Source organism: Gopherus evgoodei, chromosome 5, assembly GCF_007399415.2.
Source record: "Gopherus evgoodei ecotype Sinaloan lineage chromosome 5, rGopEvg1_v1.p, whole genome shotgun sequence".
NCBI lineage: Eukaryota > Metazoa > Chordata > Testudines > Testudinidae > Gopherus > Gopherus evgoodei.
This window is the reverse complement of record NC_044326.1, coordinates 45,071,729-45,215,907: the sequence shown is the minus strand read 5'-3', so window position 1 is coordinate 45,215,907 and position 144,179 is coordinate 45,071,729. Positions and strand designations below refer to the sequence as shown.

General features: G+C 43.4%; 2 protein-coding genes and 3 long non-coding RNA genes across 6 annotated transcripts in view; 3 read left to right on the top strand and 2 right to left on the bottom strand.

The window, feature by feature from the left end:
- Positions 1-46,348, bottom strand: part of UBE2K (ubiquitin conjugating enzyme E2 K) — an 88,760-nt gene extending 42,412 nt beyond the window's left edge. The window contains exon 1 of one of the 2 annotated variants that reach the window (XM_030563929.1): positions 46,187-46,348. In XM_030563929.1, coding sequence (XP_030419789.1) covers positions 46,187-46,249 — 63 coding nt within the window. In that variant the 5' untranslated portion in view covers positions 46,250-46,348. The remainder of the gene's footprint in view (positions 1-46,186) is intronic. The other variant, XM_030563931.1, reaches the window with a different exon arrangement.
- On the bottom strand, positions 14,968-18,396 carry LOC115652197. The gene is made up of 3 exons (XR_004000580.1): positions 18,386-18,396; positions 18,298-18,302; positions 14,968-15,068 (listed from the first exon to the last, which is right to left on the bottom strand). It is a non-coding gene; the product is annotated as an uncharacterized LOC115652197 (long non-coding RNA).
- LOC115652198 lies at positions 18,566-33,100 on the top strand. Its single transcript, XR_004000581.1, has 3 exons — positions 18,566-18,657; positions 19,656-19,660; positions 33,089-33,100. It is a non-coding gene; the product is annotated as an uncharacterized LOC115652198 (long non-coding RNA).
- Positions 46,349-46,417: 69 nt separating the features above from the next.
- On the top strand, positions 46,418-47,775 carry LOC115652231. Its single transcript, XR_004000583.1, has 2 exons — positions 46,418-46,513; positions 47,274-47,775. It is a non-coding gene; the product is annotated as an uncharacterized LOC115652231 (long non-coding RNA).
- An 18,295-nt stretch (positions 47,776-66,070) lies between these two features.
- SMIM14 (small integral membrane protein 14) lies at positions 66,071-134,335 on the top strand. The gene is made up of 5 exons (XM_030565168.1): positions 66,071-66,259; positions 84,129-84,239; positions 105,651-105,699; positions 130,311-130,459; positions 133,168-134,335. The coding sequence occupies exons 2-5, from the start codon at positions 84,165-84,167 to the stop codon at positions 133,198-133,200; spliced, it is 306 nt and encodes a 101-aa protein (XP_030421028.1). The 5' UTR covers positions 66,071-66,259; positions 84,129-84,164; the 3' UTR covers positions 133,201-134,335.
- The last annotated feature ends 9,844 nt before the right edge of the window (positions 134,336-144,179 follow it).

Genomic DNA, 144,179 nt, shown 5'->3' with positions numbered 1-144,179 from the left:
ACCCTTGACCCCCAGTGCCTCCCTACCCGCCTCCCCATCCAAGGCTTAATTTGTCCCCCGGCTTGCCAGGGCTGAGTAAGTCTGCTGTGAAAAGGGATATTTGTATGTTTGTTAATACCACTTTTTACTGCCTCCCAGCTAGCTAACAAGTCTGCTGCTGGGAAAATGATATTAACATACATATATCACTTTTCACAGATGCAGACTTACTAACTAGCAATTCTATTAAAAAACAAACAGAAACCAAAAAAGCAAAAATGAACAACAAAAAGACAAGAATACGAAAAACATCTTCTTAGTGTGTAAAGAATAGAGACAACTGTACATACATTGTTATTGTTACTGAGTCTGCAAAAAATCTCTACATAAATAAATTACAATGATTTGGACAAGTATATGTGCATATTTATTTGTTTTTTCTAAAGCAAGATAAAGTTTTTTGGAAAAACTGTCATATCAACCACCAGCAAGAGTTGGTGGCCGTACTTTGAGGCCACCAAAAACATTGTTGCAGGAACCCCTGCTGTTAGACAACATTTAGGTGCAGGAGCTACTGGCTATTTGTCACCTCCTTCCCGACTTCATACTTCCCAAGACAAATTTTCTTGGAGCTCGGTAGGTTAATTTCAAATTTTTCATAACGGCATACTAAGATACTGAACAATGTATGTTTCACAGAATCATTTATTAAAAGAGTTTAACCAAAATTACACATTTCATTCAAATTTGTCTTTCATCCCAGAAAAGAGAAGGAATAAAATGTATACTTGCGTTCCAAAAAAAAATTATTATTTTTTTTTAAAACAAAACTACCACCTATGGAAAGATATACACCAACATTATTTACAGGTGAAATACTACAGAGTCTCACACTTTGTTGTTTCTATCGGCTGAGCTCTCTGCATCCCTCCATTTCCCCCCATAAACTGTCTCTGTGTCACTCCCCCATTCCTGTCTATTTCAGAGACTCCTGCAAACCTCCATCCCTCTCTTTTCCCCATTTCAGGATCTCTGAACACCATTTCCTTTTACTATTCTTATTTCTTCTTTTTGTCTGGAAGACAAGTCATTCAAGATGTTAACATTTTAAATTATATTGGGAGGATGGGCAAAGTTATGCTGTAAAGCATTAATAGCTACCGGTTCTTTGATCTACAGATAATTACAAAGCTGGTGGAAGCTGCTGGGTCTGCTAACCAGATGCAAGGGACTCCATGTGACCATTTCCCCCTTCCAATTTTCCAAATCTCATCAAAATTAACACTATTCTGCCCTCTGATGTCTAGAACATTTCCTTATTTTTGGAGTTGGTCAGATGCAGAATTCAAAAGTTATCACAATAGACAAACATTAGGATATTTTATATTAAGATATAAATTTTGAGCCAACATGCAGTTTCCAAACTAAGAAATGCAACAGATTTTATGCCTCTCTTCTATTTACAAATATTCCTATTTAGAATTTAAAACAGGTATGATGGTGACACCAGCTGCAGCGCCATAGCACAGGCTGAGTTTTCACTTCAAAAGAAGGAATTCAATGACTTCTGTATGGAAGAATACAATACATCTTACAATAACTACTCTGTGTATTTAAGTATTTAATGAATTTTAAGACTTTACAAGTAAATCTGTTAATTGTTTATAAATTACAATTAATTTTAAACATGCTATAAAAATTTAGCACTCTGTGTCAGATCTTTTATCATCCAAAATCATCTCAAATCAGGAATTATTTACACAGAAATGGCAATGAGGTAACTGTTTAACAGATCTGATAAATTCCTAACACTTTCTTTTAATAAACAAAGGATAATACTTTCCATTAATCTTCATAAATGAAAGTTTCTCCTTCAGCAGAGATTGAATAGTGGTTTCCTTCAGAGAAACTTGAATCTCCCTCTTAAAACTGCTGTCACCTCCTATGATTCTGAAAAGATTTGACTCAGGCTGCCCTTAGTAAAGTTGGCCTTCTCAAAATACCTGCCAACTCTCATTTGTTCTCAATGACGACACAGATTGCCCTTAGTAAGGATGACTACTGCCTTCATTTACCTGCTTCTCTGTTTCTTGAAAGCCTACAGGGCCACCATCTTCCTAAGGATTGTTATATCCAGATAAAAACTGCTTAGTTCTAAATTAATATTCATCTGTTTCTTTGGCTGACAATTTGTATTTAATATTTTCCAGTTCATTTATCTTTGACAGAGACAATTTGTATAATCACATTGAACACTATGGTTAAGACTGTGAAACAAAAGGAAATGAACTGTTTCAGAATGCACTATTTTAAATGTCCACATTTTGAAGCTCAGAGACCATTTGATGACTTTCTATGCCCCAATTACCACTAAAATCTTTGGCAGGAAATCCTGGGATTCTAATTAGATAGTTGAAAAGAGCCATCCTTAATCAATCAGTGTGTTATGACCACTGTAATGATGTTTTTGTGCTCCAACTGCTAGTTTACCACCCACATTTAACCAATACAATGGAATTCTGAAGACCACTTCCACATACAACCATTCTAAACAAGCACTTTGAGACTTTCCATAGGGATCCTTTAAACAAATTTAATTCTTCTATTTGTTAGAGACCATCTTCACACAATTTTTTCAGGGCCCTTGCGCAGTTAATTAATTACCGCAGATTTCATCCCACAGCTGTGCTCACATTAATCTCTGATGCTGCTACACAAACATGTTTTGCAAAAAACTCTTCACATTAGCACACTAGGTTCAGCTCTAATCAAAATAGGAAGTCTCAATCCTTCTCAAATGGGAACAGACAAAATGCTATGGAAGAATATTTTCTTTTCTAACTTCCAAAGTAACACTATATTCAATGGAAAGTAAAAATAGTCCACACTAAAAATTAGTAACCTCTTAAAAAAAGTGATGCTGAATATCCCACATTTACATAAGAATCAGATCCAGGCTGTGTTAACTGATCAGAATTCATTAATAGGATCCAGACATGATCTGAATTGCCTACAGGCACAGCAAGATCTTGTACCATCCCTGCTTTACAACCATAATTTGTTAGCAAGGTGTGAACCTAACATATGTAATTTTACAAAATGTAAAGACACATTTGTGTTTTGACATACAATAAATTATGGATACATCTTGATTAGAAGGACATGTATAATTATATCAATCTATATTTGAGAAACTCAGAATACAGTACACTTTTTCCAGACTTAAATTCTTGATCTGCTGTAGTATTGAGAAAACTCTTAAGAGTTCAGCATAAGTACTGTAACAATTCTTACAATACTTGTGTCCCTACAATACTGTAATTCCCTAAAACTACTTCTGCAGCTATTCTATGGCACTAATCTGAAGTAAACAAAACCTAAACTTAACACAATTTAAACAATCAGTCCTTGTTGCAGCTAGAGCTGATCAAAAATAAACAACCAACCAAACAACAACAAAACATTTTGGGTCAACTCCAAAGCAGAAATGAAGTCAGTGTCTTTAAAAAGATGCATTAATCTTATGCCAAATTACTGACAGAAGATGAAAGGGGAAAAAGCCACGAAATGCAAGTTCTGCAACACTACTCTCCCCAAGAGGCAGTACTATATCAACAAGAGAAGCCCTCACATCGACACAGCACTGTGTACACCAGGGGTTAGGTCAGTTTACATCGTTCAGATTTGTGGAAAATCCACACACCTGAGTGATGTAGTTGTACGAACATACAGTTGTAGTGTAGACCAGGGCTGAGACACAATGGGACCAAGTTCTGTGAAAACCTAAGTTCCCTGTAAGCTGCATGGCCGTGCAGCAGCCTATTTAACGCCATGCAGGCGCTCAGGGAACTGCCTGGCCAGGACCTGCCATGGCTCGAGGAGAGGCACCCCTCCCCGGCCCCAACTTGGCCCCAGACCTGGCAAGGCCAGGAGAGGGGCAGCCCGAACCCAGCCCCAGCTCATACCTGCCACTGCCAGGGAAGGAGTGGCCCAAACCCAGCCCCAGCCCAGATCTGCCATGGCACCCCTCCCCATCATCCCCAGCCCCACCCCAAAGCCCACATCCCCAGCTGGAGGCCTCACACCCCTGCACTCTAACTTTCTGGCCCAGCACTGAGCCCTCTCCCACACACCACACTCGTCGGCCCCACCACACAAATTTTGTTATGTATACCAATATGAAGGTGATGTGTCACACAACACTTCCACATTGGTTCAAATAACAAAATTCATTCCACATGTGTGGGAAAAGTTAGAGGGAACACTGGCTGACAACTTGTAAATTCTCAGCTCTGGTCTGTGCTACAGAGTTAGGTCAACACAAGGCAACTTACATCAACCTAACTCTCTAAGCATCTACACTAAAATGTCACTCCTGCCAATGTAACTCGCCCGCCACACCAACTTAACTTCACCTCCACGAGAAACGTAGCACATTTAGGTCAACATAGTTAGGTCAATGCAGTTTCAGTGCAGATACTGCATTACTTACATTAACTTCAGTGGCCTCCAGGTGGTATCCCACAATGCCCCACCTTGATTGTGCTGGTACCCATCTTGAACTCTGCTGCCCAGCAGCCAGGTACACATCCCTCCCAGTTAAAACACCACCAAATGTTCAAATTGCATTTCCTGTTTGCTTGGCTTGGAGAGCACACCTAGCAACTGCCCAGCTGACCACACTACAGACACACTCTTACTGGAGTACGCAAGAGGTGCTGGATCTCCTGGGTTTGTGGAGAGAAGATACTGTATAGGCACAGCTCTGATTCAGCCACAGAAACCTCAATATCTATGAGCACTATGCTTGGGGCATGGAGGAGAAGGGCTACAAGAGGGACCTGCAGCAGTGCCTCGTGAAAGCCAAGGAGCTGCAGCAGACATACCAGAAGACAAGGGAGGCTAAGTCGATCTGGTGCAGAGCACAGACATGTCACTTTTACAAAAAACTGCATGCTATCCTCAGCGGAGACTCCACCACCATTGCCAAGAGACTGCGGATACTTAGGGGGAGCAGGAGTCACAGGCCCCCCGCTGCGAACAGTAAAGAGGAGGATGGGGAAAAGGCCACTAGGGGATCCAGTAGCGCAGCAAGCCATGATCTGTTTTTATCTCCTGGATAGTCCAGTATGAAAAAGCCAGATGCAGGGGAAGGAACCGCTGGTAAGTATGCAGTTGTTTTTGAAATTGCAGGGGCACATCTGTTGATTTACTCTTTTTTAACTTATGCTAGAAGAGGTAGTGAAAAAACCAATAGAGCTACAGTTGCTATCTGCTTCTCATCCTCCCTGTACAGTTAGGAAGAAGGGGCCATGCAGAACAGTTTGTTTATGTGAACCGGGATGTCCCGTGAATCTTCCATAGAGATCTTGAGGAAATTTTCCTGGAGGTAGTCTGCCATCATCTGCCGAAGGTTTCTGGGGAGGGCTGCCTTATTTCTTCCACCACAGTATGACACGTTCCCATCATCTCGGGCATTGGCACTCTCACTGAAGGACTGTCTGGATATATGGACTCTCTACCCAGACCCTATGCCACCAGCACTCCCAGCTATCTCCGTGACACCACTGATTTCCTGAGGAAACTACAATGCATTGGTGACCTCCCAGAAAACACCATCCTAGCCACCATGGATGTGGAGGCTCTCTACACAAACATCCCACACACAGACGGAATACAAGCTGTCAGGAACACTATCCCTGATGATGCCACAGCACAACTGGCTGCTGAGCTCTGTGCCTTTATACTTACACACAACTATTTCAAATTTGATGACAATATATATCTCCAAATCAGTGGCACTGCTATGGGCACCCGCATGGCCCCACAATATGCCAATATCTTCATGGCCGACTTGGAACAACGCTTCCTCAGCTCTCGTCCACTCACACCTCTTCTCTACCTACGCTACATTGATGACATCTTTATCATCTGGACCCATGGGAAGGAGACTCTGGAAAAATTCCACCATGATTTCAACAGCTTCCACCCCACCATCAACCTCAGCCTGGACCAATCTACACGGGAGGTCCACTTTCTTGACACCACGGTGCAAATAAGTGATGGTCACATTAACACCACCCTATATCGAAAACCCACCGACCGCTATGCCTACCTTCATGCCTCCAGCTTCCATCCCGGGCACATCACACGATCCATTGTCTACAGCCAAGCACTGAGGTACAACCGCATCTGCTCTGACCCCTCAGACAGAGACCAACACCTACAAAATCTCCACCAAGCATTCTCAAAACTACAATACCCACACAAGGAAATAAGGAAACAGATCAACAGAGCCAGACGTGTACCCAGAAGCCTCCTACTGCAAGACAAACCCAAGAGAGAAACCAACAGGACTCCACTGGCCATCACATACAGCCCCCAGCTAAAACCCCTCCAACGCATCATCAAGGATCTACAACCCATCCTGGACAATGATCCCACACTTTCACAGGCCTTGGGTGGCAGGCCAATCCTTGCCCACAGACAACCTGCCAACCTGAAACATATTCTCACCAGTAACTGCACACCACACCATAATAACTCTAGCTCAGGAACCAATCCATGCAACAAACCTCGATGCCAACTCTGCCCACATATCTACACCAGCGACACCATCACAGGACCTAACCAGATCAGCCACACCATCACTGGTTCATTCACCTGCACATCCACCAATGTAATATACGCCATCATATGCCAGCAATGCCCCTCTGCTATGTACATCGGCCAAACTGGACAGTCTCTACGGAAAAGGATAAATGGACACAAATCAGACATTAGGAATGGCAATATACAAAAACCTGTAGGAGAGCACTTCAACCTCCCTGGCCACACTATAGCAGACTTTAAGGTGGCCATCCTGCAGCAAAAAAACTTCAGGACCAGACATCAAAGAGAAACTGCTGAGCTTCAGTTCATCTGCAAATTTGACACCATCAGCTCAGGATTGAACAAAGACTGTGAATGGCTTGCCAATTACAGAACCAGTTTCTCCTCTCTTGGTTTTCACACCTCAACTGCTAGAACAGGGCCTCATCCCCCCTGATTGAACTGACCTCATTATCTCTAGCTTGCTTGCTAGCACACATATATATACCTGCCCCTGGATATTTCCATTACATGCATCGGAGGAAGTGGGTATTCACCCACGAAAGCTCATGCTCCAAAACGTCTGTTAGTCTATAAGGTGCCACAGGATTCTTTGCTGCTTTTACGTTCCCATAGCACTCAATTACTTCAGCAGGCACCACTACAGCACATAAACTGGCAGCATATGGCCCTGTCCTGCAGGACCTGTTCTCTTTCAGCCTTGGTTACCAACTAAAATCACTACTGCCTGTGGAAAACAGTGCCAGTATTCAATTCAATTGCCCTATACCAGTGGTTGTCAACCTATTTACCATTGTGAGCCACATATGCAGCTCTCTCTGTGTTACGTGGGCCGCATCCACACAATATACATACTACCTGTATGCCCCCGAGGTCACATGGGCCGTAGCTATGTGCTGATTGGGTCACAAGCAGCCCATGGGCCACAGGTTGAGAACCACTGTGCTATATACATGTATTCATATCTGTGAGCTAGTTCCCCCACCTTATGATCCCAATTCACCTCTTCCCTCCAGGCTATACTCACCATTGCTGGGACTACTGCCGTGCTCTATGAATCCCACAGAGAAGTGAGAACATACTGCTTGCAAGTTGTGTAGGTCAAGGGGAGTGAGTTCAGTATATCAAGTTTCCATTTATCTTGTGAATACACTCACGATAGTACCTCTGTGCATTTTATCTTTTGCAGCTGGAAATGTGGTGTTGTGGGTCTCTCCATCCACACCAACGAAGCAGCTCAGCCAGATAAGAAGAACGAAGAGGACATGTTCCAAGAGATCCTGCAAGCCTCTGCTGCTTTGGATATCGAGCACAGGGCTTGGAGAATTACCCCTACAGACAGCATGGACAGGGACAGAACGGAGAGGAAAAAAGCCCAGGCGAAGGACAGAGATGTGCAGCAGGAGATGCTAGCACTTCTCAGGCGGCAGAAAAGCATGCTGGAGACTCTTACTTGACATCAGGTTCAACAGTCCCATGCACGCCCCCCTCTGCACCCTAGAGAGAATTGGATTCCAGGATCTCCCTGCAACCCCGCACATTCCACATGGCATCCAGGGCTACTGCACTATCCCTACCTCTTGCCCAGAGGGACAGTACAGGCAATCACAGCTGCACATACACTAACCATGTCTCTTGCACATCAGTGTGTGTGTTTGTGAAGTAAAAATGATTGTTCTTTCCCCTTCAAACGTTCTTTTCCCTGTATTTATAAAGTTTCATTCAGTTATAAATGCGTCTGTTTGCATGGGTTTGTAATAAAAGTCTATTTATGGAAACTTAATTGATCTTTCTTAGTTCACAACTTATGCTGGCTGGGGCTGACATCATTCACAGATAATAGTAATAGATGTATTTACAATGTTATATTACTACACTCAGCATTCATCTCAAGGTTCATACAGGGGGTGCAAAAAACTAATGCCAGGCCGAGCACACTACAGCAGCACACATTACCGTGGCTCACAATTAAAATGGTCTTTCAAAGCCTCCCAGAGCCAAACAGCTCTATGTTGAGCTCTTCCTTTAGCCCTGGTATCCGGCTACTCAAAATCTGCAGACAGCCATTCCACCTCCACCCTGGCAGAAACTCTTCCCCCTTTGCTTTACAGATATTATGCAGGACACAGCATATTTTTCACTGAGGTCCAATCTCATAAGTAGATAGTGCCAGTGACCTTTCAAATGGCCAAAGGCACATTCAACTGTCATTCTGCATATGCTGAGCCTGCACTTGAAGTGCTCCTTGGTGCTGTCAAGGTGGCCAGTCTACAGCTTCATGAGCCACTGAAGTAAGGGGCAGTCTGGGTCTCCCAGGATCACTACTGGCATTTCAACATCCCCAGTGGTAAACTTGTGCTTTGTGAAGAAAGCCCCTGCCTGCATCTTTCTGAACAGGTCTGTCTTCTTAAAGATGCTTGCATCATGCACCTTCCCTGACCAGTCCTCGTTGATGTCAGTAAAACATCCCCAGTGATCCACCAGCACTTGCAGTACCATAGAAAAGTAGCTCATTCTGTTGATGTACTCTGTGGCAAGGTGGTCTGGTGCCAAAATAGGGATTGCATGCCATCTATTGCCCCAGGGCACTTTGGGACTCCACTGCTCCAAACCATCCACTATGTCCTGAATATTGCCCAGAGGCACAGTCCTGCACAGCAAGAGGCGAGTAATGACCCTACACTCTTGCATCACAGCAACCCGTGGTGGATTTCCCCAACACCAAATTGATTCTCGGCTGACCAGTAGCAATTGGCAGTTGCAAGCCTCCACAAAGAAATCACCACTTGCTTCTCCATTGCTTCTCATTTTAGTGTCACTGCGCTCAACCTGGGGTGAGCTCCGCACACAGATCCAGGACTGTGGCCTTGCTTGTCCAAAAGTTCTACAGCCACAGCTCACCATCCCAAACCTACATAATGATGCAATCCCACCAGTAAGTGCTTGTTTCTCAGGCTGAGAATCGGCACTCCACTATCTGCAGCTGTTCTGTGAATGCCAACAACTTTGAACTGTTTCTTTCTATGTCCCACAGCAATCTGGCCTCCAAGGAATTGTCATGTTCCCTGTGGCTCCACAAATACTGAAGGATCAGACATCTCATGCTCACAGCGCTCTTCACAATAGTGCAGACCTGTGCAGGGTCCATGTTTCTCATTAAAATGGCAGATGCGCAGGTATGACCAAGGTCCTAGTGGGGAGTCAGCTGTGGTCACTCAACTAGGGTGAACTGCAAAGAATGGGGCAGACAATCCCCATAAAGCTGGTGGATATTCCAATACTTAGATTTACCAAGCCAGCATAAAACAGCTTCTTTGGCCTGGTCTACACTAGGAGTTTAAACCGATTTTAGCAGCGTTAAACTGATTTAACATGGCACCTCTCCACACTACGAGTCCCTTTATATCAATAAAAAAGGGCTCTTTAAACCGGTTTCTGCACTCCTCCCCGACAAGAGGAGTAGTGCTAAAATCGATATTACCATATCAGATTAGGGTTAGTGTGGCCGCAAATTGACGGTATTGGCCTCTGGGCGGTATCCCACAGTGCACCACTGTGACCGCTCTGGACAGCAGTCTGAACTCGGATGCATTGGCCAGGTATACAGGAAAAGCCCTGCAAACTTTTGAAAATCATTTCCTGTTCGGTCAGCGTGGAGCTGTGATCAGTACAGGTGACCACACAGAGCTCATCAGCACAGGTAGCAATGCAGTCTCCTGAGAATCGAAAAAGAGCTCCAGCATGGACCGCACGGGAGGTGCTGGATCTGATTGCTATATGGGGGAGGATTCAGTGCTAACAGAACTCCGTTCCAAAAGAAGAAATGAAAAAATATTTGAAAAAATTTCCAAGGCTATGATGGGCTATGATGGGCCACACCAAGGACTCAGTGCAGTGTAGAGTGAAAGTTAAGGAGCTCAGACAAGCCTACCAGAAAACCAAAGCAGCAAACGGAAGGTCCGAGTCAGGGCCCAAAACATGCCGCCTCTACACTGAGCTGCATGCAATTTTAGGGGGCTGCGCCACCACTATCCCACCCCTGTCCGTGGATTCCAAGGCGGGGTTGTAATCTCAACCATGGCTGAGGATTCTGCGGAGGGGGAAGATGAAGAGGAGGAGGAGGAAGAGGAGGACGACCTTGCAGTGAGCACATACCACTCCATTAGGCCCAACAGCCAGGAGCTTTTTGTGACTCAGACAGAATTACCCTCCCAGCCCTCCCAAGCCACTAGCCCAGACAGTGCAGCCATGGAAGCGACCTCTGGTGAGTGTACCTTTGTAAATATAAAACATGGTTTAAAAGCAAGTGTTTTTTAATGATTGATTTGCCATGAAGGCTTGGGATGCATTTGCGGCCAGTAAAGTTACAGGAAAAGTTTGTTAACATGTCTGGGGATGGAGCGGAAATCGTCCAGGGACATCTCCATGAAGCGCTCCTGGAGGTACTCCAAAAGCCTTTGCAGAAGGTTTCTGGGCAAGGCAGCCTTGTTCCGTCCACCATGGTAGGACACTTTACCACGCCATGCATGTAGCAAGTAATCGGGTATCACTGCATGACAAAGCATAGCTGCGTATGGTCCCAGTGATTGCTGGCATTCAAGAAACATCCGTTCTTTATCTCGCTGTGTTATCCTCAGCAGAGTGATATCGTTCATGGCAACCTGGTTGAAATTCAGGAATTTAATTAACGAGACAGAGATGGCCATTTTCCTATTGGGCTGTTGCTTAAAAGAAATCCTTCCTTGCACGTAGCCAAGCGGGGGGGGGAGGGGAGGAAGGATAGCGCTAAGCTTTTTTGCGTTTGACTAGCAGCAATCGTCCCAGCTACCAGCCACGCGGTGGGGGGCGGAAAGGGGGGTGATTAGCAGTGATCTTCCATGATACCAGCCATGTGGTGGGGGGAGGGGTAAAGCAATCATCCTAGAGAATTGGATGGGGGGGTTGGCTTCTGCTGCTGCATGTTAACAGGAAAGAAGCATCAGAGGGCACTATGTATATGAAGGCTGGAGAAGCCGAAAGACAATAGCTTACTATGGCCGCATGCAAGCTGAATTCTGATGCCTGGACCTGTGTTTGTGAGATCTCTAACACCAGAGCCACAGGCACTCAACATTAAGATGCAAAATGCGACCTTGTAGTGAAATCACATGTGCTATGTAAGGTGAACAGTGTTGTTCACTGTGAAAGAGTTTAACCATTGTTCTGTAAAATGTATCTTTTTAAATACTTCTCTCCCTTTTTTCCCTCCCTCATGCAGCTGCACATTTTTCAAGCCTCCCTACTCCATCCCAAAGGCTCTCTCAGATAAGGCAGAGGAAAAAGAAGATGCGAGACAAAATGTTCTCGGAAATCATGGAAGTAACCCGCAATGAAAGAGCTCATCTGAATGACTGGAAGGACGTGGTAGCAAAGTACAGGAAAGATGCCAGTGAACGTGAGGACAGGAGGGACCAACGTGAGGATAGGAGAGACGCTTGAGATGAGAGGTGGCGGCAGGAAGATCAGAGGTGTAGGCAGGAAGATATGCGGTGGCGGGAAGAAACGCTGGAGCTGCTGCGTGATCAAACTGATATCCTCCGACGTCTGGTGGATCTTCAAAAGAGCAGCGGGGTCACAGAGTGCCGCTGCAGCCCCTGTGTAACCACCCTCACCACTCACCATGTTCCATATCTTCCTCACCCTTAGACCAGACGTGTAAGAACGCGTGGGGGAAGGCTTCGTGCACCCGCCCACTCAACCCCAGTGGACAGTCCAACCAAAACGCTGTCAATACACTGAAATGTATTTAATGGCCTTTTCCTTCCCTCCTATGCTCCTCCCAAACCACACCGGGATACCTTGTCAGTTCTCTGCCTCTTTTTATAATTACTTTTTAATAATGAATACATGATTTTTAAACGATAGTGACTTTATTTCCTTAATCGAAGGGGGAGGGTGGGTTGCTTACAGGGAAGAAGTCAATAAAGGGGGGAAGTTCATGAAGGAGAAAAACACAGCAGTCACACCGTACCCTGGCCCGTGATGAAACTCATTTTCAAAGCTTCTCTGATGTGTGCTCCTGGTGCTTCTCCTGGTGTGCTCTTCAAATTGCCCTTGTGTCTGGCTGCATGTCATCAGCGGCCAGGTGATTTGCCTCAGCCTCCCACCCCGCCATAATGGTCTCCCCCTTACTCTCACAGAGATTATGGGGCACATCGCAAGCAGCAATAACAAAGGGGACATTGGTTTGGCTGAGGTCTGAGCGAGTCAGTAATGTGCGCCAGCGCGCCTTTAAACGGCCAAATGCACATTCTACTACCATCCTGCACTTGCTCAGTCTGTAGTTGAACAGCTCCTGACCACTGTCCAGGCTACCTGTGTATGGCTTCATGAGCCATGGCATCAAGGGGTAGGTTGGGTCCCCCAGGATAACTTCACGCATTTCAACATCCAACTGTTATTTTCTGGTCTGGGAAGTAATTCCCTTGCTGCAGTAGTTTAAACAGAGCAGTGCTTCTGAAGAAGCGAGTATCATGAACCCTTTCTGGCCATCCCACGTGGATGTTGGTGAAACGTCCCTTGTGATCCACCAGTGCTTGCAGCACCATTGAAAAGTACCCCTTACAGTTTATGTACTGGGTGCCCTGGTGCTCCGGAGTGCCAAGATAGGGATATGGGTTCCATCTATCGTCCCCCACAGTTAGGGAATCCCATTGCAGCAAAGCCACCCACTATGACCTGCACATTTCGCAGAGAGTCACGACCTTTTGTAGCAGCAGCTTAATGATTGCTTCGGCTATTTGCATTACAGCAGCCCCCACAGTAGATTTTCCCACTCCAAATTGATTCCCGACTGACCGGTAGCTGTCTGGCATTGCAAGCTTCCAGAGGGCTATTGCCACTCGCTTCTCCACTGTGAGGGCTGCTCTCATCTTGGTATTATGGCATTTCAGGGCAGGGGTAAGCAAGTCACAAAGTTCCATGAAAGTGCCCTTATGCATGCGAAAGTTTCGCAGCCACTGCAAATCGTCCCACACCTGCAAAACTATGCGGTCCCACCAGTCTGTGCTTGTTTCCCGGGCCCAAAATCAGCGTTCAATGGCTAGAACCTGACCAATTACCAGCAGGATCTCCAAAGTGCAGGGGCCCATGGTTTGAGAGAATTCTGTGTCCATGTCCTCATCACTCTCGTCACCAGGCTGCCATAGCTGCCGCCTCCTCCTCGCCTGGCTTTGCAGGTCCCGGTTCAGCATACACTGCACGAGAATGCGCGAGGTGTTTACAACGTCCACTATTGCAGTATTGATCTGAGCAGGGTCCATGCTTGCTGTGCTATGGCGTTTGCACAGTTCACTCAGGAAAAAAGGAGCAAAATGGTTGTCTGCTGCTTTCACAAAGGGAGGGGTGAGGCTGTACCCAGAACCACCCGCAACAATGATTTTTGCCCCATCAGGCACTGGGCTCTCAACCCAGAATTCCAAGGGGTGGGGGAGACTGCGGGAACTATGGGATAGCTACGGGACAGCTACCCACAGTGCAACGCTCCAGAAATCGATGCTAGCCTCAGACCATGGACGCACACAGTCAAATTAATGTGCTTAGTGTGGCCGCTTGCACTTGACTTTACACAATCTGTTTTATAAAACCGGTTTATGTAAAATCGGAATAATCCCATAGTGTAGACGTACCCTTTATTATCTCACTGGTTACTCAGAAGTCCAAACACCACATTGCCCTTAAAGTGATCCATCCAGGTACCAATGTCAAATATGATAAAAATTGCTGTAAATTTCATTTCATCATATAAAAGAAAGGTTCTACCAATCCCAAAAGATCAGACACATTACCTCCCAAGTTAATGAATGTTTCAGATCTTACCCCAAAACATGCTACAGCCAATTATTAACTTATTAATTAAACTAAAATATTAAAAAACAAGAGAGAGAGAGTATGGTTAAAAGATCAATATATATACACAGATATGAGTTCAAGTCACTGAGGTTCAGATTCACAGCAGAGATGGTAAGCTTTGTAGTTGCAAAGAGTTCCTTTAGAATTCAGTTCATAGGTCACAGTCCAATACTCAAAACTCATATTCAGGGCATACTAGCATAACTGGGACCTCAGTTTTGCGACTCAAACTTCCTTTGACGAAGGCTAAGCATATCTGAGATGACAAAATCAGGACCCAAGGATCTTTTAAACAATTTCATGTCTTTTGACAAGTTAGAATTCCTCAGGGAACAAAAGGTAATTAGGATGACTTTGAAGGAGGTCCATTACCAGTACTTACCAATACGAATTAATGTAAGGCCATTTGCTTATTCCTCCACCATTCACAGTACATTTCAAAGAGAGATGAATACTGAGATACCCCATGTTTACAATTCATTTACATGATAGAATGTTCTTTTGACCTCTGAACTATCAGAATACGGCATAGACAGGGACTGTTGATTACACTGTCCACCCTACTCATACATAGGTAAATCATAACCCTTTCTAACCACGCGTCACAGCGGGTTTGCAGGGATTTTGAAAAGAGGCACAAAACATTACAAGATGCGAATGAAATTATGGGATGGAGAACAATGGATTATGGAATGTTGAAATCATGTTCCCAGTCATCCCTGAGTGACTCAGTTGCTCCCACGAGACATTGCAAAACCTTCCCAAAACACCCTGTGCTAGTTGGTGGCAAGTTGCATTGTGGGATAGTGCACCCTGGGTGCACTGCTCTCTGCATCAAGGCAAGCGCTGCTAGTGAGGACGCAACTGCCAACACAAGAAGTGTAATATCATCATGCAAAAGCAATTTAATCACTGTGGTGGTTGTATATAGACATAATTTAGGTCAACAAATTTGTAATGTAGACATGTTCCCAGTTTCTTCTGCTGCCATTAAAATAACCTTCATTCTCAACCTCCTGACCACTTTCTCCCAACCACATGGCTCAAAGCTGAAAACACTCATTGACTTAAAACTTGTCAATGATTACGTAAGGATTTTTTTTTCCATTATATTATCCAGACAGTCTGGGTCCCTTCCCCTGGCTTCAGCTCTCATGACATTGTCCAGGCAGCCCAGCTAAGAACCATTTTCACCTCATGTATGTGTCAGGTAAGGAACGAGTTTGCAGCAGTTTCCCTCAGCTGTTGTGTTCTCCAAGTAGCCCAGCTCACCAAACTACCCTTTTGGCTCCCCTAGCCTCCTTGCATGCAAGATGAGACTCTAGTTTCTTATCTCCCTTCCACTTGGCTCAATGGAACACAGCAGGAAGAATGCACTATTATCCAGTTAATGCCCTCTGTTACAAAAAGTAAGAGAGCAAGAGACCTGCAGGCAGGTCCCAGCAGGGCCAGGAAGTAAAAGAAAATGTCAGGTGCCTGGCTGCAGCAAAATACAAATTCCACAGCAGCAAAATCTGGGGACTTGTTTGAGAAGGATGGGACACCTTAACAGTCACTGTTTCAAACTCACATTTGATTCATACTTTCAAGTTGGTCTCTGCAGCCATAAAGACAGAACTTTTTTTTTTTAAATTGAGATTTTGGAACACAATTCTGTGGTAATTTCTATGAGCACTGAATTGCGATGCATGGTTTATGCATTACATTGACAGTTGAGGGACACTTGCTCAGAGGCCCTAGATTTGCACTCTCGGACACAAGATGAGTTCTTGACTGTTTCTCTTTGTCAGTCCATTGAAGTCAGAGTTTGCTGATCTTCAAGACAGTGCAAGGCTCATCTTTCAACTCAATCATAGGCTTTGGAGAGGAAAGAAGTTGTATTTCCAAGGTTGGGGTAGTATTTCAAGTATTATTTTGCATTGTAGCACTATTGCTGTAAAATATCAGTGTTTGGAATGGGACACTTCATTGTTTTAATTGATATTGTCCTGTGGCTTTATTTTATGTAAATGCACTCAGACGCTAGAATGGTAGGTACATGTTTAACAAATAAAGGTGACCAGTGAAGGTTTTACTAAAATATTTTCCTCCAGAAGAGGGGGAATATATACTGCTAATCTCCTTAGAAAACCAAGTATAAGATAGTTAACTCTCTAAGAACCTGAAAACAAATGTAGACTTCCTGGTTTCCTCTATGAAAGGTCCTGTCTCAACTGGCATTTAAAGTGGGCTGCTATCACATGTCAGTGTCTCAATGAGTGGATGAGATGATGGTGGAGGCAGGGGTAGGAGGGGTTTAGATTTATTAAGAACTGGGGAAAATTTTGGGAAAGGGGGCACCTATATAAGAAGGATTGGCTTCATCTAAACCAAAATGGAACCAGATTACTGGCATTTAAAATTAAAAAGGTCATAGAGCAGTTTTTAAACTAAGGGCTAGGGGAAAGCTTACCTGTGCAGAGGAGTACATGGTTCAGACAGTGACATCCCTTAGACTATGTCTACACTACAGGATTATTCCGATTTTACATAAACCAGTTTTTGGAAACAGATTGTATACAGTCAAGTGCACGCGGCCACACTAAGCACATTAATTTGGCAGCGTGCATCCATGTACAGAGGTTAGCGTCGACTTCTGAAGCGTTGCACTGTGGGTAGCTATTCCATAGCTCCCGCAGTCTCCCAGCCCATTGGAATTCTGGGTTGAGATCCCAATGCCTGATGGGGCCAAAAATTTGTCACGGTGGTTATGAGTAAATGGCGTCAGTCAACCATCCCTCCGTGAAAGCAACAGTAGACAGTCATTTCGCATCCTTTTCCCTCGATTGCCTGGGCAGATGCCATAGCATGGCAACCATGGAGCCCGTTCAGCCTTTTTTCACTGTCACCGTATGTCTACTGGATGCTGCTGACAGACACAGTACTGCAGCACTACACTGCAGCATCCCCTTGCCTTGACAAGTTAGCAAAGACGGTTACCAGCCCTACTGTACCGTCTGTTGATTTGCAAGTTGACAAAGACGGTTACCAGTCATACTGTACCATTTGCTGCTGTCATGGGTGCTCCTGGTCAGCCTCGGTGAGGTCGGCCGGGGGCACATGGTCAAAACTAGGAATGACTCCCCAGGTCATTCTCCTCTTTAAGTTTTGTCTAATGGAGAGTCAGTCCTGCCTAAAATATCAGGCAAGCCTACTAAAGAACCAGAGAGACAAACGGCCGCTCCGGGCTAGAGCCCCAGATATCCCGCAGAAATGATGAGCTGCATGCCATTCTAGAGGGTGCCCGTACAATAACCCCATCCATTGCTTCCCTCCTCCCACACCCCTCTTGGGCTACCGTGGCAGTTATCCCCCCATTTGTGTGATGAAGTAATAAAGAATATATAAATATGAAACAACACTGACGTTATTGCCTCTGCAAGCAGAGATCAAAGGGAGGAGGGGAGGGTGGTTGGCTTACAGTAAAGTAGAGTGAACCATCATTCTGCACTTACTCAGCCTATAGCTGAAAATGGCAATCTGTGACAAGCACTAGGATAGACGCACAGGCAGGACTGAATCTCCATTTGTGTGTAGGCCTTTGGTTGACACTGGTAAAATACAAAATGTCCCAGGATATATATGCTGGGGGACAGTTCTAAATGGCAGCTTAATTTTTTTATTTGCAGCAAAATGTAAAGGTCTAAATATCTGATTGTGAGCCCCGGTAGCAAGGGGTAGGAGCAACCACATGGTGGCGCTGACTGGGGAAAGCAGCCTGAGACAGAAGCCTCCAGCTGCCATGATATTCCAGGCAGGAATGAATCTCCATTAGACAAAAACTTCAAGAAGAAAATGACCTGGAGTCATTCCCATTTTTGCCCAGGCGCCCCCAGCCAACCTCACCGAGGCCAGCCAGAAGCACCCATGGGATGACGATGACAGATACCAGTCATACTGTACTGTCTGCCATCCGCAAGGCAAGGGAAGAGGATGCTGCTGTGTAGCGCTGCAGCACCGAGTCTGCCAGCAGCATCCAGTAGAAACGCAGTGACACTGAAAAAATGCAAGAAATGATTTTTTTCCCTTTGCTTTCACAGAGCGAGGGAGGAGGGGGTTGAGGACATATACCCTGAACCACCCGCCACAATGTTTTTGATCCTTCAAGCTTTGAGAGCTCAGACAAGAATTCAAATGGTACACGTCACCTCATGATGGGATGCAGAGATAAAGTTTCTTGACACCTTAAATGACTGCTTTTTGGAGCAACTAGCCGTGGAACCCACAAAAGGAGAGGCAATTCTTAATTTAGTCATAAGTGGAGCACAGGATCTGGTCCAGGAGGTGAATATAGCTGGATCGCTTGGTAAGAGTGACTGTAATATAATTAAATTTAACATACCTATGGCAGGGAAATCACCACAGCAGCTCAACACTGTAGCATATAATTTCAGAATGGGGGACTACACAAAAATGAGGAAGTTAGTTAAACAGAAATTAAAAGGCACAGTGCCAAAAGTGAAATTCCTGCAAGTTGCATAGGAACTTTTTAAAGACACCATAATAAAGGCTCAACTTAAATGTATACCCCAGATTATAAAAAACAGTAAGAGAACCAAAAAAGTGCCAGCATGGCTAAACAACAAAGTAAAAGGAGCAGTGAGAGGCAAAAAATCATCCTTTCAAAAGTGGGAGTTAAATTCTAGTGAGGGAAATAGAAAGGAGCATAAACTCTGGCAAATGAAACGTAAAAATATAGTTAGGAAGGCCAAAAAAGAATCTGAAGAACGCCTAGCCATGGCTGAGGATGTAAGGGAGATTCCCAAAATCTGAGACATTCTTTTCAGGTGACACATCTGAGGAACTGTCCCAGATTGAGGTGTCATTAAAGGAGGTTTTGGAATAAATTGATAAACTAAACAGTAATAAGTCACCAGATGGTATTCACCCAAGAGTTCTGAAGGAACTCAAATGTGAAACTGCAGAACTACTAACTGTGGTTTGTGGTTTAAATCCACTTCCATACCAAATGATAGGAAAATAGCTAATGTGATGCCAATTTTTAAAAAGGACTCCAGAGGTGATCCCAGCAATTACAGGCCAGTAAGCCTGATGTCAGTATTGGGCAAACTGGTTGAAACTACAGTAAACAACAACATAGATGAATATAATTTGTTGGGGAAGGGTCAACATAGGTTTTGTAAAGAGAAATCATGCATCACCAATCTATTACAAATCTGAGTGGGTCAATAAGCATGTGGACAAGGGGGTTCCACTGGATACAGATTTTCAGAAAGCCTTTGACAAGGTCCCTCACCAAAGGCTTTTATAGCAAAGTAAGCTGTCATGGGATAAGAGGAAAGGTCCTCTAATGGATTGGTAACTGATTAAAGGATAGGAAACAGGATAGGAGTAAATGGTCAATTTTCAGAATCAAGAGAGGCAAATAGTGGTGTCCCCCAGGGGTCTGTATTGGGACAAGTCCTATTCAATATATTCATAAATGAGCTGGAAAAATGGGTAAAGAGTGAGCTGGCAAAATTTGCAGATGATACAAAATTGCTCAACATAATTAAATCCATAGCAGATAGAAAAGAGATACAAAGGGATCTCTCAAAACCAGGTGACTGGGAAACAAAATGGCAGATGAAATTCAGTGTTGATAAATGCAAAGTAATGCACATTGGAAAGCATAATTCCAACTATACATATAATATATGGGGTCTAAACCTGTTCTGTTCATTCCCTCTGGGGCACCTGGCATTGGCCACTGTCGGAAGACAGGATACTGGGCTAGATGGACCTTTGGTCTGACCCAGTATGGCCATTTTTATGTTATGTTAATTAACACATGCCAATTAACAAACACGTGTTGAACTGATAAGTTAAAGCATAGGGTGAACCTAAGCCTTACCTTTACCAGTTAACTCATTTCAAACTATAACAATTTATTGACACTAAGTTTTTAATGTGTGTTAATTAACATATCTGCTAAACATACTCCTTGTCTTCCTAGTGAAGAAAGGACACCACTGCTATAAAACAGATTAAAGAGTTTTTTCAATCTAATCACTATTTTTCTTTCTTATGGTTTTCTCAATTTTCACATAATTAATCTCAGCCCAAAGGAGAATTTTTATTGGAAGCTTCAAAAAGTCAGATTAAAATTTTACAGTTATGAAAGCATAGAAGAGTACATGCCTTTCTTGGAAAAAATAAGTGAGATTCTTTTCTCACACTTTAACAACTAAAAACAGCTCAGTCAGTAAATAGAATGTCATTTTTACTAATATATATGATACTAACAAAATATTTGAATGCACAGAATTAAGATGCAAACAAGAGTGCTCAAAAACATTAACAAAAATCGAGTACTTGCATGGCCAGACCATTATTTTAAAATTCTTATAATTTTAATTATGAACTAAAGTTCTACTTATTTTCTAGGCAAGTGTCCTTATAGAAAACTCAGTGCAGAGCAACTTTAATTTTAATAACCAATGCACTTTCAGATATCTGGAACAAAAACCACCTTAATTTTTGTTTAAACAAGATTATCCCCACCCCCACCATCACCCCCACCCCCACAAACAGAATTTAAAAAGCTCAATCAAATTTAAATTTCATTCCATATAAAAAAAATCCATATTAAAAAAAGTTAGATTTGGGCTAATAAAGAGAGGTTTTAGTTCAAAGGGAAGTTGTTGAAACCATTATGAAGAAGTAAAAATAGGTGTTTAGAAAAGGATGGCCTCAATGTGTTGAGATATTACTATTACAAAATTTGTTACTCAAAGAGCTAATTAGTTTAATGAAATTTGAGAAAAGAGAGCTAAGAAGCACATACTTCTTCCTACCTTGGAATCTTATGCCTGCTCTATGCTGAAAAGATTTACTGGTATAATTATTTTGGCTAAGGGTCTGCCTTTTTGACCAAAATAATTACAAGTAAAAGCATTTATATCAGTATAGTTATTTCCCTTCCAGGACAGGAACAGCTGTACAGGTATAAAGCACCTTTATAGCAACATAATTATGTCCACATTGCATTGGAGGGGGAGGGGGAGGGAAGGAAGCTTAATATTGCTTTAACTATACCGTCATAGTTAAACTGTTACAACTTCCTAGCACAGATAAACCCTTGCAAACATGTTTTGGTAGGCATCACTAAACATTGAGAACTGAACACCATTTGAGTGACAAAAGCATGCTAAATACTCTACAGGACACAGTGCAAAGGATTCTCTGCGCTGAGGAGTCTACAACATAAATCATACAAAAAACAGTAGACACACAAAGCCCAGATGAAAGAGCAACTGCACAGTGCCTTAAGATTGTATTTTTGTTTTGTTTTTATACACACTTTTCTCTGTGATGCTATAAAACTGAAAAGCTTCACAGACAAACTGTGTTTTAATGAGAAATGTTAATTAACCATTATATGTGAAAATACACAAGATCATTGGTTACTTCAGACCTGATCCAGCAGTCAATTCCACAAGTCAATTCCCACTTTTGGTCACTAGCAGTTCTACATGTGAAGAGACTGCAGGATTACCCCTGTTTCAAAAGATTATACTCCTTCCTTCTCGCCCACACAGTCCAAGACAAGACATCTTTAACTTCACTTTTAAACAAAAAGAAAATTAACTGAAAACTTCTAACATGGAAAGATCTATACTATCTGCTTAAGTAAAATAAAGGAATTGTTGATTTGGGATATTTTTAAACAATTATAAATGCTATTTTACAATTTGGCCAAACACGATTTTGATTTTTTTAATTTTTTTTTTAGTATGTAGATTCACTTATCAATCATATTAACTATATTTTACTCCATAAAATAGATTTTACTTCCCAAACTAAAAATATTCCTAAACTAGAGACTACAGAATAAATTTAGTCAGTCAGTTACAAGTGCAAATAATAGATTGGGAACCCGGAGAGCACTGTACAATATCAAAATTAATGAACTTTATTAGATAACCTTGAGCAAAATTGTTTACTTCTCTCCATAAAAAAGAGTGAAGTTTTGTTCAGAACTCTGTCAAAAAGTAAAGACCCTCAGAACATTAACTATGAAATATAATTAAATGCATTTTCAAGTATACTCATATTTTCTTAGGCTACTATTATTGGTGACTATTGTTCTAAAAAAATTAAAAAGTTACATGGACAGTGTAACAAGTCCTTAAAGATTATGAAAACAGGCTGGAAACTGGTTAACTCTTGACTATAGCACTTGAATTAGTATTACTCTACTATGTAATTTTTAACAATCAGAAGGCAAAGTAATTTAAAAACTTGTTAGCACACTTTGACATTAGGGTCCCATATGACATCACTTTATTTGGTTTTTTTTTTTTTTTTAAAGCAAAATTCCCATCAGCAGCAGTAACAGAAATGCTAACTGTAATATATCTATTTTCAAATACATTTCAGTTCAATGTAATGAAAAGTGTTACTCTTTTGGAAATTTCAAAAGTTATTACATACATACAGGCAGAAATGCCACCAAGTTGAGTGGCGGACCTCACTTCATTCGTCCTATTATCCCGATTCCTTGGTCAACTCACAGGTCTAGTCAAATGGTCATGCACATGTATCTAAAAGGGTGTCATAAGGAGGAGGGAGTAAACTTGTTCACCTTAGCCTCTAAGGATAGAACAAGAAGCAATGGGCTTAAACTGCAGCAAGGGAGGTTTAGGTTGGACATTAAGAAAAAGTTCCTAACTGTCAGGGTGGTTAAACACTGGAATAAATTGCCTGGCGAGGTTGTAAAATCTCCATCTCTGGAGATATTTAAGAGTAGGTTAGATAAATGTCTATCCGGGATGGTCTAGACAGTATTTGGTCCTGCCATGAGGGCAGGGGACTGGACTCGATGATCTATCAAGGTTCCTTCCAGTCCTAGAATCTATGAATCTATGTTTAATGATATGTTACATAGAAGTGTTTTGAACACTTACAGGTCATAATGAAATACTAATTAGTGTAAATACTATTAATAGGAACATTAACACACTATCCAGTTATTCTATTAGTATTTGCATGAGAAAAATATTGATTTTAATAGTGAATACAGAACACTTGATTCAAAGGTCTTGAGGAGCAGCCATAAAATTCAGATGAACATGTTTAGGATGAAAATGTGAGTTAACCAGCAGGTTTTTGAAAGAGTACTTTCAGTTCTGGAGCACAATATTCTGAAACCCTGCTAGTAAGTTCCTCTGCTTTAAGAACGCTATTGAACACCAGCTAACTGTAGTGCAGTCCCTTTAAAAGCCAGCTGATATGCAAAATCATCTTACAGTCTCATCCAGTACCACCTGCGGGATATACACCCTTGGCTTCCTGAATTCCATTTAACTCATGTTTGGGTACTGTACACTGTTAACATGCTATTAACTTTGTTTATGACAAATTGTTTTTTTACATAATCAACATGGGCAGAGCTTGAAAAATCTACTTATGATTAAAGAGTAGAAAATTCCCTTCAGATGTGGGGGGTGAGGCAAAGAAGCACTCTAACCAGTAATTTCTGTAAAATTTAAAGATTGTCTTTACTATGACAAGTGACAGTCAAGGATAGACATTGTAGCATTCAGTATCTACTCTCACTCCATGATTCTAGTCCAAAAGACAGCTCAAAATAAAAGCAAAGACATGTTCTTCCAACTGCTAACGATAAGAATTCAACCTGGGATTTGAAAATTAAGCATGGTTCCTTCTGGCTCATAGCAATGGAAAATTCTGAAATCAGAGCACAGATCCTAATCCAGCAAACTAATAAAGTCTGTCTACATGAGAAAGCTTTATCAGTTATACTAACACAGTTATACCAATCAAGTGAGGACACTTGTTCTGGAACGTGTGGGTTTTTTGGTTAGCATACACCCTTTCTCAAAAGCAAGATCAACCATCAAAAGGCCCTCCCACACTGGAATAAGAGCATCTACTTTATATCAGGGCTTTATAACAGTATCAGGCTATGTCTACACTACGGGATTATTCTGATTTTACATAAACCGGTTTTGTAAAACAGATTATATAAAGTCGAGTGCGCGGTGCAGGGTCAAAATAAAAGAGCTGAGGAGTGCTTACTGCAAAGCCCGTGAGGGAAATCGCCGCTCAGGAGCTGCCCCCACAACCTGCCGTTTTTACAAGGAGCTGGATGCCATACTTGGATGTGACCCCACTGCCAATCCGAGGACCACGATGGAGAGTTCAGAGCAGGGAGAAGTGGGAGAGGGTGTAGAGGAAGCCGACAGTGAGGCTACTGGCGTGGAGGGAGACACTCCGGAGTCCCAGGAGGCATGCAGCCAGGAGCTCTTCTCAAGCCAGGAGGAGGCTAGCCAGTCGCAGCAGCTGGAAGTTGCTGGTGAGGAAGAAGCTGCGGAGTGTGCTCGGGGTAAGCAGATTTTTATGTTTTGGGAGAGGAGGGTTTGGGTTATGGCTGCCTGCATGCATGCCTAAACGTGGACTAGCCCATTGATTTGCTCTATCACGTCTCTGTAATCTGCCTCGGTAATCTCTTGAAAAGTTGCAGCCAGAGTGTGCGCAATTTGCTTTCTCAAGTTTATCGGGAGAGCCACCGTGGTCCTTGTCCCGGTCAGGCTAACTCGTCCGATCCACTGTGCAGCGAGGGGTGGGGGGACCATGGCTGCACACAGGCAAGCTGCATAGGGGCCAGGGCGGAATCCACATTGCTGTAGAAGACCCTCCCTCTCTTCCCAGGTAACACGCAGCAGTGATATACCTGGCAGCAGGAAACCCTGTTGAGAATTTAGGGATACTTGAGTGCAGGGCGTCAGGTTCGCGGTCCCCCCCCAGCCCCGCAGTGCGTTCCGGTCTCCCCACCCTCTTCCAGCACGTAGCCAGCCCCGCGGTGCGCTCCGGTCCCCCCGCCCCTTCCCAGCAGGCAGGCAGCCCCGCGGTGCGCTCCGGTCTTCCCCTCCCCAGCACGTAGCCAGCCCCGCGGTGCCCTCCGGTTTCCCCCCCCCTTCCCAGCAGGCAGCCAGCCCCGCAGTGCGCTCCGGTCTCTTCCCCCCCCCCCCCCTTCCCAGCACGTAGCCAGCCCCGTGGTGCCCTCCAGTCTCCCCCCTCCCCCTTCCCAGCAGGCAGTCAGCCCCGCGGTGTGCTCCGGTCTTCCAGCAGCTCGCCACTTTCCTGTTCACTACTGTCCCCTGTGCAGGACACCAGCTACCTCCTGTACCCAATGCAGATAAACCCCAGTGACCCATCGGTCAATTCCCCCTCCAAGATGCAGTTGGGGCAGAAACACTCACCCCATTGCTCGCCATGCCTTCGCTTCCCTGGCCTGTCTGTGTTATGTTAGGTATGTGGGAAGGATGCTACAAAAAGTCTAAAAACTCCTTCACTGTGTGATAATAAACGATGTAGCCTCTGTGTATTACATGTTTCTATCTATGTTTTTTTTAAGTGACCTTGACTAATGCAGCCGGATCACCGGCCTCACGTCGCTTGCAGAACTTGAGAAAAAATCCGAGAAAATCAAAAGAAGAACTGATCAAAGCAGTTATGATTCACTACAACAGAGAAAGTAGGAAGACGGAGGAATGGACAGAGAAAATGTATGAGTGGAGGCAAACAGAAAGCAGGAGAAAGGAATTGGCTACCAAAAAAACCTCAAAGCAGATGATAAGCCTCCTGGCTCGCCAAACTCAGTCTTTCGAGTCTCTTGTAGCCATGCAGGCAGATCTGTACCGTGGTAACCCACACCCCTCCCAAAGCTCTCTTTCTTGTTCCCCAGTATTTGCACAAAACACCTTTCTCCAGCAGCCAGTTTCTTATTACCCCCAGCTGCCCCCAACACCTGTACGATCACCTACCAGCCCTGATAACTACAATTCTTACCCTGTGCACTCCACCCCCATTACCCTGCAGCATAGCAATCCTGAAGTGCAGCAGACATTGAACAGTAATCCAAACAGGACATATTCAAACCTCTGAATGTACAGTCCACCACCCTAACCCCCCTGGCCTTTTATGTACTGTACTTTGAATAAAGGATTTTATGGCTTTTACAATACGTTTTATTATTGCAGGAAGTGGTAAATATTGTACCCCAAGGTAGAAAGGAGCACAGCAAAGGCACCAAACATTACTGTTGGCTCTCAGCATCAAATTGCTCCCTTAAGGCATCCCTAATCCTTGAAGCCCTTTCCTGGGCCTCTCTAGTAGCCCTGCTCTCTGGCTGTGCAAATTCATCCTCTAGGCGTCGAACTTCGGAGGTTCATTCCTCACTGAATCTTTCACCCTTCCCTTCACAAATATTATGGAGGGTACAGCACGCGGATATAATAGCGGAGATGCTGCTTTCCCCCAAATCTAGCTTCCCATAAAGACACCTCCAGCGGGCTTTCAAACGGCCAAAAGCACACTCCACAGTCATTCTGCACCGGCTCAGCCTGTAGTTGAACCGGTCCTTGCTCCTGTCAAGCTTCCCTGTATACGGTTTCATAAGCCATGGCATTAAGGGGTAAGCGGGCTCTCCAAGGATCACAGTGGGCATTTCGACGTCCCCTACTGTGATCTTGCGGTCTGGGAAAAAAGTCCCGGCCCTCAGCCTCCTGAACAGGGCACTGTTCCGAAAGATGCGTGCATCATGCACCTTTCCAGGCCATCCTGAGTAAACGTCAGTGAAACGCCCACGGTGATCCACAAGCGCTTGCAGAACCATGGAGAAATACCCCTTGCGATTAATGTACTCTGATGCCAGGTGGGGTGGTGACAGAATAGGAATATGTGTCCCATCTATTGCCCCTCCACAGTTAGGGAAACCCATTTCTGCAAAGCCATCCACAATGTCCTGCACGTTCCCCAGAGTCACAGTTCTTCTTAGCAGGGTGCGATTAATGGCTGTGCAAACTTGCATCAGCACCATTCCAATGGTGGACTTTCCCACTCCAAACTGGTTCGCCACCGATCGGTAGCTGTCTGGAGTTGCCAGCTTCCAGATTGCAATAGCCACCCGCTTCTCCACTGGCAGGGCAGCTCTCAATCTCGTGTCCCTGCGCCGCAGGGTAGGGGCGAGCTCAGCACACAGTCCCATGAAAGTGGCTTTTCTCATCCGAAAGTTCTGCAGCCACTGCTCGTCATCCCAGGCTTGCAGGATGATGTGATCCCACCACTCAGTGCTGGTTTCCCGAGCCCAAAGGCGCCGTTCCATGGTGCTGAGCACGTCTGTTACTGCCACAAGCAATTGAGTGTCTTGAGCGTCAGGCGTTTCAATATCATTGTCTGACTCCTCACTGTCACTTTGCAGCTGAAGGAATAGCTCCACTGCCATGCGTGATGTGCTGGCAACATTCATCAGCAAGGTCCTCAGCAGCTCAGGCTCCATTTGTAACAGAAATCTCAGAAATCGCGCTGCAGACTCACAATGCCGCCAAAATGCTCGGAATGTGTAGCAAAGCACCACGGGGCGTTGGAACAGGAAGCGGAAAGACCTGCACACTTCCTTCTCCTTCCCACAAGCCACAGCGCCAAAATGGGACGAGGTGCTCTGTGGGATAGCTGCCCACTATGCACCACTCCCAACAGCGCTGCAAGTGCTGCAAATGTGGTCACACTGCAGCGCTGGTAGCTGTCAGTGTGGCCACACTGCAGCGCTGCTCCTACACAGCTGTACGAACACAGCTGTAACTACCTGCGCTGCAAAACTGTAAGTGTAGCCATGGCCTCAGATTCTGCTTCCTTTGTTACCTTGTTAAGTGCTCGCCCTTTTATCTGTATAAATAAGATAGCTTGTGTCTTGCATGGTGCTCACATTATCTGGGTGTTATTGGCGGAGCGCTGCGCTAATAAAACAGAGTGGTCTGACAAATTGTGAGTCCTGATTCTAACTTTGACAATTTGGAGGTTCCACCGAGATGGCAACCGTCTTCACTGGGGCTGTGTGATTCCTGACCATTTTTGTAGGATGACCGTGGCAGCCGGCACCTGGGCATTTGGCCCGAGCGGTCCTCCACTAGGGCGGAAAGGCGCACAACCACAGTGAAGTCTACGCCATCGAACCTGTTGGTTCCCACTCTGTTCTGGTAGGGATCCCGGGATCTGACATCAGGAATCTGGTCAGGTAATTATTTCTGTGTTTTGTCCAGACTGAGGACTGTCCTGTCTCTGTGTCTATCTGTCCTCTTGTGGAGTGTTTGAGTCTGGGTGCCGGTCTCTGTCTGGGGATCGGCCGACCAAGGGGTTCCTGTCCCCGTGGTCTGAGTGAGTGGAATCTGCACAATTGCAGCCGCACCGCACTTTGGGTAAAACCCCTGGTGTGAAAGCAAGGGCAATTGAGGCAGTAGCCTGTGGGTTCCTTTTGTGTGTTGCAGCAGGCATCGCTCTGACGAACTTGAATTTCCTTCTTGTGTGATTGGAGTGTGAAAGTCCTCCTGTACTGGTAACCAGACATCTAAGTTGGACCATTCCTTAAATGAACGCCGGCTCATTTTATGTATTTAGGATGGGTCCGGACTCCTGTAAAAAGGGTCCAGACTCCGGTAAATTTCTGGAAAAATGGTCTAGGCTAACTCAGGGGGATCCCAAAACTCTGTGGCCACTGTTAAAATCTTGGAACAAAGACTGAGTGGACGTCTTAAAGGACAAACTCGGCCAACCTAAAACTAAATTGGCTAAAGGAGAGGTTAATTGTTTCATGCAGTGGTGGCAAGAGGAAAATCATAGGTGGACAAAATCAAAACTGGCCTCTCTCAATTATTCGAATAATAAGTTAAAAGCTTTATTAAAAGCCTCCTCTCCCACCACCAGACCGAGCGCTCCCCTTTACCCCGTTCTCCAAACCCCGGATCGATCCAACCCCCTTCATACTCCCATCTCATTGTAAAAACGACCAAAAAGCCCCTTGTTCTGTTCCCCTTTGTCGTCTGCCTCAAAAACTGATTCTTTAGTGTTCCACTACCAATTCAGCAAGGAGGGTGGGCTCCTCAACTAGCCCCCACCCTTCCTGGTCCCTTTCCTTGAACATTTCTTTCAAAATTGTGAAATGACCATAATATCACTCACAAACGGTTCATTGGAAAAAGCAGGATTGGGCCCAGACAAGCAGGCAAGCAACAGATAAAGAAACAGGTTGAAAGCCCTAAGGGAATAGTGTCAGGAGTAAGAAAAGCAGTAAGTGCAGGCATGAACCCCTGGAACAATACTTAAAATGGTGAAATCTGAGGTGATAAAGATGTCATTTTGGGACATAAACAAGTGATTTAGGGGAAGAGTGTGAAAAGTTAACTCTACAGAGGCTGGAGAGAATTAAGCAGTTAAACTTTGTGGAAAAAGTTAAAAAGGACCATGTTAAAGAGAGAATTCTTGGTTTCTTTGCAGACATTCTGAAGAGAAAATGGGCCCTTTTCCAGAAGAATGCCTGTAAATCATCCAAATATATATACAGCTATGTAAAAACAAAGCAGTGTAAAGGAATGTTAAGGAAAAGAAAGTGTATGTATATATTTGTCTGTGAAAATATGTAAAGTTCTAAGAATCTAAACCAGCATATCTGGTTTGTAAAACTCCTGTTTTGTAGGGGTAAGATAAATTGATTTTGTTTTTGTTTTTAATGCCACTACAAATTCATTTGACTCTTTAATTCAAAGTTGCAAAACTGACAGACCTTTTTGCAAGACACAGGTAATTAGTGTTGTTTGGCTTTGGGATTTAGCATTTAACCCTTAAGGGGTAACTTGATTCTTTATTTAAAAACATTTTAATTTTTGTAAAGACCAAGTCATGGCTGCAACAGGGCAGTCAAAATCAGGGGAATAGGGAGAGATTCTGAAGTCTTTTTGTTTGTTTTTTTTGTAACAATAGCAGATAAGAGCTGTAATGAAAAAATAAGAAATTAACAGTGATCCTCTGAAGCAACAGCAGAGGTGAGGTGCACAAAACAAAAAGAAGCAATGTTAAAAACACTGAGCCTTAAAATGGCTCTGTGTAATCAGACTGTCACTTTGATAAGGACACATGAAAACTCTAAGAACAAAAGAAACAGTTACACCTTATGTAAAAATTGATATGGCTAATGTTTTTTAAAAGTTATAGTATAGAAGGAATGTGCATTTTCCCCCGGACATGTGCCTATATTGTAGAAAAGGGTAAAAAAAAATGCAAATGAAACGTGCTGCTGAATTAAAATCCTATTAGGGCTCCAAAAAGAGCCACAATAGGCTGTGTTTTCTTTTTCAGATCCCTGTGTGTTAAGACAGAGAGTCTCTGAGCTCTGCTGATGGCTTTGAATCCAAAAGTCAAGCCTGTGTTGATGCAAATTACCTAACTGAAAAGAAAGGTGAGAACTGCCAGCACAAAAGAAGCTGCAAATAAAGAACATACCTGGTCAGCAAACAAACAAATTGCCTACATAAAAGGCATGGTATAACAAGATACCTTTAATAGATTTGATGCTAATGTTCCTGTTAATATTAAACATTAAAATAACTTTAATGTTAGTAAGTACCCCTGTAACAACTTGTAGTGTGTATGATTTTTGGAAAAATCCTTTAAAGTAATATGGTAATGATGCTTCTCAGCTATTACCTGTGAATAAACTTAAAGTTTAACACAGCAGGAAAAACATTACAAACTTGGTCTGCTATATAAGAGGAAAAACTTGAGGTACACCACCTCATGAATTTAATAACTAAACAGTGGAATAATTTCCGCATAACCCTTAAAAAGTAGAAGCCATTAAAACCTGGCCTGCCTATAGAACAAAAAAACACAAGAAAATATGGGGGTAATTCCTCTGTTTTGCCTGCAATCAGCAAGGGTATTTGTAAAAGAAAGCAATCTTTTAAGTAATAATCAATGCCACCCCAAAAGGGGTAGAAAAATGTTATTTTTGTCTTTCAGATAATCCAAAGTACTGTATAATGGGCTATGTGTATGTGTTAATTCTTGGGGAAAAGTGTTTAAAAAGTGTTAGCAACCCACCAGAAGAAAAATGTAAATATAATATAAGTTCTGTGTTTTCCAATACTCACATTTACTATTTGCCACAACAACAACAACAACAAAAGAAAGTCTCAGCTTACTGTAAGCACTGATTTAGCTGAGTTCTCTATCAAGCTTGGCATTGAATGGCAAACAGTTACCAATCATCTGTTAAAAGGTAAAAAGGTAACATAGTTCCAAAAAAAAAAAAAAAAAAAAAGATGTGGAAAACTGGACCATTCATATTATACACACAAATGGGGACATATTAAGAATTGCCACTACAGAAAAACATAACAGTTTACCATTGGTATAACATCTTTTCTGGATGGTCTCCCACAACTACTGGCATACTAATGTTAGTACCCCTAATTGTGTTTTTGGCTTTAAATTGTATGTGTGTAACTGAAATGTTTAAAATGTGTTGGTGGATAAAACAAATGTGTGCAAAGATAAAGCCACAGGCCCAAATCACCTCCCAGTATTTTCTATTACATGGACTAAATAAGAAGTGACACTGGCGATTAATAATCTTAGTGTCAAAAGGGGGATATGTAGGAGCAGGATTTTATAATGTCCCATAAGAATTAAAGTATAATTTGATTTCATCCTGCTAGCCACTTTTTTTAAATAGCAGAAAGAAATGACCCCCTGGGACTATAAGATTCTGTTTTCCCATATGCATTACAAATTGGGCCCCCTCTAACTCTCTGTTTTAAGATTTAGGTATTAAGAGACAGGATTCTCTATTGTGTCTATGTTAAGTAAATTAGAGAAACATTGAAGGCCTGGGTCTCAATGTAAATTGTCTTAGTTATCAATTGTAAAACTTAGCAAGGTTTAATTTGCAATGCTTTTTTGTTCGATATAAAATACTACTGTTTGTATTCTCAATCTATTTGTGTGAATGAGGAATGTATGCATCAGGAAAAGATAAGGTGTGAAGGCCATTGTGATAGCCAGAGTCAAGGGACGGCTGTTAAACTGTCTGGCAACTCAGGCCACGTCCACACTACGGGGGGGAAATCGATCTTAGATACGCAACTTCAGCTACGTGAATAACGTAGCTGAAGTCGAATATCTAAGATCGGATTACTCACCCGTCCACACCGCACAGGATCGATTTTCGCGGCTCTCCCTGTCGATTCTGGAACTCCGTTGGGGTTGATGGAGTTCCGGAATCGATATAAGCTCACTCAGGGATCGATATATCGCGTCTAGATTAGACGCGATATCTCGATCCCCGAGCAATCGATTTTAACCCGCCGATACGGCGGGGAGTCTGGACGTGGCCTCAGAGTGGATACATGCTTCGCAGTGTAAGAATGCACCACCCCCAGTGAACCAACCACCACCTCAGGACCACGCAGAGTCAATTTTTTTGACTCCAGAAGAAGATGTAGAGGAACAGCCTGCAATACCTTACAATCTACGCTCTCGTAAGGGTTGCCAGAAGCAGATGACTACATAAAGCAAGGCCCAAGAAGAAGCAGTAGTGAGCCTAGCGCCTGCTGCCTGGTGGACATAAAACTGTGACTGCAGTTCCCTCAGTTGAGGTTGTCAGAACCAGAAGGGCCCTGCCTCCAACATGCGCCTCTGGTGGTGCCTGTTTTTCGGCTGCTGGTGTCTTAAGGTCTGGGGAGTCCACAATGACAATTCTTTTATCCAGCAGCAAGTGTGGATAGCTCAGACCCTTATTATTTCTAAATGCTGGGTCTGCAGCCACATCCCAGCCCACTCTCAAACTGGTGTTCCTGTCCTGGCTATCCCACTCAATTCCCCAGACCTCACTGGAGGACCTTGTCCGTTTAACACAATATGGAACAGTAATGACACCTGGGAAGAGGCTATTGGCAGTTCCTTTATCCCACTTGAGGGAGCAATACACCAGGCAAAAAGGCTCCTAAGGTTACAATCAGTAGTTAAAATAATGGTAAATAAAACCAGAGAAAGTTTAAGAGCCCTGGCCAAAGAAACAGGGGTGATCGGACAGGTGGCCCTCCAGAAACGTCAGGCATTGGACATAGTGCTGGCGGCCAAAGGAGGGACCTGTGCTCTCACTGGAAAACAATGTTGTGTGTTTATACAATATCAATGAGGTAACAGATCGCTATAGCCACTTAGAACAAATCGCATATCTTCCCCATGAAGAGTCGAGTTCTTTAGGGAAGTGGCTAAGTAACCTGTTCAATTTCTCTGGCATAGGAAACTAGTTGTTTCAGGGAGCCCTAACTATCCTGTTTGGAATCTTAGTGATTTTTGTATGCTTTCAGTTAATCTCCTGTTGCATCCAAAATGGTGTAAGACATGCCACACAGATAGCTGCCTCAAACCAGAGTGCTAATATGATGATTTTAAATATCACTGATGAAGAAATAAAGAACGATTGATTTGTGGAACCAGTAAAATTTTGGTCATGGCATGAGCTTGACCAAAAGGAGGGATTGTGAAAATAGAATGAATTAAATTGTAAAAATAAGAATGGATTAAAGAAATGTTGTATGTACCTTTAAGCAGAAATAAGAAATGTTGAAATACAGGTGCCAGGAAAAGAAACATTAGGCATAAACAAGGGTGCTAATGGCGAAACATTAACAGAGGATCGGAAATAGTTAGTAAGGAAATAAGATATGCATGCCTAGCCCAGGTAAACTTACCAGATTCTGCTTCCTTTGTTATCTTGTTAAGTGCTCGCCCTTTTATCTGTATAAATAAGATAGTTTGTGTCTTGCATGGTGCTCACATTATCTAGGTGTTATTGGCGCAGCGCTGCACTAATAAAACAGAGTAGTCTGACAAATTGTGAGTCCTGATTCTAACTTTGACATTACCATTCCTACTGCACCGTCTGCCATTGTAAATTGGCGATGAGATGATGGTTATTAGTTGTTTTGTACCGTCTGCTGCTGTCATGGGTGCTCCTGGCTGGCCTCGCTGAGGTCGGCTGGGAGCGCATGGCCAAAAATGGGAATGACTCCCTGGGTCATTCCCTTCTTTATGTTTTGTCTAAAAATAGAGTCAGTCCTGCCTAGAATATGGGGCAAGTGTACTAGAGAACCAGAGAACACAGCCGCTCCGTGTCAGAGCCCCAGAGATCCCGCAGAAATGATGAGCTGCATGCCATTCTAGTGAGTGTCCCTGCAACAATCCCACCTGTTGCTTCCCTCCTCCCCCAACACGCCTGGGCTACTGTGGCAGTGTCCCCTCATTTGTGTGATGACGTAATAAAGAATGCAAGAAGAAGAAACACTGACTTTTTAGTGAGATAAAATGAGGGAGAGGAAGCCTCCAGCTGCTACAATAGTCCAGGCAGGACATTAAAGGGAAGGGGGAGAGGAGCGCAGCCTCCTGCTGCTATGATAGTCCAGGTAGTATAGAATCTTTTCTTTAGACATGAAAGGGAGGGGTTGATAGAGCTCAGCCTCCAGTTGCTATGATGAGGACGGTTACCAGCCATTCTGTACCATCTGCCAGGAATGACCAGGAGTCATTCCCATTTTTACCCAGGCGCCGCCAGCCGACCTCACCGAGGCCAGCCAGGAGCACTCATGGGCTAATGATGACGATGGATATCAGTCATATTGTACCATCTGCTACCGGGAAGGGGATGCTGGTGTTCAGCACTGCAGCACCCCGTCTACCAGCAGCATTCAGTAGACATGGGGTGACACTGAAAAAAGGCAATAAATGTTTTTCCCTTTTCTTTCAGGGGGAAGGGTGTAAATTGACGACATATACCCTGAAACACCCGGGGAAAATGTTTTTGACCCTTCAGGCATTGGGAGCTCAGCCAAGAATGCAAATGCTTTTCGGAGACTGCGGGATAGCTGGAGTCCTCAGTACCCGCTCCCTCCCTCCATGAGCGTCCATTTGATTCTTTGGCTTTCCGTTACGCTTGTCACACAGCACTGTGCTGTGGACTCTGTATCATAGCTTGGAGATTTTTTCAAATGCTTTGGCATTTCGTCTTCTGTAAGGGAGCTCTGATAGAACAGATTTGTCTCCCCATACAGCGATCAGATCCTGTATCTCCTGTACGGTCCATGCTGGAGCTCTTTTTGGATTTGGGACTGCATCGCCACCCATGCTGATCAGAGCTCCATGCTGGGCAAACAGGAAATGAAATTTGAAAGTTCACGAGGCTTTTCCTGTCTACCTGGCCAGTGCATCCGAGTTCAGATAGCTTTCCAGAGCAGTCACAATGGTGCACTGTGGGATACCGCCCGGAGGCCAATACTGTCGATTTGCAGCCACACTAACCCTAATCCGACATGGCAATACCAATTTCAGCACTACTCCCCTCGGCGGGCAGGAGTGCAGAAACTGGTTTAAAGAGCCCTTTATATCGACATAAAGGGCTTCGTTGTGCGGACGAGTGCAGGGTTAAATCGGTTTTAACGCTGCTAAATTTGGTTTAAATGCGTAGTGTAGACCAGGCCTCAGTTTAAAATTCACACCTCAGGTTATAGCCAAAAAATGTTAACATATAGACATAGCCTAATTTTATTCATGCAAGTAGTTTCCTTGTGCTCAACAACTGCATACTGATTTCAATAGGACTACTCATATGAATCAAATTAAGTGCATGTGTTGGCAGGAACATTATTGGTTCTGTTCATTAACAATTCTGTTGCTGATGCACAAGTCACTGTAGAAGCTACCTCACTCTTTCATAGCTATATCGGTCCGGCAGTGCTAACTGGAGCAAAAAACAGCAATGTGCTATTTTTAATCACTTTTCCAGAGTGGAACTGAATTTTAAGCTTCTATCTGCCAACCTGACAGGATGTCCCAGGATGTCCTGCTCATCCACCTGGGCACTAATGATATTGTCAGGTAGGCCCCTGCACAGTGACTGCATGGCTCTGGGAGCAAGGGTGATGTTCTTGTTCATCCTTCCTGTTCTGAGTTAGGCCCCAGGCAGGGACACCAACTCACCAATTTAGCAAGGAGGGCTTTAAATCAGATTCAAAGGGGTCAGGTGATAAAAGCCCATAGGCAGGTATAAAAATGGTGATCTTAACAGAAGGGTCACAGGACCAACAAAAGGGAAACCTGTTCAACATCTTGAATGTCTATATAGAAATGCAAGGAGTAAGGGAAACAAACAGGAAGAACTGGAAGTATTAGTACATAAGCCACATTATGACTTAACTTGCATCATAAAGACTGGCTAGGATAAATCTCATGACTAGAATATTGGTAGAGAGCAGGGATGGTCAACCTGTAGCTCCAGAGCAACAAGCGGCTCTTCAGAAGTTAGTATGCAGCTTCTTGCATAGGCACCTACTCTGGGGCTGGAGCTACCGGCACCAACTTTTTCCAATGTGCCAGGGGGTGCTCGCAGCTCAACCCCTGGCTCTGCCATAGGCCCTGCCCACACTCCACTCCTTCCCACCCCCTCCCCTCAGCCTGCTGTACCCTCACTCCTCCCCCCTAGAACCTCCTGCATGCCACAAAACAGCTGATTGGGAGGTGCTGAACAGCGGGGCTGCGAGTGGGTGGGAGGCACTGGGAGCAGGGTGGGGGGAGAGCTGATGGCAGGCTGCTGACATATTACTGTGGCTCTTAACACAGTACATTGGTAAATTCTGGCTCCTTCTCAGGCTCAGGTTGGCCACCTCTGGCATAGGGAATTATTCTGTCTTCAGAAAGACTAGGCAGGGGGGAAAAGGAGGTGGTGTTGCGTTATACACCAAGAATATAGACATTTGTTGTGAGATCCAGAAAACGGTAAGAGGCAGACCAGCTGACAGTCTCTTGGTGAAGAGGCAATGTCCTGGTAGGGGTCTACTGCAGACCAACAGATCAGGTGGAAGAAGTGGATGAGGCATTTCTAGAACAAACAACAGAAATGTACAAAACACAAGTCATAGTAGTAATGGGGAACTTTACCCAGACATCTGTTGGAAAAGTAACATGGTAAAACACAAGATGTCCAATAAGACATAGGAATATACTGGGGAAAACTTCTTGTTTCAGAAGTAACAGGGGGCGGGGGGGGGGGAAGGCAGTTTAGACTTGATTCTGACTAACAAGGAAGAACTGGTTACAAATATGAAGGCTGAAGGTAATTTGGGTTAAAGTGATCATGAAACAATAAATTTCACAATTCTAAGGGCAGGTCCACATTACCGCTTAAGTAGATATAAAAAGTCAGCCCCCGAGTAATGCAAATTACAGCAACCTAAGCACTGTCCATACTGGCGCTATGTTGGCAGGAGAGCGTCTCCCATTGACATTTCCTCATCTCTGTGAGAGGCGAAAGCTATTATGCCAATAAGAGAGAGCTCTCCTGTTGGCACAGAGCATCTTCACCAGGCATGCTACAGCAGCGCAGCTGTGCCAATGTAGCACTTCTAGTATAGATTAGCCGTAAGAATAAACAATGAGTGAGAGCAGCAGAGTAAGGATAATGGACTTCAAAAAAGCAGACTATTCCAAACTCAGGGAACTGGTAGTAAGTCCCACGGGAAGAAAATCTAAGGGAAAAAGTTCAAGAGAGCTGACAGCTCCTGAAAGTGAGAATATTAAAAGGTGCAACAGCAAACTATCCTGATGCAAAGGGAAGATAGGAAAAATAGTAAGAGACGTGAATATAGTTGCAACAGGATCTGAAAATCAAAAAGGAATCCTTCAAAAAGAATAAACAGACAAATTATTACAGCTGAATATAAAAGAATATCACAAGCATGTAGGGACAAAAACAAAACGAGTTACAACTGCCCAGAGACATAAAAGGCAATAAGAAGAGCTTCTGTAAATACATTAAGAGCAAGGGAAAAACTAAGTAAAGTGTAGGCCCTCTATTTTGCAGAAAGAGGAGCTAACAACAGACAGCAAGAAGGATGAGGGTATATGATGCCTATTTGGCTTTGGTCTTCACTAAAAAGGTTAATGGTGACTAGATACTCAACACAATTAGTATTAACAACAAAATGGAAAGAATTCAAGCCAAAATATGGAAAGAACATGTTAAAGAATATTTAGCTTAGTTAGATGTACTTAAGTAGGCAGGACCAGATGAAATTAATCCTAGGGTGCTTAAGGAAGGAGATGAAACAATCTCTGAACTGTTAGCAATTATCTTTGTTAATTCAGGGAGGACGGAGTGAGGTCCCAGAGGACTAGATAAGGGCAAGTCTACTACCTATCTTTAAAGAGGGGAACAAAGAGGACCAGGGGAATTACAGACCAGTCAGCCTAACTTGAATACCTGGAAAGATACTGAACGAATTATTAAACATTCAATTTGGAAACACCTAAAGGATAACAGGGTAATAAGCAATAGCCAACATGAATTTGTCAAGAAGAAATCATGCAAAACCAACCTAATTTCCTTACTAACCAGGATTGCTGGCCTAGCAGATAAGGGGAAGCAGTAGATGAGATATATCTTGATTTCAGTAAGACTTTTGACAGTCTCCATGATGTTCTCTTAAGCCAACTAGGGGAAGTGTGGTCTAGATGAAAATAATATATGGAGGGTAAACAACTAGTTGAAAGACCATACTTAAAGGGTCATTGTCAACAGTATGTTCTCAAATTGGGGTCTGAAATTAACAAGATGAAATTCAATAAAGACAACTGAAAAGAACCACAAGAACTGGGAAGAAAAAATTAAATGCAAAACTGCAAAACTGAGAATAATTGGCTAGGAAGTAGGACTACTGAAAAGGATAGGAGGGTTACAGTAGATCACAAATTAAATATGAGCCAACAATGTGATACAGTTGCAAAAAAGTAATATTCTGGGTTGTATTAACAGGGGTGTCATTTGCAAGACACAGGAGATAATTGTCTGACTCTACTCAGTGCTGGTGAGGCCTCAGCTGGAGTACTGTGTCCACTTCTGGGCATGACACTTTAAGAAAGATGTGGCCACACTGGAGTCCAGAGAAGAGCAATTAATATAATAAAAGTTTAGAAAACATGGCCCATGAGAAACTGTTAAAAAACTGAGCAAATTTAGTTTTCAGAAAAGATGACTGGGGGGCACCTGATAACAGTCTTCAAATGCGTTAAAGGCTGTTATAAAGAGAACAGTGACCAAAATTGTTCTCTATGTTCACTGAAGGTAGGACAAGAAGTAATGGGCTTAATCAGCGGCAAGGAAGTTTTAGGTTAGATATTAGGAAAAACTTTGTAACTATAAGGATAGTTAAGTACTGGGATAGGCTTCCAAGGGATGTTTTAGAATCCCCATCATGGGAGGTTTTAAAGAACAGGTTAGATAAACACTTGTCAGGAGTGGTCTAGGTAACCCAGTCTTGCATCAGCCCAGAGGGCTGGATTAGATTACCTCTCTAAGTCCTTCCGACCTTATATTTCAATATAACATTTCTATCAATTATGATTGAAAATGTTATGGTAGTCCAAATATGAACAAATATATAAGTAATGCAGTGCTGTCTTTCTGAGCCTGAAGACAATTTGTGTCAGTGCTTTGGCAGCTGCTCATAGCTTCCCCAGTTAACTCCGGTCAGTTTCACAACTGCTATTTAGAAACTGGTGGGCTGGAGTGACACTGGCACGATTCACCAGGACACTATGAGCAGAGGAAAACACTGAAGCTGTTCACTGGGCAACAGAACAGTAAAAGCATAAGGGAGGAATGAAGTACTAGAGGCCTCACATTCCTTACAGCAGTTACTTTCTCCTTTTCTCTATATTCCCCCACCAAAAAAACCCAGAAGACTCCAAGAAGGAGCAGGACAAAAAAAGCTCTCTACCTTTCAGCAACTAGAGTGAGGAAGGGGATGTTTCAAGTTCATTACCTGTGGATTGTCTACACTTGAAAGATATTGCAGATTAAGGTAGATTGTGAATTTAAAGCACAATAGCTTTTCTGAAACAGCTACGCATGTGAACATTTATTCCAGAATAACTAGGGAGCTATTCCAGTTAGTTTCCTGGTGCAGCCAAACCCCTACTAGCTAGAGGCTGACACGAAACACTGGAACCAGGTAGAAAACCCAGCAACTTCCCAGTTGCTAGGCGGGAGCTGAGCTTCTCACCAGCTCCTGAACCTTACTGGAAGTCCCATCACACCTTTTCTGTCAGCCTGACTTATAGGTAACTAGTAAATGGTTAAAATTAGATAAAGAAACTATATTACCATTGTGCGTTTTCATATAATCATGAAAAGCCTAAACTGGATTTGCTAGAGGCAGCACTTCTTGTCTATGGTAGACAAGAAATACTGTTTATTTTTTAGATATATAAGGAATAGACTTGAAAAACTAAGTGAAGTAGTCTCTGTGGCTGATGTGAGAGAGGGGAGATACGGGCACAGAGACTGCTTGAAAAAAAATCAAGACTGTGTTTAGTGCAGACATATTAAAGCTAGTCCTTCTTTTCAAGATCTAGAGACATCTTTCATCACTGTACTACCACTACTGGCACTAGGAGATCCTAGCTTATTCCTCATCAAAAGTACTCTTCCTTTACTGGCCTCTCGGCCAGCCTCCATCACCTGCCCAGAGAAAAAGAACCAAGAACAAAAGTAAATCTTGTCATTAAAACAATATGGTAGCTCTTGATAGTGCTAGTAGTTTCTGCACTGAGTAAAGGTGTTGTTTCTCTAGAACAGTCTGTAGTTTTTCACCCTCCTTTCCATTTTCATTAGTTCTCATTTCCTGTGTTTGTCTAATTTAGATTGCAAACTCCTCAATGCTGGGACTGTGTCTTATTTCTGTAAAGCACATACGTCTATAACACTACATAAATATATTAGATCAGTGATGGGCAATCTGCGGCCCAACAGGGTAATCCGCTGGCGGGCCGTGAGACAGTTTGTTTACATTTACCGTCCACAGGCACAGCAGTCCGCAGCTTCCAGCAGTTGCGGTTCCCTGAAAATTGGACCAGTGGGAAGCAGCAGAGAGTTCGTGCCACTTCTCGCAATTCCCATTGTCCGGGAACCGCAAACCGCGGCCACTGGAAGCTGCGGACGACTGTGCCTGTGGACAGTCAATGTAAACTGGCCCACCAGAGGATTACCCTGACAGGCCGCAGGTTGCTCACCACTGTATTAGATCATAAGAGATTCAATGTGCCTGTTGAACTAACCCTGGTCCTCAAGGTGTCTCTTCAAGTGACCACCTTATTTTTCAACACATACTCCCCACTGAGATTCTTCCTCCTCTACAAGCTAAATCCTTAGAGATGGACAGGAGGGAAGGAGTGATTCAATTACCCGTTGCACTGCTCCAGCAAGGCTACACTGGAAATATGTAAGGGCTTGTCTACATCAGAAAGTTGCAGCGCTGGTGAGGGAGTTACAGCGCTGCAACTTAGGAGGTGTACACATCTGCAGGGCACCACCAGCGCTGCAACTCCCTGTTTGCAGCGCTGGCCGTACTCCCGTTTTGTCTCGGGTGTAGAGGATCCAGCGCTGGTGATCCAGCACTGGTAATCAAGTATAGACACTTACCAGCGCTTTTCTTGACCTCCGTGGAATAAGCAGGTATCCCAGCATACCTGAGGAAGCGTCTGGTAATCAAACTGGTCTCCTTCCCCAGCTTGCTCTCGCGTTCCCCGAACCCCGAGCAAGCAGGTCTCCTTCCCTGAGGTTTGCTGGGTGGTTCCGGGAACGCGAGAGCAAACCGCGGCGAAGCTGGTCTCCTTCCCCGGTTTGCTCTTGCGTTCCCCGAACAAGCAGGTCTCCTTCCCTACGGTTTGCAGGGTGGTTCGGGGAACGCGAGAGCAAACCGCGGCGAAGCTGGACTCCTTTCCCGGTTTGCTCTCTCGTTCCCCGAACCCCCGAGCAAGCAGGTCTCCTTCCCTGCGGTTTGCAGGGTGGTTCGGGGAACGCGAGAGCAAACCGGGAAAGGAGACCAGGTTCGCCGTGGTTTGCTCTCGCGTTCCCCGAACAAGCAGGTCTCCTTCCCTGCGGTTTGCAGGGTGGTTCGGGGAACGCGAGAGCAAACCGCGGCGAAGCTGGTCTCCTTTCCCGGTTTGCTCTCTCGTTCCCCGAACCCCCGAGCAAGCAGGTCTCCTTCCCTGCGGTTTGCAGGGTGGTTCGGGGAACGCAAGAGCAAACCGCGGCGAAGCTGGTCTCCTTTCCCGGTTTGCTCTCGCGTTCCCCGAACCCCCCTTGAAGCCGCCCAACAGCGCTGCAGTGTGGCCACATCTAACACCACTTGCAGCGCTGGTTGCTGTAAGTGTGGCCACTCTGCAGCGCTGGCCCTATACAGCTGTACTAATACAGCTGTTAACAACCAGCGCTGCAAAATTTTAGATGTAGACATGGCCTAAGATGCCTATTCTACTCTGCTTCCCATCAAAGCTACCCATCATATATGTCAAGTGGAAGAAACCTGGGCTTGTACCCTTATTTGCTTCTTCATGATGTTTAAAGTCAACCTGAAACTTTTTTGTGCAAAATATATTTTTGTGATATTAGAAATTCTGAAAGTCTACCCTGTAAAACTAATGTGAGGTAGAAGTAGTGAAATAACATCACAAGAGAATAGACTGAAAGCTGAGCAACTGAGGCCTTTTCTAGACTAAGATTTAAAGTGTGATGTTAGTTAACATGCACTAACACGTTATAAAGTTATAGCACAGACAAACTATATTGCCTTTAATAACTATTAAACTCTTCAAGTTAAAAGCTGTGAAAGCAGGCGCAATGAAGTTTTAACTTGACCGGTTTAATACATGTTAAACACAGCTCCTGCCTTGTCTATACTAGAATTTTTAATCACATTTGTTAGCACATCAGCCAACCTGCTAACATAATACTCTAAATCCTAGTCTAATTAAGGCAGAGAGAAGACAAGCCTTTCACTGTTTAAAACTCATTTTTGGTCATATCTGTTTAATTCAAATACACTAGGTTAAAAGGATGTCTGCTAAAAATTCAACATCCCACTCCTTTAGTTCAGGTGTGAGAACTCAAAATAAACTAACAGGCAAGAACAAAACATTTTTTTAAAAAGCATCTCAGGTCCTCACACAAAATAAGCAAAAGAGAGCACAAAATCAATTAAAAAATCCTTGGCCCATCAACTTTAAGCCAGGAAGAGAAAGCAGGTTGGGGGGTCGGGGGGATTATCTTAGCATTTCTAGATAAAGAAACAGGCCATTAGATAGGAAAAGTACGTCTAGGAAATATACATTTTATAAATTTTTCATTCACCTAAGATAGAAAATTGGCCTCTATCTTATTGTAAAGGTCTCTGAATTGCAGAAGAAATTGAGTATTTGCCCTATCCTCTTCTAAAACTGCCTTTGGCTGACTCCCACTTAACTAGGCCCAGAATGCACCCTGGGAACAACACAGACGGAAAACTCTGCATTTTGGAGAGAGAACATACAATATGGGAGCAAATGTCATTTGGTGGCATTTATAGGGAAACAGATTGAGTGTCAGTTTTCATGTTCAGCTAAAGCTCGGCACACCACTCTAAGAATGCTTAAGTGCAGATAAGATTGGCAACTTCTCAAGACAATTTTATTTTAAAAGTAACACATTTTAGCTATATGATTTGTGACAACCAATTTTTTTTTGAAGTCTAAGATTCAGATTGTCAATGCACAACTCACTTAAAAAAAAAAAAAAAAGTTACCTAGCCTCAGCAGTTTCCTCCCTGGACCAGTAAAATCTAGTCATCCCTCCATTCTCCTCCTCATATTGAATGTTTTCACACTATAGCTGAAAAAAAAAGTTTACTCAGACTTTGAAAAATCAAGCCAAGGTATTCCCAATAAAAGTATCCAGAATCAGTTTGCCATTATATTAAACATCCTCGATTACATAAATGAACTACGTATTCAGAATACCAGCAGAAAGTGTGTAATGTAAACAGTGATTATATATGTATTGATAGTTTAATAGTTGAATACTGGAAAAAAGGTAATGCTCTTTTACATGTATCAGACGGGTAGCCGTGTTAGTCTGGATCTGTAAAAGCAGCAAAGAGTCCTGTGGCACCTTATAGACTAACAGATGTATTGGAGCATGAGCTTTCTTGGGCGAATACCCACTTCGTCGGATGCATGTAGTTCATGCATCCAATGAAGTGGGTATTCACCCACAAAAGCTCATGTTTCAATACGTCTGTTAGCCTATAAGGTGCCACAGGACTCTTTGCTGCTCTCTTACATGTTTAATTTAAAAGACGAAGGAATCCTGCAAAAGTAATGGTTGTATCAAAATTCAGTCAACTTATGGAGTATATATTGTAATTTATTTTTTTTTATTTTCCATGCACTAAATATCTCCAGCACACATATTAATTAACCAGCAATTGAAAATAAAATTGCTCATGTTCCCAAGCTTTTTTATAAGAATGGTCAAAGATCTGACTATGTTTATATCACTGTTGCATACATTAAGGTTTCTCTTTTCTAAATAATGCAAGCACAAAATCTGGAGTGTTCAGTAAGTGCTTTCTAATACAAAGGCATATGCAATCAACTTTAAGCTGTATTGATCAGAGAAAGTAAACACTATGGGCTATTCTAATTTCAGCATACGAATACATAGCTGACCACGCAGGATAACTTCTAATTTAGTATTTGGGTTCTGTAATCATTGTGCACTAGAACTCACATTGAAATCAATTTGAGTATCACATTGCACAAGAGCTCTAGAAATTAGGCTTTAAGATTTTCAAGAGAATAGTTTATTTTGATCTGCATACTAACAACATTGTTAGCACAGCACATCAACTACAGCAATACTAAACATGTCTTCTGTAAGGAACACAAATCCTCAGGAAGTTACTAGCATCTTCGTTTCCCAACTACGAATTATCCTGATCTGTACGGAGTCTTAAACCGTCAGTTTTCAGAGTCAAACTGCACATTAATATTTCACAGACATACAACATGCCTCATCATCCTTTGAGTATGATAGTGATGACACGGGCATCAAAACCTATCTGGCTGACAGTCACAAACACAAATCTACAGACACAGTGAAAACAGCTCTGATACAATCACTATCAATGCTATTACACAGTCCCAGGAAATAAACTGAAAGTTTTTTATCACTTCCCTAAAAGAAGTCAGCTTCTTTTCCCAATTACAGTACATCCCTGTTTCAGGGACGACTACATCTGATAAACAGGGCATCAGATAACTGGAATATCGGGGGATGGGAAAGCTAAAGCCCTGCACACCCGGGTGACACAACCTGGAATAAAAGGAAGCCCCTGGATTAAGGAAATCTAGGAAAATACGTTTTTAATTACATTCATTAAAAAAAAAAAGAAGCAGCATCACTCGCTGCAATATCAGTCACACGCCGACCAGGGAGCTGGATGAAATGCACCCCTCATTACTCGCCCCTTCTGTCTGTGCCCCACCGCCTTTCAGATCCCACGGGAAAGCCTCTTCCCAGTGCCCCTGCCGCGAAATACAAGGATCACCAGCTGTGTCAGTGGGGAGTCGCCGCCCCACCCGCGCGCGGCCCGCCTGGGTATTAGGATCCCGAGCCTCCCTTTTGAGCCAGAACAACCCCAGGCGGGTGGGGGAGGGGCGCTTTCCCCGGGGGTTTCCCGGCCTTGCCCAGGCAGCTCGCTCGCTACCCAGCCACACTTCCTACCCCTTCCAGACCGGGCCTCTGGGTCCTTCCCCCCGGCCTCCCGCTGCCCGCGGCGGGGAAAGACTCCCCGTCTCCCCGCGCTGTTGAGTCCCTCATCCCCGGGAGTCGCCGTTCCCCTCCCCCTCTGCCGAGAGGCCGGGACAGACCCTCCCCCAGCCGCGGGAGGAGGAGAGGCGGTGGGCACACCGCCGGGAAAGGGGGAGCTCTGACCTCCTCGCTCTTCAACACCTCCTTGAACTCCCGCTTGATCCTCTGCACCGCGATGTTGGCCATCTCCGCAGCCGGCCCCCGCTCGCCGCTGCCTCCGAGCCGGGCCCAGCGAGCTCCGCCGCTCCCGCTGGATAATTCCCGGCCCCACCAAAATGGCGCCCGCGCCGAGCATGCGCGCTGCGGCGCCCGGCGCCGTAGCTCAGGCGGGGCCACAGCAGCGTGTGCGGCGGAGATGCCGGGAGCAGAGCGGCCTCAGAGCGAGTTAGCGGGCTTGGGCGCGCTGGTGGGGGGAAGGGATTGCGAGAGGCTGCCCCCCGGGGCCCCGAGGTAAGGTTAGGTAAGGTACCCTCCCCCGCCGGTCCTGAGGAGACACCAGTCTTCCCGCTCCCTCTGCCGCCTGGTCCCCGCCCTATCACACGAGGAGCCGCTTTCTGTGCAGAGCTCGGGACTCAGCTAAAGCGCGACGTCCCTTCCGTGACACCCCCTCACAGTCCACGAGTGGGTCAGAGTTAGGGTCGCTGTGTTGTGATGAAGCAGCTGTGTCAGCCCCACTTAGGTGTTGTGCAAACACCCCTTAGCCGCTTCGGGGCCTTTAGAGCTCGCCTGGGAAAGGGCTGGGCTAACATGCTTCTAGCTTCCCCTCAGCCTGCCGTGGACGGGGCGAGGTAGACGCGGGGCTGAGCGGGCTCTGGGCTCGCCGCCCCTCGTTGCTGGAGAGCTGGGGAAGGAGTGGAGAGGCTACAGCGAGGAATGCTGGGGAAGGGCCGCTTAGCGCCCTGCCCTCCGAACAGAGATTGTGACCCCCAGAGGGCCGGCTGTTCCTGGGCGCCTTCCAGCGCGAGCTCAGGGGAGATGCCTGTCCTGTGGTGGAGGCTCTCTGGAAGAAGTAGGAATGGTTTATGGGCCTTTCCAGGGAGGGGGAGGCCAATAGGTCCCTCTACAAAAATAACCATGCCCTGAAAACCTGCCTGGCTTGCCTAAAGAACCCTATGAAAGGGGCTTTGGGGACTCAGTCTGTGATTTTGAGCAGAGCTGGTAACCCCCGAGAAACCTGTATTTTGTTTCCTTCTGTTGTTTTTGCTACAAGACTCCAGGAAAACAGAGTAAGGGATGAACATGCCAGTCCAGTCTGGTGGACATAATACCTCAGAAGGGGTGGACTGTGTTTTCACCAGAGGACTAAATTAATATGCTGGCAAAGGGGATGGAGCAGGAGCTGACGCAGTGGCTACACCTGATGATAGAAAGGTAGGCCACCATTATAACAACAAAATATGGGTAGGTCTGGAGAACAGCCCACCTAAGATGTGATCTCACTCTTAGGAGTGTTGTTCACATGGGTAATGAAGTCTTCCAAAGAAATAAACAAGTTTCACAGAATAAGTTGAACAGCAACTCTTTTAGTAGTATAGGAAGCCAAGGACAGATATGTCACTTCCTGGATGATGCACAATGTGAATGTTGTACCCTGACAATTAGAGAATGATTCTCTAGTCTCAGTGATGCTACAAGGAATGGTTTCTTTAGAACTGACTCCAGACTCACTCATAAAAGCACACACAGATGACAGCCATGTTATTTTTTTGTTTCCAGCAGCACACACAATGTGTTCAGTACTGTACAAAAACTAAAGAAGGCACAGTCCGTGTTGATGAAAGTGGGCAGCAAAATACTTGTTAAATATGGTTTCTTTTTGTGTGCCCTCTTCCTCTGTGATGTGCGTGACTGATGCATAGCGTAATGGTCTGTTTTCTTCGAGCCGTATTGCACCAAGTGCATTCTTTGATGCATCTGTTTGTAGAGTCAGCTCTTTCTTACCTTGCTTTTGACACAATAGGTGAATGGTATTCTACAAAACAAGCTTTTAGTTTTTATTTTGCAGGAGGATGATCTTGCAGTTAAGAACACTGGCCTGATAGGAAATCTGGCTTGATTCCTTTCTGTCTCTGACTTCTTGTGTGACCTTGGGCAACTATCTTCATGACTCAGTTCCCCATCTATAAAATGAGGATAATAATGCTTCTCTACCTCACTAGTGTCTTGTGAAGATAAATTAATGAATGTTTTTGAAGTGCTAGGGTACAACCTAGATGAGTGCAATAGAAAAGCCTATAAATAAATTAAATTAGCATCCTGGTTTTAAATGCATCTGCCTTTTCCCACCAATCCACAGTAGTAAGAAGCTGCATTTTTAATTTTCAGACTTTGCTCTATAGGGAGCAGAGAAAACATTAACTCCACAAGTTGTCTGAAGTTGTTTCTCCCTATTCTCTCTCCTCAAAGATTAGGATTATGTTTTCTTTTGCTTATCTCCAATTCTTTCATGGTACTGTTGGGTCTAAACTTTTGGTGAACTTTGGGGAGCCAAAACACACCCAGACTGGCCGTCTCTGCATAATCCTTTCTGAACCCTTTATCGAACAAAGCACTGACCTGCAAACTACTCATGACACCCCCTTTCTCAAGTAGCCATTAGCCTTTATCTCTATGCATTTACTTGTTAAACTTGCTTTTCCTGTAAAATCTTGATTGATTATGCATGACCATTATCTTTTGTTAATCACTTTGTTTACTTCTGTGTATAAGTATTGATGCTCACCCCTAATAAAGGGGCCACACTTAATCTAAAGCTTTGAGAGCTAAGGATAGTGTGAGCCCGTTGATCAACGCATTGGTGTCTGGTCTCTGACAGAATTGTGTGCCCATACCAACTCCGCACGAACTCGGGTGCTGGAGAGGTGAGTGAGGACTTGCTTTATTACCTAACAGTACCTCCTCTCTCTTCAAGTAACTTTTAAAAACTTGTTATTAGATTAGTAATCTCCTCTGATGCCTCTTTTAGGATCCTGAGATTAGGACAATAACCTATGCAACAATGCTATAAGAAAAGATATTTAAGCGGGGATATATTAGAAGTCTTCAGGATGTACAAGGGATACCATGAGAATATGTGGATAAGATATTTGAACTGAATCAGTGATAAACCAAAGGACTCGGGAAGAAAACGGTCAGAGACATGGGTTAAAAATAAGTAAACTATATTTGAAAAGAGCTTTGTTTTGTTTGAAATAGACAGTTTTAATGCAGAGGGGTTGTAAATTTTACCTTCAAAGGTCAGAGAAGTTGAAACAACTCATTGTCTAGTTCCTCTTTCAACACTAATACTTGAAAGAAAATATCTGGAGCCATCTGGCCTGACCCTATCACACTTTCTTTATGCTGAAAGAGTTTCTTCTGTATCTAATAATAGGTTCATTTTAACATTTTTGTACTTGCTGTTGTGAAAGTAGAATTAATTATATTGTGAAAATAGAAAGGATTAAAGAAATGCTGTCTGTACCTTTAAGCAAAATTGTTGGAATGCTGCAATCCAGGTGTCAGGAATACAGACATTAACATAGAACAGTTGCACCGTTTAAGGGCAATTGGTGAAGTATTAGCCTTAGATGGATAAGAGTTAGTAAGGAAGTAGAATATGCATGCTGTGCCCCAGGTGAATTTTACAGTTTTGCTTTCTTTGTCCCTTTGTCTAATTCCCGCTCTTTTATCTGTATAAATTAGACTGTTTGGGTCTTGCATGGCCACTCACATTATCTGGGTGCTATTGGCGGAGCGCTGCGCTAATAAAACAGAGTGGTCTGACAAACTGTGTGTCCTGAGTCTAATTTGACACTGTGTAAGGCTTATTTGGCATAACTCCCACTTTGTATAAGATGTTCTGCTTTCTTACTCACCAGGACAGTTCCTGTTTTTCAGCTTGCAAAAGGATTTCTGGATTGTATGTTTTTTGTGTTATTTGATTCTTAGCTATAGAACTCAATTCCACTAAAATTCAGGCTCTGAAGCGTGAATTCTGACTGCAGATACAAAGTAACAGTTGTTTTAAGTTGCCCCAGTGCCAAGCACCATTCAAAATTTTTAAACAAAATACACAGCAACATATCAGTATTTCTTCTGTAAAGCCATTTACTGTGTTTGCATCCACAAGTAGCAGCCACTAGAACAAGAGTGGGCAAACTATGGCATGCAGGCTGGATCCACCCCCTCAGGGCTTTGGATCTGTCCCATGGGATTGCCACTCCTATACCACCCCACGCCCTACACTGCTCCCAGTGGCCCCTGGGGGAGGGGAAGCAGAGGGTTCCGCACGCTGCCCTTGCCTGTGGGTACCTCTCCCAAAGCTCCCATTGGCCGCACGCTGCCCTCTTTCCTCCAGAAGCCTCATTTGCCATCTGCTTCCTGGAGTGGCGCAGCGCTGGGGCTGGGGCAGACAGATAGGCAAGGAGCCTGCCCTGGTTCCGATGCATGCCACTGTCACACTGTAGCCGCTCCAGGTAAGCAGTGCCGGGCTGGAGCCTGCATCCTAAACTCCTGCACTCCGCATCCCAACTCCCTGCCCTGAGCTCCCTGTCTGCACTCCAATCCCATGCTTCACTGTGCACTCCTCCTACACCCCAGCCCTAAGCCTCCTCCTGCACTCCACACCCCTCACTGCCCTGAGCCCTGTCCCGCATTGTGTACCCCCTCCTGCACCCCAATCCCGTTCCCTGAACCCCCTCATATACTCCGCACCCCTCCTCTGCCCCAACCCCTTACCCTGAGCCCCCTCCTGCACACCGCACCCCTTCCCACACCCCCTCCTTCCCATAGCCCAATCGCCTGCCCCAGCCCTGCATGCAATTTCCTCACCCAGATGTGGCCCACAGGCCAAAAAGTTTGCCCACCCCTGCACTAGAAGATGTATGTGACAGAGACATATGCACACAGTTCTAAATGTATTCTTAATATAGTGTTAGAACAAAACCCAGAACAAAAAACAATAACCCTGTAGTCAAATTCTGAATTCTTGGGTCAGTTTTTAGTTTGTTTTGAGACAAAACTCCCATTAATTTCAATAAGAGTTTTGCCTGAGAGAGAATTCATGATTTGGCCCTATATTACTATTCAGTTTTAGCCAACATAATAAGATCAATGGAGAGTTTTCATACAGGACTGTCCCATTTTCCAAACTACAGATGTTCTAGGGTACTGTTAACATACAAAAATATAATCAATGTTCCCAACAACTTTTTTTAGATTCCTCCATGTCACTTTCAGGATGAGCCAATCTTAATGCAAGCAACAAGATTAAAGACTTTGTATTTTTTTTTTTTTTATAAATTAGTACTTTTCCATGTTTTTGTAAATTTACATTGCAGATCTAAAAGAGTTACTTGATCTTACAAAAGATTTACACCAGATGAAGATTGATTCCTACCATCACAGATTATATTGCCTTTTTAGCAAAATGGCTGCCACTAGAAACAGGCTCAGAAATGCCAGCTGTAATTTAAAATTAAATTAGAGTGGGAAGTGCTTCTGAAATTTAAAACAGATTAAAAGATTAGGAGACTGAACAAAATGATTTTTTAAAGTATTTTTTAAGGAAAATTCTAAGTTAGGACTGTGGCAAAATCTTTAATTCAGATCTTTGTGCATTACAGGATATAGAATCCCATAGAGTGTTCCACAACACTAGATGATGTTCAGTCCCCTGTAATATACCGGCTTGTCTTTCAATTCACTTGAGAATCCCACATATTTTGTGAAGTCTATCTGCACAATCACATCCATATACCATGTTGTTCATTACTAATTGTACTTATTTATGCCTTTAAATTATAAACTTTGCTAGAGGAAGTTCTTTGCTGCTGCATACACAGTGTCTTACATCTGTTAATATATACCTATGGCTCTCTTTTAAGTTTAAGGAATAGAAATCTGTTTTAGCTGCTGATGGACCAGGGATCTAGTTCCAGTGTTGTATGAATGTGACTATGTTGTGATTGCATTTATTGTCTGAAAGCAGATTCTTTTCTCTGGATTCTCAGGCAGATCTACCAATTCTCTTCAATTCTGAACTACAGCGTCATTTGCTATTCCAATTCCACGTCCACACTCTTACTCTCAGCACTCTGTAATGCACCCTAACTTCAACCCCAACCAGTTCATCCAAAATACTGCTGCCAAACCATCTGTCTTTTCCACTGTGTCACTCTTCTCAGTGAGAGACATCACGGGCTACTCACTACACTACCTTTATCATTTGTGGGTCCTTTGCACATCACTCTCACACTAATTTCTCTTACAAAGGTCCTTGTGTCTTCTTTCAGGCTGTCCCTTATGCCCAAATACTGTCCTCCAAACCTGTTGGCTAAGTCACCTCCCTCTAGGGTGACCAGATAGCAAGTGTGAAAAATCAGGGTAGGGGGCAACTGGTGACTATATAAGAAAGTCCCAAATATCAGGACTGTCCCTATAAAATTGGGACATCTGATCACCCTACCTCCTTCATTTCATTTCAATCCCTCCTAAAAAATCACTTCTGCCATTTTGCCTATGATGGATGAGGGGCAGGAAAGGTAAACAAAAACCAACAACAGAACCATTAAGATGTGTATTTGCCTGATTTCTTCTTTTTAGCGGATGTGCAACATGCCTCAGGTGGCATGTGACTAGGATTCATCACTGAATCTGGTCCACTATTTGGATCATTAGCATCCCCAGCTTGGGCCAGGTACTGATGGGGAGTGCGATGTGAACACTGATCCATGACCCCTCTGCCTGACTGAATAGCCATATCATCTTATAATTCTCATCCTTGTCCTTCCCTCCCCTCCTCTCTTATTACCCTAACTGTGTCCTGCTGACCAGAGACCATGTCTTTACTTGCTTTGTAAGGCAGACAGCACACTTCAGGACACTTGGAAAATACAAAAAGTTATTTTTAAACAGATAAGTAAGGTGATGTAATGGAACAATCATAAAGCAAAGAGCCAGATATTCCTAATTTCTAAGCCTGGCTCTGCTGCTGACTTTTAGTGTGTGACATTTGGCAAATCACTTAAGGCCTAATCGTGTGAGGTATTGAGCATCTTCAGTTCCATGCCTTGCAAAACTAGGCTCTTAACTTCTCTCAGCTAGCTTTTCTGGTGTGCAGAAGCAGTCCAGCAGGGGAAGAGGACATATGCAACGTCATTAACAACAGGGCAAGACGGCAAAACAGAGCACCCCTAGGAGCTTATTGTGAGAGGAAGGGATGGCTCAAGAGACATATTTTGTGCCTTCCCATGCTTTAGTAGAAGGAGCAAGGATTCTCAGAGTACAGTGCTTTCAAGTCACACCCCCAGTGCATCCTACTGGTCTCTACTAAAGGATGCTAGGAGAGGATAAAATGAGAACCACCTATGTATCTCATAGGGAGACTGTAACATTAATTTATTAAACATCACACGGCGCTGAAAATGTAACACTGTATAGGTTTAAAAAACTATTAGATGGTAATACTAGCAATGCAGAAAATACTTATACCAGTACAAATACTTGTCCACAGTGGTGAATAATGTTTCCAAATGGTATGTAACACAGCACCAATGGATTATAGTGAATTTATGTTTTGTGATAATGGCCAAATCCTCACTTTTCTCCCATCATTACTTCAATATCTATACAACTTTTAGTTCTTTCAGGTCCTGAAATGTATCATTAATATTTTAAGTTTGCTTTGACTTCTTAAAGGATCCCTAAGAAGGCAAGTGTCTTTTTTTGGTTGTATTGTTGGTAGAAAGAAGTCCATATCCGTAATTTCTGTACAATGGTAGGAGTCACTTTCGAATGGCAAGAAAATAAACCTTTAAGAAAACAATAATGCTGCTTGATATTGTTGGTTTTCATGTGTGACAGATTGATTTAGAAGCTGAAGTCAAGGAGGTAGCCAAATGATGAAAGATCTAGATGAGAGTTGCATTTTCTAATAAAAACTTGCAGTTAAGCTCAAAATGTAAATAGTAGCAGTGTGCTACTATTATTCATGCTAGTAAATGAGTTATAAATAATCCTTATGCAAAGAATTTTACTATAATTTGCTGTTTAAATTGCAGGGTGTTGTTTGGTGTAAACTCAGTGGCTAAATTAATCTCTTGTGTAACTAGACTCAGTCAGTTGAGTTCACCAGGTGAATTTGGCTCATCAAATCAATTATACACTAACGATATTTGTATGAATATATAATCAAGCTAGTAAGGACAGGAAATAGATACTAATTAGAATAAGTGTACTGTATGGTACACCTCCATATGGTGAAAATCAAATTATCCTTTTTCTTTTGATTTTTCTCTGGCTGCAAAACTCCTGTAGTTCTCCCTGAATTATCTCACAAGACAGACTGGATGGCTTAGTAGTAGCAGTGATACTTTAGCTCAGTCAATAGAAGGATCTGTTTTACATAAGCAGGCACATCTGACATATTCCATCCAGTAGAGGGCAGTGTTACAATTGTACACAAACCAGGACATTGCAGCCTATAGGGGGAACAACAGGAAAGTTCGGGTAGACTTGTAGAACCAGTTATTTCTGTGATAAAGCTAATACTCCATTGACTCTAGATCTTTGAATCACTTGAGTCACAAAGTTGCCAGCCTGATTAAGATTTATCTGAAACAGAAGCTGCCATAGGAAGAACTCTATTTGATAGATTTGACTACATGGTTATTGTAAATTACTATTTTTATGGTACCCAAAATGTGCTAGATGTTTTACACACAAATAAGGAGGTAGCCTCTGCCCTGAAGAGCTTAATATATATAAAAAAGAGAAGATGAGGAATAAGGATTATCAAGAAGAGCTTGAGGATTCTGCACCCATCTTGGATTTTGTATTTTATCATGTGTTTTTAATAAAGATTTGAAATAACTTTTGATATAAAATGAACATACCATGCTGTATAAAAGCCCTACTGTGGCCAGTAATACTATTTCATTTCTGGATGGTTCATGAGGGACTAACAATACAAAAATCAAAGCCATGGCTAGGTCTGCATTCAGAGTGCCTGATACGTACATCGACAATGCACTTAGTGTACTGCCAAGCTGTGCTTTTGCCAGTATAGTTTATTTCAGCTTCCCCCACAAGTGAAATAAGCTGTACTGTCAAAAACACAGTTTTACAGGCATAACTGTTTACATTGCTAGCATAGCCATGTCAGGCACAAGTCACATCTCATTACACCCCTGAACAACATAGCTATGCTGGCAAAAATCTGTAGGCTAAACCTGTTCTATGTCTTCCTTACAGAGTCAATACTTCTTCCTTCTACTAAAGTGCGTGAAGTCCCAGTATGCATCTCCTGAGGCATCCCTCCCTCTTACAAGAAGTCTGCCAGCAAAACCAGGGAAGATTGGATTTGACATTCCTGATATTTACAAGCTAAAAAGCAAGAGGGAGGGGTAAATGTCAGGCCTCATTATATATCATAAAGCAGCAAAAGAGGGCAAACAGAATTTTTAAAATAAATCCTTTGAAGGTTGCCTTTATTTATTTCTTAATCCCCAAAGTGTCGGAAGGAAGAGAAGAAATTTTAAGCTGTTTTCAACAACTTTATATTAGTGAGACTAGAAAAGTGGAAATAACATTTTAAGAAATACACATAGATGGCCCTTAAACGTACTGACTTGAGTGGACATCAATGCAGACTCTACTGGAAAACTGAGTCCTTAATAACCCAATTCTGCAAACATTTATTCATGTGTTTAACTTTTATTTCCAATGAGACTACTCATGTATTTGAAATTAAGCATGTGCACAAGCATTTGTAGGATCAGGGCCTAAAGTTACATACTGGAAAGTTTTAATAAAAATGCATTTTTTCATGTTCTGAACCCAAGGAACAATTTGAATAATTCTAAATTAACCCCAAGAAGTCTTGGTAGCAAAATTCCCATTAATCTGACTAGAATAAAATGGGAAAATTGAGGGACAAGGCATTAAAAACAGGTAGTCAGAAAAGCCATAATTTAATCCTACAAATTCCCCTCTTGCAATAACCTTAGCACAACCAAACCTTCAGAATGCCACTAAATTCAGCATCTTTATTCTTTCCTGTTTCCCTTTTAGGAGAACTGAGAGAGGGAACAGGAAAAGCATATGGTGAGTCTGGAGTAGAGATGAGAAGGAGAATGAGTAAAGGATGCGGGGAAGATGAGGACAATAGGGATAAGGAGTGCAGCAAATTAAATGGAGGGTGTTATAAAAAGGTGCTACAGTAATCTGAATTAATTTGATCAGTTTATTTACACTATGGGAATTGTACATGATCAGATGGAAATGAGAATTCCATACACAAAACAGACAAAATCCACTGCCATTTACATTATTATGGATATTACTGGATTTCCAGTGCCCAGAAAGTACTAGCAATCTCATGGCAAAAACAGAAAGACTTCAGACAACTTGTGGAGTTAATGTTTTCTCTGCTCCCTATAGAGCACAGTCTGAAAATTGTAGGCATTATTAGGGACGAGATCGCAAATAGGATTTATATATTTCTGTTTAAAACAATATTACAAGTCTGGTGTTAAGATCAAGTCCTATCATTATTACTCCTGAGGGAATTCTGTGCCAAAAAAAAATTAAAAATTCTGCACACATTTTAAAATTTTGCATTTTTTTGGTCAATAATGCAATATAATCCAGCTAGTTTCAATTATTTTGGTAATTTACTTAAACTAGAATACAATGGATGGAGAATGGGAGTGGGGAGCATTGGAGGAAATCAAACCCCCCCCCAATAGTAATGTAGCTATTGACCCTTTACTTCTAATTATTAGTCAACAAATAATAGACAGCTGTATGCTCAGTGTTATATCATAGGAAACTGAAAAACAAGTGATGGCTGAGGACTCAAACTCACAATTTATACTGGCTACTGACCATCTCCTAAAAGGTCAGTAGTAAACAGTTCATGGAGCACATTATGTTAGGAAATTTTTTCAGTACAAAAATTTAGACTAGTTCTAATCATTAAAGCACCATAAGCATTTATAAAGCCTTATTGTACAGGACATTAAGGCCCCTTTCCACCACTCTGGTAATGTAAAGGAGCCTTGAAATGTTTATATCATTTTTATACTCCTGGGGGAATTCACAAAGAACAGTGGGAACAATTCACTAAGCAGGCAAGCTGCTATATTCTCCTCTGTCAGAGGGAACAGAGCCTGCCCTACACCTACATCTTCAGAAATACCCGAAAGCCCTGCCCTTCCACGCCAAGTGTGCTGCAATAGCGAGCAAGAGGGACAGTGTCTTTCTGTCTGTCTGTCTGTCTCTCTCCTTCCAGGCAGTGATTTACATCTCTGCTGGTTTCTCTGGGTGCCCAAACCGACTTGTCTGCCTGCTGCTGTCATTTTTCTGCAGGTAAGCAAAGAAATCTGTGGCCACCATGAATTCTGCGCATGAACAGTGATGCAAAATTTCCCCAGAAGTAAGCGGGGGAATGGTCCCACTATTCAGGGGAACTTTCCTGGCTTATACATTACCCTGGTGAAACTGGCTCATGAAAGGATCTGAGTCCTTGCTCCCACTCCCTTTACCCAGATGCCTGCCTGACCTCGAGGAGTTACCTTCCACTCTCGTGGTCACTTAGGACAGGGGGCTAGCATGTCCCCACTCCAGGTACTCTCTCTGCTCTGGAAGCTTCACTGACACACTGATCATTGCATATGGTTGAAGCAAATACAATTAATTAAACAGCAATCCATTTGAAAATTAAGGAAAAAAATGGGAAAGGTTAAAGGAAATATATAACCCTGCTCTGTGGCATGGGGATATCACAAACAGCAGTTTCTAGACTATAAGGGAAGTTCATAGTCTGTCCCTCACATGGCCCAGGCCTCCTTTTTGGGCCCTGTCTGTGCTGCGGGAATGCCGCAGGTCGAACACTTGCTCAAGCCTTGGGCACACCCCCTCAGGCTCTAGGTGGCAGGACCCTTCCCAGTGTCAGCCCCCTTGTTGGGGTTATGATCGCTGCTCCCCAAGTCTGGCCTGCCAGGCCTTTTGGCTAGAAGCATCTCCCTGCATTGGGCCCTCTGCCCAGGGTTCCCCTCACTCTTCCCAGCTGCTCCGGCTCCAGCGCTGGGCTGCTCCTCTGGCCAGCGCAGCTCTGCTCCCCAGCCCAGCTCAGGTTCTTGCTCTCTCCTTAGCTTGGCCCTGTTCTGGCCCAGGCAGTTCCAACTCACATGGAGAATGGGACCCCTGGAGTTCTGACTTCCTCATTAGCCTGCTTGCTGTGTCAATCAGGCTGACCTGGAACTTTGGGCTCGCCCCATTGTCATTGAGGACTGTCAGGATCCTGGTTTCCCATCAACCCTTCCCCCTTTTTTTTTTTCTGGTACTAGGAGCTAGCCAACCAAAAAAAACCTACTAAGTTTTAGTAACGGGCCAACAGTCCCCTTACAAATAAATATTAGATCTATCTATAGTGCTGTGATAGCTGAGCTCCTGATCAAGATTGAAAGAGTCTGAAATTTTTTTAATTTTCAAGTCTTATAATTGTCATGCAAATAAGTGATTTAAGATTTCAGTTATAGTTGGCTGTATAATTACAATACTCTTTTCTAACATTCAGTATTTTCTGTTGAAATAGTAATTTTTGCTCAGTAAGAATTTTCCTATGATCATACTGCAAAGCCAACAATAACTTAACTTCTGATGTTTTGTTTACTCAGTTATTTATATATGCATAATGCCTGTTGTATTCATTTAGATGTAATATATGTGCCAATAGTGTTAACACAAGCCATCACTGTCCAACATAAAACAGTGTTAAATAAGATCCCGGGTTTGTTATACAGAGACCTCAGCCTGCTCAGTACCATGGTGCAAACACCATTAAAAATCCATTTAACATTTATTAAAAAATACAGATGCTCTCATTCCAGAATGCCTTGTGTAAGTCAAAATTTGCATAAGTTGGGAAGGTATGCCTGACAATTACATGCAAAAAAAAAATAAAAAAAATTCTGAACTTTTTCTGTAAGTGTGGATTTGTGTAAGTTGGCTTTGCGTAACCCAGGGAGCGTCTGTACAGAAAAGGAAAGAGTTAAAGCATTTATAATCTAAAATATTAAGTAGGCTTTCATGTTAACAACATTTCCTTTTCCTTTAGCTGAAGAGAGCTTTTTAAGAAAAGAAAAGAAAAAAATTGACAGTCTTTTAGATGGCACTAAATGGAGTAACTGTCCTTTTGGGTGAAAGAAAGGACATTCTTTGATATGGGCTAGAGCTGCTGCTGCTGAAGTCCAACCCTGTTTCATCCCAGATGGTGTTTGGGATTCAGCTGGAGCACCTGTACAGGTGGTGAAGTCATCTGGGTCCCTCTCAGGCCCAGTCTCTCAGGATGAAGGCGGCCCTGGTTCTCAGGGGACAGTGGGGTGGCAGCCGCAGCCATGATGGTGAAGTTTGGTCCAATAGCCAATTTTTCTCCTCAAAGACTTTTAGTGACCCTGTTACAGGGCTCAACATCCACCACTGGATTGGTGCCTCCTCCTGGTACTCTGTGGATTAGCTCAAGGCCAATACCCCCTCCCTTCCAGTCCACAGTTTTCACACTGTCACTCTGTCTCCGCTGTTCTCCTGAAGCCTCAGAAACAACAGCATCCTCTTAGTGACTCAGCCCTCCAGCCATGTCACTATCTGTGTTCCCCTCTTCCTGAGGAGTTTAGCTACTCGATAGTCCTAGGCAGTCCTCTTGCTCACTATTCAGTGCCTCTTGCCTGGTGGCTGGTAGGGAAACCCAGACCTGCCCTCTCCTCATGGTTCTAGCCCAGAGACCCTCAGCTCAGCTGTCTGGGACTTCATTCTCTGGCCTCACTGCCTGAGCTTCTTCCTACTGCTAGGTCCCTTTTTCTTCCTGGGCCTACCAATTCTCCAAAGCCTCTTCTCTCTTTTAGGGTTGCCAGGTGTCCGGTTTTCAACTGGAATGCACAACACAGCTGACCAGGCCACTAGAAGTCCAGCTAGTGCAGAGCTAGCAGGTTCTGTGCCTGGCTCTACAGGGCTCCCAGGAAGCAGCTGGCATGTCCCTCTGGTTGCTAGGTTTAGGGTCAGCCAGGGCAGTTCTGCGCGCTGCCCCTGCCTGCAGGCACCACTTCTAGTACTGACTCAGCAGCTCCTATTGGCCAGGAACCATGGCCAATGGGAACTGCAGGGGCAGCGGCTGTGGACAGGAGGGAACCCCCTGGCTGCCCCTCTGCCTGGGAGCCACAGGGACATGTCAACACTTCCTGAGAGCTGCACGGCCTTCCTCCATCCCCGAGAAATGCCAGGGCCTCCTGAGATCAGCGCCACCTGGAGTCTGCACTCCAAACCCCCTCCTGCACCCCAACCCCCTGACCCAGCTCAGAACCCTCTCTTGCACCCAAACTTTCTCCCAGACCCACACCCCAAACCCCAGCCCTGGGCCCTCTCCCCTTCGCCAAACCCCTCAGCCACAGCCCGGAGACCCCTCCTGAACTCCAGACCTCTCGTCCCTGGCCCTATCCCAAAGCCTGCACCCCCCCAGCCAGAGCCCTCACCCCCTCTGCATCCCACCCCCTACCCTAGCCCAGTGCTCCCTCCCACACTCCAAACCCCTCTGCCTCAACTCGGAGACCCCTCCCGCTCCTCAAACTCTTAATCCCCAGCCCCATCCCAAAGTCCATCCTTCCAGCTCAAACCTTCACCCTGCCCCTCCACATCCCAACCCCCTGCGCCGTACTGCCTCCCACACTCCAAAGCTCATGCCCCAGCTTGGAACCCCCTTCCACACCCAAACTACCCCCAAGAGCCCACACCCCAACCCCCTGCCCTCTCCCTGAGTGTCCCTGCTATATTCCAAACCCCTCAACCACAGCCCAGAGACCCCTTCTGCTCCCTAAACCCTAATCCCCAGCCCCACCCCAAAGCCCACACCCCCAGCCGGAGCCCTCACCACCCCCACACACCAACCCCCTGCTCCAGCCCAGTGAAAATGAGCAAGGGTGGGGAAGAGCAAGCAATGGAAGGAGGGAGTGAGCAGGCTACGGGGTGGGACCTCAGGGAATGGGTAGGGCAGAGTAAATTGTTCCCTTTTCTTCTATTAGAAAGTTGGCAACCCTACCCTCTTCCCAGGGAGTGACTTCAATTTCTGCTCACTCCCCTGTTTCCTTGGAGTGTCTGCCTTTTCCCAACAGCCCCTTCTCTTTCATCTCCTGGGCTTTATAGGCCCCACCTATTCCTGTCTAGCTGAGCCTCATTAATCAGCTACTTAATGGGTTAATTAGCTCATCTGGCCTGCATTCAAACCTGCAGGGTGAGTGTGTATCTATTGGGTGTCTGGGAAGTAGGCAGGCAAAGCCCGCCCACTGCTAAAGGATCCTCTCTCAGCCTAAGGGGAGGAACCACAGGGCCACAGAACCCACTGAGTTCAGGGGACAACTAATAAAAGAACAGAGACAGGAGTGAGGTCAAAGGGTCAGAAGGAGGGAACCTGACGGGGACACCGAGCAGAGAACCCCGGACAGCGCCCACTGCTCCTCGAAGGCGTCAAGGGAGCCAGTGGACGCCGCTGTAGGGTGAGTGTGGGGTAGTCACCCCATCACAGACCCAGGAAGGAAATGGTGGTTGGAATAGTCCATCCCCTCATTATTTTGTCTGCCAATTAGGCCTAGCTTCTGACACCAATTTTGGTTTGCTAATTTCTGGTTCCACTCTTTTCTTGTTTACCAAGCATGAGCTTAACACAGTCTTTGAATTTTATCAGTAGGCCTTTTTGTTTGGACTAATTCAGTTTTTGTGTCTCCCTTTCATACCTTTTCCCATCAACATTTGTTGTTATAGGTTATTGTGACATCTTATGAATAAGGCTATGAGTCTTTCACAAAGGTCATGGATTCCGGGACCTCTGTGACTTCTGCAGCAGCTGGTGCGGCTGACCCCAGGGCCACCGGAGCTCGGACAGCCCCAGGCAGCTGGTCCCAGGTGCCGCTCTGGAGCAACAGCCAAGGAGCGGAAATGGTTAGGCCCCAGGCTGCCCCCTGCCTGGAGCAGTGGTGGGGTGCCACACCCTGCTCAGAGCAGCAGTGGTGGCAGGGTCCCAGGCCATTCCCCCCGACCCGGAGCAGCAGTGGTGATGAGGTGATGCCACCTGCCCAGAACAGCAGCAGCTGCAGGGCCCCGGGTTTCCCAGTCTGGAGCAGGAGCAGCAGCAACGGGACCCTGGGCTGCCCACCCCCCAGTAGCAGGATTGGCAGGGCCCCAGAGCATCCCCCCAGCAGTGGAGGGGCTCCACAGTGCCCCCCTGATTTAGTTAGGGGTGTTTTTAGTAAAAGTCATGGACAGGTCTCTGTTTATTGCCTGTGACCTGTCCATGACTTTTACTAAAACTACCCATAACTAAATCATAGCTTTTTACTGTGAACTTATAAATTATGGTAAAGTTGTAGACCCAATTATTGCAACAGGCCCGTTATACTTACTGGACAGCTCATATTTTTTAGTTTATTTACTTCAGTTTGGTATCAGTGTCACTGTGGTGGGGAGCGAAGGTCTGTCATATGCAGTACACAATGTTAGTTACTCCTGGGGGAATTTTGTGCCACTGCGTGTGTGCATAATTAATGAGCTATGCATACTTTTAATTTTCTGCGCAGAAAAAGCTTCTGCTGAAAAGTTGCTGCAGTGCTGTCTTTTGCCCACCAGAGGGTGCTGTGTCACTAGAACACAGCATAGGAACATAAGGACTGCTGTATGGAGTCAGTCCATCTAGCCCAGTATCCTGTCTACCTACACTGGCCAATGCTAGGTGCCCCAGAGGGAGGGAACCTAACAGGCAGTGATCAAGTGATCTGATTCCTGCCATCCATCTCCATCCTCTGACAAACAGAGGCTAGGGACACCATTCCTTACTCATCCTGGCTAATAGCCATTTATGGACTTAACCGCCATTAATTTATCCAGTTCTCTTTTAAACGCTGTTATAGTCCTTGTCTTCACAACCTCCTCAGGTAAGGAGTTCCACAAGTTCCTTCACAACCTCCTCAGGCAAGGAGTTCCACAGCAGCAGCTCCCAGCAGAAAATCTCTTCTGTAGTTCCTCCTTGTGCCCATCTGAGGGTGCTGTGGTGATAGAACACAGTAGCTGCTCCCAGCCAGCTAGGGAAAAGAAAAAGCCAGCAGAGCCTTCCCCACAGTGCCTGTCAGGCCAGGTCAGAAGACAAGGACTATGAGGAGACAGACAGTGCAGGGTGCTGGGTGGGGGTCAAACAGGCTCATAAGGGCTAGTGGGGGAGGACAGACTGGGGAAGGGACTGAATAGGAATGGAGGGGCAGGGCCACATTGTGATGGGAGAGGGGGTGTAGGGCCACATATGGACAGGGTGGCTGAGTGGGGATACAGAAACACATGGGGATGGGAAGGGGTGCAGGGCCACATGGGGAAGGGGGGGAGTGGGTGTCTGAGTGGGGGTGGAGGGATACTTGTGCCTGACTGAATGGGAGAGGCTAGGGGTCAGCCAGGGTCTGCATGGGGGAAGCTCCCAAACAATCCCTCCTCACCCCCCTCACCCCCAAAAAAACCTGTTCCATACTTTTCCTATCCATACCCAACAACCCTCAAAATTCACACTCTGGCTTCTTCCCAGCAATTATTTCCCTCTCCCTCAGCTCCTCCATTACCCCTAACTCCCCCAAGCCTTTGCACTGCTTCTGGGGGTGCAGGAAATAAATTTCTGTATTGTAGTTTAAATTAATTATTACTCAGAGAGCTGTATTAACATGCTAGTAAGGAATCTATTTGTCAAAAATCATTTTCTGAATCTTTTTTGTTGTCTGTATTCTTCCAGACATATTTGTTGATAAGTATTTTGAAATAAATTACCAAAAATAATTGAAACTGGTGTGATTATATTGTGTTATTTTGACAAAATATGCAGAATTTTGCAGAATTTTAAAATATTGTGTGCAGAATTTTTAATTTTTAGTGCCGTAATCCCCCCAGCAGTACTAGTTACTGATTGGGCTGTCTGTCAGGCAGCAGTCTGTTGTCTCCAGAGGGCTGAAAGGAGTGGGTCATCTGTGGCTTCTCCACCCCCTTTCACTTCAGTGTTGCTAAACTCACACATCTAGGGGGGAGATACACTCTTATATGCAGCACAAGCTTTGTGATTAATAAGACCCCAAGCAAGAGTGAAGAGACAGGTTGCTGGGATGGAAATATGAATTCTCCACTAGTTCTCAGTGTGTGTGTGGGAGTCGCTCTGTGTAATCAGCAAAGAATCCTGTGGCACCTTATAGACTAACAGACGTTTTGGAGCATGAGCTTTCGTGGGTGAGTACCCACTTCGTCAGATGCATGTGTAATCAGTTACTGTGTGCCTCTTCCTCTGGTTCCATTTATGAAAAGGGGCATAAAGCCATGAATTGCTTAGCCTATGCTAGATCCTGAAAATTGAGAGGCCCTAAAGTAATTGCTTTCCTTGTGTGTACCTCTAACTGTACACATACTGGGAATTTAAGGGCAGTACTCTGCTTGAAAATTATATCACTTTGCACCCCTGGGATATATAAATATTTTGAGCCAGATTCACTAGTATGCACTGTGATGCAAAGCAGCTCCAATGATGCAAAGAATTTAGATACTGGTATAGAGAGTACACTTACAAAGTTTGCAGATGATACCAAGCTGGGAGGGGTTGCAAGTGCTTTGGAAGATAGGATTAAAATTCAAAATGATCTAGACAAACTGGAGAAATGGTCTGAAAAAAATAGGATGAAATTCAATAAGGACAAATGCAAAGTACTCCACTTAGGAAGGAACAATCATTTGCACACATACAAAATGGGAATTGATTGCCTAGGAAGGAGTATTGTGGAAAGGAATCTGGGGGTCATAGTGGATCACAAGCTAAATCTGAGTCAACAGTGCAACGCTCTTGCAAAAAAAGCAAACATAATTCTGGGATGTATTAGCAGGAGTATCATAAGCAAGACACAAGAAGTAATTCTTCCGCTCTACTCCACGCTGATTAGGCCTCAACTGGAGTACTATCGCTAGTTCTGGATGCCACATTTCAGGAAAGATGTGGACAAATTGGAGAAAGTCCATAGAAGAGCGACAAAAATGATTAAAGGTGTAGAAAACATGATCTATGAGGGAAGATTGAAGAAATTGGGTTTGTTTAGTCTGGAGAAGAGAAGACTGAGAGGGGACCATAACAATTTTCAAGTACATAAAAGGTTGATACAAGGAGGAGGGAGAAAAATTGCTCTTCTTAATCTCTGAGGACAGGACAAGAAGCACTGAGCTTAAATTACAGCAAGGGTGGTTTAGGTTGGATATTAGGAAAAACTTCCTGTCAGAGTAATTAAGCAGTAGAATAAACTGCCTAGGGAGGTTGTGGAATCTCCATCATTGGAGATTTTCAAGAGCAGGTTGGACAAACACCTGTCAGGGATGGTCTTAATAATACTTAGTCCTGCCTTGAGTGCAGAGGACTGGACTATATGATCTCTCGAGGTCCCTTCCAGTTCTATGATTCTATAAGCCATAAACCCAGTTTAATTGGTCAGTTAAATTTAAATTGGGATTATATATATATATATATATGGCACTTTGATAGGTCATATATAAAAATGTTACATGGTATGCCTGACACTGGGCAGGTAACATTCACAATCCATGATTTCAGATTATTGGTGTAGGCAGTTTTTGGCAATGTAAATACGATTAGGTGCTGTGTGTCACTTGTGGTGAATTAAATGATTGGGGTGGGAGGATTTCTTACCCTAGTGTCGTTTAGTACCTCTCAGGAGATCCTGCTGTGTGTTTTAAATAAGACCTTCATAGCCCCTCTCACCAGCCGTCTGTTTGTGCGTGTGGAAATCTCCCTGGTCTCACAATGGCCTGAGACAGGAGCCCCGCACCAGTGAAGGGCGCTATATCTGGCGCCGCTGCATCCTGGCTTTGCCTGCCTGCTGGGGACACCCCCCGTCCGCAATCAGTGGGCAGTGCCAGGCGCTTCGCACCGCCCAGTTAGACGTAGAGCAAAGAGAGGGAGGCCGGGAAAGCTCTTCCCAGCTCTCAGCCGGCAGATCCGGGTCTCGTGGTCTAGACTGACGTGTTCAATCGAATCAAAACAGAAGGGGAAAGGTTCCTGGGGCTGAGCCGCGGCTGCTTCTGCTGGTCGAGCAGCCGAAGCGAGAAGGCGGCAGCGGCAGTAGGCACAGCACCAGACTCCAGGGCTAGGTGAGTGTCTGCCTCCCCCTGCACCGCGTCTGCAGGTTTGATCTGTTTCCACATTCACGGTAGGGTTTTGGGGGGGGATGAGGGGAGAGGGGCGCAGGGAGACTGCTCCTTCCAGCTGGGTTGCTGTGCGGCGCCAGATTCTATCAAAAAAGTTTCAGAGGAACCCCTCCCTTCAACCCCTATTTACTCTGAGATCTGAGAGACTGGAAAAGCCTTTCAGGGGAAGGGGTAAAAGCCCCAACGCTGGAGCTGCTGAAAACTAGACTGGACAATAACAACACTGCACTTACAACAGCAACGTTGCACTGACCCCAAGGGCATGGATTAGTTGGATCCGGTGAGGCTTTGTGAGCTCTCCTTCAAATTTGATCTGTGATTTAAAGCCTGCTAAAGTACAAAAAAATCTCTTGACTTCTCTTACACAGACATCTATAGGTGTCAAGAAGAGATGCACTGCTAACTGAGAGATCTTGTTTTTTTGAGGAAGAAAAACCTAGTGAAATGTCTACACATTATATTTGAAAATGTAATGTAATTATTTTTTTGACATGCAAAGTTGTTAACATCTCTCAGGCAGTGCATGACACAGTCTGGGTTCAAATAACGTTTGTTAGCTAAATCAGCTTTGTATTCACTCTTTGGCAGTGTAACTAGTGAAATTTTGGGTGGTTTTTTTTTTGGTTTTTTTTTTTTTTAAATAAGTTGTTGGTGGACAGACAGACAGACCACAGTATGTAGGTATGAGCTATTATACTTTCTGAAAGAGCACACATTACTAAGTGGGAGAAATTAGACTGTATTTTGCAAGCCATATTGGCAAAAAGATATAGTGTGATATTATCAATCAGTTTGTATAGGTGTTTGGAATATTTGATTCTGTTCAGTGCTTATTCACAGTGCTATAGTGGCATATGTTTATAGAATATTATACTAAAGTAGGAACCTATTTCAGAATGCATGGGTACCATATATGATTATTTGTATATTCATAACCATTATGAGGTCAAATTCTTAGAAAGGTGCTGACCTGAAACTCACCCAGTGACTTCAATAGGAGTTCTGAGGACTTAATAGGTGCTCAGTACCTCTCTAGATTCAGGGTGCCCAGAAGATTCAGGGGACCTGGGGCAAAGCGGGGGAGCTGCAGTGCTTGTACTCATCTGGCGGTGGTCCTGGTCTTCGGTGGCATTTCGGTGGTGGGGGGCCTTTCAGTTGCACCGTGTCTTTGGCAGCACTGAAGGGGCCCCCCACCGCCGAAATGCCGCCAAAGACTCAGACCGCTGCCAGGCCAGGGCTTGCGGGGCCCCAGGACCTGGGGCAAATTGCCCCACTTGCTCCCCCTCCCTCAGGCACCCCTGTCTAGATTTGATTCTGTGCCTCAGATTTTAAGTGCCTCAGAGTTTGGATATTTAATTTGAGTTACTGAACATTAGCAGCCATTTTTTAAAATATTGTCTTTAATGCATGTTGTGATCAGTGATGAAGGTCCCAGTCTTGCAAGGAGGAACAAGCACTGGTGGGTTGCCCCCTTCTAAGAGCTCTCTTCCAGAATGGGGCTTTACTGACCTTGGTCTTTTCTATAAACAGTGCTTCCCAAAAGCAGATCTCATTTGAAAGACCTCAAAATAAAAAAAAAAACAACTAATTTTGATTCCTTGTTACATACAGTTACAGGAAATAAATCCTAGATAATCCCGTGAATTCTCTATATTCTTATGACCTATTCAGGTTCAAGAAATCTGCCTAATTATTATTACTGACAATCAATTTAAAGTTTGACCTTGTATATTCATGACAATCTTAAGAATGTGGTCTGAATAGGGAAAGCGAATGACAATGGAGAGAGTGTATATATTTTAATGGTTAGAGGTTAGGGCAATGAGTTTAATCCTGATTGGCACCGGAAGGAACGGCACTGCTGACTTGGGAAAGTCAGTTAATGGCTTTGGTTTTTACTTTCTCCTTAGGCAATATATGGGAATAACAATTCTTGCCCACTTCAAATGGTGGTGTGTGGATCAATTGATATTTCTGAGGAGATTGAAGATCCTTGTATGAAAGGTGCTATAGAATTGCCAAGTAGTACATTCTAGAATTGTTATTGGTCTCCTAACAGATCAGATCAGCTTTGCTTAATTGCTAGTGCACTTCACAGATCCACTGGTCATTCTTTGGCCCTCTCTTGGAGCATGAATGACAAAACCCTACCACAGATTTGAGATTGCAGTAGCAGCCACTGAGTGGCTGTAGTGTTTTTCTGTGGCCTAAGTGGCTAATTTCTCCTATTCTTGATTCACATATAATAATGTTAATTATATTTTATTTCTATCTAGTTTCTTATACTGCACTCATCACCATGGTTTTAGAACACCTGTCCCATCTTTATCTCCTCTGAGTTCCCAACACACAGCCCAGTAATTTGCTCTATGTGCTGGGACAGGTATTAGATCCTGAATCTGAACAAAAATCATCATGATAAGAATTACTGATGGCATACATCGTTATTAAAGATGTTGTCAGCATAAATGGCATTATGCAGTGCAGTTTAGGATTTATTCATCATTTTATAACTGGAGAAGTAAGGTATGTCTTTATAAGGTGGAGTTCTGAGTTTGGAGAGGTAAGGTATGTCTTTATAAGGTGGAGTTCTGAGTTTGGAGAAAGTTATCTTTTCACTTCTTGTTTGGTGATTTCTCATTTCCTCCTTTCATATATTTAGACTTGAGAAGTACTGATGTGTGGGATTTATTTGCATAACTGACTTGTCATAAAAAAACCTGATAGTCATGCTTCAGGGTATATTATAGCTGATATTTTAGGTACTAAACTACCTCCTTAAATGCCCAGTCTTGCTCCTGCTGAAGTCCATGGCAGCAGAATCAATCACTAATTTTGTACATTGAAAGTCTCAGTAGAGCCTCAAACCGGAATAGAAGAAGTGCCGTGACCATATCTCTGAATGTGACAGAATTTGATGGAGGACACTGATATTTGTGTGGCAATACAAAATATCACAATCTTATTTCTGTGTTTTTACATTGATCTAATGGTTCTTAACAGTAAATGCAAAAAATATTTTAACAGACTATACATGGAGAAATGTATATCCCAAATATATCTTCAATCCACATTCTAGAGCAAATCAGAGCAAACTGAACATGATTTGCATACACTTAACTCTCAGATAAACCAAAGAATGCATTTCATTCAAACTTTGTAGTCTGCATATTCCATTTCTTAATATTTTCTTTATAAAGCTTTTTTTGCTTTCATGGACAGTTCCTGCATTCTAGTTGTTAATATAGAACCCAATTTTGTAAGGTACTGTATGTCTCTTGGGAGGTCTTGAATGCTCTCAAATCCCAAGTCAAATAGCAGTTGAGGGTACTCAGTACCTTGCAGGATCTGGCTCGTAGAGTCAATTCCTCCAGTCCCTTTTCAAGTAAGAATTGGATTAACTTCAGCAGCATGGCTCCCTTCAACCTCTAGTGTCTAGGTTCCCTTCATTGGCAGCTGCCTCATGAAATTTCCCTGGAAGGGGTTCCTCATAATGTAAGGCAGGGGTAATCAATTAGTTTTTGCTAAGGTCCAAATTTCTTGGTCAAGGTCCAGACTCCAGAGAAAATAATGGCAATAACAAGTAAAAAAAAAAAAGACTTTGGAGTCTGTTCAAAAGTAACTGGTGGTCTGGATTTGCCCTGTGAGCAGCCTATTGGCTACCCCTGGTGTAAGGGATCCACACTCAGGAGCTTATACAGCCTCAGCTTGTATTAACTCCTTAGTGAATTCCCCATGGGATTTGATAGAAGTAGAGGGCAGGTTTATGTTTTGTGCCCTGGTCCTTCTATACTAGCATTTCTCAAATGAGGCTACCATGGTCACATGCAGCCACCAGAGGCTTTTCTTGTGGCCACAGCCACCTGGTGGTAATTGAGTCTGCAAGTACAGGTTGGGACCTGCCCTGTCTGGAGCCACAAACACCAAAGGAGCAGATAGCTGGTGTCAGTTCACCTTCCCATGGGCAGTGGGGCTCCGGCTTCTGGCTTCAGCCCTGGGGTGGCAGGCAGCAAGCTTTGGCCATGTAGTGGCAGGCTCACCCTCCCCAGCTTCAGGCTCACCCTCCCCCCCCCCATCGCCTCTGGCCCCCACTGCCTCCCCTGGCCCATGACCCATCACCCCTGGCCACCAATGCCTCCCTGGCCACCTCCCAATCCAAGGCGTAATTTGTCCCCCAGCTTGCCAGGGCTGAGTAAGTCTGCTGTGAAAAGTGATATTTATATGTTTGTTAATATTACTTTTCACTTCCTCCTAGCTAGCTAACAAGTCTGCTGCTGTGAAAAGTGATATTAACATACAAATATCACTTTTCACGGAAGCAGACTTACTAGCTAGCAAGTCTGTTAAAAAACAAGCAGAAACCAAAAAGCAAAAGGAACAACAACAAAAAAGACAGGAACATGCAAAACACCTTATTTATGTTTCTAATCTGTTTAGGTCCAGTAAAGAATAGAGGCAGCTGTACATTGTTGTTATTACTGAGTCTGCAAAAAAAAAAAAACCTCTACATAAATTACAATGATTTGGACAGGTATATGTGCATATTTGTTTGTTTTTCCTAAAGCTAATTAAGTTGTTTTTTTTGTTTTTTGTTTTCTTGGAAAAATTGTCATACTGGCCACCAGCAAGAGTTGGTGGCCGCACTTTGAGGCCACCAGAAAATCTATTGTGTGAATCCCCTGTCTATACCATACCCATTCATTCAGGATCCGTAGCAGTACAGAGGGGTCACCTGGGACAAATGAGAGTGGTGCTCTGGAGGTTAATGATCTTGCCTTTCATGTAAGTTAAGAGATCCTCGCACAGCTTCCCCTCCAAATGTTGTTCCTTAGCAAGACAATTAGGGTGTTATAAATTTGCATGGATGCTGCACAGACTTCAGTTAAAATAGCTACATTTATATTTTAAAGGTAATGAGACACATTCATATAACTCTGAAGTAAATGGAGTTACACCAGGGATGAACTTGGTACCGAGTCCAGTCTTGATTCTGGGGCTGCAACAGATGTACACTCATTAAAACTTCTTACTGTCTTGCATCAGAGTAAATACAGTTTAATTCTTACTACAGCTGACACAATTGTCTGATCCAAAGCATTTAACATCTTAAAAGAGAAAAATCCATGCTAGAAAAGAATAAAGCATCTGTTTAAAGATATAGGGCCAATTTCTGTCTTGATATAAGCGGGTTTAACTCCATTAATTTCCACTGACTATTCTCAAACATCTGGTGACCTCTCTGGCACAAACACAGTCTTTTTGGTATAATCCGCTAAGTCAATTTGTATATTTCTTATTGGTCTGTCATAAAAGCTTTATTTTTAGTAGGACAGATTCAACTACAGGCTCAGTAAGTGCAGAATGACAGTTGAATGCCCTTTTGGTAGATTGAAAGGGCACTGGTATTATTTACTCACAGATTGGACCTCAGTGCAAAAGATATCCCAATGGTTATAGCTGTCTGTTGTGTCCTGCATAGTATTTGTGAAGCAAAGGGGGAAAACTTGTAATAGGGTGGAGAGCGGAGGTGGAGCAGCTATTCAATGAGTTAGCCCTTGTGTCTAACCGTTAAATCAGACAAGCTCAATGAGGATCTGTGTGTCTTAGAGGCTTGAATGAGCACTTTAACAGCAAGCCACAGTAATGTGCTATGGTGTACTCTGCTCAACCTGGGGTGGCTGTTTGGGGATCTTTAGGAATTGTGTGGTGCTTGCACATCTGTACATGTATCAGCGACAGTGCACCTGTTACTGTGGGAGGATTGCTGTACATTTTTGACGACTACAGTGTTTGGCACTGATCTGAGGGTTGAGTGTACAAAAGCACTACTTTCACTGCCAGCAGTCATTCTGCATCTTGTTGTGTAAACTAGTAAAGACGAAGCATTTTATTCACTTAGCAACTCCAAAAAAATACTGAGATAAATTTAAAAAATACCACTGCAGGGAGCCCCAGGCCCTTTAAATTACCGCCTGAGCCCCACTGCCGGAGCCCTGGGGTAGCGGCAGCAGGGTTCTGGCAATGATTTAAAGGGCCCGGGGCTTCTAGTCGCTGCTACCATAGCGGAGCCCTGGGCCCTTTAAATCTCTGCTTGAGCCCTGAGGTAGTAGTGGCAGCCAGGAGCCACTGGGACTCGTCGGCGATTTAAGGGGCCTGGGATCTGCTCATAGATGCTGAAGTTTCTGCAGCTGGTTTGGAGCTTTGCCTACACAGCCTCTTATTCCCATAGGTCCAGGAGATCCAATATCGTCAATCTGCTCAAGGCAGGAGTGCGTTTGGCACGTGTAGCCAACATGGTCAGCTTTGCAGTTGCACAAAACAGCAGAGAGCAGACCAGAGGTGTGATCACCAAATTGGATAACCAGGAATTTCCCAAATTTGCAGGAGTTCTAAAGGCATGGCTTCTGGTCTACCTGACCCCAGGCAGTGGAGCTAATAATTGTGACCAGAGCAGACTACACAGCCTGTCAAGGTTTTTTCTCCACTTTGAACTTTAGAGTACAAAAAGTGGGGACCTACATGAACACTTTTAAGCTTAATTACTTGCTTAAATTTGGTACACTGCCACCAGCCAGAATTTAGTGTCTGGCACACTTTCTGTTCCCCCAAAACCTTCCCTGGGGAACACAGATTCAAAACCCCTTGGATCTTAAAACAAGGAGGAATTAACCACCCCCCCTCTTTTCCCACCACCAATCCCTGGTGAGTTCAGACCCAATCCCTTGGATCTTAAAACAAGGAAAAATCAATCAGGTTCTTGAAAAGAAAGCTTTTAATTTAAAGGAAAAAAGGTAAAAATTATTTCTGTAAAATCAGGATGGAGAATGCTTTACAGGGTACTCAGATTCATATATTCATAGGAACCCCCATTCCCCTAGCCTTAGATTCAAAGTTACAGCAAACAGAGGTAAAAATCCTTCCAGCAAAAGAAACCTTTACAAGTTGAGAAAACAAACATAAGACTAATCCGCCTTGCGTGGCTATTACTTACAATTCTGAAACATGAAAGACTGATTCAGAAAGATTGGGAAAGCCTGGAATGATGTCCCGTCCTCTTAGTCCCAAGAGCGAACAACAACAACACAAAAAGCACAAAGACTTCCCTCCGCCAAGATTTGAAAGTATCTTGTCCCCCTATTGGTCCTCTGGTCAGGTGTCAGCCAGGTTTACTGAGCTTCTTAACCCTTTACAGGTAAAAGAGACATTAACTCTTAACCATCTGTTTATGACCCAGCCACACTAAAGCGCTGCCGCGGCAGTGCTTCAACATTGCTAGTGAAGACATACCCTTAGGCATTAAATTCCATGGGAGTTCTCGTCTAAATGACGACTGCGAAATTTGGCCCCACATTTGTTCTCCAAGCCAATCAGAACAGAATAGGTCAATAACTTTACAGTGAACAGCTCCCTGTACTGCCTTTACATCCGTCAGGCAAAATGATTAAATCTCTTTTAGTCATTTGATATAATAGAAATAAAATCAGTGTCCTTAGAACTCTGTCACAGTCTCCTACTTTAGAAATAATTGTTGAAGTGAAGCTGAAACATTTATCTAACAGCAGGAGGATATTATCCTTGCACAGTGTTCTAGTCAATTGACATCTTTCATTAATTAGCTTTTATATCAAGAGATATTTCTTACAGAAGAATTCATCTTTTTAACAGAAGGGTGACCAGCTGCTGACAGTTGGATTTTTGCAAATAATTCTATATCAAATGGTCTTTAAAATGTTTAGATTTCTTTCTGAACCATGACTGGATCTGGCTAATTTGCTCCTTTTCAACTATTTTGACCACAAGAAATAAGCCATCTACATGTGAATAAGTAAATAAATTTTAAATATAAAAGTGGTTCTTACTTAGTTTCCTCTGTGAATTTGATGCTAATGAAAGATGCTAAACTGTTCGCCTTGGAGACTGAAATATTCTCTCTCTCTCTCCACAAAATGGGGACTGCCAATAAGTATACCAATTAGTGATAACTGGAACAATGGTTTGAGACACACTTGTCCTCTAGGGCAGAGGTGGACAAACTTTTTGGCCCGAGGGCCACATCTGGGTTGGGAAACTGCATGCAGGGCCATGAATGTAGGGCTGGGGCAGGGGGTTGGGGTGCAGGAAGGAGGGGTGCAGGACGGGGTGCAGAGTGTGAGGGTACTCAGGGCAGGAGGTTGGGGTGCAGGAGGGTTGTGGCGTGCAGCAGGGAGCTCAGGGCAGGGGTTCAGGGTGCAGGGGGTATCAGGACAGGGAGTTGGTGCAGGGTTCAGGAGGGGTTTGGGGTGCAGGCTCTGGAGCAGCTCCGGGGTGCGCAGTGGTGCACACTGTGGCCAGGGCAGGCTCCCTGCCTGCTCTAGCCCTGCACTGCTCCTGGAAGCTGCCAGCACAACATCCCTGCGGCCCCTGGGGGAAGGGGGGCAGAGGGTTCTGTGCTCCGCACTCCTCTGCGGGTACCTCTCCCAAAGCTCCCATTGGCCACGGTTCCCCATTCCCAGCCAATGGGAGTTGCAGGGGGCTGTGGCTGGAGGCGAGGGCAGCACACTTAGCCCTCTGCCCCGCCACCTCCACAGGCCGCAGGGACTTGGTGCCAGCCACTTCCAGCAGTGGTGCAGGGTCTGCATCGCCATGGGGGTGGCAATCCCACAGGCCGGATCCAGCCCATGGGCTGTAGTTTGCCCACCCCTGCTCTAGGGACTAAACTAAGACCTGGTCTACATACAAACTTGTACCATTTAGTTGTACTGATTAAAAACTCTGTGGGGACACTTTTTTTTTTTTTCAGTGTGAGTGGCTTGTTTATTTTAAATCTGTTCCTACCAACTTACTCTAAACTGAAATTAGCCCTGCTCAAACCAAAATAGGTGTCCAGAGTCTTTTGGCACTGCACTTTAACACCTTGAGTTAAACAGATGCAATTTGGCAGGTAGATAAGCTTTAAGACAGTCCCACATCTTGTATAAGATGCCAGACAGCCAACAAATTGAAGTGCTTTCAATTACTACAATCTTGGGACCACATTGAAATCAATGTGAATTTTGCAGATACTGGAATGGGAGGAAGATTGTGACCTAGACATGAGCTGATCCCACCATAGAAGTGGAAGATTCCATCTCATTAATTTTCTGAGGCAATCTTGTACCACCCCTTATTTTAAAGTCTTATTTTGTAACCCTGTATTGTGTTTCACACTCTGTGTCTTCTTGATTTTTCCTCTCCTTCTGCTCGGGACTCTTCTCTCACTCCTTCTGACCTTGTCCACCGTGTGGACTTCCTGAAATTCTTCCATCATTTGCAGCTCCACTGCACTCATGCAGTACTGCTGTAGACTGGTTTCCCTCCATGTGCTGTTCAGAGCAAATGTAAATGACATGGTAAAAATCCTAGTGGATTAACACGATTCACCATTGCTAGAATAACTGGAGATGCACTGGTGCTAGGGAAACCATGGGAGAGCATCAGAAAATCATCATTGTAGTTACAGCTTCTGCGCTCAAAACTTCTTTCTCCACTTAGTATTCCCACTCCTCAACCTGTCCTTGCTCTGGATCCCCTTCCTTAGCCAATGCATATCCCTGAGGTACCTTCAGTACTCCTGCATTGGTTATATCAGCTCTTTTTTTGTATTTCTTTCTGTTCTTCTTGTTTCTTCTTCTTAAATGGTTATCTAAAGTGAATTTTTGGTGTTTTGTGAGAGGTGCTAGATGGACAATCTTGGAAAATGAAGTCCTAATTTACTTACTGATAAAGGGCTTCACAGACAGCAACAGTGCAAGCTTCCTCTTCAGTAACCCCATTCTAGCATGCCTCAAGCCTGACATAGTTCAGAGTAGTTCACTCCCCAGGCCTATTGTATCCTTGGCCTCTTTGATCAGTGTTTATGGTGTGTGCGTTTTAAGTAAACTTTCCATAAATAAATGAACATCTGAGTTTAATTTGCATTGAAAAGTTCAACTGGGATCTGCTTAATTATCCTGAGTAAAGTTTCAGTGCAAAAATAAATTAACCAACTCATCAAACTGCAGATGGAGTTCCAGGGGACATGTGTAGCTGCTTTCAAGTACAGAAACAGCTTTTTCTCCTTGGAATAATGAAGAAAGTAGAGGGGAAGAATTATTTTAAACTTGTGAAAGTGTTGCTATGGCTGAGAATACCCACTGGGTCCTGTAGAAGCCACGTAAACCCTTTCTGGGTTGTTGTTTTTTCAGTAGGCAACTAGGTTAAATGACTAATTTTGAATCTGGGAGGAGCAATGGGAGAAAACCCTAGCAAGAGCCACATTTGAGCCATGGCAACACTCATGATGGAAGTATCCACTCTCACATTTGAGAACAGTGCTACTGCTCTTTCTTTGTAGCCCCGTCAGCCAGTTTTTTTCTTTTGCCCTAAAAACTCAGCCAGGAGATTGTTAATGTCACCGGTTGAATTTCAAAATAAAGACTAAAACTGCACAGGTAATAGGCCATATGAGGAATGGCCATGAATAGTGCTCTGGAAACCTATGGCTCTCTGTAGGGCACTAAGTCCTGGTTCATTGAAGGTCATTGGGAGTTCTATCACTTGCTTCAGTGGAACCAAAATCAAGCTGCAAGTGGGGAGAGATGCCGAGAGAGAAAATTGCTTTCCAATAGAAAGGGGGTTAAAAAATACCATGGGGAAAAATGCAATGTCTGAGCTAAGTATGGTGCAGAGGAATATTTGCTTAAAGTTTGCCCTAGAATATAAAGGGGAACAAATCATGGAAACATTTTAATTGGTTTTAGGTTCAAAGCTTCTTTTTACAAAACCTAAATCTGGACCAAATTTAATCCAAGAATGTCCCTTTGTAAACGACTTCGGCCCTTATAAAGACTTCAGGGCTGGTCTTGCCTGTTCTGGTGCTCGAACCATCTCCGCCGGCTCCTGAATAAGAAGGGCCATGCCATCTCCCCTTGGTTCCGGTGAGACGACATGACTCTGCCTCTACATTCTGGATCAGTGGTGGGCAACCTGCTGCCACTGGAAACTAGGGGGCTCTGCCTGTGGACGGTCAGTATCAGCAAAATCTCTCACGTTCCGCAGTCAGATTACCCTGATGGGCCTCATATGGCAACTGTTCTGGATCATATTTCTAAAATGTATTGGGGATTATGATGTCTCTTGTGATCTATAGTATTGAACCCCTCTACTGCTTTAGGGATGTGTATTCTCTAGCTCCATTCAGCTATGCTGCCTCCCCCCTCAGCACAATGTCTATTTATCTTCTCTTTCTGCATTATTTATATCTACCTTCTTTTTGTGATGCTTCACACCTACTCTCTTCTATCCTCTGATCGTCCTTTTGTTATCTGACCCTCTCCCCTAGTCACTCCTTTCTTTACTAATTTTTTTTTTTTTAAATGTGTATGTTGTCTCTCTGGTACAGCTCTGCTCTTTTACAATTAATCTGTTGGTAGGAAAATTTAAAAGCTTTCTGATACACCAGAGAATAGTGATTCAGAGGCCAGGATTCTCATTAAAGTTGTTGCAGGTGAAGTCACCCTGTGGTGGTTAACACCCTCATCTGATTTATTGGTTTAGGCTACGTTTAAAAGAACAAAAGTGCCACATAGAAAGAGAGACACTTAAAATAAATTCATTTGTAATTTTTCTGACTATTAACTATGCTCTAGCTCAACCAGAAGTTATGTGCAGGAAACACTTGGTGAAATTCTATGGCCTGGATTATGCAGGAGCACAGACCAGATGATCATCATGTTCTCTTCTGGCCTCAATTTTAATGAATTTATGAACATGTAGTACATTTCTGCACAGTTATGAGAGATGTTGTAAGAAGGGAGGGGAGAAAATGGAGACTTCCAAATATATTAGACTTAGGAAGCCATTCATCTTTTTGCTGAAGTTTCCTAACTTTGTTTTGTCATGTGCTTTTTCTAGAAAATACTTCTATTCAGAGGCGGGCTTTGCCCAAGATCCTTATCTTGCAGTAATGTCTTAATGCTGAATTTGTGTTGTCACTTTAGTTTCTTTGGAAACAGCCAGGACATTACCAAAACAGCATTATGACTTCACTGACATAACCTCAGTAGAATGACTTAATTGAACAGAAATATAGTCCATGATTCAGCACAGCACATAAGCTTGTGCTCAATTTAAAATCCCTTTGATTTCTATGGGGTAGGCACACATTTTAAGAAATTTCCTGAACTGGACACTTAACAGGTACCTGATGGGGTGCGTAGGAGAAAGGTTCAATCTGTTTTTACTCTGGAAAGTGTGCACTTCATATGTATTTTTTTTCTTCTGTTAGTGGAATAGAATTTTTAAATGATGTGACACACACAGAATTTTTCAATGATTGTGTCCGGTAAAGAGTATACGTCTTAAAGTAACTTCATTTCCCAAGGCTGAAATAATGGCTCCAATGAAGTTAATGGAAGCTTTTCCATTGACCTCAATGGAACCAGTCATAGTTCAGTCTTGGTATTAGTACTGTGGTCATAGTCAGTCCCTCTATCTGGTAGTTTCTCCAGATTACAACTCAAGTTGCTGGATAGACCGACACATGTGCTACTTATACTAAGCTTGTACTGTGCATTACTTTAGACAGTGGGAAAGGAATATATGGAAGCCATTTGGGTGAAGGGTCAGGTTACTGTAAGTAAGGGAGATTTTAAGACTCTTAAGATGCTGGGAAGGGAATGTAGGCACACAAGCCTTCCTGCAAAAAGGGAAGATCTAGATGTGAAGACAGGTTGAATGCTGGTGGGGGTGGGGCAAGACATGCCCTGTTTGTGGGGAGAAGGATTTTCTGGGCAATCACAGAGGAGTTGGGAACTTGGCTGATGCACTCGACTGGATTCCAAGCTCACCCCAGGACAGAAGTAAACTCTGAATATTGTTGATGCTTCAGACTTGTAAAGGCTTGTTATTTTTAGCCCGTTAGCACTTTTCAACAGTGCCAAAACAGCTATAACAAATTGTTTCTTTTGTCTTTAAATAACTTCATTTGTACAGTGGTTTTTATTGAAGCTGATTTCAAAAGCAAAATTAATGAAATGATTTGTTATAGTGTTTTGACAGGTGCTTTTATATATTGCTGCTATCTGAAACCAAATAGCAAGGAGAGGATTAGGCGGACAGTCTTCAATCTTCTTATAAAATTCCACAGTAGCATCTGTGTGTAAAGACAAGACTCGGTGATCTAAGGTTAATACTAATGACAACAAATTTGGATAAACCAAAAAGGTTTAAAGCACTGTGGAAAAACTCAAGCATTCCTCCACTGAATATAGTGGTATGAGGGTCCATGGGTCTGGAGCCTAAAGTTGCAGGGTCCTGGGCAACTAAAATCTATGTCACCACTAAGGAACTAGATGTAGCAGCACCCAACAATTACTCGAGGGGTAGACATCACAGGAAGTATTGCCAGAAAAGGCCAGAGCTACAGGACTCTGCAGCTGCCTGATGCACACAAACGATTTAAACAAGGAAGTTACCTCAGAGAGCCATCTGCGCAACAAACTCTGGCTTGCTACTCGATAGACATCATCACTTGCCCTGTCTTGCTTTTTAGTCCTGCCCTTGACTCCGGCCTGGCTTGACCTAGGTACCCATCTCCTGACTCTGATTGGTAACTAATCTCACCTCCTGCCCTTCAGCCCCAGTCCGATGGACGCTACAGGTCCAGCTGCCTAAACCCCAACCATTACCAGTACGCTGTATCTAAAGCTACATCCACCCAAAGAGTTTCTAGTAGGAGAGGAGCAGTAAAATTGCAACACATTGACAGGCAACAGAGTGGTTCCCTGTGGTGGAAATATTAAATCAGTGTTATACACTGGCCTAGAGGATGTCAGATCATATCTCCCGGTAATGGCAGGCCCTAGGAAAGAGAAGAGCCTCCTACTTACTCAAAGTGGAGTTATTTTGGTAGCTGAGGGAATCGAGATTTGTGTGTTTGGTGCTGGAGGTGCAGAGTTTGATTTGTTCTAATATCTGTACTGTCTGTATAGGCACATATGTAACCACTGTGAATTCTAGCTGCAATGGGTGTTTCTTTGAAAACCTGAATTTTAAAAGTTTTTTTAATTGCATTTTCTTCCCAAGTAAATATGTAGAGCCCTGCAAATCCACAGATACCTGCTTTATATCCTCTGATATCCACAGACCACTTTTGCGGATTGCGAATCAGTTGCAGATAGAAATTTTGTATCCACACAGGGCTCTATAAATATGTACATAATGACCTTTTACCATTAGTACTAATCACTAGAATCGTGGAGCCACACCTGAGAGCATCTAGCATATGGAGAATATACAAAGCTTCCTGCTTGCTTGGCACAGGAAGGAGTTCACTCTTGTAACAAACAAGATTTTTATGAAATGGAAACAGTATATTTTGTCTCCCACTGCTCACCAGCTGTAAACTGTTTACTCGAGAGGTGTTGCTGAGCTGGCAAAGAACATATATAGTCATTGCTGAAGCTGGGAAGTAATTTAAGGAAGAGAAGACTTCATAGATAGAGAGAATCAATCAATTTGTGTTCACACAGATTTTTATTGATAGTGAGATATATCAAGTATAATACACAGCTGCAGGACTGTTATTGGATGAGATAATGAAAGGGAAAACATCAATTTGCAATTAATGTGATAGATGAGAATGCTAATTGTTAAATCATAAAAAAAACTAGAAGTGCTCCAATATATTATTTCTTCCTGTAATTTCAGATAGTTGCTTAAGTGTGGAGATAATAGTGGTTTTTCACATCTGGCTAAAATAATTGAAGATCTACCTCCATTTTGCCCCGAGGACTATAATAACCTCAGCTGTGTGACAGCAATACATTTCAGTTCCAGTAGTAATTATTTTATGATTGTTTCTAATGTCCTGCCTGAACTGTAGTATTAAAGGATTGTGTTACATAGTATGTAACACAGTTTAATCCCATCTAAACATGCAGTTGTATATATCAAATGTTATAAGATGGCTGAGAGATAGTATGTTACAACAAGACCCTGCTATGAAATAACATTTGCTATGTGGAAAGACCTTTAAACTGTGCAATCACATTGTTCTGTTAAATGTTCTATGCACTGCTAGGTCCTCTCTATCCAGGGGTTTGAAACAGAGTTATTATCTTTCTAGCAAGCAGTACTTAAAATAGTTCTTGTTAATCCAATTTGAACTCTGTATTTGATATTCCTTACGGTAGGTTGCAAAAGAAAAAAGGTTGGTTTCTGTGCCCCTCTTTCTATTTTCTGATAAATTACCTAAAGGAAAAAAAAATGTTCAGTCTTCTTTAAACATGCTTGTTTTTACCTTTAGAAATATCAGTCAAGTGTGTGTGATTTTTCACTGATTCTGCTGGAGTACTTCTACAAATCTACAATTTGTATACTGTCATTAAAGTGCAGGGGGATATGAGATCTTTAACAAACATACTGTACCTTTCTTCCAATTGCGTATTGGGGTTTTGAGTTAAATAGTGGGTAACAATAACAAGGAAAAACAAAATTTTAAACTGAATAAAAATAACTCTCCTGTCATTTAACTAGTTTCTATTCGCTTGATATCTCTAATGTCATTCTTTTAGGTTTTAAATTGTGCAAAGAGTCATCTAGGAAAGACAAAACTGGATATCTAATGGTAGGAGGGGGAGAGGGAAGCATGCAGATGGAAAAATGTTTTTGGAGAGCGAAAAAAAAAATACAAGCCTTCTTTATACTCCATAAGGAAGCAAAAAAGGTCACAGCCCTTCTCCCTCTCATTCCTTAGCGTCTGTATAAATGATTTGCCGTATTTACAAAAGGCAGAGTTGCTGTGACTCATAGTGGAGAAGGATATATGATAGAACTGGGTGTAGGGATGGGTAAGAACTGACATAAGAGAAAGCAAATTCTGGTTAGAGTGAGGTAAATGGAAAATACATTGTGCAATTTTATAACAGGATTTTGATACCAAGTATAGCCAAAGAACACACATTGGAGCCAAGGTATACTATTGGATTATATGCTCCCATGAGTCTAGCTGGTGGAGATTGTTGAGCAGATGTGCTTGATTCAGTACATCTTCTGGTTACCCTTATTACATGCTATGCATCCGAAGAAGTGAGCTGTAGCCTACGAAAGCTTATGCTGAAATAAATGTTAGTTTCTAAGGTGCCACAAGTACTCCTGTTCTTTTTGCGGATACTAACACGGCTGCTACTCTGAAACCTTATTACATGGCTTCCAACTTGCGGACTAACACTAGTCATATGAGGCTGTGATGATGCCCTACTGCCAGAGGAAAGGTTGCAGCTGTTTCTATAACCTCCAAACTTGACAATTGTTCCACTTCAGGGGTGCTGCATGGCCAGCACAAACCCAAGCTGAATCTAGCCATGATAGTACCAGGGTAGCAATGATGTTTTGACCACAAGTATTCTGCAGAACTGATCTGAAGATTCTTACATTGTGTTAGTAGAGAGAGAAAGCAATTCTGATTTGACTGCAGGAATGGAAACTACGGGCAATCTGTCACCCATTTTTGCCATTAATTAAACCACTGAGAAGACTATTGATAAATGATGATAAAAATACGCTTGTAGAGCCACTGGAGTGTATGATGGAGAATTGGTTTTAACAAGTGAATAAACTAGAATGGATTCCCCACTGTTTCCTATTGTAATTTCTTTGAACTCTGAATCAGTATCACTGATCAAATGATTTTCTTTGATCTAAATTTAGTGTGTGAGGCGCCTTTCTTAAAATAGCTCCAACTACATCCTTTTCTACCCTCCCTCTGCCTGTTTCCATTAGATGGCAAGGGTCATTGTGTCTCCCGATAGTAAATAAGTTACAGGGTTTTAATTTTTACTCCTTGCACCTACTAGAATGTTGACCTAAGGGAGAATTTTATAAGTGTCTAATAAAGGGCTTAAGAGTCCCACTTAGATGGCTTTTAAAATCTTCCCTCTAGCAAATTCTTTCAGCGGTATGACAGTACTGAAAGTTGTCCGGTTCTAACTTGAAACATATTGTTCTCAAACCTATTTTGGAACCCCTATGCATGACATGATCCCTTCTGGAGCACCTACATGTGGCATGACATTTTTGGGATTCAGTGTTTTGCTTAACAATCTTCTGAAACAAATCCTTGGTTATGATTGACTTCTGACACTACTGAATTTAACAGAGAGCTTCTTTACCTTACTTTAATATACTTAACTACTACAGTGATGGGATAAGAACATGGATGGAGATTAAAAGTATTCTGTTCTTGCTTTTCAATTCATATGTGGAAATAGACTTTTGTCTTAATCATCTGTATAATTCTTTTTGTCTCATATTTCTGCCCCAGTCTCCTCCAGTAGGAGTTGTGGGAACTCAGCACATTTCAAATTTAAACCATTTATTCTTGCAAGGAACTCCCACTGATGTAGTGGAATGAGTATGGAACATTTAATAAATAGAAATTTTGCAGTTAACCAACTCATTGTGCAGCTCAGAGAGCGATTTTACCTTTGTTTTGTCTGTGAAGGGATCTTTCATAATGGCCTGTGGGAAATCCACATTGCACACACAACTTAGTAAAAATTATTTGGACCTCTGAGTAAGAGTTTACCAGACACCACTTTAAAAAAAAAAAAACCCACTACTCCTAGTTTTTGATTTATTAAGTATTCAAATGTGCCAGTTTTCTCTATTCATCCTGCCAAAAGGAATAATTGAATTACTATGTTTTGTTTTGTTTTTTCCCCTTTGACTAAATGAAGTGAAATTTGATGCATTAGTCTCTGTAAAATAAGGTCAATTGAAAGAGTTGATTGTCCTTTTTTATTATTCTTTCTAGGTGTTCACAGCCAAATTTAGATTTCTCGGCATAATCATGGCAGAAGGTGGATTTGATCCCTGTGAATGCATTTGCTCGCATGAACATGCAATGAGAAGGCTGATCAATCTGGTGAGGCTAACATGAGAGTGCTTCCCCCCCACCCAGAGCTGACTGCAGCAATTTTATAATCACAGTTAAATAGGCTGCTGCCTCCACATGTTCTATTGTGTGTGAATTTAGAATGACATCTTCTGGATTTTTAGCATGGTTTTAATTTAAATATTTACAAATGGCAGATGCAGATGATACCTTTCTGTTTACGATATTTACCAGGGTTGCAGTTGAACAGCATATACTATATCTGCACAGCTACCTTCTGTACCCATTGACTTGTGTCAGTCAGTATAAAACCGAAGGCCCCAATTCTGCAAACACTTGGACTTCATAGAATGACACACATGTAAAGTTTCTCGTGCACAACATTTGCAGGATTAAGGTCTAAATTTGGAAGACCAAGACTGTAAAAATAAAAAATGAAGTAGTTGAGAGGCAGAACCTAGAAACTGTTTTTCCTAGCTCTTCCACTGACTTGCGGAGTAACCTTGGGCAAGTTGTTTTACCTGTCAGTGTCTTAATTTCTGAACTGTAAAAATGGGAATAATTAGTCTTTCACCCATATTTGCAATGTATTTGAAGATCTGTGGAAGAAAACAATTTCATAAACATTTGTTCTAAATATTGACAGGTGTGAACTGTGTCCAGCTAGGGAAATATGGTTACAAGTTTAAATATAATTTGGCTATTTTAAATATTTTAAGATTAGACTTATACGCATGCATACAACCTCTTCCTTTAGAGTAGACTACTTCCCCTTTTTTTACTTTTGCTGGTTTATTTTATTTCGATTCCTGCCTTAGGGCTGGAATTAATGCCTCTTTGAGGTAGTGAGCACCCTCAACTGCTATTGAACCCAATGGGAGTGGAGAGCACTTGGCACCTTGCAAGACCAGATCCTCTTTCCAGGGCTGTACTATCAATATTTTAACAAGGGCCCATAACAAATATTTTCCCCCTTAGCTTGTGTCTAACTCCGTGTTCTAGGGGTATGTATGGCTAGGAATGAGGAATCTATTAATTTGTGTTCCCATTTAAACAAAACCACTTTCTCCTACCCACAGCCAAGAAAGGAGGCAACAAGCTTTATATTAAACTATTTTGAAAGGAGTATTCATATCTTAGACTTTGTTCCTGAAAGTATACTGAGTCTATTGGTGGTGTTGCTCAGTGATCAACTTCCAAAGGGGGAGTGGAGTTTGGGATGAAGATTTTGTAAGGAGGAAGGGGTAACTTCACATGGTAAAATACATGTTTGGTGCATCTGGTCCATTTTAAAAGGCAAAACATTTGCTCTTAAATATTTGTAAGGGTCATGCTTGGCACAGATGGTTCAGCAATATCCAGAAAGAGAGCAAGTCAGAGGCCAGGAAATCTCCTACACTTGATCAGGGACATAATTTTAACAGAATGCTTAGTCTAGCCCCAAGAATCCCATCCCATCCAGCGTATTGCTTCAATAAGAGCCTTTTTTATGAGTTACCAAGGTGGTCCTTAGGCATATGTGGCTGCGGAGAGCACCCGAAAATGTGGGGCACTCCTGGGTTTTAGGGTATGTCTTCACTAGCAACTTTAAAGCGCTGTCATGGCAGCATTTTAACATGACTGTGTAGTTGTGGCACCAGCGCTGGGAGAGAGGTCTCCCAGCTGTATAAAAAAACCCACATCCACGAGGAGAGTAGCTCAGAGCCATGCTCGTGCACTGTCTACATGGGCACTTTATAGCACTGCAACTTTCTCTCTCAGGGGTGTGAAAACACCCTTCTGAGGCCATGTCTACATCTAAAATTTTGCAGCGCTGGTTGTTACAGCTGTATTAGTACAGCTGTATAGGGCCAGCGCTGCAGAGTGGCCACACTTACAGCAACCAGCGCTGCAAGTGGTGTTAGATGTGGCCACACTGCAGCGCTGTTGGGCGGCTTCAAGGGGGGTTCCGGGACCGAGAGAGCAAACCGGGAAAGGAAACCAGCTTCGCCGCGGTTTGCTCTCTCGGTCCCGGAGCCAGCCAGCAAACCGCAGGGAAGGAGACCTGCTTGCTCGGGGTTCCGGGACCGAGAGAGCAAACCGGGAACGCCGCGGTTTGCTCTCTCGGTCCCGGAGCCAGCCAGCAAACCGCGGGGAAGGAGACCTGCTTGCTCGGGGTTCCGGGACCGAGAGAGCAAACCGGGAACGCCGCGGTTTGCTCTCTCGGTCCCGGAGCCAGCCAGCAAACCGCGGGGAAGGAGACCTGCTTGCTCGGGGTTCCGGGACCGAGAGAGCAAACCGCGGCGAAGCTGGTTTCCTTTCCCGGTTTGCTCTCTCGGTCCCGGAACCCCGAGCAAGCAGGTCTCCTTCCCCGCGGTTTGCTGGCTGGCTCCGGGACCGAGAGAGCAAACCGCGGCGTTCCCGGTTTGCTCTCTCGGTCCCGGAACCCCGAGCAAGCAGGTCTCCTTCCCCGCGGTTTGCTGGCTGGCTCCGGGACCGAGAGAGCAAACCGCGGCGTTCCCGGTTTGCTCTCTCGGTCCCGGAACCCCGAGCAAGCAGGTCTCCTTCCCCGCGGTTTGCTGGCTGGCTCCGGGACCGAGAGAGCAAACCGCGGCGTTCCCGGTTTGCTCTCTCGGTCCCGGAACCCCGAGCAAGCAGGTCTCCTTCCCTGCGGTTTGCTGGCTGGCTCCGGGACCGAGAGAGCAAACCGGGAAAGGAAACCAGCTTGATTACCAGAGGCTTCCTCCTTCCACGGAGGTCAAGAAAAGCGCTGGTGAGTGTCTACATTGCATTACCAGCGCTGGATCACCAGCGCTGGATCCTCTACACCCGAGACAAAACGGGAGTACGGCCAGCGCTGCAAACAGGGAGTTGCAGCGCTGGTGATGCCCTGCAGATGTGGACACTCTCAAAGTTGCAGCGCTGTAACTCCCTCACCAGCGCTGCAACTTTCTGATGTAGACAAGCCCCCAGTGTTGCAAGTTTCAGCGCTGTAAAGTTCCAGTGTAGACAATGCCTTAGGGCTTGTCTACATCAGAAAGTTGCAGCGCTGGTGAGGGAGTTACAGCGCTGCAACTTTGAAGGTGTACACATCTGCAGGGCACCACCAGCGCTGCAACTCCCTGTTTGCAGCGCTGGCCGTACTCCCGTTTTGTCTCGGGTGTAGAGGATCCAGCGCTGGTGATCCAGCGCTGGTAATCCAATGTAGACAGTTACCAGCGCTTTTCTTGACCTCCGGAAGGAGGAAGCCTCTGGTAATCAAGCTGGTTTCCTTTCCCGGTTTGCTCTCTCGGTCCCGGAGCCAGCCAGCAAACCGCAGGGAAGGAGACCTGCTTGCTCGGGGTTCCGGGACCGAGAGAGCAAACCGGGAAAGGAGACCAGCTTCGCCGCGGTTTGCTCTCGCGTTCCCGGAGCCAGCCAGCAAACCGCAGGGAAGGAGACCTGCTTGCTCGGGGTTCCGGGACCGAGAGAGCAAACCGGGAACGCCGCGGTTTGCTCTCTCGGTCCCGGAGCCAGCCAGCAAACCGCAGGGAAGGAGACCTGCTTGCTCGGGGTTCCGGGACCGAGAGAGCAAACCGCGGCGAAGCTGGTTTCCTTTCCCGGTTTGCTCTCGCGTTCCCCGAACCCCCCTTGAAGCCGCCCAACAGCGCTGCAGTGTGGCCACATCTAACACCACTTGCAGCGCTGGTTGCTGTAAGTGTGGCCACTCTGCAGCGCTGGCCCTATACAGCTGTACTAATACAGCTGTAACAACCAGCGCTGCAAAATTTTAGATGTAGACATGGCCTTAGTGTTCACTCTGCCACCTCTTCCTATCCCTGTTCTGTCTCTTCTTGCTGGCTGTAGCAGCCTGGTGAGTCTTCCTCCAGAGGGGATTTAGTACTTAAAAGTGAAAGCCTGCCAGACCTATTAGCACAACACTGAAACTGTTAGAGCCATTCAAGTGGTAATGAAGCCATCAAGTAGTAATGAAACCATACCCTCAGGTATATACTGCCAGTTTCTGAATTTACTGACAAAGGTCTAGTATCAGAGGGGTAGCCGTGTTAGTCTGGATCTGTAAAAGCAGCAAAGAATCCTGTGGCACCTTATAGACTAACAGACGTTTTGGAGCATGAGCTTTCGTGGGTGAATACCCACTTCCTCAGATGCATGTAGTGGAAATATCCAGGGGCAGGTATATATATGCTAGCAAGCAAGCTAGAGATAACGAGGTCAGTTCAATCAGGGAGGATGAGGCCTTGTTCTAGCAGTTGAGGTGTGAAAACCAAGAGAGGAGAAACTGGTTCTGTAGTTGGCAAGCCATTCACAGTCTTTGTTCAATCCTGAGCTGATGGTGTCAAATTTGCAGATGAACTGAAGCTCAGCAGTTTCTCTTTGAAGTCTGGACCTGAAGTTTTTTGCTACAGGATGGCCACCTTAAGGTCTGCTATAGTGTGGCCAGGGAGGTTGAAGTGTTCTCCTACAGGTTTTTGTATATGGCCATTCCTAATGTCTGATGTGTCCATTTATCCTTTTCTGTAGACACTGTCCAGTTTGGCCGATGTACATAGCAGAGGGGCATTGCTGGCATGTGATGGCGTATATTACATTGGTGGATGTGCAGGTGAATGAACCGGTGATGGTGTGACTGATCTGGTTAGGTCCTGTGATGGTGTCGCTGGTGTAGATATGTGGGCAGAGTTGGCATCGAGGTTTGTTGCATGGATTGGTTCCTGAGCTAGAGTTATTATGGTGCGGTGTGCAGTTACTGGTGAGACTGTGTTTCAGGTTGGCAGGTTGTCTGTGGGCAAGGACTGGCCTGCCACCCAAGGCCTGTGAAAGTGTGGGATCATTGTCCAGGATGGGTTGTAGATCCTTGATGACCCATGGAAAGGAGACGCTCTTGAAAAATTCCACCACGATTTCAACAGCTTCCACCCCACCATCAACCTCAGCCTGGACCAATCTACACAGGAGGTCCACTTTCTAGACACCACGGTGCAAATAAGTGATGGTCACATTAACACCACCCTATATCGAAAACCTACCGACCGCTATGCCTACCTTCATGCCTCCAGCTTCCATCCCGGACACATCACACAATCCATTGTCTACAGCCAAGCACTGAGGTACAACCGCATCTGCTCTAACCCCTCAGACAGAGACCAACACCTACAAAATCTCCACCAAGCATTCTCAAAACTACAATACCCGCACGAGGAAATAAGGAAACAGAGCCAGATGTGTACCCAGAAGTCTCCTACTGCAAGACAAACCCAAGAAAGAAACCAACAGGACTCCACTGGCCATCACATACAGCCCCCAGCTAAAACCCCTCCAACGCATCATCAAGGATCTACAACCCATCCTGGACAATGATCCCACACTTTCACAGGCCTTGGGTGGCAGGCCAGTCCTTGCCCACAGACAACCTGCCAACCTGAAACACATTCTCACCAGTAACTGCACACCGCACCATAATAACTCTAGCTCAGGAACCAATCCATGCAACAAACCTCGATGCCAACTCTGCCCACATCTGCACCAGCGACACCATCACAGGACCTAACCAGATCAGCCACACCATCACTGGTTCATTCACCTGCACATCCACCAATGTAATATATGCCAGCAATGCCCCTCTGCTATGTACATCGGCCAAACTGGACAGTCTCTACGGAAAAGGATAAATGGACACAAATCAGACATTAGGAATGGCAATATACAAAAACCTGTAGGAGAGCACTTCAACCTCCCTGGCCACACTATAGCAGACCTTAAGGTGGCCATCCTGTAGCAAAAAAACTTCAGGTCCAGACTTCAAAGAGAAACTGCTGAGCTTCAGTTCATCTGCAAATTTGACACCATCAGCTCAGGACTGAACAAAGACTGTGAATGGCTTGCCAACTACAGAACCAGTTTCTCCTCTCTTGGTTTTCACACCTCAACTGCTAGAATAGGGCCTCATCCTCCCTGATTGAACTGACCTCGTTATCTCTAGCTTGCTTGCTAGCATATATATACCTGCCCCTGGAAATTTCCACTACATGCATCTGAGGAAGTGGGTATTCACTCACGAAAGCTCATGCTCCAAAACGTCTGTTAGTCTATAAGGTGCCACAGGATTCTCTGCTGCTTTGACAAAGGTCTAGTCTACACTGACAACCAGGGCTGGCCCCAGGCACCAGCGTAGCAAGCAGGTGCCTGGGGTGGCCAGTGAAGAGAGGGGCAGCACATCCAGCCGTTCTGCGGCAATTCGGCGGCTGGGCCGTCACGCCCTCTCAGAGTGAAGGACCTGCTGCCTATCACGTCACTTTTTTTGTGTGTGTGTGTGTGTGTGTGTGCGCGCGCGCGCGCTTGGGGCAGGAAAAACGCTAGAGCTGGCCCTGCTGGCAACGCTAAAAAACCCACGTTCCTGAGAGGTGTAGCTACCAGTTCTGGGTGCACAGCTACCAGTGGTGGGAGCACATCTCCCAGCACTTTTGCACTGTCTACACTGGCACTTTATGATGCCGAAACTTGCTGTGCTTGGGGGGAGAGGGGGTGTTTTTTCACAACCCTGAGCAAGAAATTTGCAGCACTGTAAATTGGCAGTGTAAACAAGCCCCAAAACAGTTGTCCATTACTGTAATATTTACTCAGAACCTGTTAGTCTACAGGACCGTAGATTAAAATTTGCTTTAAAAATATTTCATTAGTGTGTTGCTGAAGATTATGAAATCACATCTCTAAAAAATCCTTGCATAGATTTTTAGATGCACAATTTGAGTATTCACTTTTAGCCTTAAATGCTTGGATCTTCAGACATAAAGTTTTTTTTTAAAAATCCTTCAAAAGACCACCCTTATCTAAAATACACATGCAAGCCCAGGCTGCTGTCGGGCATAGGGGTACCAGTTTAATACTACTACATAGGGCCCCATAAATCCTAAGGACAGTCCTGTGAGTTACTCTTCTATGGCCAAGTCTTGCATAATTGAAGTAAATGGAAATTTTGCCAATAGCTTCAAAATGACCAGGAGCAGGCCCAAGGGATTAATTTTTCAGAGGTGCTGAGCACTCCCAACTACTTTGGAGTTCTGGGTGCCTAATACCTCTGAAAATCAGGGCCTAATTTAATGCAGTTGTTAGCTCCCCCAACTAATTGAAGCCAGTGGGAGCTGAGGGTATTCAGTATTTTACAGGAGATATTCAGTATCTTGTAGGATTGGACCTTCAATATGGAAGCTTTTTATCATGGAAAGAGACCCAGATTCACTGAGTTGTTATTGGTTTTTCTGTGTTGTCACAAAATGTCTGGCTGTACAGCATTTGTCTTAATTCTTGAAAATGTGCAATATACCTTGTTAGCGTCCATAGGTATCTTTACAAAGAGATTACAAAGATTCCCAGACAAACACTACATTAAAGTGGAATTAAGATTGGGAGTACATGTGATGAAGTCCCAAACCATTCAGTTATGAATGTTTCAGATACCTCTAGCCATTCAGATTTGCCCTTTACTCTTAATCCAGACTATTTTAGAATCTTATACACATTTGTGTCGTCTGAAATTAATATCCAATATACCTATGAGTCTTGGCAGACAGGCCTGGTGCAAACAGCACAAAATGTAAAAAAAAGATTAAAATAGAGCTACACTCCTTGTTGCAAATACTTTTAATCTTTTTTTAAAGATGTCACAGCACTTAAACCTGATTTAAACAACCCCTCAAACAGCCAACAAAGACTGCTTACTTACCTGTAATTAAATACAATTCTGATCCACTTTTATCACATTTGCGATACCTGGAGATGGTCTCTTAAGATGCAGAAACTTGTTCAAGTTTCATTATAACTTCTTGCACTGTGGATTCTGTGATAGCACCTTTCTTCTGCTAGCCTGGAACACTTCTCAGCCAGCCTCATGGGACAGTAGCAGTGCTGACTCATGCTTCTGCTCACATCCTTCTCTATGCATTTACAAATCTGGACCCACGTAAAAATCTGTGGATACACAGGACTCCCAGCCAGTGCTTTGGCTTTGAATCCTGGATTGCCTTCAGCATCTTTGCAATACATGAAAATTGATTTTTAAGAGAAACCTTTTAAAAAACCAGTGAAGAGTTGTTAGCGGAATATGGATATGTTTCCACACATCACTTCTGAGTCCAGGGAAAACGGGGGTGAGTAAGGTGTCAGTGCATACAAGTTCCACTCTTACCACCTAAGACAATCTCTTGTACTTAGTTATTGCTTTCTACATTCGGTTCAAAAGCATAACTAAATGCTTTAAGACTTAGGAAGTGTGGAGTCCTATGGTAGTTCCATAATTTAGATATCAGTAGGTATTGCTGCTCCAGTTAACGTACCTGCTTGCTGTATTGCTGATTAAGGGTATGTCTATACTACCCGGCGGATAGTGTTAGATGTATTGGGGATCAGTTTATCACGTCTCATCTGGACACAATAAATCAATCCCCGAATCAACACTCGTACTCCACCTCGGCAGAAGGAGTAAGCAGAGTTGACGGGGGAGCCGCGGCAGTCGACTCGCCGCCATGAGGACGGCCAGATAAGTCAAACTAAGATACTTTGACTTCAGCTACGCAAATAGCATAGCTGAAGTTGCGTATCTTAGTTAGAATCCCCTGCTAGTGTAGCCCAGGCCTAAGGATACCTTGGAGCACAGCCACAGTAAACTTTAAGGATTAATACTTCTTACCATATTATGTGTTTCTTGTTTTATAGCAAATATCAACCCTACAAAATTAATGGAAAATAACCATCTTCAAAATCCCATTGGCCTAAATACATTTATTAGTCAGTAGCAATTTATAAAGATAATTCCTGTGTTCAGCTCTTCTTTGACTACCATGAACCATGCTTTTAGTAGATATTCTAATTAAGACAGAATGAATTGAATCAAGTGATTAAATGTCAAGCCAGTCAACCAAGCAGCTAATACCAGTGTTTACAATTATTGGATGTTATCATACACACAGGGCTGCAATTACATTTTCATCCCCCCTTCGTCGAATTAAAAACATTATCTGTTTTTGTTCTTGTCTGTATTTTTGCAAGGTTATATATAAACCTTGCAAAACTACAGACAAGAACAAAACAGATAATGTTTTTAATTCAACATATATTAGAATCTTCTACAAAATCAGAAGAATCTATTCCAAGGCCAAATAATACCTAGCTTTTAGACTCTGCTTTCTATCACTAGATCTCAAACTACTTTACAAAAGGGGTCAGTATCATTGTCTCAATTTTTGGGAAAGTGAGGCACAGAGAGGGGAGTGACTTTCCCACTTCAGGTGTGTCTATTTACCTGGTTTTGCATGCTTGAAGAGGGAAAAGGCAGGTGGCTTTCTGCCCCTTCTTTACTACCTCCAAATTCTGGGGGCAGCCCGGGTCTTGTTTGGCTTTCAGCGTAAGTTTTAGAGCATTCTCAGAGTTGGTCTACCTTGTGCTGGCTTATATGGTCCCTATGGGGCTGTTCTGGCAGGACTGATAGAGCACATCGCCCTTGTACACTGGCTTGCTCCCAACACACCATCTGTGCCAACGGAGCTAAGAGCAGGTAATGTAGGGTTAGCTGTGTGGACTTCATGCTACTCAGAGATTACCATATCCAAGCGCTCTTTATCGGCTTTCCATTGGTGCAAAGGGGACAGAGCAGAGGCCAAGATCTGAAAAAGGATATATTTCTATTTATACTCCTTAGAGGTTGGGGGAAGCTGAAGAAAAATCAAGGAAGCGTTTTCCTTTCCCTTCCTGTGGGCCTGCAGGAAGCAACAAGCTCCAGTGACGCTTAGGAACTTGTCAGACCACCTCACAAACCTTAGGAGACCTTATGGGGTCACCCTGACTCTCACTGAGCCTTAGGCTCATTAGGGACCTACATCCTCCTCTAAGCCTTAGGTGGCTCAGAATGACCACACAAGCGCTAATGAGCAATCTCAGGCTCTGTCTACACTTCAAGTGCTGCAGCAGCACAGCTGTAGCTGTGCCACTGCAGCACTGTAGTGAAGACACTTGCTACAGTGACACAAGTAATTTTTTCATAGGTTTTGTAAATCCATCCCCTGAAGAGGCAATAGCTAGGTAGGTGGAAGGATTCTTCCATCGACCTAGCTGTGTCTACAGTGGGGGTTCGGTTAACCTAACTGAGTCAGGCAAAGAGTAAAATTATCCACAGCCATGAGCAATGTAGCCAGGTCAACCTAAATTTTAGGTATAGACCAGGCCTAAAATTCACAGCCATCTTTGACTACGGAGTTGGGGCCCTGGAGAGCCTCCTACAGTAGTATGGGCCACAAAGGAACAATAGAGGGCCTGAACCCACAAGGTGCTGGGTGCCTCCTAAGTGCTCTCTGTTTGCACTGACTTCCAGCCCTCTTGAGTTCAGTTGGATTAAGGGTTCTGTCACCTTGCAGGAGTGAGCCCATAAAATGTATAATGAAAACAGTGGTAGCTAAGTGATATCTAAAACAAGCAGAATACATGTGAACAAGTCCAGTTCTAGATCAAACAGTCCAAGCGGAGGCAGATTTCTAAGCAGGTAAAAGTTAAGTATAGCTGTGTCTGTTTTGGGGAGACCACTTTTCCCATAAGAGAATTAATTTAAACGTTCAAGACAGCTGTCATTCTTTCTATCTCCCAATTCTGAGTCTTCCACTATGCTGATTAACCAGTAATAATAGTAATTTCTCTGTGATCACTCATGACTACCTCAAGTTTAAATGTGTTTACATTGTTTGACCTTTTTATTAAAAGTAGTAGTAGTAGAGAGCCTATTGATTATACATTGAAAACTTCAGTAATTCTATTTCCTAGGAGTAGTTATAATCTGTATGTTATGTGGTGGCAGGACTGTTTTTGATCAGCTGAACCTTTATATCTGCCTCTTTTTCCCTTTCACTGATATAAAGAAATCATACTGTATCTCTAGTGCCACCAAGTGACTACTCAGTCAGTTAAACTATGGGTCCTTCAAAACCATCTGCCTGGAAATACCTCTGTAGGTGTCACCCCATGTGGGTCACTTTGCAGAATAGAGCCCTTCCATTATTTGGTCCAAAAAACATGCATGTTCTTTGTATGATAGACATAAGTCTGGTAGTTCCCTCTCGAATCTGCTTTTGTTGTTTAATGTTATCTGAGGCAGTCTGATTATTATGATCATTTCTAGTCTCTCCAATTTGTTGTCTATTATTCCATGCAGCCACAGGCATTGTGCGACTCCCTGCTAGGTTCAGCTTGAATGATGGGAGGTGTGAAGGTCTCTTCCCCTGACTTTTGTATTAATACCTTGCTCTGCTGCTTCACTCCTTTCTGTGGTCACTAACAACAGGGTATTGGTGACATCCTAATCTCCAGCAAAGCAACACAATATAGGAAACAATATAGGCTATGAAGTTGAGGTCGGGGGGAGGAGAAAAGGGGGTCTAGTATCTCTGAGGGGAGAGAGAAAGGGAGAAGCAATTCCTTGCCTGGAATGGAGCACCCTTTATACAACCATTTCCTCTCTGCTGAACTGTTTCTCTTCTGCATTCCCCTCCATATTATTTCTGACCCTTCAATAATAAAATGAGCATAATGTTTCTGTCACAGGTTCCCCTGGGGTGCCAATTGGAAGTGGGGTACCACTGAGCCCACCTGACCCACCAGCCTGGGTTCCCTTCACATTGTACTGCTATGCAGCCTGTCAAGCCCTTCCCCAGGCTTCAGACTGCACTTTACCAGCACACAGGGCCGGTGCAACCATTTAGGCCAACTAGGCAGTTGCCTAGGGTGGTGAGATTTGGGGGCACCAAAAAGCGCTCCCCAATTTTCTTTTTAATGGTTGACCGGCCGCTGCTGCTGGGACAGAGAGGGAGTCTGAGCTGCCGGTGGCAGCCCGCAGCCCAGGGTGTCCCCCGGGTCAGGGTGCCGCCGCGGCAGCAGGCAGCCCAGGGGGTCCCCTGGGACAGGGTGCCACTGCGACTGCCCAGAGGTTCAGGCTGCCGGCGGTGCGCTGACCCAGGGGAATCCCTGGGCTGCTAGCAGAGGCTCAGAAATCAGAATCCTTCTCCCTCCCAGAGCAGGGGCTCCAGCCTATGCAATTTTTCCCATTGCGGGGGGCGCCAGCGGCTGGGCAGAGCTGCGCAGCTCTGTTTAGCGCACGTGGTAGGAGCCCTGCGACGGCACGACACAAGGGCTTCTGGAGGAAAGCGGGGGTTGCCCCCTGGCTCAGCCTCCACATCAGCCCCAGCGAGGGGCAGGAGAAGAAAAGAGCCTCAGCGGTGGTCTGGTGAAGTGGAGGAAGAAAGAAGACCCTGACGCTCATGTGCTGGGCAAGGTAAACAAGTGCTTCCCCACATCTCGGCCTCAGGCGCCTGTGCTCCTGCCCCCTTGGTCCTTGGCTGGTCCCTGCTCCTGCTCCCCTTGTATGTGGGCGGCTCGAGAGAACAGCAGCCTGCAGAGCTGAGCTGCCCCAATGCCCCCAGGCACCCCCCTTGACCTCATCCCCCCCACAGCCCTGACCCCCAGCTCCGAGGCCAGACCCTCTGAGCTGGACACCACCCTGATCCCATCTCCCCACATCCCTGAGCCCAGCCCTTGTGAGCTGGGCAGCCCTGAACCCAGAGCCCAGCTCCTCACCCAGCCCTGGGCAACAACAGCACCACCCCCAGGCAACGACAGCCCATTGGTACCAACCATCACAATCGCCCATCATCTGCCCATTATGTAATTGCAAATGTATACAGACCATTACAGCTTTTAATGTTTTTAAATAATGTATTTAGTGTATTTTCAAATTATTACAAGTTAATTTTTACATTTCCTAATACATGTTACTATAGTATTGCAAGTGTTTTATGGAAGGGGCCCCCAATTTTGCTTTGCCCAAGGCCCCCTGAATCCTCTGGGCGGCCTTGTCTGAGTTTTAAGCCCTGCTGCTGTGTTTTGCCTGCAACAGGCAGGCCTAAGCCTGTGAATGACCCCCATAGCAGCTGCCTGAAGAAGTACTTGGGGGAATCATGCAGAAGGAGCGTGATATTTATTTGAGTTCTCTCCTCATGGAGGCTGTGCTCCACTTGGTGCAGGACAGCAGTCTCAGCAGGACTCTAGGCCCAGCACCTTGCCTCAGTTTGTGGACTTGTACTGCACCCATCACTGGGCTCAGTCTGGCACCGTTACCCCTCACCAGTGCCCAAGAAACAATCAAAAAAGTTGGATGGACTGGTTAGGTTAGTTGTCGTGCTGTTGCTTGGTCAGTGTAGAGACCACTGAATGCATAATATTCCTCTGTGATGTTCTGTCCTGAGCACAATTGGCATGTTATGAGGTAGTGCCTGTGAGGGACAGGTGTCTGTTTGTCATCCAGCCATTGTGTCTTAGGTCTTCTGGGGGGGGGAGCTTCTCCATCCTGCTTTCATTGGATCAAAGTCAAAGATTATTTTCACAGGGAAGTTAGTAGGCATTTAGAGCAGATGAACATACCACCACAGAGAGCACTTGGCAACCATTTGAGTGTGTGTGTGTGTGTGTGACCTATTAGTTAAAAAATGGAATTTTTCATTCAAATTGAGTTTGTACCATTTGATGATTTTAATCATTTGGAGGTGCATGGCTAGTTAGGCAGAATGGGTTCCGCAGCACTCCCAGTCAGATTTTGATATGAAGGAAGGACATATACGTGACTAAAAAAAGGTATTTCTGATTACAATCAACATTGCTTAATTTTAAGGGAAAGTCATCTTGATCTCTTAATCAATATTTACGTCAAACAGTTGATGAAATTCAAATAGTTAGTTAATTATAGTAAGTGACATGCATTCTCTATCCTTTACTTTTAATAGTGAAGAAAAAGGACTGATTGGAATAAAATTTCATTTTTTTTTCTGTTTACAGTTGATGCAGCCTCATGGCAGATTAAAAAAAAGGTCTGGGGCACAATTTCGTGACTGTGTATAATGTATGTGATTTGGGGGAGGGGGCGCAAGATATCCTTGCACCAGCCCTGCCAGCACACATACAGATAGGGACACACCCAGCTGCAGCTACCCACACACATGCTGAGATCAGCTCTGCATGGGAAGGCTCAGCTAAGGAACTGCCCAGTACTCAAGTGCACACCCCCTCTGGAGGGTAAACCCAAAATTATGCCATCTACAGAGAGCTGTACAGCATAAGCTCATAAAATTTGCCCTCTCCTTCAGTGTGGAGAGAGAGAGAGATGCAACAGCTTTCTGCCCAAATACTAGTTTTAGACAAAACAAAAACAAGTTGATAAAAAAAGCTTTTGTAGTTAAAGGGATAGCAAACAGATCAAAGCAGATTACTGAGCAAATAAAACAAACACTCAAACTAAGCTTAAGGTACTAAGGAAACTAAGTAGCAAATTCTCACCCTAAATGTTGTTTTAGGCAGATTGCAGAGATTCTTTGAAGCCAGCTGCACTGGCCTGCAGCTTAAAACTTCAGATATTTCATCCACAGACTAGACACCCTTCCAGCCTGGGCTCAGCAATTCTCCTCCTCTCAGTCTTTGTTTCTCAGATGTTTACAGCAGTCATCCTGGGTGAGTATTCAGTGAAGAGTGAACCTCGATTATGTCACTCCCCTGCCTTAAATAGGTTTTACATATGGGGGGAATCCTTTTGTCTTCCAGTGTGATTCCCACCGCCAGCCAGTGGAAAAGTACTAATTTTATCATGCAGTCTAGTGTCAAGTGACTTGATCACATGACCCTTACAGCCATAACTCAGTCTATTTGCAGTGTCCAAGGAAGGCTTTCCAGGAAGATGGGAGATGAGCATATTCAAAGACCTATTGTTTTTCCCAATGGCCCTTTCCAGCCAGCAATGTAGACCAATTGCTATCTGTCTAGTTGGTGTTCCCCAGGTATAAACACATTTGTAATAGGTACATAGACAATATGCCTAACTTCATATATAAAAATGATACATGCATACAAATGTGATGATCATTCAGTAAATCATAACCTTTCCAATGATATCTCACATGCCCCATCGGGCATAAAATACATCTTAGTTATGCCATTATTGTATTATAATAATATTTCTATAAATAATATGGAGCGTAATGTCAGTTTCCTCTTCTGATCACCACCATTCCCCCCCTGCCCTGCCTGGATGGTATGATGATGATTCTAGATTCTGAGGTATGGTTTATATCCAAGTATTCTGTCTGGAAAGGTGCCAAACACACCCCTCTCTCATTGTCAGTTGGAGAGTGTGATGGGTTGGATCACAGAAACCCCCTTTGGGCTTCCAGCTGATGTGTCAAGACTACTTCTGCCCCTGCTTTCCTGCCCTGGCAGCTTGGGACTTCAGCACTCTGCCTGGTTTGAGCCAAACTCGCTAGTCTGCTGCAAACCCAAACCCAGGTCTGAACCACGTGCCCTAAAGCTGCAGACTTAACTGAAAGCAGCTTAAAAAGTGTTCCTGTCTCTAACACTCAAACACCCAACTCCTAATAGGGTCCAAACCCCAAATAAATCCATTTTACTCTGTATAAAGCTTATGCAGGGTAAACTCATAAATTGTTCGCCTTTTATAACACTGACAGAGAAATGCACAGCTGTTTCTCCTCCCCCCACCCCAGGTATTAATACATACTCTGGGTTAATTAATAAGTAAAAAGTGATTTTATTAAATACAAAAAGTAGGATTTTAAGTGGTTCCAAGTAATACCAGACAGAACAAAGTGAATTACCAAGCAAAATAAAATAAAGCACGCAAGCCTATGCCTAATCCAGTAAGAAAACCGAATACAGAGAAAATCTCACCCTCAGAGATGTTTCAATAAGCTTCTATCACAGACTGGATACCTTCCTAGTCTGGGCACAATCCTTTCCCATGGTACAGCCCTTGTTCTAGCTCAGGGGGTAGCTAGGGAATTTCTCATGACTGCAGCCCCCTTTGTTCTGTTCCACCCCCTTATATAGCTTTGGTATAAGGTGGGAATCTTTTGTCTCTCTGCGCCCCTCCCCCCACTTCTAAATGGAAAAGCACCAGGTTAAAGATTAGATTCCAGTTCAGGTGACATGATCATATGTCACTGTAAGACTTCATTACCCACTTGTCAGTACACACACATACAGGAAGACTTACAGGTAAAACAGAGCCATTTCCAGTCAATTGTCCTGGTTAATGGGAGGCATCACGATTCCAAATAACCATTAATGGCCCACACTTCGCATAATTACAGTAGGCCCTCAGAGTTATGTCATATTTCTAGTTTCAGATTCAAGAATGATACATTCATACAAATAGAATGAACTCACTCAGTAGATTAAACTTTGTAATGATACCTTACAAGAGACCTTTTGCATGAAGCATATTCCAGTTACATTATATTCACACTCATTAGCATATTTTCATAAAATCATATAGAGTGCAACGTCTCAGAGAGGGTTGGACTCCATTTTTTTTTTTTTTACTCTGTCCTCATACCTCCAACTATTATTCTATCATCAACCTTCTACTTGCTTAAAGCATGTGTGGGGTGTTTTAGTTTCTCTTTGCCTATTTCTCCCAAGGAAGCTAATTTTATTTAAGGGACAATTTAATTCCATCACTACGCCCTCCCTCTCTTTCCCATTTATCTTGCCCAGTTTCTGCATCTTTAAATATGAACTTGACAGATAGTGCTAGGATTCAGTTTGCAACCTGGCTTGTATTCCATGCTGGCCTGTCAGATTGGCAGCAATTTATCTATCATGTTGTTTACTAAATCATTAATATCCTTTTGACAAAACAGATGCGGCTGCCCAACTAAACTAAAGTAGTGACTTCATTATCCAGATGCATCAGATTGCAATCAAGAGCATGCCATGCCGTTCTCATATTCTAGCATAATTGGAAAAAACATGAAGTTGATGATTGAGACAACAGAAAATTTTTGCCACAGTGCAGAGATTTTGCTTTTCTGCAGAAAATGTTCACTCAATACTAGCTGTGGTTCTGTATTAACAGGACTTGATTAATGGGATGAATAAAGCATCACCATATCCAGTTCAAACTATTTGTCCTTGTCCTTGTTTTATCCTTGCCTTTTTTTTTTCCCCCCTTGTCATCCTCTTCCTTTTCTGCTCTCTCATCTTGATATCTCACTCACACTCTTTTCTGGGCTTTTTTTATCAGAACCATTTGTATGGAAATTCCTGAGCTGGTCCACAAGGGATCTTCTTGTTCAAATGCAAAACTTAATATCTCTTGTAATAGGAGTAGTGGGACACATCCAGGTTTTCAGCATGCTTCTTGGACACAGTTAAAACATGGTAAGGATCTGTCTACACTACAAGTTGAAACCATGCTTTAACTGTGTCATGGGGCAGCTGGATTTTAACACTGCTGCATTAGCAGCATGGAGTGGGACTAAGAAAAGTGCATTTGGAAAAATGTTAAGAGTTGCTCGAAACACTAATCGGAGGGGTTCTTGTCTTCTGAACTGGTTGGTTTTACAAAGCCAAAAATATTCACTTGAGTCAGAGGGGAGGGGGGGAGGGGTGGGATCTTCCCACCTGATCTGGAAATACCTGCCCCTTCTTCCCACTCCCCATGCCCAATAGGTGGGTCGTGACACCTTGTAATTCAATAACAAGGTAGGGAGTCATTTTTAAATCTTTGGTATCTTCACACTCCAAAATCTGCTTAAAATAAAACAAACCCCAAAACTGACACACAAACTCTTCTTGTATGTTTTGATGGTATTTTAGCTCATTTTGCCCTGGAAAGGGACATAAAGGACATTATTGGGTTTAAAATATTTTTTTTTACCTGTATTACCAGTAAGGCTTTAGATTATTGAAACTGAAAATTTGAAACTAACTTCTTCACCCTTTCAGTTGTTTACATTTTGCCTTTAACTCAATTTGGACAATAAAACGTTTCTGGTTCTTATGTACTAGTAAAATGCTGCAACATTGGGGTGGCAGACACTAAACAGGAAACCTCTAAATCCAAACACAAAACACTGACATGAAAGAAAATAAAGCATTTCTATTAATATTTGGTTTTGTAAGTTCTCCCTCTCCCAGCTCCTTCCTTTTTTAAACCAAGCCTAACTGCTTATACCCGAAACTATCTGACAGTGTGTCCTTTTTAGGGGCTTGATCCAAAGCCCATTGAAATCAATAGACTCCCATGGATTTCAGTGAGCTGTGTATCTGGCCCTATGATTAAGATGCTAACCCTGAACTGAATTTATGTTTCTGAGAACATGGAAGTCTCTCCACTGGAAAACAAATAAAAACACTAATATTCAGTAATATTTTTATACCTTTTGAGCATAACATGTTATCCTATTTTAGAATTAACATCTGACTGTCCTCAAATCAAAACCACACCTCTCCCAGCACCATATCATTGAGATTGTCTTTCAGTTGAACTGCAGCTGAACTACTTTATCTTCCTTTTCTAACTGGAGTGGAATTCATTGGTGAAATCTGTATCTTAAAATAGAAAAATTAGTTTCACTTTTAAATATTGTTATCCCATAAACCTTCACCCACAACTCTCCACCCCTTCAGACCGAAAAACTCAAGTACAGAAACTGTTCACAGACTCTGAGAATTGCTCCTCTTTCACTTACAATACTTGAAATATACAATATTCAGAATTTCTAATAGTTACTGTGTCCCCTATGGAAGCAAGTTAGCAGGAAATAGGCAGAGTTGGTAAGAGAAAAGGCATTCTAGTTCCAGTAAGAAGTTGTTTTTTTTAAGCTTTCCCCACTATTTAACTTACATATGCCTCCTGTAAGATATAGTGGAGTCTTTTTCTTTCATTTAGACTAATTTAATGACCACAAGGGATCAGACTTGTATAGGGTTATATGGAATTAGAGCCAATCCTCCAGTTTGAACCGAGCAAAACCTGTTTTTCTTTATACCAATTAATTTAAAATAATCTGCTATGTTCTATCACAAGAGAACAATTTTTTTGCAAATCACTTCATTGTTTTAAACAAACAAGTTACATAGCTCCAATGGTTATGTTCTTCAGCGCCCTGTATCAAATCAAAGTTGTGAATTTTGCTTACACCTTTGTCTTCATGTGGCAAGTAATTGGTACTACAGGTCCATGTTTATAACCATTGGGTAAAATTTTCAGAAGCGCCTAAGTCTCCATGGAGCATAATCCTATTGAATTTAAATGGGATTTAAGAGCAAAAGTGACCTAGGCATTTTTGAAAATGTTATCTATTTCTTTTTGTGTAACCATCAAAAAAAAATCTTTACAAGTACATGAAGAAATTGTTGTTGTTTGTATGGGAAGAGTTGTGTATATTGAACAATGTATGATTCATGCTGGTGAGTCTTTTTTATGTCTCAAAGGTAAAATTGTATATCTTTTGTCCATTTAATTGACAATTAAATTGACGCACGAGTGCTGACCACCTGCAAACTCATGGCCTCCAGTAGGGATTGTAAATGTTTAGCCCCTCCCTAAATCAAGACCTTTTATGAGTGGAATTTATCCACATTATTCATCTCTTTAAACTGTAGATACACCAATGTCCAATCCTTACAGTCCAGAATATTTCAGACACAAAATATTCTAAGTCAGTATCATTTGGTAAGACAAGTTCCTCCTCTTATAAAGATGATCCACAAAGGTTTGTAGTAAAAATTGGGCTTGTGCCCGTCTTTGTGATATGTAAAGAAGGCCTGGAAATAGGTTTGATTTGCAGTGTTGTTTCTTGGGGCCAGGGTATCTTTTTTTTTTTTTTTTTCCCCCAGCTTGTTTATTAACCATAGAAACATCAGGAAAGTTAATTTTGGTTTTCCCTGGTTTTGCTGGAGGCCTTCCTGACAGTCTCCATAGCATGTTTATTATGAGCTCCTAACACCTTCATTGAAGGAAATGTTGTGATGAATCTTTAGTAAAGGTTTCCTTTCTCCAAAATGTTAATTAGTCATTGAAGTTAAATAGGTAAACTGAGTTTTAACTGTTCTGACTAAAAATCTCTTCCTTTCTCAGTTGCTCAGCTTTTGCTGTCTTGGCCTTTGTGAAGTATTGTGCTTTGTGTAATACATTATGTGCTTATAACAAAATGAGTGATTATACCTGCTACACCAATGTAAGCTACTTAAATTTGTTTAATCATGAACAATTACACTTGTAATGACAATAATTGTTTGTTTGGTAGCCAGAGACCTTTTGTTCATCCTAGAAATCTTTGTGCAGATTTGCCCGAGTAAAAATTGCGTCTTGAAAATCACCATTGCCTATCTCCAGGCTGTGTTTTGCAAAATATAATTTTGGTAGTATGTCAGAATCCCTGAACGTTCTAAGACCAGGTCCTCACTGCCCCTCGCAATGCCTGGGAAGAGAGATAACGTGGCAGCAGAATAGACACCCAGTGATCAGTCCCTGCCTCTGCAGTCATAGCCTGCAAATGTGACATGAACCCCAGAACAGAAACAAACACCAATAATAATGGAGAACTAGGAGAATGAGTTTGACTCATTTATCATTAATGTTAATATTTACCTTCCCACCTTTTATAATTAATCAATATCATTTTCCACTGAGAGGTTGCACAAGCAGGAATAGAGCCCAACTCCCTAATAGGCCGGACACAAATACCATTTTCTTAACCAGGCTGCTTCTCAAAACAAACCTACCACATCTTTCTGCAGAATTGAAAGGCCAGTGTTCAACCTCTGCTAATGGGGCTGGTGATATAATTGTACATAACAGAAAATGTTTCTGCAGTTTTTTTCTAGACCTTACAAAATAAACTTTATTTAAAGAAAGTTATTAAGTTGAAAAATCAAGAATGCAAACAATGGGAAATGCGAGAATTAATGTGCAAATGCATTATTTTAGTAAAATCACATATTAGATGATCATGTAGTATTTTATTGTAGCTTTTTAATCTGATTAGAACAGCACCCATCCATTATGAACCTCAAAGTATATACAGGTTTATAAACTTGAACTTACACAAGGTTTAAGTCTGAATACATTTTTTTTTAACATACCAGGAATGTTGATTATAGAAGCAACAGTATTTTAGTCAGTCACCTTAAAATACGTTGTATAAATGCAGCAAAGAATCCTGTGGCACCTTATAGACTAACAGATGTTTTGAAGCATGAGCTTTTGTGGGTCAATACACACTTCGTCAGATGCATGTCAGTTGTATAAATGGTTATTTAGAAAAAGCAGTTCCAGACTAACACGGCTACCCCTCTGATACTGGTTATTTAGAAACCTCATAAATAACTAGGATTCTTCACATACCAAAACCTGGTGTGAGGCAGCAATGTAGCAGTTACAATCTTTCTTATCAAAGATCTCTGATGGTTTCAGTTCAAAAATTCAAACTAGTATTCCCTAATATTTTTTAAACTCTGTATAGATCCATTGTGTTGAATAAATTTAAACTATGCAGTAATTCAGAGCTGTCTTGCTATTTTTGAACAGCTAATCAGGTCCCGTTCCTAACTATGAGGTCTCTTTATTCATTTCAGTTGAGGCAATCCCAGTCATACTGCACGGACACAGAATGCCTTCAAGAATGTGAGTAACCATGTTCTAACTGGAAGTGTATGAGCTTAGGACTCCCGTGAAAGTCAAAATAAGCAGCAGTAATTTAACTAAAATGAGATGCTGTATGGCCTGGATTTTTTTTTTCCTTGCAGAGTTGTGGTTTGAATTAATCTTTATCACATTTAAATTAATGTATGTTATGGGCCACATCCTGGGCTGAGCAACCCTGAAACCCACTGGTGTCAGTGTGAGTTGCAGGAGTGAGCACCTTTCTCGATTTGTCCCCCAGTCTAATGAAATTTAGCCTAGGAACTTTCATGGTTCAAATTTGACCTTCCTTGCACCTGCAAGGACCATGGTACTAAGTGGGATTCACCCCAGGCAGGATAATCATGGTTTTTCCAATACACAGAGGTTGTGCCACGGGAGGGTAGCACTATGGAAGCCCTGCCAGCGAAGACTGCAGTGGGACTGTGCTGAATCAGTACATCCCCTGAATGCCTGGGTCATGCCTCCTCCGTGGCTACTGCCATTCACATGTAGGATTGTGCAGTCTCTTTGAACCACTGTGACCCCCCTGCACTCCAAGAAGTTTCCTTCACAGAAGGGCCTCTGCCAGCATCTGCCTATAAGGAAATCTGATCCATTATGCACCATATACACAGCAGGGGTTCTCAGGACAAATTATTTGGTGGTCTCAGGGTGCAGCCACCAACTCTTGCTGGTGGCAGCTCTCACACTTCTTCCTAAAACATTTAATTACCTTTAGGAAAAACAAATTACATTGATTTGGATGTGTGTATGTGCATATTTATTTTTTGCTTGTTAGCCTGCTGTGAAAAGTGATATTAACATACAAGTATCACTTTAAGCAGATTTACTCAGCCCTGGGAAGTCTGGGGGCAGATGAAGCCATGGATGGGAGATCAGGGTAGGCAGCAGGGGCAATTGGGAGGGCAGGTTGGCCAGGGAAAGCAGCAGGGGGCCAGAGCCTGAAGCTCTGGGGCCAGAGCCCAGGTATAGAGGCCAAAGGCTCACTACCAGAGCCGTCCTCCCCACCACCCCCACCAGCTGGGCAACTCTTGCTGGAAGCCCCAGTAACCAACACAAAGGCTGTGCATCCAGGAGCACCAGGGAGGGGGAGGGGCCACTGGTTCCCTCCCACACCACCCCATCACACCCCAGGAGGCTGTGGCAACAAGAAAAGCCCCTAGTGACCCCATTTGAGAAATGCTGCACTAAAGTACAGTGTGATGGCATTTCTTCCTGACTCAGTGGCCATTTCACTAATACAGCAGTGTTGAGGTGTATGTTCACTTAAAATATGCTGTAAATAATAAGTGCACACTATCTAGACATCATCATGTTAGCCAAATGGGATCAATTCAGACATGGAAGTGTATCTGTGTGGAGATTCCATTGAGGGCTTTGAGTGGCAGAGTGATCACTACGTGGTAGAACTGAGCATTATGTAGTTAGTTTGTAGTCAGGTAATGCATTCACAGACAATGTTTGTATTTGGAGGGGGAGTGAGCAGCAGTGGGCAAAGGAAGTGTAGTTAAAACAGAGTAAAATTTTCAAGAGCACCTGACTGAGAAGCCTAATATAGGCTTTGAAAAGCATCTGATTTAGGATCCTGAGGCCCATTTTCTAAAGTAACTTAAGCCTTAGGAGCCTAAGTCTGATTGCAGGTCATCTTTGAAAATGGGCCTCAGGCTCCTAAATGACTAGATGCCTTGGGAAATTTTATCCCAAAGCTTGTTAATGCATAAAACCTTCAATGACATGTTGAGCATTATGCTGCCTTGACCAAGTAATGCACATACATGCTTGACTAAGCTGCCTGTTTCTGAGGGATGGATTTTTAGCCAATTGTTTCTACATGCATACCTGACCTGGTGCTACAGGAACAAGCCTATCCTCATTGATTGAATAATGAGCACCTTGTGGGCCTGCTAAAAGACCATCAGGGCTCAGTTGGAGGAAGATCCTGAGAGAGACACAAGCCCTTCTAAGACCATGGATACTGTATCTTATATTGGTGTAACTTACATTGCTCAAGGATTTGAATAAACCACCCCCTTGACTGACATAAGTTATACTGACCTAAGCACTGGTGTAGACCAAAGGTTCAACCTTTCTTTTTTAGGCCCTCCCAGCATGCTATAAAAATTCCATCACCCATCTGTGCCACAACAACTATTTTTCTGCATATAAAAGTCAGGGCCAGTGTAACCGGGCACGACTCACCTCCACAGCGTCTCCTACTGGTCATCCTCTGGGATTAGCTCAAATTCCAGCTCTGAGCACCCTCTGCAGGCCGGTGATCCGCCTTTCGGCTACAGGCCCCATGTCCCTCCCTGGACCCCGGTGCCCCTTTTATGTGGGGTTCTGCCCCCTGGCAGTAACCCCTTCCTTAGGGGTTTCCCTTCCCTGGGAACCGCCCACCCTCTATCCTCACTTTGCTTCAGTGTCTTGGCAACTGCCCAGTCATTGGCTAGCCTCACGCCCTGGGGCAGACTGCAGTATTAGCCTCTCATCATTGGCAAAGGGTGTTGGACCAGCTGCCTTGGCCTACCCCTGGGTTGCACCCTGCAATGCCCAATACCTCTTAGCCTTCTGCTAGGCTGCAGCCTGGGGCTTTCCAGGCAGGAGCTCCCCAGCTCCTCTGCCTTTTCCCAGCCCTGCTTCACCCTAGTTACCTTATTTGGTTCCCTGCAGCCAGGCCCTTCTCTCTCTGAATGCAGAGAGAGTCTGTCTGGGCTTCTGGCTTCTCTGCCCTTATATAAGGGCCTGTTGCTCAGTTTGGGGCATGGCCCCAGCTGCTGCCACTTCCCCAATCAGTCCAGCCTAAAAGGCTGCTTTCTCCAGCCCCAGCCCTTATCCAGGGCTCTTTTTAACTCCTTCTGGGCCGGAGCAGAGACCCACTCTGCTACAGCCAGCATTAGGGGATAGTAAGCAGCACAACTGCCGGGGGCCCTGTGAAGCTAAGTTGCTCAGGCTTCGGCTTCCGCCTCAGGCGGTGGGGCTTCGGCTTTCTGCCCTGTGACCAGCAAGTCCTAATGCCAACCCTGATTGGCGAACCCTTGAAACCTGATCGCTGCCCCCCCAGTGGACCCCAGACACCTCGTTGAGAACCACTGGTGCAGACAATTCTCCTGCCGACATAGCTACCACCGCTCATTGGGACTGGAGTAATTAAGTTGACACAAGAGCTCTCTCCCATCAACTTAGAGCATCTGCACTAGCAGCACTACAGTGACGCGCAGCTGCAAGCTCTGTAGTGTAGACGTAGCCTAAGAGAGAGAGGAGCTTCCAGAGACCACAGGCCCCAAGGATGAGAGCTACGCCATCTGAGGCCAAGTGGAGAAGCTACAGAGCAGAGAGGCCAGGACTGAGAACCACAGGACTGCACTCTCAGCAAGTTTGCAGATGACACTAAACTTGGAGGAGTGGTAGCTATACTGGAGGGTAGGGGTAGGATACAGAGGAACCTAGACAAATTAGAGGATTGGGCCGAAAGAAATCTGATGAGGTTCAACAAGGACAAGTGCAGAGTCCTGCACTTGGGACGGAAGAATCTCATGCACTGCTACAGATTAGGGACCGAGTGACTAGGCAGCAGTTCTGTAGCAAAGGACCTAGTGGTTACAGTGAACGAGAAGCTGGATATGAGTCAACAGTATGCCCTTGTTGCCAAAAAGGCTAACAGCATTTTGGGCTGTATAAGTAGGGACATTGCCAGCAGATCGAGGAACGTGATCATTACCCTCTATTCGACACTGGTGAGGCCTTATCTGGAGTACTGTGTCCAATTTTGGGTCCCACACTACAAGAAGAATGTGGAAAAATTGGAAAGAGTCCAGCGAAGGGCAACAAAAATTATTAGAGAGCAAGAGCTCTCCAATTATTATGAGGAGAGGCTGAGGGAAGTGGGATTGTTTAGTCTGCAGAAGAGAAGAATGAGGGGGGATTTGATAGCTGCTTTCAGCTACCTGAAATGGGGTTCCAAAGAGGATGGTTCTAAACTGTTTTCAGTGGTACCAAATGACAGAGCAAGGAGTAATGGTCTCAAGTTGCAGTGGGGGAGGTTTAGGTTGGATATTAGGAAAAACCATTTCGCTGGGAGGGTGGTGAAGCACTGGAATAGGTTACCTAGGGAGGTGGTGGAATCTTCTTTCTTAGAGATTTTTAAGGTCAGGCTTGATGAAGCCCTGGCTGGGATGATTTAGTTGGGGATTGGTCCTGCTCTGAGCAGGGGGTTGGATTAGATGACCTCCTAAGGTCCTTTCCAACCCTGATATTCTATGATCCTATGACCCAAGGAGAAGGGCAGTGTAAGACCTGAGCCCAAGGGGAGAGACTATATTTGAAGTTTATTTGTATTTAATAAATAGAACCCTAGCAAGTGAATTTTGTCTTACATCTGTTTGGACTTTCTGGAGTTCTGAAGGAGTCCTGAGAAAAAGGAAACTGAGGCAGGAAGTGCTTGCAGTGCTGCATTGGTCAGCAGGGGATGCCCTAGGGCAGACATACCTCACCACACCTGGGCTCCTATACATGTGTCTGCACTCTGGCAAGAACAAACATCTGAATATAATAAAGCATTTTTAAGGGTTTGCACCTGCAAAGTGCAGAGACAAATGTGTCTGAGTAGAAGCTTGCTGAAAATACGCCTCAAAATGTGTTGTCCTAATTAGAATTCCTTTCATGTTTACTGTTAACGCTTGTTGTTATGTCCAAGGCTTTATCTTAGTTACAGGATTCAGATAAAACACAGTTGAGTCCTGTCCACATGACAGATACAACTATGCAGTGCAGTGTCGTAATGGGTCAGGACACAGCTATGTTGTAACCAGAATCTCTGACTCAGTTATGCTTATAGTGCAGATGTGCCATTAGATTTTCCCAGTTGCCATTAAAAGGAATGAGAGGAGGCAAAAGAATCACAGCTTGTACTTTAATGATCATTATTCATATAAAAGGTACAACAATTGAGAACCAGCCTGCATCAATAGACAGCCAAATAAATTAAATATGGATAACTATGTAGAATCAAGTCATCCATACATCTCAGACTGTTTGGTCAGGGCTGGCCATTATACACTTAGTTCCACCACTATCACAGAAAATACTTTGATTCCAAGTGCATATTTTTGTCTGGATCTCATTAGTATTTTTTATACTCCTGTAAAATTTATTTTGATTTGTGCTTTCAACTTCGCAATTTAGTTCTTTCTGCTTATGAAAAAACATTGTTTTAAGTAGTAAGAGAGAGGGTGGGTTGTATTGCCTTTTTGTGGATCCCATCCCAGAGTGGAGCTGATGAGTTTTAGAGAGAGAAAGACATTCTGTAATCTTCAGGCCTGGTCTGCACTACAAAGTTAGATCGACATAAGCCACCTTGCATCGATCGAGTTGTGCACGTGTCTATACTTAAATTTGTAACCCCGGCATTATGCCAACGTAATAACTCCACCTGCCCAAGTGGTGTTGAGCCATGGTCAATGTACTGTGGTCAACTCAGTGTGAATGTAGATACTCAATTACCTATGTCGACCCTAACAGTCCTCCAACAGCTGTCCCACAATGCCTGATGCTGACCAAGTTGATCACAATTGTGTGCTCTACTGCCCACGTTCACAGAGACCAAAAGCCCCCCCCCACACACACACACACTTTAACACCCCACAGAATTTTGGAATGCCTTTTCCTGATTGTCCATCTTGGCAGCTCTCCATTGTTGTGTGCAGTTGTCCAGCTGACCATGCGGTTACATGCTCCAGATGTGCTCAGGCTTGGAGTAGACAGAAGATATTGGATCTCCTGGGCCTGTGGGGAGAAGGAACTGTTCAAGCACACCTGTAGAGACATGGACATCTGTGAGCAGATTGCACAGGGGATGCAGAAGGATATAACAGGGACCAGCAGCAGTACCACGTGAAAATGAAGGAACTGCAGCAGGCATATCAGTCCAGTGCCAAGCTGCAGTTCTGCCGCTTTTACAAAGAACTGCATGCCATACTTGGCAGAGGCCTCATCACCACCCCACAGACCACTGTGGATGCTTCTGAGGAGCTCAAGTCACAGACTCCTGCCATGAACAGCGAGGAGGAGAAATATGGGGGGCATGTGACCGGGGGGTCCACTTATGCCATGAGTCAGGACCTGGTTTTGACTCCGCCCCAGTCCACTCAGTCCCAGCAGTCAAGCACAGGCGAGCCCGACACAAGGGAAGAAACCTTGGGTGAGTGTGTAAATGTATTTCCTATTACATTGATGTTGCTCCCAACTTAGCAGGACACAGCTATCGACTTTTCAGTAATTTACTTGTACTAGAAGAAGCAGCTGCAGCAATACAACAGAGTTGGAATTATCTGCTTTTCATTCCCATGTAGAGTTAAGTGGGGTAAGGGGAGGGCATGCAGAGCAGTTTTGTTTATGTACACAGAGTGTCCCTTGAATCCTCCTGAGAGATCTCAATGAAACTTTCATGGAGTCACTCTGCTCTCTAGAAGGTTTCTAGGGATGGCAGACTTATTTCTTCCACTGCAGGATGCTTTCCCATGCCCACTGGCGATAACTTGGGGCAGCACCATTGCAGTGAACAGGCTAGCTGGATAAAAGCCTTGATGGCTTCAAGACACCAGCAGCAGCTGTGCAATCTCTGCCTTTGTTACCCTCAGAAGTGAGATCAGCTAAGATCACCATTGCCCATGAAAAATGGTGCCAGTATTCAATGCCATTGCCTTATATTCATAGTTTCATGTAACTAAGCAGTTTCCTCCTTGTTCCCCTCACCTCTGGAGGGCTATATTCACCCTGGCTGGAGCAGTGAGTGACGCCATGCACAAGCACTCTGAAACAGACATGTCCATGAGCATGGTTTGTTTAAACTTCAGGGGAGCAAGGGAGGGGAGTTCTGAAACTTAATTTTCACTCTCCTTTGTGACTACACTGACAGTGGTACCTCTGTGTGTTTTGTCTGTAGCTGCTGCCACTGCAACCTTGAGGGTTTCTCTCCCCACGGAATGTCTGATCCAGATCGGAAGAGAAAGAAGACGACTCGGGATGCCATGTTTAGCGAGATCCTGCAAGCTAGTACTGCATCAGACCATGGACAGAGGGCCTGGAGGATGAATACTACAGACTATATGGAGAAGAAAAGAGTGGTCAGGAGAGAGGCCTAGGAGTCCCAGCAGGAAAAGGAGAGGGAAATGCACCAGGATATAATGGGGCCTTTCCGGCAGCAAACTGATGCTGCAGACACTTGTGAATCTACAGGTGTAACAACCACTGGCTCACCTCCCTTTGCAATCTATGGAGAGCTCCACTATAGCACCTCCCTCCACCCATCCTCAACATTCAGTTTGGCATCAGGGCCACATCACTATGCCTATCTCTCTACATCGCGAGACACAACCACAGCTTCATGCACACTGACCTGTGAGTGCCACAGTTGTTGTGTATATATAGCTAAAATTGACATGAAAGTTCCTTCCCCTTCTTTAAGCTCTGTTCCATATATTTATTAAGGTTTTACTATATTTGCTTTTAATTTTCATATAATTTCTTTTTGAATTGTTGTCATTACTCAATAAAATTCTACTGTTTGGAAAACATTTCATTTTTATTAGTCCCCAACTTATGCTGCAGAATGCCTGGTGGTACTGAAAGCAGCCACTTACATGTCGTTGCACGCTGTGACATAAGTCACAGGATCAGTGATGGGCACACAGTAATAATCGTAAGTGTACAGCAAGCCCCGCAACAATCATGGTGCATTGTCAGTATTATATTCATATATGTATACCAACTACTGCACAATTCTTAACTGGCTGCCAAACTGAAGGACCAGGTAGAGCACCATACACCAAAACGCATTACTGTGGCTTGTTGTTAAAGCACTCTTTCAAAGCCTCCCTGAGCTGTATAGCTCCACATTGAGCTGTCTGATAGCCCTTGTGTTTACTGTTCAAACTCAGCAGACAGCTGCTCCACCTCTGCCCTTAACTCCAGCAGCAACTTTTCCCTCTTTGCTTCACAGATGCAGGACACAGCAGGCAACTATAACTAAGGCTGTGATTCCTTCACTGAGGTTGAGAAGTCAGGGATTCTGTGACTTTCCATAATCTCCATGACTTCCACAGTGGCAGCCATCCCTGCCGCTGCTGGAGCAACCTGGGGCCAGCCGCACCAGCCACCGCTTGGGAGGTCCCAGGCAGCTGGCTCTGGGAACCGCCTGAGCAAAGGCCAGTGCAGCTGGTCCTGCAGACTCCCTGAGCAGTGGTCCTGGGGGCAGCCCCGGAGAGTGTCTGAGCAGCAGTCTCAGGGGCTGCCCTAGGACCAGCCACAATGGACACTGCTTGAGCAGCCCTGGGCAGCTGGCTCCAGGGAGCACCTTAGCAGCAACAGTCTCAGGGTGCCCAGAAGCTGTCCAGAGAATGGTCCCGGGCAGCAGCGACCAGGGGGTAGTCAACCCCCAGCACTGAAGCAGAGCCCCAGCAGGGGTCCCCTTGAGCATCAGAACCCTAGAAGTAGAGTTTTAGTCAAGTGTATTTTTGGTAAAAGTCATGGGCAGGTCACGGACTGTGAATTTTTATTTATTGCCCATGATCTGTCCATGACTTTTACCAAAAATATCCATGACTAAATCTTAGCTTTAACTATACCCTGTGGGATATTTTTCTTACTGAGATCCAATCTTGTGAAGTAAACAATGATAGTGCCCCCTCAGTCTACCAAAGCCTCTTTCAAGCTGCTGAGCCAGTAGTTTAATCTTTCTTTGTTGCTGTCAAAGTATCCAGTGTGTGGCTTCGTGAGTTAGGGGACTAAAGGCTAGGCTGGGTCCCCCAGGATAAGTAATGGCATTTCAACATCACGGATGATAATCTGCCAGTTGGGAAAGAAAGTACCTGCTTATAGCTTTCTGAACAGCCCATGTTCTTAAAGATGTGAGTGTTGTGCACCTTCCCTGACCAGCCAACACTGATATCAACGAAGTGTCCCTGGTGATCTACCAGTGCTTCCATAGAAAAGTAGCCCATTCTGCTGATATACTCTGTGGCAAGGTGGCCTGGTGCCAAAACAGAGGTATCCATGCTATCTGTCACTTCATCACAGTTCAGGATTCCCATTGTTGCAAATCCATCCATTATGTCCTGCATGTTGCTGAGAGTCACAGTTCTTTGTAGCAGGAGATGTTTAATAGCCCTGCACGCTTGCCTGACAATGACCCCCACAATTGATTTTCCAACTCCAAAATAATTTCCCACTGACTGGTAGCAAAATATGGCACGGCAAGTTTTCCACACGGTGATCACCACTCACTTCTCTACTGGCAGGGCCATTGTCATTTTGGTGTGTCTATGCTGGCGGGTTGGGGCAGGCTCAGCACACAGATCCAGGAATGTGGTCTTGTGCATCAGAAAGTTTTTCAGTCACTGCTCATCATCCCAAGCCTGTATTATGATGGGATCCCAGCAGTCCATGCTTACTTCTTGGATCCAGAAGCTGCACTCCATTGTTTGCAGCTGCTCTGTGAACACCAACAACAACCTTTAATTGGTTCTCGCTATGTCCCACAGCAATCTGCCCAATCATCTTGTTTCCTGTGATTCTTCTGGCTCTGCAATTACCTCATGATCATGTATCCTGTGCTTGCAATGCTCAGAACAGAAGTGCAGAGCTGTGCAGACCCCATGCTTCTGTCAGAGATGGCATAGCAACAAGTCCTTTGTGAGTTCATAGGTTTTTAAAACATGAACATTATGGGATAGAGATGATGATATAGGGCAGAAAAAGTTGCATGATGGGAACTTGACCCTGCAGTGCGATTCAACCCTATGCAACTTGTTTTTACCCCACCAAAAGACAGCATGCTGGACAGTGACGAGTTGCACACTGGGATATCTATCCATGGTGCATGCCACTATGCATTGAACCACTCTGGGTGAGTACATGCAGCACCGACAAAGGGAGCCAAGTGTGCATGTTCATAAACAATATGCTAACTGCGACGGCTTTATGCCAATGTAACTTATAGCAGCAAAAGTTTGTAATGTAGACATGCCCTTAGTTAGGGAAGGTCATTGTGATTTGAAGCCTCTGAGAAGGCAAAAGGGAGACAGTGGAGGAGATCCAGAATGCTCCTTTTACTTTCAGGGAACTAGGTTTTCCCTTTGAACTGGAATTAGCAGAGGAGGAAAAGACCAAGATTTATTTGGCCTTTTAGAATGGTTGCGTTACAAATGCTTTGCTTTCTGTAATCACCAGATATTCATGCAAATTGCATATAATCATGGCTTTAAAAATTTACTTACTGTTTGTCTAAAATCAGATATCCGAAGAGTAATTGTCTGCTCAGCAAGAATCGGTGTCAAGTTAGTCCAATCAGATAAGGATTGGAAAAGGACATCATAGTCTTCCAGCATGGTGCAACTTCTTTGCACCATGCCACCACTGTATTCTGGTTGTAAATCTGGCTCAACTGGTCCAGGGAGGATGATCCTAATTTAAAGTGATCCTTAGATGGTATTTAGCCTGTTTCACACAGATAGAATTTTGCCATGAGTTGCAAGCATCCCGTCACTTCTGAGAAAGAGAAAGGGGCATGTATGTCAGGGGATGGTGATAGCATGGTCTAGCAGTTTCAGTATTCACCTGTGTTGAGAGTTCTGTTTCTGTCTCTGCCACAGACTTGCTTTGTGACAAGTAATCTCTCTGTGCCTGAGTTAACCCATCTATAAAATAGGATGGTAATACTTCCTCATTCCCGGGGAGGGGCATGAGGCTTAGTTCATTAATGTTTGTGAAGCACTTTGAGATCCATGGGCTGACAGGTATTGTATAGAATGCCAAGTTCTATTCAATTATTTTATAATGTGCACAGTTTAGTTCCAGTGGGGGGTTGCTTTCTGTTAATGGCTTAGGATGACATTTTGACTGACTGTTTTTTTTTTATTGGGTAAACAACAAGTGTTGTAAAACTCTCAAGAATCAAATAACAGAATAAACAGATTGAGCCTGGAGAATCTGCTGGAATTGTTGTTTTCTGAGGTGGGTTATGACTATTCTGAGCCCTGCTCCATGAGACCGTCACATCCACCCTCACCCTCACTCTCGGACAGACAGGCAGGCATGAGGCATGACTTCCATTCATTGCCTCCCTGTTCCTTCCCCTTAAATCAGGTTGTGATGGATCTAGAATCTGGCTCCTTTTTCATAAGTCCTGCACCAGCAGCAAGTGACTAGCTGGCTAGCAGCAATCAGCTCAGTAATACACTTCCTGCCATTTACTGATTCATAGTTCTTCAATGCTGGGCCCAGATCCCAAAATTCTTGCTTTAATTCTCCCCTGACAGTTCATTCTGGTGGTTCATGTTTCTTTCTGGAAAGCCAGCTGCTCGTATTGTTACAGACAAATCCTCTGGCTACAGATCATAGAAGTAACTGCTGAGATTTATGTGCATTTTTGTTTGGGAAACAACAGGGCTGTGGCTCAGTGATGTCATAGATGTATCATGTTTTTCTGTTGCTACCAACTAAGGAGAGGCAACCACAGAATTCCATGTAAACTCCCTATACACTGTGGATTATGATTCTTTCTGTGAAATGTATCCTTTAACCCCAAATTTAAGATTTTTTGGAGCTTGCATCCAGCCAAATTGGAATAGTAGTATTGACAGAAGTGTGAAGTTCTGTTGTTCATGTCCGTATATTAATAACTGTGAACTCTTATTGATTTTGTTGTTGCTCTATTATGTAGAATTTATATTGTTTTAGTACTCACAGGACCCAGTCTGGATTGGGGCTCTGTACAACCTCATAGAGGAAGATAGGGGCAATGCTCCAAAGATCTTATAATTTACTATGTAGAATCTGCCACTGGTAGCCATTTCATTGCTGATTCTCCCGTTCACAAACATTTATCCACTGCTGCTGGAAGGTACCTATCTCATCTTGAGGGATTAATTTTAAAGGGTGTCATGAAGGAAGAATGCTACAAGTATTGAATGTGCAAATAGCTGAATATTCCATCAGAGATTCCTAAGATTCTCCAGGTAAAATGCTCTTGCAACGGTCCTCAAAATGTAGAGGAAAAGTGTATGTTTGCAGATCTGTCTATTAAAAGATATTAGGCTGCCCAGTGCTGCTTTTAGGATAGTGGGGGTTTCTCTAAAATCTGTTCCAGCAGCAGTAGTTCACTTTTAGCGCATAATATTTCTGAATAATGCTTTGTGTCTTATAATGAGATAGGGTAAAAACACATGAGACTAGGGTCATGTTGCTGGAAACCCAGCAGATCAGCCCTCTGGTGGTTCCTCCTGCATAGAGAGGATTCCCAGGTGATGCTGTAGAGGCCAACTGCCCTTATAAAACCTGGCATAGGCATGTGGATGAAGAAAAGGAGACCTGATTTTCTTTCCCTCCTCTGTGCTCCAGCTGTTAGAACAGCCATACTACTGTGGGAGGCCTCGGGAGGTGTATGTAATGTTAGTGCAGCCCTGATGAAACTCAGAATTGTGATAGGGGCTAGCAGCCTAACAGAGCCACAGAGGGAATCCTGAGGTGGCATATAGCTGCCTCTATGTTGCTCTTGATGATGCTTCCCCATCTCACCTTACAAAGGGGGTGGGAGGGATAGGAACAAGAGCACCAGAGAACTGTAGGGCACTATTCTCTGGAGCCACTTTTGGAGCAGCCCTTAGACTGCTTTAAGTTATTTTGAGGGCCATTGTAACTGCCAGCAGTCCAAGAGCTGGGGAAGCAGAATGGAGGCTCATTGCTGGTGAGGATTTGGCTTTAACTTTAGTTTTCAAATAAAATAAACTTCTAATTTTCTTTAAGTGACATCTGCCACTCAGCATGAAGAATGTTTACAGTTTACAGTTACCCACTGATCATGACTCCTGCTCCTTGCTTCACTTGGAAATGGGATCCTCAGCTCATACTCATATGAGCAGTAGGTTGGCTATATGCATCAGTAGGTTTGTTACCTACAGAATTTTGTAGTATGCAGTTTCTTGCAGAGCAATGTGGCTGATGTTTATTTTTACTATATCTCTTAGGGGTAGGTATCATTAGAGTTCAGCTTGTATTGCAAACTGGACCTGTTCTTCATAGTGGACAGGGGTGGCTTTAGCTATTTTGCCTACAGAGGCATGCCTGCAGGAGGTTCTCCAAAGCTACAGGACTAGCGGACCCTCCGCAGGCACGCCTGCGGGAGGTCCTCCGAAGCCGCGGGACCAGCGGACCCTCCGCAGGCAAACCGCTGGAGGCAGCCTGCCTGTCGCCCCGTGGCACCGGAAGAGCACCCCCACGGCTTGCCGCCCCAAGCACACGCTTGGCGTGCTGGGGCCTGGAGCCGCCCCTGATAGTGGAGGATTTTAACTGAAAGATTTCTTGAGGAGTTGTGTAACTACAAACTAAAGAGGTCATCTTAAAGCCTTTTATATATCTCTTTAGGGTAACAAGGATTCTAATTTATAACTTAAGCAAGGAAGTACATGATACAATAAGGGAGTGCTGCTCAGGGTAGTTAGTAATCGTACATTAGCACTTTGAAAATACTGTGCTACACAAACATTAGAAGCCCTATTCCTCTCTCCTAGCTATCTCTCCTGTGCCCTCAGGATCCTGTACAGTGACCAGGGAACTGAGTTTAACAAATGTGCTTAAGCTAAGTTTGTAAGCTAAATGTGCTTAAGCTGAACTAGGTTGTAATACAGCTTGGATGGGTCCAAGTGTGTTAGAATCAGGTTCTAGCCAAACTTAGGCTATTCACCAGTTATCCTAACGGTATTTGGATCACCACTGCATCTTGGATCCCAGGTCAATCACAACTGAGATTAAGGTTGACTTTGCTTCCTTTACCTGTGTGCCTTAGTTAGACAGGGTGTAGGATTCTTCAGAACCTGTTACTCAGGGAATCTCATAACTTAAGTGGAAGGGGAGAAGCCACACTTCACGTAGAGTGGAAGAATCATAACTTCTTGCCTCAATTCACAGATCAAGCGACAGAACAGTTGCAGTTGCAGCTGTTAGGTGAAAGGTAAGATGACATGGACTCAAGTGCCTGCAGTATGCAGATGGCACATAGCATTACCTATCTTTCACCAGATAGGATCATACTACTACTGACAAGATGACCCGGTGTTTGTATAGGATCAACTCATGGATGCAGAACACCTGGTTGAAGCGGAACCTGAGCAAGAGAAGGATGATGTTTGTGGGCAAAGGAAAGCACTCAAACTTTCCAGCCATGGTGGAGGCTGCTTTAATTGAAGGTGCACACCCATAAATTGGTCATTTCCGTCTGTAGTTTAGGAGTGTTCATTAATTCCTTGCTGACACAAAGTTCTCACATGGCAGCATCTGCAAGAATGCTTTCTACCATCTCCAGTTGTCTAGAAGTTTCTGTCCCATCTTGGCAGATGGTGACCTGTCTCAATTATATATGCCTTTTATCACCATCCAACTGGACTACAGCAGTAAAGCCATCAATGCTTAGGAATCTTCAGCTGGAACAGAACTCTGCTGCATGTCTCCTTAGCAAGGGTGGCTACTCCAACCACATCAAACCTGTCCTTCATTCTCCACACTGTCTTTGCATAGAACGTCAAGTCACGTTCAAGGTCTTTGTCCTTATCTTCAAGGCGCTCAATGCCTTGGCCTTAGAACTTCTAAATGATAGCTAGAAGTTCCAAGATGAGGACTTTGTTCATAAGTTCTGCTTCTCTGGCACTATGGAACATTCTGCCTTCACTGTGCAGGAGACAGAGCTTTCTTGGGGGTTAATCTGAGACTGTGGAATCTAATTCCCCCAGAAATAAAGGACTATAGCTGGGCTTTTTTATTTTTTTATTTTTTTTTTAAAGTTTGGTCACCAAAAATGCAGTTTTGGGTCAACAAACTTCATGAATTAGACGCACATTTGCTGAATAGTTTTGGGCAAAAGAAAATTTGGGGCTAGATCTACAAGAGGACTTAGACATGAGTTGACATTGTGGCAGTGCCACTGCTACCCCACTTATACGCACTATCCCAGTAGTTAGGGTGCTCATGTGGGAGACCCAGATTTGAATCCCTGCTCTAGACCAGGGATTTGAATTCAGATCTTCACTCTGCAAGGTGAGTGTCCTAACCACCAGGGCTATAGCATATTCTGGGGTGGGTTTTCCCTTCTCTTCTGTTGAAGCTGTTCCACTTTGTATAAATAATCATGTATTCATTGGGCCAGATAGACAGAGAAAATCACCAGGCTACAGCGTCATTCTATTATAAAAGTCTAAAAATGCCCAGAAAAAAACCAAGAAGTTTTGGGTCTAACAATATTTTGTTCGACCTGAAATGAAATTGCTATTGACTTTTTAGATTTGTTGAAAATTCTGAAAATATTTGGGATTGGGTGTAATGAAAAAATTCCCCCCTACCCCTGACTGCCAGAGACTGAAAAATCAGGTAAGTGCCCAGCTCTAATAAAAACTGTCACAGACTTCACCACCTTTCAGTCCAAGTGCAAGGTTCACTTTTTTGACCTGCCTTCTCGAATAGAAACACAAAGCAATGAGTACATTAAATGCATACACACAGTTCTCCTTCTGCAGAGAGAGAAAAAGAACAAACCATACATGATAGATACTAGTCACGTTGCTTAAGGCACTAATAGAAAGCTTTTGGCTCCTGGAGTAATGACGTGGTATAAGGACCTACGCAGAATAAAAGCTGGTCATCTCCTGACCTTTCAATCAAGGTCTTAGAAAACAGACCCTCTCTCTGGTGCTCTTTTGTTGTTTGGTCACTCAGCTCTTACAGTGCTGACTCCCATTGTTTCTGCATTCTGAGGATATGCCATACTGAGGGAAGGGAAGGAAAGGCAACCAGTAGTTAGCAATGGAGTACCTTGCGTGGTATTTCTTTTCTACTGTCCCATTGGGAGGAGGTCCCTCCTGGATCTTGAGCCTTGTAGCATTTAATCTCTGCTTCTGGCAAGGTCAGTGTATAGTCTGTCTACTTTGCCCTTTCAATTTGATCTATTAGGCCAGGGGTCTGCAACCTGTCAGAAGCAGTGTGCTGACTCTTCATTTATTCACTCTAATTTAAGGTTTTGCGTACCAGTAATACATGTTAATGTTTTTGGAAGGTCTCTTTCTATAAGTCTATAATATATAACTGAACTGTTGTTGTATGTAAAGTAAATAAAGTTTTTAAAATGTTTAAGAAGCTTCATTTAAAATTAAATTAAAATGCAGAGCCCCCCGGACTGGTGGCCAGAACACAGGCAGTATGAGTGCCACTGAAAATCAGTGCACGTGCCGCCTTCGGCACCCGTGCTATAGGTTGCCTATCCCTGTATTAGGCCTTGTCTACCCTACGAAGTTTTGTTGACAAAAGGCAGCTTTTGTCAACAAAACAGTGAATGCATACACAATGCGAGGTGATTTTTTGGTGACAAAATACAACCACCCTGTCATGGTATAAGGTATAAACCTTAGCGTCCAAAAGATGGGGTACCAGCATGAATTCCTCTAAGCTCAATTACCAGCTTAGTACCCGTAGCGCTGCCACCAACCAGGAATTCCAGTGCCTGGTACACTCTGGTCCCCCCAAAACCTTGCCCGGGGACCCCCAAGACCCAGTCCCTCTGGATCTTAACACAAGGAAAGTAAACCCTTTCCCTCACCGTTGCCTCTCCCAGGCTTCCCCTCTCTGGGTTACCCTGGAAGATCACTGTGATTCAAACTCCTTGAATCCTGAAACAGAGAGGAAAATGCACCTTCCCCCCCCTTCTCTCTTCCCCTCCCTGAGAGAGAAGGTAATCCTAACACAAAGAGAATTTAGCCTCTCTCCCCCCCTTCCCTCCTTTCTCCCCACCAATTCCCTGGTGAATCCAGACCCAGTCCCCTGGGGTCTCACCAGAATAAAAAAAAAATTAGATTCTTAAACAAGAAAAGCTTTTAATTAAAGAAAAAACAGTAAAAATTATCTTTGTAAATTAAAAAAAAAATGGAATAGGTACAGGGTCTTTCAGCTATAGACACTGGGAATACCCTCCCAGCCTAAGTATACAAGTACAAATTAAAATCCTTTCAGCCAAATACACATTTGAACTCCTTCCAACCAAATACACATTTGCAAAATAAGAAAACAACCATAAGCCTAACTCGCTTTATCTACCTAGTACTCACTAGTCTGAACTTATAAGAGCCTGTATCGGAGAGATTGGAGAGAAACCTGGTCGCACGTCTGATCCCTCTGAGCCCCCAGAGTGAACAACAACCAAAACTAACAGCACAGCACAAAAACTTCCCTCCTTCAAGATTTGAAAGTATCCTGTCCTCTGATTGGTCCTCTGGTCAGGTGACAGCCAGGCTCACTGTTCTTGTTAACCCCTTCCAGGCAAAGAGATATAAAGTACTTCTGTTCTATTAACTTTTCTTATCTGTTTATGACACACCCCAACAAGAGACAAGGCTTTTTCCTTTACATTTTTGTCTACAAAAGTGCCAGTGTAGGCACCATGCTTGATTTTATTGCTTTAATTGGCATCCAGTAGGTGTCCCACAAAGCCCATCATGGCTGCTCTGGTCAGCAGTTTGAACTCCAATGCCCTGCAGCCAGGTAAACAACCATCTGCCCCTCCCCCTTAGAAGCCCTGAGAAATTTTGAAATTTCATTTCCTGTTTTGTGGAGAGGTCTCATCTCATCTTCCCAGGTGACCATTGCAGGTTATCACAGCAAATGCTCTCCTGCTTGGACAACTGCAGAGCTGTTAGATCTGCTCAGTATATGGGGAGAGGAGGCTGTGCAGTCCCAGCTGCACTTGAGCTGTAGGAATTGTGATACTTAGAGGCACTTTTCGCACAAGCTTTGAGAAATGGGTTACAATTGGGACATGCTGCAGTGCAGAGCAAAGATAAAGGAGCTGAAGCAGGCGTACCATAAGGTGAGGGAGGCAAACCGTCGCTCCAGTGCTGCACCTGAGATCTGCCGGTTCTATAAGGAGCTGGGTGCTATCCTCAGTGGCAACCCCACATCCACCACCAAGAGCCTGATGGATACTTGGCGGGACTGGAGGCAGTAGAAAGAGGACTTAACCCAGAGGACGAAGTCATTGGTGAAGAGGTAGAGTTGGCAATGTTGAGCTCCCGGCAGAGTTGCCTGGTGGGGCAGGCAGCAAGGAACTGTTCACCATTCCAGAGGTGTCTAGTCAGCCTCAGCGGTTGCTCTCCAGCAAGCAAGAAGCAGGAGAGGAGACGTCTGGTAAGTGGCTCTGGTTTGTGTAGTGCGGAGGTGGGTTGAGGGTATAGAAATGTGCAAGGCTGTCCGTGTTTCTGTGAGCTGGACATTCCCTGTGTAGCTAATCAGTATGGGAACAAGGTGCTGATGCACGCTGAGATCTCACGGGAATCCTCCAGAGAGCTCTCCAGAAAAGTTCCTTGGCTTTGTTCCTTTCCCCATTGTAGGAAAATTTCCTGCGCCATTCGGCAATCACTTGTGCAGGGACCAAAGTGCCACACAGGCGAACAGCATAGGGAGCAACGCAGAAGCCACAAGCATGTAGTGGATGTACCGTCGTTTCCCTGCTTACCCTTAGCAGTGAGATATCTGCTAGAATGACACCCACCTGCGGAAAAGTGTGTGAGAATTTTAGAATTTTTTCCTAAGTCGGCTGCACTAAGCCCTTGCAGAATGAGTGCCTTTTTCGCCAAGTGGAGAGCCCCCCACCCTGCTCCGCCAACACTCACCATGCTTTAGGTATTCGCAGAGATGTGTGCTTGCCAAAAGTCAGTGAGAAAGTGATTGTTATGTTGCAAAAGGTGTATTTTATTGAAATATTTCAATGCTGTGCATGAATTTAACTACTTCTGTGCATTGTTCCTGAAGATGCATGTGTGCATTGTGCACCTTCCCGACCTCCCTGCATTGATGTCAGGGAAATGCCCATGGTGATCCACAAGTACTTGCAACACCCTGGAGAAGTAACCCTGCCTATTGTTGTACTCCGTCACAAGGTGGTTTGGTGCCAAATTTGGAATATATGTGCCTCTATTGCCCCTCTACAGTTAGGAAACCCCATTTCTGCAAAGCCGTCCACTATTTCGTGCACATTTCCCAGAGTCATTCTGGTGTCCTTGCGCCGCAGTGCTGGGGCGAGCTTCTCACATAGTTCCAGGAAGGTGGCTTTCCGCATTTGAATGTTCTGTAGCCATTGCTCATCATCCCACACCTGCATGACAATACTATCCCACCATTCAGTGCTTGTTTCTTGAGCCCAAAAGCAATGGTCTACCCTGTGCAGCTGTTCTGTGAATGCCAAAAGCAATCTAAAGTTGCTCCTATCCATATCACGCAACATGTCAGGCAACTGGGAGTCTTCTTCAGTTAGGAACTTTGCGATAAACTCCACTGCCCTTCACAATGTCTTCATGACAGTTAACAGAGCATAGGAGAGCAGTGCGGGATCCATCCCTTCTCACAAAGATGCCAGGGTGCACAGCAAAGAAGCATCATTGAAAAATTCCACAAAAGAAAGCTGCAAGCCCAGGGGATGCTGGGACAGAAAGCAATGCCTCTCAGTCCCAAGATGTGCCGCAATCCACTCCACGTTCCCACAACACCTAGCAACATAAGGTGTCGAGCTGGACTGTGGGATAAGTACCCACAGCATATTGCTCACACTGTCTGTGATAGTGCTCCAACTGCTGACACTCTGCTGACAGAGGAAGCAAATGTGAACATGACATTCTGATTTTTATTATGCCGATTTTTGAGTGTCAACATCAGTTTTGTCGACAAAACTTGGTAGTGTAGACAAGGCCTAATTTTTTCATAGATTCTAAGGTCAGAACAGACCATTTTGATTATTTAGTCTGATCTCCTGTATAAAAAAGGCCATAGAACCTCCCCAAAATAATTCCTAGCTCGTATCTTTTAGAAAAAACATCCAATCTTGATTTAAAAATTGCCAGGGATGTAGAATACACCATGACCCTTGGAAAATTATTCCAGTGGTTAATAAATTACCATTTCTTGATCATGGCCACAGAGCCAGGAGAGACTAGAAAGAGATGTGTTCTACAGGAGGCTAACCTGAGAAGGCAGGGCACATCACTGCAAATCTGAAGATCAGCAAGGGGGAGGAGAAGGGAAATCAAAGACCATAGGGAGAACTGGAGGAGAGGAAAGAACAGGAAAAGAGGGAAGATCAGAGAACTAAGTGGGGAGAGAGGAGGGAGCTGGCAGATGGTAGTGCAGTAAGTTGGACTCCCTTGACTCTTACAAATGAGCACAAGATGCCTAATACTAATTTATTTCAAATTTATCAGACTAACTGGAAACAAAGCAGGCAATATTTAAAGAGTAGTCATCTGTGACTGTTAATGTTGCAAGTCAGTACAGTGACTCAAAAAGGTAGTCTACAATTTTAGTATGGTAAATGCAGATCAGAACTGATGTAGTCTCTTGTGATTCATGGCTGAACTTTAAGGGTATAATTGAGATCTTTCACATGCGTGAGAACTCCTATTAAATTAAACAAAATCTTTCTGGGATAGAGAGATATAGGTAGGATTAATAGACTATTAGGTCAGTTGAAAAGTTCTAATATATCACACTTAACCTCCTCATTTCCCATTTTGAATCAATCCCAACTCTGAAGTATTATAACTTAAATTCTAAAGAATTTGAATCATCTTTGGCCAACCACTATGGGCCATTTACATATGAGGGAACCAGTTACATATAGTAATTTCCCAGCACACTTAAACTATGAGTTGACCTTGCAGTATACACAAGACAGAACTGTTTTTACCATGTACCCTGCATGTTCTTTAGCCCTGCAACACCAAGGCTATAACTTGATTTAGGGACACAACTAAAATAGGGCTTGTTCTCTGTCTGCACTGCAAGACCGAGGCATGTTTTAACTGTATTATGGGATGTAATTGGGTCTTCTTATGCTGCCCCTCTGTACATGAGTGAAATTTACTCAATGGGAATAAAAAGAATGTGAATACAGTCAAAGTACATTGACATGGCATTGCTAACACAAGTGGGTTTTTGACAATTGAAGTTTATGAAGCTGGCTTGTCAGTTGAGTTTCTGCTGAACATAGCAGGGTAGCCAGTGCCCCCCTCAAGTGATATGTGACTTTAGGACCCAAATTAGCAAAGCATTTAAGTACTTGCTGAACTTTTATGAACAGGGGTGAACTTAAGCATGTGCTTAAAATTAAGCTTGTCCTTGTTTTGATGACTTGTTAATGTATATACATTCCAGTGTACACTCTTATAATGAGTAATCTAATCTCTGTAATATTCCCTGCTGTACTTTAACACAGTACTATTTCAAAGCATTACATTAAAGCAGTGGTGGCTCTCAACATTTCTAGACTACTGTACCCCTTTCAGGAGTCTGTCCTGTGTACCCCAAGTTTCACCTCACTTACAAATTACTTGCTTACAAAATCAGACATAAAAATACAGAAGTGTCACAGCTCACTATTACTGAAAAATTGCTTACTTTCTTATTTTTACCATATAATTATAAAATAAATCAATTGGAATATAAATATTGTATTTACGTTTCAGTGTATAGTTTATAGAGCAGTATTAACAAGTCATTGTCTGTATGACATTTTAGTTTGTACTGACTTTGCTAGTGCTTTTTATGTAGCCTTTTTATGTAAAACTAGGCAAATACCTAGATGAGTTGATGGACCCCGTGGTAGACATCTGCGTACTCCCAGGGGTATATGCATATCCTTGGTTGAAAACCACTGTGTTAAAGCACACTAGGGAACCTTTAGTGCACGCCAACAGGGTCTGCATGGATCAATCAATGTGCAATGCATTAGTACACTTGAAAAATCATACCCCTGTAGTCCACACTACTACTTTGTGTAGACAAACCCTTAGGTACAAGTAACAGTTCTTTTCTGGCGTTAACAGAATATACACCAGGGTTTGGGTTTTTTTGGTTGGTTGGGGTTTTTTTGTATCAGGAATGTTTTGTTGGTGTTCATTGGTTAAAACCTACAATCAGAAGCCCTAGAGGGACCTCAAGAGGTCAACTAGTCTACATGTCTGTTCTGAGGCAGGGTTAAGTATTATGTGATGGGGATGTGATGCATAAAGGCCTCCCAAAGTTTCAAATATTGATGCGCCAAGCTGACTGATGTTGTTTCACTTGTACAGAACAAGACTGCAAGCTGAACGCTTGCCTGCACAATTATACATGCTGTTTTGAATCAGTATTTTGTGTCATAACTAGCAAAGTGAAAGTTACATTTCCTGTTACTATATGTTCTCATTTTGCTCCTGCTAGATCTCCTTCTGACCCACATTTAGAGTGGCTGACCTTCAAACTCTCATTAGAATTTTATTTTGTAACTGGCATTTACAGTTGAACCCGTTCTAAGTTAGCAGTTTTTCCAGATTTAGGATGTCTCCATTTCAAAGATTTGAAAAACAAGAGTTTAATGGCAATTCCTTTAGTTCATAAAATCAAAAGAGTTGTCTCACTGGGTCTGAGAAAGTGCTGCTGAGGTTTGATTTTTCATAATTCATCCCAATTTTTCTGTTATATTTTTGAGTGAATTTTATGTACATGAAGGATATCACATCAATGGCTCTGGATCATGAAGTCTTGTATTACAGAAGAGCTGTGTTGTGGGCAGCAGTCCTACAAGCTTCCCCATCGTTCTGATGAGCTTGCCTTAACTCTGTTATGTAGACATCACCTTCATGGATGAGAGAATAGTTCTCTGTGCCCACTGAGCCCTTGGGCTCTCTTGAAAATGCCATTAAGGGGGACAACAGTGATAATAGTTTTCCATTGTGAAAACTTGTGCTCAAGGAACTTGACTGACCCCACCCCACTCACTGCAAATAGATCATCAAACAGCTATTACTGGTGATAACTTCCAGCAAACATTGACATAGGCCAGATTTAAACCAGCATGGTAGAGGTGAAAGACTCCATATGTAATTGTCAAAGATAATAGAAATGAGTGGATGCTAAAAACCTGCAAATTTCAAGGCCCTGGTTCTCCCTGTGGATTTCCCCCAGACTTTGAGGTTTTGTACAAAATCTAAACTTTCATAAATAAAATCATCTAGCTTTTCTTGTTCTGAAGATTACCTCCAAATAGCATGGCATTAGTTACCTTCTGATGAGTAATACACAAACTACAGCACGTAAAGTCAATGACAATTTTGCTGTTGGATCCAAAAGATATATTATGAGCCTGAAAGAGAAGGAATTCAACATGATGGGATGTTAAATCAAATGCTTAATTAAGGTAATTTTAAATACTAGCATTTCACTACTACTTGGAGCAGAAACATGCAGCTAATGTGCTAAACCTGGCAACACTGATCTCAGAAAAAAAGCTGCATATTTTAAATATGCAAATAATCAGATATTTGGGAGACTTTAAATACTTATTTCTCCCTAGTAGTGCAACCAGACAACTCCATTCAGGGGAATTTCTCAATTTTGTGGAAATATGCTGTAGTTCCAGCCATTTGTTATTTTGTTACAAATGTCAGTATATCAGCTTCCCTTTTTTAAATCAGTCCCTGCCTCTGACCCCTGCAGCACTCTTCTTCACAGAAATTAAGGACCTCCTGCACCCGGACACACCAATATTTTGGTTTTAGGAAGAAAGGGAAGTAGTTTATAGTAGTTAAGCCACTCTGTTAGGGAACATGATCTCAGTAACCACCACACAGCTCATATATTGAGTCAAATACTTAAATGAGAAATCTTTGCCACACCAAGCTTATGACTAATGCCAAGACAGACAGCTGTTTGCACAATCTTTGCAATACATAATTTTGAATTTCCATCAAATTTAGAAACATCAGTCTCCTTGGAAACAACTGGAGAGCTAAATTAACAGTAAACAATTTATTCTGAGTGGTTTGCAAACTTCTTCTCGTAATAGGTGTAATGATCCTCTGTGCTTGGGCTGTGATAGCAGGGTTTGAACCTGGACCTTCAGTGTTAAAAGCAAGCTTTTCCCACTAGCTTTATTAGGCAGCAGTTGTAGTAGACTCCTCCACCTATGTAGGTCAGCCAGTAGAGGGGAACAAAGGCTCATGCTTATCTACTGTGGGTTACACAAAGAACTAGACACCTTCCTTGTTCCTACATATACAAGATTGCTTAAGAGAAAGGGGAGGCTAGCAACCCTGCATGGTGCATTGGGGTTTGTGGTGTCAATAGCCTATAAAACTAGGCTATAAAAATCATACACCATTCCCCCTACAAGTGTAGAATATTTCACTTATATTGATATATGTATAATATTGTGGTGGTGTTTTTTTGCACTGATACGAGTTGTAAATCATTCTGAACACTGGTCTTTGTATACTCTGCCTACAGTAACATAGTGTGCTCTCTTTATCTGCAACCCATTAAGAGGGAATTTAATTGCAGCTTTGGGAAATTGGCACTTTTTTATCAACCTCACAAAAATTTGTGAATCTTTAAAAGCCAAGCAGACAGAATAATCACAGCTGTGAACCAAAACTGTTGTAGTTTGGTCTGATACTTGTGGTGTTTACATTTTCATGTTGATAAAAGGACTCTGCTCCCACACCCTTTTATAATTTAGTTTTCTCTGTCTGTAGTGCCAGGACCAAATTCCTCTGGTGATAACAGCATCAGTATTGCCATGATAATGATGGTCTGGGTGGTTATTGCTCTTGTCTTGTTTTTGCTGAGACCAACTAATCTAAGAGGATCCAACATGGCTGGAAAACCAGCCAGTCCACATAATGTAAGTATGTCTGTGTCCTGAAGCAATCTACCTGAAGAATCTAAATAAAATATCTAGATCTGGGAACATTTAAAAGTACACTACATTATATTCATTATTTTTTTCCCAAAACTGTTTTCCTATGCTTTCTACTGCTATTTTTTGGTACCACGTTAATATTAATATAATATTCCCTTCTGCAAAAGTCTCTCAGACTAGAAATAATTAAATCTTTTGTTTAAAGTGTTGTTATACTCTGAAAAGTAACTGTAAAAACAGCATCTTTTCAGTGAATAGATCTGCTCCCTCTGCCTGTTTAGAGACATAACTGCCAATTTCATTGACAAAACTATGGCTATGTCTACACTGACACTTTTGTCGTTAAAACTTTTGCCGCTCAGGGATGTGAACAAACACCCTCCTGAACGACAAAAGTTTTAATGATGAAAAGCACCAGTGTGGACAGCACTTTGTCAGTGGGAACCATGCTCCCAGTGAAAAAGCTACCACTCCTCATTAGGGGTGATTTTATTTTTTCACCAGGAGAGCTCTCGCAGCGATAAAGACCAGCTACCCAGTGCACTTTACAAAGGCGCAGCTGCAGTGGCACAGCCACACTGTTGTGAAGTGTGCAGTGTAGACATAGTCTACGTTTTCACTGATTATACTTCTGTGAGTCCTGCAGGGCCAACACAGCTCAATCACTCTGCCTTAGATTGAGCTGGATTCTGTTCCTTGTGGTGAACCATAAATTGAAGTGTTATGTTCTGATCAGTAATAACCACTCAAATCCACAAGATGCACTTGAGTAAAAAGATGCACAGGAGTAACCAAGGGCCTCAATTTTGTTTGCAGAATCTTTATCAAGATGGCAAGAACTGAGATGTGTTTTTAGGATGGTGATTAACACCCCACCCCACATTTGTTTTTAACTTTACACTTAGCACATATGATGTGGAAATAGTTGAGATGATAAACATGGTGTAAGGGACCAGGGCATAGATAGTCTGACCTAACGGTCATAGGTGGGGTGAGTTCTGCCCATCAGGGCCAGTAGTCACCAGGCAGGAGTTGGAGGACTCACAAGGGCCAGGTTCCATAAGCAAGAGTCAGGGTCAAGCTGGAGTCAGAGGCCAGAGATCAAGCAAAGTCTAGCAGTGCCACAAGCCAAACTCTGTGTGGTTACCCAAACAACTTTCTGGGGCAACCCCTGGGGTTAAATAGAGCACTTAGCCAATCAGAGGGCTGCAGGGTACTGTCACTCTGGGTCTCTTGGATGGCACTTCCTGCAGTGCCTACTCTCCACAGCGCTCCTGGCTATAGCTCTGCATGGCCTCCTGGTGGCATTGTGGGAATATCAGCTGTCCCAGGCTCTGCAGACCCAGATTCTAATTCCTAGATCCTTACATATGGAATATCACAAAGTCACCCATGAGAGTAGGACTCCACTTCCAAAACAAAACCAAACTGAACATAGACTTACTGAGGCCACCCTTGGAGTCTGCTGTACAGAAGAGCATAAGTGAGATGGAATATGCTGTGATGACAACACTGCTGGATTCTGTTGGAAATAATTTTCCTAGTAATTTTATATTTATCATAACTCAGTTTCCACAGAAGCACTTGTTGGCCATTAGGCATTGATTGCATCCAAAATATCAGTATAAGGATATATGCTCTGATATTCTATGCCCTAGCAACAATTACAGTTATAAACTTTGGCTGAATACTCTCAACAGGTTCAGTCCTGGGAGACACTGAACCATCATAGCATGGCTCCAGGGAGTCAGGGAAAGCTCCGAGAAAGAACCCCTAGAAAACTTTGCTTTTTTTATTCACTATAACAAACAAGTGACATCATTGCTGATTATCAGAACTTGACTCAGGTCAGATGAAACAGCATAGGTCTGAACCCTGTCCTCTGCCCTGGTCAAGGCAAGATTAGTGATTGGGCCTGTTTCTTCAAGGTTTTCTTATCTCATTTTGCCATAATACTTTCTAACCACTAAACTAAGCATTGTTTTATAATAAATGAAAAAGACGAATTATTTACAGCACCTGATATCTAATTAGCTATATTTTCTTGATTTCTGTTATCTCAACCCAAACCTTAAAGAAGATAACGCTGGTATTTTAAAGGACACTAGAAGTTTTATACAAACAGTCCTCCTTTTTCATTATCTTATTCCTTCTAGGGTTGCCAACCCTCCATGATAGTCTTGGAGTTTCCAGGAATGAAAGATTATGTTGTGATGAAACCTCCAGGAATATATCCAACCAAAATTGGCAACCCTAATTCTTTCTGGTCATATGCTTTACACCTATCACTCATGCTAAAATCCAAGCTCAGTTTAAAACCATAGTTCAGTCAGGCCTAATGTAGACCTAAATTCCTACATACTCAAATAATTCTCCTTCAGTTGAAGCTTCATCCATCCAGTTGTCTTCAACCTGGGGGAAGATCAGTGATCCCAGCACACTGTCAAGGTGGGAGGAATGTAAGCAAACAAATAAGAATAGAAATGGACCTTTGGGACTGTAGTTGGGGGTTGGCAAAATCCATGCTGAAGGGAAAAACAGAATTGTGTCTGTTATTTACTTTGAATATTGGAGTAGGATTTAAAAAACAGGAAGCATGTATCTCCTTTGTATTCATTCTTTTTATAAGTCATGCTTAGTAGACTAGAATTTCTAAGTAAATGATTTTTTTTTTCCTTTTGTACAACCAGGGACAAGAACCACCAGCCCCACCTGTGGATTAGACCTTGTAATTCTGGAAATGCTCAACCGCTAAACCCTTGCACGACCAAATGAACGCAAGTGACCAGAGTACTCAATCTCATTCATTACTATTTTCCTTTTGCATTTACATAAAGCAGGATGATATTATTTTGGTATGGAACAGCTAGTAGCTATTTCACTTTTAAATTAATTCTTGCTTTATATTTTACCATTCCTAGTAGGTGATGTTTGAATAAACAATAAGGAGCTGTAGGGGGTGGGGTTTTGGTTGTTGTTTTACTGTGGACATTCCACTCATTCTCTTTTTGTTACAATGATTACAATATATAATTTCTCTGCAGTGTCTCTAGCATAACTGAAGGAAAATTCAAATCCTTGTGCATTTATAGGCATTAAAAGTTATTTTTCAGATTAATTCTCTTTTTTTCCCTACATATTTTGGAAACTTAGTTGCAAACATTAGCTTGAGTTTTGGGTAGAAAAAGTGAAGTTACTTTACCTTTACCTTGCTGTTCAGAGCAGCTTTAACTCTTTGGACTGCTAACCTAGTTTTTAGGGCTGTTGCAAAAGCATGGATCATCTACTGTAATGAATGTACATCTATGTGTGTGTGCATAAGTATGTGTCTGAGAATTATCACCATCAAGAACTAGTCTGATATGTAAGGAATTTACACAAAAGATTATCACCAAAATGAAATTAAATACATTCACCAATAAATGAACTGTCTGATTAGTATATGTTTAAAGACAAGGAAGACTTGGGCAACTAAATACTAAATTCTAAAAAAGAATTTGTTTACAAACTTTACAAAAAGAAAAATCTAGTGACAAGTATCCATTACAATTTTCTCGCCCGAGCATAATCTTATAATAATCAATATCTTAATTTTTTTACTGCAACACATAACAAGATCAAAATGTTATTAACCAGTCATTAACTTCAGAAAGTTATTGTCACTTACTTACAATTTGGTTTTTACTTATATATTGTAAATATATAAGTAACAGTATAATATATATATTACTTTCAATTCTTATCTGTTTGTTGTTGGATTGTTCAAAACAGATATTGCAGGTGAAGATCTATGGTATATATTTTGCCTTTAACATTTGTGTGTGTGTGTGTGTGTGTGTGTGTGTGTGTGTGTGTGTGTGTGTGTGTGTGTGTGTGTGTGTGTGTGTGTGCGCGCGCGCACGTGCATGTGCATCTTCCGTTTGAACTAGTGAGAGTGACTTTTTTTTAACATTAAATAATTTAAGAACATTTTAAAGATGTACAGAAAAGTAACACTCTATATTTTTCTTATCAATTTGAAAAATTAATGAGAATGATGTAAAGGACACTTTTGTGTGACCAGATGGCTATGGAGGTCAGGGTTGCCCAAAGGATTCCCCACCATCGAAGACCCGGCACTTCGGCGGCGGCGGGTCACGGGGCGGAAGGACCCCCTGCCACCAAATTGCCGATGACGACTTGGAGCGGAAGAAGCTCCGGGGGCCCGGGCCCCATGAGAGTTTTCCAGGGCCCTTGGAGCAAGTGAAGGACCCCAATCCAGGGGCCCCAAAAAACTCTTGTGGGGGCCCCTGCAGGGCCCAGGGCCTGGGGCAAATTGCCCCTCTTGCCCCCTCCCTCTGGGCAGCCTTGATGGAGGTACTTTCCACAAAAGTAAGGAGAACAAATATGCGGGGAATTAGTGGCCTGATCCTGCAAGTTTTTACTTACATGAGAACTCCTTACTTTTGCAAGTAGCCAAAGGAGGTACTCACACGAGTAAAGATTTGCATAACTGGGCCTGGAAGAATACCATGTTGGATCCCTTTGTTTTCAGAGATAGGGTTGTCGTCCTCAGGGTAAGTGGCAGGTCAGCCAATTGTCTTGTAAACATACAGTACAGACCTGAAAAATTGCTTTTATAATTTGATGTACATAACTGCACCACTGAGCTTCTCTGTAGCAGTATGCTGTGTAATACAGCACATATAGATAGGGAGCATTAATAAAATAATAATCTTGGGTCAAACTGTCTGTTAGCCTGATGCAATCTTACTGAAGAAAGTGGGATTGCAACAGTGTAATCGATAGAATTTGTCCCAATATGACTGATGGCAGTATAGGCCACAAACACTGTAAGTACGCTACTGGGATACGCTATCCCACTGCTAGTTTTTACATTCCTAGTATATCTTTGTTTAGAATAACATTTTGAACAGCATAGGTAACGTGGTATCTTTTTATGGAACCAACAAAAAATACTTACACTGCCTACTATACCTGCATTTCTCTCTTTTTCCCCCCACCCCCACCAAGAATCAGTGGCCAGGGCCGCCCCTAGGGGTATGTGGGGCCCAGGGCGGAACTTACAAATCCGTCACTTCTGGGACCACCCCGTCATTTCCGGGACTGAGTGTGCTGGCCAATCACGTTGGCCTGCGGGCCCCCCCAAAGCATGGGGTGCAGAGCGGTCACCCCAATTCGCCATACCCTAGAGACAGCTCTGTCAATGGCCAAAAGTCTCCAAACTTGGATGCATTAAGTTAGAAGCCTAACTCCATATGTAAGCACCTAACTGGAAAGGGCTTAATTTCAGAGGTACTGAGCAACCCCAGCTCCTGTTGAAGGCAGTGTGACTTGCAGGTACTCAGCACCTCTGAAGATCAGACCACTTCTATTTAGATGCCCTAATATGTATATAGAAGGCTTGCTTTATGCACCCTGCCTTGAGATTTTGGCCAATATATAGCCATAGATGTTTGCATGTTGTAATCTGAGAAATTTTTAATTGCGTTCTGCTTTGAATCAACATTTTTTTTCTTAAAATTCTGCTAGTCAAAATGTTGTCCAAATGGTTTTATACATATGTACTTTCCTTTATGTAAATTTCTATTTTAAATTTTCTATGTGAAAGAGAAGCAGTGGAAATATTGTATAGCAAAATGTTTTGCTATGTAGCCAGGCCACTATCCCATGCTAACATGTATCCCTTTTAAATTCTGAGATATTCTCTCCAGTATGTGTCTGATGAAGTGGGTATTCACCCACAAAAGCTCATGCTCCAATACATCTGTTAGTCTATAAGGTGCCACAGGACTCTTTGTAAACTTCAGACAAATATTACTGCTTAAAATAAAAGTACCTATTATAAGGTTGTATTTTGCCACTTTTTTTATGTTGTTTTACTCAACAAGTAGTTCCATTGTAATTAGTTTGACTATTGTCAGAGAATGTTCTAACTGCAGCATCATTAATAAGGATGGCAGAATCTAGCCTATAATAATAATTTTGTGATGAAATAACTGCATCATGATTACAAAACTGAACACTGTAAATTAAGAGGAACCCCTTGGAAGAGATTAGTGGGATGTAAAGTTTAAGACCATGATCAATTTTATATTAAAGGTTTGAGGCTCAGCTAATAAAAGACAAGTTCTAGAAATTAAAGAAATAAACGAGAGTTTGTTTATACCTTCGTTTATAACTTTGTTAAAATAATAGTATTTTAGCATCTGCTTAACACAATTATTATATTCTGAAATTAAAAATCATGTGTGTTCATATAGTGTCTGCAGATCACTTAGCCTTGTAATGTTTGTTACCGAAAGATGAAAAATGATAATATGATGTACCTGATGTAAATTGGTGGTTTAAAATGTCTGAATCATGCCAAACAAAAATAATGTCTGTGCCATTTGAGGTTTACTATTAATCTTCTACTGAGTATTTGGAACTGGGATAAAGGGCTTGTACTATGCACTTTTTATTGACAAATAAATTTCAAATCTTAGTAACCTTTTGTTTTTGTCTGAATTTCTTGACAGAATCAAGATCACACCAATCTAAGAACAACTTGGACTAATTTTAAAGGTCATCTAAAGTGATTTAGCAGTTAAAAAAATAATCAACCAACAAATAGCAACACAAGATTAGATTGTTAATCAGGGCTAATTACAAAAAAACAACATTGTCATGCATGGGTTCTAACTTTTGATTCGAGCACAACCCAAGCTACATACAACCCAAGCTAGTCAGAATAAATGGTAGCAAGTTCAGAGGTTTAAGATACTTTGAGGACCAAGACAGAGATTTCCCCTCTGCCCTTCGCATTGGAACCTTTGGCCCAGAAAGTTAGAAATAGCACAATAAAAGGGGTAACAATAGCAGAGACACAACATAAAATTGTGTTATAGCAGAACCTCAGATTTACGAACAACTTGGGAATGGAGGTTGGTTGTAACTCTGAACAAAACGTTATGGTTACTCTTTCAAAAGTTTACAACTGAACATTGTCTTAATACAGAGCGCTGGACAGCCCAAATGCCAGGAAGCCCGAGCACTGGCCCCAGTCATCCCAAGTCCCAGGCTGCTGGTTGGCCTGCCCTAGCCCCAGCCCCTACCCACTTCAGGGAAGAAGAGCAGCCTGGGCTGGGGCCCCAGGAGAACAGCAGGAGGCAGGAGAGGGCCTCGTCATGGAGCATGGGCAGAGCCATGCCTGGCTGTTTGGGGAGGCTTAGCCTCCCCTGTCCTCACTACCCACTGTAACTGTGCCTTTGTGGGTCACAACTGAGAATACCAAATTCAGGACAAACTGCTGAGAAATTGGATGGACACACCCCAAAACTAGAAGTTATTCTCCCAACTAAACATCTGTTTCACCACACTGGCTAACAAGAAGTCATAAAAGCAGTTTCCTTAGGTATGCCAACCCTTGTATCACCCCAAAACACTGGGATTTAAAGATGAGTGGTTCTTTACAACCAGTCTCATCAAATAAAAGGTTCTTCTGATCCCAAAGGACCAGCCAAACACCCTAGTCAATATATAACTCAGATCTTACTGAAAAATCATGCTGATGCAGTCCTTTAGTATCTAAAATCTAAAGATTTATTTATAAAAAGAAAGAAAGGCATCAGTTAAAATTGGTTAAAGGAATCAAATACATACATTAATTGCAAAGTTCTTGGTTCAGGCTTGTAGCATGATGGAATAAAGTGCTGGCTTAAGTCAAGTCTCTGGCTGCTTCCAAATCATCAGAAGGACATCAGTCCCTTGGTTAGAATGCTCCCATTAGTGTAAGTCCATAGTCCAAAGGCTTGAACCAGGAAAGAGGCAAAATGGAGGTATTTTCCAGGGTCTTTTATAGCTTCTGACATGTAGAGGGAAACCCATTGTTTCAACAAAACCCTTAACACAGCTAGTGGAAAATTACAGGGAAAAGATTAGAGTTTGGAATCACAAGGGCAAGTCACATGTCCATGCCCATTTTCGATTAGTCATTGCAGGAAGCCATTACCTATACTTCAGATGGAATATCCACAGGAAAGTCCACTCAGTGTAGATGGGCATCTCCCATGGTCCATTGTGAGCTGTGTCCTTTTGATGGGCCACTCAATTTGAACAGTCCCTTCAAGATGTACTGGCTAACTACCTTGTGAGCGTTACCCCAGAAGCAAACATTTGAAATACAGGTATAGAGTCAATACTCATAACTTCAAATACAAAAATGATACATGCATACAGATAGCATAATCACAACCAGCAAATCGTAACCTTTGCATAGACATCTTACATGCCACATGTTGTACCAGATTTGCTGTAAATATATAACAGTGGTTGCAACAATAAGCTATATGGTCATATTTTAAGATCAGATAATGTCATACCCGCCGCCATGGGCACAGTCCTGAAAAGATCTCTGCAAATGAGGATCCTTATGCACACATGGAGTTCAGCTGTTTTCAACAGGACTCTGCATGCGCATTAATCCATATTTGCATATTCCTCTGCAGGATGGGCCCAGATGTGTAGCAGAGACCTCCAAAAATTACTAGCATTTTTTACGAGGTGTGCATGCAGCTGGATGGTTATGCCACTGTACATATAAAATTTACTGCATTAAATATACTGTTTCTCTACATTTGACTTATCCAGATATATTTCAATAAAACAAGCATTCCAAACGTGCAAGATGTTCCTCTCTCCACCCCGACTCCTCCATCAACATTAGGTCAAAAACTTTTACTTGAGAATGCATCTTTGTCTTAACATTTTTCCCAGATCTGGACCTTAGCATCCAAAATATGGGTGTTAGCATGAAAACCTCCAAGCTTAGTTACCAGCTTGGACCTGCTAAAGCTGCCACCAGCCAGGAATTATACAGTGCCTAGCTCACTGTGGTCTCCCCAAAACCTTCCCTGGGGGACCTCCAGACTCAGATGCCTTGAGTCCTACAACAAAGGGAAATAACCCCCTCCCCTTGTTTCCTGGTTACTTCCTCCCAGGCTCCCCTCCCTGGACGACCCTAGGAGATTCCCTGCTTCCAGTCCTGGAAACACAAGTACCGAGAGAGCTAATCTCTCTTCCTTCCTCCCCCCCCCCCCGAGGGTATGCAAAGTCAGGCTTAGTAAATCTAACACAAAGAGATTTTCCCCCTGACTTCTTTCTCCCACCAATTCCCTGGTGAGCTGCAGACTCAATTCCCTGGAGTCCCCACTAAAGAAAAAAGACATTAAACGTAGTCTCTGTATCCAGGTAACAATATACAGGGTCAATTGCTTAAAAGAAAAATGAATAAACAGCCTTATCCAAAAAGAATACACTCCAGCAACTACACACATGTAAATACAAAAAACAATATAAACCTATTGTCTTACTATCCTTGTACTTACAACTTGGAAACAGAAGATTAGAAAGCCTGGCGGTAGAAAAATCACTCTCAGAGCCGAGAGGGCACAGACACACGACAAAGAACAAAGAACTCACACCCAAAACTTCCCTCCACCCAGATTTGAAAAAGTCTTGTTTCCTGATTGGTCCTCTGGTCAGGTGTTTGGTTCCCTGTGTTAACCCTTTACAGGTAAAAGAACATTAACCCTTAGCTATCTGTTTATGACAATCTTTCCTAAGGTTCTCACTCCCATCCTCCTGCCTGAGTGATTCTCTCAAGCTTCAGTATGTAGAAGAAAGAAAAGATTATACCACTTTTAGCTTTTTTAAATCATGGACCAAATCCTGCTCACTTTATTCACAAGTTACCTCAAAGTCAACAGGACAATGCACATGAGTAAAGCCCCATACGTTGTTTAAAAAAGTCATGTAACAATATGGTTGCTCCTCCAATTGGGGCTGGGTGAAAGAAGGCTGCTCCTCCTGATCTTACTGTTTTTACTTCCACTGCATTTATTTTAGCATTTAAGATTTCCTGTGTGTTTTATTGACATGGTTGTTATGCCTGCAGTATCTCTCCTGTTGGGAGATTTAGTATGCTTCATATTCATCAAAGCAATTCTACTGCCAACAGCACTGCTTCTGATGGAATAACTTTGATGTTTTCTACACTAATGTATATAGTTTTTTCAAAAGAACATAAAAAAAACCAACAAGATGTTTACTAAACAATAGATAAGCCCTTCAAATGTAATCATCCCTGGGAGTAAGTATGAATAATTTCTATGTCTGGTGAGAGAGAGATTTAAATAATTTAATTAGGAAGAAGGTCATTTGGTAGAAAACAAAGTGCTATCATCAGACAACTAAAGGAGTGGAGGCTTAAAAGGATATTCACATCAGAATTTTCAGGGTATTTTTCCTCCAAGTTTAAGTGTTTTTTTATCCTGCATGGGTTTTGTTTTTATTTATTGCTATTTTATATTACAGTAGTGCCCAAAGAACCTAACCACAATTGGGGCCAAATTGTGCTGGGCACTGTACAAACAGAAAGACACAGTCCCTAGCCACAAATAACCATATTTGGGGCAGATTTTATCACTATAATGCATGTTTACTAATCCTTTGTTCACGGGTGTGGCTCTTCTCTGAACCCTCTTGAATTGTGGACACCAGAACTGGACACAGTATTCCAGTAGTGGTCACACCAGTGCCAAATACAGAGGCAATATAACCTCTCTACATCCAAGAATCACGGTAGGCCTTTTGGCCATAGCATTGCCCAGGAAGCTCATGTTCACCTGATTACCCACCATGACCCCAGAAGTCTTTTTTCCAAGTCACTGCTTCCCAAGATGGAGTCCTCTATCGTGTAAGTATGGGCTGAATTCTTTGTTCCTAAATGTAGGACTTCACATTTGGCTGCATAGAAATGCATATTGAGCCCAGGTTACCAAGTGATCCTGATCACTCTGTATCAGTGACATGTCCTCTTTCTTATTTTCCACTCTCTCAATCTTTGTGTCACCTGCAAACTTTATCATTAATGTTTTTGCTTTCTTCCAGGTCTTTGATAAGAATGTTACAAAAAGCAGCACCAACAACTGATACATTCAGGACTCCATTAGAAATACACCCACTGAATGATGACTCTCTGTTTACAATTACATTTTGACCCTTATCATTTAGCCAGTTTTTAATCAATTTAATGTGTGAAATCTTCATTTGATATTGTTCTAGTTTCTTAATCAAAATGTTATGTGCTACCAAGTCAAATGCTTCACAGATATCTAAGTATATTAATCAACACTATTACCTTTATCAACCAAACTTGTCATCTCTGGAAAAAAAATCAAGTTAATTTGACAAGACCTATTTTCCATAAATCCACGTTGATGTCATTAATTATATTATATTTTCTTTAATTCCTTATAAATTGAATCTTGAATCAGACATTCCTTTATTTTACCTGGGATCAATGTCAAGCTGATAGGCCTATATTTATCAGGTCATCCTCTTGACTAGTCTAGCTAGCCTGTCCCTTAGAAGATTGCTTACTCTTTTATTGAAATGGAAGCCATCTAAACTTTACAGCCCCCTTTCCTTGTAGAAGCTGGACCAACGTTCTACAAAATCAAAACCCTCAGCCTTACACCGCTTACTTAGCCAGTGGTTCACTTCCAGAGGTTTCTGCCTTCTGTTTTCCTTTGCTTGCAGGATGGGAAGGATCACAGAGTAAATCACTTGAACAGTCTTATCCTTCAGCACACTTCCAAGTTCCCTGAATTTTCTATAATCTCTGAGGTATACCTGAAGCAGCATCATTAGTGCTGATATGCACCATCACCAGTGGATCCTTGGCTGCCAAATTCAGAAGACTATTCAATTATAGAGTCATCACATCTTATGTCTTGGGAGACAGCACACAATCCTGTTGCATGCCTGTCCTTTGCAGAAAGTTCTTTCCATTCTTCTTGGTATAGAATCCCCAACAAGAATCATCTGTTTTCCTTGGATGGTTGGAGATCTCTTTGTAGACACGCTTGATTATCTTGCAGAGTGGGCTGAGCACCCATATAGAGGTATGTCCCATACAGCATTCCATTCCATTCCACCAGCTGGATCTTCAGAGATATTTTCTGCAGCTTCCATGCTGAGAACAAGCTGTATAGAATTCTTCCTACTCCTTTTCTATCTGGTAGTTACATCTTGCCCATCCTCCTCTGCCTCCAGCCATGTAGAATGCCATTTGGTCTGCTTGCTTCTGGTGGTTGCGAACTGCCATGTCTCCTTTCCGTTGTCCAAATTTTAAGGTTCCTTTCATAAAATAACTTTTATAGTTATGAAATAAATATACCACAATACAATGTTAGATCAGCTCAAGTCTACATAAATTCCTTCCTTTTGACTGCTTGGCTTGTTGCATGATTTATCTTGTGTTTTGTGTTATCTTTCATAAATAAATCTTATATTTAATAAATTACTGGAGTCTCTCTCTGTTTCCATCAGCCAAAATTAGTGGTTACTTTAAAAAAAAATTGGTCTTAACCTCTCTATGCCTCAGTTTCTTCACTGATAAAACTAGGATAAAAATAGGTAACCTTGCTAGCGTGCTTTGAGATCCTCAGATAAAAGACACACTGTTAATGTTAAACAGTATAGTTAACTTGCCTCAATGGTGAGAAGCCATAATGCTTGTTTTACAAACTGACCTAGTTCTAGGCTTTATCTTCACTGGGGAAAAGGTGTGTTTTACATTGCGCTAGCTACTACAATGTAAAATCCTAATGAGACAAGGCACAGTGGTTTTTACCTAAATCTATCTAATCAAGGTCAACTCCAGTGCTCAAATTATGGGAAAAAAGTAGAGGGGACCTGAATGTCAAGTGGCTTGGTTCAAGTTAAACAGCAGTGAGAAATATAGGGGACATAAGACAGAGATGAGGTAACCCCAAACAGAGTAAGGGGGCCCTCCTCCTAGAATTAGAGCACTAGTCAACTCTATATTCCCACCTGGACTTACCTTGACTAGCTACACTGAGGTTAAAACTACAGCCTCTTCTCTCCATTAGGATTTTATATGGCAATAGGTATCTCGAGTTAGATATTTCAGTGAAAAAAACACACTCCTGAAATGAAGGCATAGCCTTAACATCTAAAACTTAGGTTGACCTAGCTATGTTGCTCGGAACTGGGAAAAATGTTTTGCCCTGAGTGCCATGGTTAGGGTGAACTAATCCCCTGTGTAGGTGCGGCTAGGTACGACATAAGGTCAGTCCAGCTACTGCCTTTCAGAAAAGTGGATTATCGACATAAATGGAAAAACCCCTTCGGCAATGTAGGAAGTGTCTACCCTATGATACTATGGCAGCATAGCTGGAGCATGGTTGTCATGGAGAAATCAGTACATCCAATTCAGGTGCAATAATGTGGAGGCCATGCCATTTTCAGCATGTAGACAGAAGGTGAATCTTGAAAGTTAGTCATTCATCTGGAGTGGGTGGGTGAGATTCTGTGGCCTACTTTGTGCAGGAAGTCAGACTAGATGAGCATAATGGTCGCTTCTGGCCTTAAAGTCTATGAGTCAATGAGACAGGCGGGCTGATGAGTATAGTGTAGGACAGGGGTGGGAAAACTTTTTGACCTGAGGGCCGCATCGGGTTTCCAAAATTGTATGGAGGGCCGGTTAGCGGAGGCTGTGACTCCCAAAACAGCCAGGCGTGGCCTGGCCTCGCCCCCTATCTGACCCCCCCCTGCTTCTCGCCCCCGGATGCCCCCCCAGGACTCCTGCCCCATCTAACCCCACCCCCATTCCCTGTCCCCTGATCGCCCCCGG

What these genes read in the sequence shown, in the direction of transcription:
- SMIM14 (XM_030565168.1), top strand. Translation starts at nt 84,165, where the DNA reads ATGGCAGAAGGTGGATTTGATCCCTGTGAATGCATTTGCTCGCATGAA. An exon ending in TGAGAAGGCTGATCAATCTG is followed by an intron (nt 84,240 to 105,650) that starts GTGAGGCTAACA and finishes TATTCATTTCAG; the next exon opens with TTGAGGCAATCCCAGTCATA. An exon ending in CACAGAATGCCTTCAAGAAT is followed by an intron (nt 105,700 to 130,310) that starts GTGAGTAACCAT and finishes CTCTGTCTGTAG; the next exon opens with TGCCAGGACCAAATTCCTCT.